At 34.5% G+C, this 113,159-nt stretch overlaps 9 protein-coding genes across 21 annotated transcripts; 6 read left to right on the top strand and 3 right to left on the bottom strand.

Annotated features, from left to right (window-relative positions):
- Positions 1-5,334: 5,334 nt before the first annotated feature.
- Positions 5,335-12,428, bottom strand: LOC110782172 (uncharacterized). 4 transcript variants are annotated; one of them, XM_021986291.2, is made up of 9 exons: positions 12,232-12,428; positions 12,008-12,110; positions 9,621-9,700; positions 8,984-9,292; positions 8,570-8,646; positions 7,467-7,509; positions 7,295-7,363; positions 5,891-5,939; positions 5,335-5,740 (listed from the first exon to the last, which is right to left on the bottom strand). In XM_021986291.2, the coding sequence occupies exons 1-9, from the start codon at positions 12,268-12,270 to the stop codon at positions 5,679-5,681; spliced, it is 831 nt and encodes a 276-aa protein (XP_021841983.1). In that variant the 5' UTR covers positions 12,271-12,428; the 3' UTR covers positions 5,335-5,678. The 4 variants fall into 4 exon arrangements, with proteins under 4 accessions (XP_021841983.1, XP_021841984.1, XP_021841985.1 ...); XM_021986292.2 differs by having other exon boundaries at positions 5,335-5,686; positions 12,232-12,427; XM_021986293.2 differs by lacking the exon at positions 5,891-5,939 and having other exon boundaries at positions 12,232-12,424.
- A 1,677-nt stretch (positions 12,429-14,105) lies between these two features.
- Positions 14,106-20,729, bottom strand: LOC110782173 (uncharacterized). 2 transcript variants are annotated; one of them, XM_021986295.2, is made up of 2 exons: positions 20,099-20,729; positions 14,106-14,831 (listed from the first exon to the last, which is right to left on the bottom strand). In XM_021986295.2, exon 1 carries the CDS (start codon positions 20,606-20,608, stop codon positions 20,108-20,110), a length of 501 nt encoding a protein of 166 aa, XP_021841987.2. In that variant the 5' UTR covers positions 20,609-20,729; the 3' UTR covers positions 14,106-14,831; positions 20,099-20,107. The 2 variants fall into 2 exon arrangements, with proteins under 2 accessions (XP_021841987.2, XP_056693711.1); XM_056837733.1 differs by lacking the exon at positions 14,106-14,831 and adding an exon at positions 14,874-15,099.
- Positions 20,730-29,285: 8,556 nt separating this feature from the next.
- Positions 29,286-30,340, top strand: LOC110782171 (fatty acid desaturase 4, chloroplastic). The gene has a single exon (XM_021986290.2). The coding sequence runs from the start codon at positions 29,321-29,323 to the stop codon at positions 30,236-30,238; it is 918 nt and encodes a 305-aa protein (XP_021841982.2). The 5' UTR covers positions 29,286-29,320; the 3' UTR covers positions 30,239-30,340.
- A 7,482-nt stretch (positions 30,341-37,822) lies between these two features.
- On the top strand, positions 37,823-42,647 carry LOC110782174 (uncharacterized). Of its 2 annotated transcripts, none has more exons than XM_021986297.2 (6): positions 37,823-38,419; positions 38,572-38,704; positions 38,973-39,102; positions 40,825-40,861; positions 40,979-41,288; positions 41,858-42,647. In XM_021986297.2, exons 1-6 carry the CDS (start codon positions 38,192-38,194, stop codon positions 41,962-41,964), a joined length of 945 nt encoding a protein of 314 aa, XP_021841989.1. In that variant the 5' UTR covers positions 37,823-38,191; the 3' UTR covers positions 41,965-42,647. The 2 variants fall into 2 exon arrangements, with proteins under 2 accessions (XP_021841989.1, XP_021841988.1); XM_021986296.2 differs by having other exon boundaries at positions 37,834-38,419; positions 38,967-39,102.
- A 5,636-nt stretch (positions 42,648-48,283) lies between these two features.
- On the top strand, positions 48,284-55,631 carry LOC110782175 (serine/arginine-rich splicing factor SR34A-like). Of its 8 annotated transcripts, none has more exons than XM_021986299.2 (14): positions 48,284-48,426; positions 48,540-48,686; positions 50,217-50,335; positions 50,978-51,043; positions 51,135-51,209; positions 51,293-51,437; positions 51,780-51,826; positions 51,905-51,962; positions 53,165-53,214; positions 53,301-53,357; positions 54,113-54,210; positions 54,326-54,370; positions 54,458-54,502; positions 55,238-55,631. In XM_021986299.2, exons 3-13 carry the CDS (start codon positions 50,249-50,251, stop codon positions 54,480-54,482), a joined length of 753 nt encoding a protein of 250 aa, XP_021841991.1. In that variant the 5' UTR covers positions 48,284-48,426; positions 48,540-48,686; positions 50,217-50,248; the 3' UTR covers positions 54,483-54,502; positions 55,238-55,631. The 8 variants fall into 8 exon arrangements, 6 of the variants coding, with proteins under 6 accessions (XP_021841991.1, XP_021841992.1, XP_056693710.1 ...); XM_021986300.2 differs by having other exon boundaries at positions 48,318-48,451; XM_021986301.2 differs by adding an exon at positions 49,818-50,069 and having other exon boundaries at positions 48,375-48,686.
- A 7,347-nt stretch (positions 55,632-62,978) lies between these two features.
- On the bottom strand, positions 62,979-63,872 carry LOC110785263 (uncharacterized). Its single transcript, XM_021989714.2, has one exon. The coding sequence runs from the start codon at positions 63,870-63,872 to the stop codon at positions 62,979-62,981; it is 894 nt and encodes a 297-aa protein (XP_021845406.2).
- Positions 63,873-67,004: 3,132 nt separating this feature from the next.
- On the top strand, positions 67,005-73,274 carry LOC110782176 (serine carboxypeptidase-like 34). The gene is made up of 10 exons (XM_021986302.2): positions 67,005-67,368; positions 70,089-70,199; positions 70,300-70,395; positions 70,473-70,565; positions 70,665-70,753; positions 71,284-71,583; positions 72,077-72,213; positions 72,307-72,399; positions 72,503-72,608; positions 72,780-73,274. The coding sequence occupies exons 1-10, from the start codon at positions 67,068-67,070 to the stop codon at positions 72,927-72,929; spliced, it is 1,476 nt and encodes a 491-aa protein (XP_021841994.1). The 5' UTR covers positions 67,005-67,067; the 3' UTR covers positions 72,930-73,274.
- Positions 73,275-74,943: 1,669 nt separating this feature from the next.
- On the top strand, positions 74,944-79,921 carry LOC110781985 (serine carboxypeptidase-like 34). Its single transcript, XM_021986029.2, has 10 exons — positions 74,944-75,401; positions 76,943-77,053; positions 77,287-77,382; positions 77,505-77,597; positions 77,683-77,771; positions 77,846-78,145; positions 78,232-78,371; positions 78,729-78,821; positions 79,186-79,291; positions 79,415-79,921. The coding sequence occupies exons 1-10, from the start codon at positions 75,113-75,115 to the stop codon at positions 79,565-79,567; spliced, it is 1,470 nt and encodes a 489-aa protein (XP_021841721.2). The 5' UTR covers positions 74,944-75,112; the 3' UTR covers positions 79,568-79,921.
- A 917-nt stretch (positions 79,922-80,838) lies between these two features.
- On the top strand, positions 80,839-84,755 carry LOC110782178 (uncharacterized). Its single transcript, XM_021986303.2, has 3 exons — positions 80,839-81,160; positions 83,246-83,360; positions 84,433-84,755. The coding sequence occupies exons 1-3, from the start codon at positions 80,927-80,929 to the stop codon at positions 84,504-84,506; spliced, it is 423 nt and encodes a 140-aa protein (XP_021841995.2). The 5' UTR covers positions 80,839-80,926; the 3' UTR covers positions 84,507-84,755.
- The last annotated feature ends 28,404 nt before the right edge of the window (positions 84,756-113,159 follow it).

Here is a 113,159-nt window from a genome sequence, read left to right as displayed (position 1 = left end):
ATGTCGGGGATTTGAAACCAATTAGAAGAAGAAGATGATGAAGAGGAGGAAGCTGCCGGGAAATCGGGTGCACGGGATTGGATTGAGAGGGTGTGAATAAACCGAGGAGAGAGGAAGTGGGGTATTGAAGTTGAAGTTGAGGGTGTGATTAAGGAAGAAGATGTGATTAAATTTGCCGAAAACATGCCTCTTTTTTTTTATATATATAAGGGATTAAGATTGTATTGCGTGACTTTTGTGATTAGGTGAGAGTTTTGATTAGAAATGGTGAATTAGAGTTAAAGTGATTGGGGATTTTGGGTTTCGAATTGTTGTTTTGTCGCCATTGAAGCTGGAGGTTGAGAGTTTTGTTTGGCTGGACTAATGAGAGTCGAAGAGATAAAAAGGGTGAAAGAACGATCCAACTTAGGCTTACTATATAATCATTTAGCTATCATACTGCAATTTAGCTAGATTCATTTGTTGTTGACAGTCTGGTTGCTGCAAGCCCCGCAAGATTGTAACTTTGAGTACACAAGTCCAACAGTTTGGGTAGAGCCAATGAACAGATCTTACTCCAATTACAATGTCGACTGCAATAGATGTGAAAACGATCCAAACACACTATGCTACAACTGCCAATCGTGCAAGGCTGCTTTTTTCCAAGACGTAACTAGTCATTGGTTTAGCTTTCCTTGTTAGGCGGCTAGCTATTAGAGCTGCACTTGTGCGGGTTGCCGGGTCAGTCATTGGTAGGCAGCTAGCTATTAGAGCTGCACTTGTGTGTGTTCTGTGTCACCCGGTTCAATTCCTTCAATCTTTATCTATCTTTCCTGCCATTCCTCCCCAAACTGACACTTCTCTATATGAGACAGTCAATATTCACTATTTTTCTGTCTGCCTTAACATCTTCAGATCTTGGCACTTTTTAAGTATTGAATGATTCGCCATTTGAGTGCTGGACCTGTTGTAGCAAACATGAACACACATTTTGTTCAAGTATAAACCGGGTCAGGAGTTCTTTAGAGGGTGAATCTTGGTGCTTATAATGAACTTCCTGCATATTTAGATTTTGATGTAAACATAAAATTACTGATAACATACGCAGTTGGTTCAACGAGAACACTAAATTTGTAAGAATTATTATTTTTATTGTGACGAAGTCCACGATGGTTATATCTTATGTAATCAGCTTTTTATGGAATATAATCCCGATTTATTGCTAGAAGTTTATTACAAAATGCTCTATTTTATTGCTAGGAAATTTAGAAATGCAAACTAGCCGTTAGAATTAAATTCTGCATATTTAAAAGCAGTTTGGGTATTTGGTGCAAATAAGTTTAATAATAGGTGTATATTGTGCAATAGGTTTATAATTAGGTGTATTTGGTGAATTATAAACATGACTTAACGGAGGACTAACGGAAAGTCATAATAGGGGTATTTGGTGAACAGTACGAAAAAAATAGGGGTATACTATGTATTTTGAAACACGCAGGGGGTATTTGGTGAATTTCGTGAAACCTCAGGGGCATTTCATGAAAAAATCGTATTTTTTATTTGTTTATTTTCCGAATGATAATTTTCTACCGAAATGTAGCGTAGTGATTAAACTTGTGCGGACGTACTAGAGTTTCTGATATATTAATTAATATTACTTAATTATTAAAAGACAAGTATGAAGAAGGATATTTTTTTTCATGTTCATTTTTTTTATCATCATGTTCACTTTTAACTGTTTCACGATGTCTAAAAAACCTCATATGCACCCAGCTCTGCATGCATAGGTATGCAGCCAAAAATTTGGGCTCATAAGTTCTTATAAGTTGATCCATGAGAGAGAAGGAAATATCTCACAAGTTCTTATAAGTTTTATCACAAAGCTCTATCAATTTCAATCACATTGCAAGTAAAATAACAATATAATGTCGTCTATAGAGGAAATATAAAGTATAATAAAGAACCCTACATTATGTAAAAAAACAAATTACGTACTAAGAGTCCTTGTAAAACATTAAAGGGTATGACTAATCCTGATTTGCATGAATAGGATTAAGCCTATTAGAGTTATTGTACGCAATTCAATGATTTTTTTTCCCCACAGTATAATTCTTTAACCTCGAACCATAATGTAAAAGATATAAAGTTTATTAAAGATAAACATAAAAAAGGGATTGCCTAGCTACTTGGTGCAGTAGTATGCACAGATAGCACACATGTAAAATGAAAATTATGTGCATGGCTTTACTTAATTATCTATACTAATATATTAAAAGGCGTTCTTAAGAACGTATACGAGTTACGTATATCTCTCCTTATTACGCCACGTCACCACTAATCAGCACATGACATGTCATTGACAACCAAAAAACATGTAAGCAAATGATCGAACACCAGACCTCTTTGTTAAAAGTTCAACATCCAACCATCTTAACCAACTACAACTTGTGTTATATATTCTATATAAACATTTATGATCTTTTCAAAATAAATAACAAATTTAATAGAAGTGAATGCAAAAATAGGGAATGATTATTCAATTTATAAATGTACAGTTATTACTTTTCTAGATTAAGCCTCAAAAAAAAAAAAAAACTCAGGTAAAAGAACGTAATAACGAGAATTGGTCGAATAATTATAGAACATATTACATGCACTCAGGGTAATAGAGCGTGGAGTTTCAACTTGGGAAGGTTGTTAATCGACAGCTAATCTTGTGTGTAACCCCATAACTCTATGAGATTGACGACCCATCATCTACATGGACACATATTTACAACAAATAAATCCGAATAAAAGTTAAAACCCGGGGCAACGCCCGGGCCACACACTAATTAATTAATTAATTGGTGCTCTTTTGTGTTAATTAATTAAGTTTTCACCAATTTTCAAGTCATCCATTAATCGCATCATGAGTTTAATTTTTTATTTTCTAGCTACTCCGTAAAATAAGCGCAGATCTGAAAAAACAGTGATACCAATTTAGCATAGTTTTATTATTATTTGGAAATTCAACGCCACAAATTCCAAACAAACATTTTCGTATGGAATAACATGTACGATATCATACGAGGAGGATGATTAATTAAATTAAAAGATGTGGATCGGAGAAACTTAGTATCAGATGATCGATCATTCATATTTATCTTTATAGGTTTGGATTGTATCCTGTAAAACGTCCAGTTAAAAACGATTTACTATTAATGTTATTAAGGAGTAAAGTAAATTAAAGTAACCAATTGTTTCTTAGTTCATTGGTGATTGGAGCTGAACTTGGTAGGGAGGACCTGCGTTCGATCTCCCGCAACAACAATTGGGAGGGGACTTAAACCTATCCACCCAAAACTCGCCCCGAATCCGGATTAGCCATAAGGGTGAACCGGGTGCTAAGTTGCTAACACCAAAAATTAAGGAGTAACGTAAGTTCTTTCCTAAAAGAAGCAATAATTAAGATACTACTATTAATGTACGTATTGTGCATAAATTAAGGAGTATAGCAACTTACTAATGAAGTCTTGACCTAAAGTGTAAAACAGAGAGCATGTGTATGATGGATCACAATTTCGAATTTCTGGCTCTCCTCCTTTATTGTCCTGGTGGCCCTATTTATAACCAAATATAAAATAGAGAGCTACGTAGTACAACATAATTTATAGTACAACAAATTACGTAGTAATCCGTATGTTTTTATTTATAATATGTCAAACAAAATAAAACATGATTTATTTCTATTTTATATATTTTGATGGAAAGCTACAACTTGATTTAAGGTGCATATCATTTGACAAACATAAAGTAAATTTAGACAAAAGGTTACCTTTTTGCTCACCAATTGAGTAATGTTTACTAAGCTAAAATTAAGTGTGAGTGGATGGTACGTACTTGCTGAATTCTAAATAAAATGGAGGAAGATGAAAGCATAAGTGAATACCCAAATTCTTATATGAGACTGTCTTCACCATCAATTGACGGCAAGATCAGTTCACACTTGCGAATTTAGGTATGTTACTTCTATAGTTTAGACATGTTACTTTTTTTTATAATTTTAGAGGAGGTACTTTTTTTAGTTTAAGTATGTTACTTCTATAGTTTATACATGTTACTTTTTTTATACGGAGTAGTTTTAGGGGAGATACCTTCTTAGTTTAGGTATGTTACTTCTATAGTTTTTTTAATAATTTTAGAGGAGGTATTTTTTTTAGCTTAGGTATGTTACTTCTATAGTTTAGACATGTTACTTTTTTTTATAATTTTAGATGAGGTACTTTTTTAGTTTAGGTATGTTACTTCTATAGTTTAGACATGTTACTTTTTTTTATACGGAATAGTTTTAGAGGAGGTACATTTTTAGTTTAGGTATGTTACTTCTATAGTTTAGACATGTTACTTTTTTTATATATATAATTTTAGAGGAGGTACTTTTTTAGTTTAGGTATGTTACTTCTATAGTTTAGATCAGTTACTTTTTTTATATAGTTTTAGGGGAGGTACGCTATTGGTTTCGCGCTCGTCACACCATCAAGTTGATGGTGTGACTGGTCTCACAGGAGACGCGCTGAAGTGAATAAGTGATTAGTCTTTAATCTCCTTTATTAAGTTGGTAAGAAAATTTACTATAAACATAATCGACCATTAATAACACTGATCGATACGTGATTTTGGGATGTGATTATTTTAAGGAAAAAAATACAGTTCTTTTAAAGAAATCAACATTTTTCAAAGTTGATTTTTGGAAGAATCATTTGCCGTAATTTTGATTCACATTGTTACTAGAATTAGACATACACATCTAGTTAATGAAGAACTTTTTGGGGTCATCAATTTAATCATAGCATGGCCCTCTTGCTAAAGAAATTTGCTTATCTCTCATGGATCGAATCTGCTTAAGGGTGAATGGGTGATCGATACGACAATCGACCCATTAACCACTAACCTTTTGTAATAGCTGCTAATTTTTTCATAAATTTTTTCTATACCTAATATTTGGAGCAAATCAGAAGTCGAAAAATCATCAAATTATGTTTTTTTCTTCTTAGTTTTAATGATGACGAACGTAAAGCACAAAGTCTCCAATGGCGGTAGCAATAAAAAGTACTAATTCTTTTTTATTAAGTAAATAAGCACAATTAAGATTTCTAATTCTGGCATAATCGTATATCTTGCAACTTTGTTGTAGGATAACATTTCTGTTACGATTTTGAGAAATCTTGCAACTCTTGGTTTTATTTTTTCAACAAGAAAATCTTTAGCAATAAAACTTCAAGCCTCTATAATTTTGACGTGGGCCCAAAACTAACCAATTGATGATTTAGTTTTTACTACTCTGTTTTGCTCATTTTAAACTTTCCACAGAAATGAGCAAAAAGAAAACTCTTGCTATGTATAAACACAGATTTCTGAACACAGATTTCGGCACAAGATGGAAGAACACAGATTTCTGAACACAGATTTCAGTTTGCAGTTTGTAAAGTATATACAGCATTAGTATAGGGATGACCACTATTCCCTTTTCCGGCTAATCAACACCGTATAATCTAATATCTAGAGCTATTTACCATACTTTATTCATTGAATTAAACGAGTGCCTCGATATCTAAAGCTTCAAATCTTCAGTAAAAATTAGTGAAAACCCAGTGAACTTGGTAGTAAGTGCCGCTGCCCCTGCCGCCACTCTTGCTAAGCAACACCAAGTAACCATATCAGATTACTGCACCAGAAGACCAGAAATCATTGATCAGCTCAAACTGAGATTTGAAGAAACCTGAACAAGTAAACATGATTGAGACAACACAGCTATTGTTAAGTTCAGATAAGTTCAGATAATTTCATTTAAGTTCAGATAAGAAAGTTGAGATAAGTTCATATAAAAAAATTCGGAAAAATAAGTGAAAATCAGGTGAATAGAACGCACCAGTGAATTGACCACAATACGTATTTTGTTCAGGACTCAAAAGGTGCACCTAGTCAATGGGTACAGTTTAGCAATGATCAAATAGATATTGGATGCTCCATATGACAATTAACCCAATTTTTTTTTTTTCCTTCCGAATAAATGGGGGATGAATTTTCTTCCTACAGTTTAGCAGTCATACCTAGGAACACCCTGTTTGTTTAAATAAAGATAACGGGCCTATGGCCATGCCTAGAAGTCCACTGAGGCAGTTGGTATCTATCGATACCAAGCCAACTACGAGTAATACTGTACATATCTAATTGCCTCATACTCGTATAAAGGTAGAATATTTGAGCTTTACAGGCTAATAAGGTTGGGTACTGATTATTACTCGTACTAATTTAGGCTCCGTTTGGTAGAGTGTAAAACGTTTTCATGGAAAACGATTTTCCTAATTTCATTCATTTTACGTTGTTTGGTTTGGCAAGGGATGAAAAACAATTTTCCACAACTCAATCGAATGTGGAAAAACCTTTTCCACTTGAAAGGGAAGGAAACCACTTTTCCACCTTTCTTCCTTACCTCCCTCTTCTTTCTTCCCCTCAATCTTCACCATCTACTCCCATTTTCTTTCAAAGAACCAAACAAAGGAAAACTAGTTTGGAATTATATTTTCTATTGAAAAATGTTTTCCATGGAAAATCATTTTACATTGAAAACGATTTACATCAAACCAAACGGAGCCTTATTGGGAAACTGGAGTATGGAATAACAAAAACCTACAAAAGCAGATTTTTCGTCAACATATTTTAAAAAACCTCACTCCCCAATCAACCAAGAAAAAGGAAATTTCCAGTCCACCAAATGGCAACATTGGCTAGTACAAGAAGACCATGATCTTGACGACATTCTACCAAGCAAGCATGTAACTTAGACAAACAAAGAATTTGTGAAGAATATCAAATAAGGTTGATCTATGATGAGGGATGTGGCAAGGTAATCCATGCCAAGCAGATGCTGAGTTGGCTCTGAGTGATACTTGTCTTATCCATAAGCTTCTACAATATAAACTTGTTGACTTGCAGTGGAAGCAATTTTGAACTTCCTATTTCAGTTTCAACTACTTGTCACTTAAAGCTTTCAGAAGCCTACAACTCCACTAATTATTCTTAATGCAGCATGATCATGCACTCATGCATGACATTAAACAAAAATGTAGGTTGAAAGTCACAGTAAAAAAAGAAAGAGACAAGCAACAAAAAGAGAGACACTAAAGAAAACATGTCCTGATGAAAATACGTCAACAAGATTATCATTGTGTTCTACACTTATAAGGTGTAATTGGAGTTTGGTAGTTTTGTAGGAAGGTGGTTGCTAAATGACATGCTAACAAGACAGAATACAGCTAAATACTAAAAGTACCTCAAACTTGTTTTTAGCTTCCTGATCAAATGATTTACAAAGGATCTCATAATTCTTACGTAATCCTACCTGCAAACAACAGCAAAGAGGTACTAGCTTAACCAGGATAAATTAAACAACCAATATCCTGAAAGAGATTTGCAGGCATTAAGTAAAAATTGTGTGGCCATACCAGTGGATCAACTCTTGATGGCGACATACTTGATATACAATAACTGCAATGACAATTTGTATAAAAGTAAGATAAAGAATTCCCATTTCAAGCAAATCTCACCCCAAAAAGAACATACTACTTCGCATTATATATGCTTGACACGGAAAAATAAGAATTTCTTTTTACCCTGGAGCTGCTTAGTTTGATGTAGTATCAAGTATGTTACACTTCCATACAAATGCCAAAACAAAAAATACTGCTTAACTGAACCACAGGAAATTCCACTCATTCTGGGCATTAAACAGGTAGGTAAGCTTAACAAAAATTATAACATCCTACGTATTTGTAAACTAATTGTTACACTTTTATTTTGTCTTTTTTAATCTTCATGAAGTATAGCTTTCTGTGCTTTTTCACGTCAACCAAACAACTACGGAGTACATAGTAATAAGGATACTTTGGTAATCTGCCACAAAGGTGGTTATGTGGAATTTCTTTTTAAGAAACCAAGCCATAGGTTTTGTAAAGTGAGCTATTGGGCAAATAAAAGCATTATGATCCCCTTAAAAGAAAAAGCATTACGAACTACTCCATAACTTCTTGTTATCTGACAGACTGACACCAAGTAAATTGTCAAAATTGTCCTCAACCAAGTAAAGTATCCTATTAGGTAAAGATTGATGTAAAATTAAAAACAAAATAGAACACTTTGACTATCCTATTAGGTATTCAATAACAAACATGTAAGCCATTTAGCCATACTCTTATGTAAGATTGTGCCACAATAAACATTACTAGTGTTGTCCCTAAAAACCCATTTTTGCAGTCTTGCAGACTAGCAATCCTGTTCCTTAAGAAATCCTTCACATAAGCCTAGAGAATTCTGGTTTACCCAGTCCAGAATTCTGATCCCTTTAGAGTAATTCACTTCAGCATTACTAGTCAAAGATGTTAAAAACATTTCATTACTAGATGGTGCACCTCATTAAGATACATATGTTGTCAGGAGAATCACAGGTTGACGCAATTTTTTTGGGGGTTCATTGAACATTACACTGATTATTTTTACAAAAAACTGGTAGACATACCAAACAAACACTCAAACACCATAAAAAACTTACCCTAACTTACTGGTGTAGAAAAACATAGCTGATAAGTTTGCCTTCTGAACTGTAAGCACTATAGCAGCCATACAATTCTGCACAAGTGAAAAAGACAGGGAAAAAGGCCAAAATTACACAATATCTGGGAAGGCAAAAAAGCACATAATCACATATACTACTAATACTAAAAATAAGTAAATTAAACAAAATTTTGACATTCTATGGAAGAAGCCGAAGAACACAGTTCAAATTCTTGCTTCCAACACCACAATGCATAAGTTCAAAATATATTCTTAATTGTTGTGATATTATGTGTATGACAATGATATGCAAAGTTCAAGATATATTCTTAATTGTCATATGTTAATAATTGAAATACCAGTCAGATATAGACGATAGAACTTGAAGTAAATAAACAGACAAATAAACCACCTTTCGAGCAATCAGCTCTAGAAGTTGCATCAAGAACTTCCCAAGTCCTTTGCCTTGTATGCGTGGCTCAAGTTGCAATTCATATACATAGAGAACTGGAAGCTCCTCCTCTGTTATAAAACGGTAGTGCACAAACCCAACAACATCATTCTTGTGCTCATTTGTAGGCATCAATCTCTTCTCAGTACTGCTAACCAGAGTTGGAACTTCATATACAAATATGTAGCGCGCCTCTGGAGCAACCATATCTCGACATTTCACTTTCTCTTCTTTGGGCCACTCATCTCCATAATGTTGCTGCATGTTTTGCTGCAAACATAAAGTATAATCATTCATATTATCTGTACGACATTCCTGTATGGGTATGTAACACTGATATAGAAGATTTAGTCAAGTATTAGTAACAACCTTCCCTGTTCTTAAATGCATCATCACTCTTCAATAATCCATATGGCATGAACAGGTAATATTATGTAAGCTGACTGGGTATGTGAGGCCAGGGATGAAATCTAGCAGGATTACTTAATTTTTCTAACAAGCAAAATGAAGGGAAAACAAAATAAAGCAAAAAGAGTCTACATCATGTGATACCTTATTCACGAGAAAATGGATGACAGCAAACAGAAAAGAAGTATACCTTAACCAGATTCAGAACATACTGCTTCAAGGAACGCGATAACTTGGCTCCATGTCCTCCCTCCAAGCTCAAACAGAGACCTTTTATAGCCATATTGACATAGAAATGAAGATATCAGTGTAAGTCAGATGTAAATTTGGTAGTATGCACCAGAATCATCAAAAGCCAAACTCAACTCTACTTCCACAAAACATATATTTCTTTAGAATATATAGTTCTCAGATGAATTGTTCATTGATATAAAAAGTAAACACGGAAAATGATCTCAATTTAATAGACTACAATAGAGCACTTCTCAAAAAATGGTATTCAGCCAAACCAAGACATTAATTGAAGACCATCCAATATACTGAAATGGCAACAAATACTTCATACTTCGCAATTCGTACAATATTAAACATTGCATTAACAGCAAGTATGAATTTCCAACTTTGATTTGTGTCACCTAGACAGACAGTGCTGATTTTATTTAACTTCTTTGTCCCATGTTGACTTTGTCAAATGGTCCTGCCGTCCTGGGGGGCTGGCCAATGCATAAAAAGGTGCATCTAGGCACTGAAGCAATAGGGGCCAAGCGCCTTTATTGGCCTAGTTGAGAAAATTTCTAAGAGGTGCATCAAGGCGCGTATGACTCTTTTATACCCCAAATATTTTAATTTTAATTAAGGCGCGCCTAGTGATTACAAATTGCTTGGGCCGCACCTATCACGGAGGAGGAGCATTACCCACTTTAAGATTATGAGTAGGTTCCATCCCAAACCGTACGTGGCAATCTATCATGATCTCCAATATGGGACAACTCACATTAAACATTTTCATGTGGGATCTCATCACCCTCGACTTTGCTTGTCAATATAGTTTCAATACCAAATACACCTCAACTCCTTAAGTATCATTGAACATTGTGCTAAATTAATTGCCTCCAACACACAAAGCTATTACTGAAAATGTTTTTTCTAAAAGAAATGGGTGTTTCTCTAGCATGAAGAAATACATGATGTATGGTAGAAATACAGAGAGAATCATGCAAGGTAGCTAGAGAAGCACCAGTTCAAAGAGTAATGCACAAAACTGTAATATTGAGCAACCACCTTCATTCCATGGATGAAGGTTACTGCCAGTTTTGCAAATGCAGGATCCTTTTTAGTTAGCATGATCAGTGTCAAAATGCATCTTAGAGAACTACAACAAGGAGAGATCCGACAAGTAGCCCTCAAACGCCAATCTCAACTGTTTGGAGGATAAGAAATTCCTTCCGTAATCCAGCACAAGAACAGCTGAAGGTTTTTATTGCATTTTCCATATTCCATAATACTTGAAGATACATTAATCTAGTATCAACCATCAAGCGTAGAATGTGAATTTGATTGTTGATACAGCAATACTATACTATTAGTCTAAGTAAAAATCTGCATATTTAAAAGTAAATTCAATACTAACAAGACCTTAAGTTCCCTTTCAAATACAAGCCAAATTTTCAGCCTCTTGTAGATAAAATCTCCTCCTTCATCCCTCTTAACAGTCACAGACAATTCCACAGCAAGCAGTAGTGTGACGAGCACTCATTTGGTCATTCCTTACTTTATTAAGCACTACAAGGTACAACAGCAGAAGGGTAGAAAATAAATCCTCTACTTCACTCCAGAGTTACAGAAATCACGAAGTCCAAAAAAAGGCCCTCACTTTCTGTAATCATTTACAGGAAAAATGGTTTCCAGGGTCACTTGTGACTTGACAAGTGAGGAGCTCATTTAGTCCTTGCTCTGGAAGTTATACTCCTGTTTCACTGAGTCTCTACCCTCACTCTACCACCTACATTCTTGAATAATACTCACAACAAATTTACAGTAACGATAGCTCGTCTAGACTAGTAAACCCGTGGAGATCCCTCATACATCCAAATTCACAACCACATTCACAACTACAGTAAATTTCTTAAATTCAAAAGCTGAATAATATCCATCTAGTATCTAATCCCTCAAAATTATATCCTTAGAAAATCCAAGCACCCTTTCTTACCAAAGTAGGCCAATCTAATTTCATCAATATTCAAGCTTTCTATACTATCCTAGCAAAGCTGAAAACAAGCCAGATGGAGTATAAGCTTCTATTCAGGATTTTTCCTGTGCCCTCCTCGTGGTAATCAAACCAATTATTTTTGCGAATGTATCATCGGCACATTGAGCTATTGATTAAACAATGTCTCAAGATAACATAATCTATTAAAAATGTGTGTTCCAGTCGATTTCCACCTTCTCCAATGTTCAGATTAAAACCGCCGTTTCCAATTGACGATCTCGTTGTTCATAGGAATCACAAATTTTCATAACAATTTCTCAATACCCAGAATTAAAAGATACAAAAAAATTGAAGTGAAATATAATTACCTTGGAGATTATAATTGAGGAATTCGGAAAAAGGAGCAAGAGGGTTTTTGAGTGAAGAAGCAGCCCTGATCAACCCATCAACAACTTTCTTCTTCTCTAAAATCTACCATAATAACATCACCCACTAAATTCTGTAAGAAAAATTAACCCAATATTTCCCCAGTTTCCCTTCTATAATTAGAATTCAAATAAAATAAAATTAATTTCAGATGATAATTGCTCACCTGTTTCCTTTTGGTTGTTCTCTCCGCCACTCCCTCCATTTTTACTTACGGCGTGCCGAAACTGCATTTCCCATTTTAGGCCACTTGCTGTCTTGCTGAGATAGAGAGAGCACCGGAGAAGGAGAACTTTGGAGGAAGGCGAAAATGTAAAAAAAAAAAACGGAAACACAGAAAACGCTAAACTAAAAGCTTTCCCAAACGACCTTACGCCTTTTTTTTTCTTCCGTTAATTTCAATGATTGAAAAAAAATTCAATTAAATGGCATTTTTGTAAATATTTGCTTGAAAATTGTAGGTGGTATAATGTTAGGTACTTAGGTGTTACAGTGTTATCTTCTCTATTATATAAGTGAAGAGGTGAGGTTATTTTAGTAAATCCACTTTTGGTGTCCCATTTGAATTACTAAAATACCCTCCAACACTTATAGAATAGAGAATTCAATGACAACCTAACCAAATGTAAAAGCCCAAAAAATCATTTTAATCAATCTATCCCCTTGAATAAATTCTTATTATTTTAATCAACCTGTTTATAAGCATTCGGCTATATCTAACTTATATGTTTCTTATATTCGCACGTATCGCATTTATATTTTATTTTTTACATGTTATTTCAGATTTAAATGTAATAGCACAAATCAACTTCTTATATTCGCACGCATCGCGTGCATATACGACTAGTACTATATATTTGTAGTTATTGATTGCATATTATTCGATGTTGATTTTATACCACTTGTCGTTGACTGTATATTTTATGATTGCTGATGAATTACTAAAATAAAATATTGTTTATTTGTAAGTGATTGACTGTATATTTATAGTTGTAGATTGTTTATTAATAGAAACTTATTTTGTATTGTGAGTTGTTGACTGCGTATTATAGTTGTTGATGGTATTATAAAAATACAATAATGACCGTACATGTGGCCCACGTTTGATGACATGTCACTGTACTTTAACCTACATGTAATGGCCATTTCGTAATAAAATCATCAGTTATTTACGAAATTGCCATTTAATTGAATTTTTTTCCCAACTATTGAGATTAACTCGGAACGGCTCTGGTGATTGCTCATTATTTTAAAAATCAAACGAAAAATTGACGGCAAGAATCTCGTCGTTCCGCTCAAAATAATTCCAATTATGTTTAAGTTTAGAATAATCTCAACCTGTTAAACCGGTTTAAAGTTAAGTGTGATCATTTTTTGAAGGCACCAAACATAGTTGGGAATTCTGAAATAATTTATAGTTAGGATTATTTTGTGCTGAACGACCATATATGGTTGAGATTATTCCTGTCAATTTTTCCTAAATCAATTCAAATAAGAAAATTTTAGACCAGATTTGAGCAAGAAAATTTTAAACCGAATCAGACCAAGTCAAGGAGAATCAGACTAAACTAAAACAGAAACTAAAAAAAGTTAGATTAGACTAGATAAAGAGAATAAATCCCTAAACTTAGGGGTGTGTGGTGATAGGGAGATGGATCGGGTGGTGCTTCATCCGCCTCCATCCGCCAACGGTCCATCCGTCACCGGACTCATCCATCACCCGATTTACCTCCATCCACACCCGACCAATCCATCATCTGCGGATGAATCGGGTGATTAACGAATGTAATTAAAAGCATCGTCAACTTTATTTATAATATTATAAACAAATGGTAAACCCGATTAGACTTTGTTATATTCAACTTTTTATTCGTTTACATCAGAGAAAATAATTTCAAATAAATTTAACTAGTTTATTTTCAGACAATTTATGACTAATAACTTTTTAAGAAAATTTCACAAACAAATTACATAATTACAAAAATAAAAGGTTCAAAAAGATAAGTACATTCAAACAAAATAAGTCAAATATAATACACGCAATCTTGCTATTTATAGAGATGCAAAATGAGGTCTTGTTCTCTTCAATTTATAGGACCTTATTTTCAAGTCCTATAAGTTCAGATAAGTTCTTGTAAGTTCAGATAAGTTCCTGTAAGTTCAGGACCTTATTTTCAGGACCTTAAAGGTGATGGTAAGAGCACCCTTGAGTGCTCGAAAAGGCAAGCTAAGGAAAAATCATTAACAGGGACATATGAAGTGTCCATGGAAGAGGTTGCAGATAGTGAAGCTTCGAGTGGCCTAACAGATAATCATTTTAATTATCAACAAGGTCGAAAGCAGGCTCTATCGAATTTGGGAAAAGCGAAGAACACCAGCCTTCAAGAGAGGATCGCCAACCCGAGAAAGCGAATGTGTATAAGGAATCAAGTCTCTGGAAACCATTCTCATGTTGGATTTGGTTGCAGGTATCAAATGGGAATGAAGAGGAAGTTTGTTGCCCCTTCTTTGGAAGTCTCTGGTCGCACAAAAAAGAAGTGTTTGTTGGTGTCTTTCTATAATACCGTTGAGCTCCCTTTGTATCTGAATAGGTGTAGTGTGTCTTTCTCTAGAATTATTGAGTCGAGTGCTAATAGTCTAGAGTCTTACTGTATGCCTTGTACTAGCTTAGTAAGGTCAAAGGGTCTAATAAAGTTAGTTGTATCTCCCATGAATCAAGCTAAGGCCGATAGTAATGGGGCTTGTTGTATGGCTTGTTTGTATCCACTGCAAAAAAAAAAAAAAAAAAATCTGCAGAAGATATTAATATGCAAATATACGTGTGCATTAAAATTAAACTGCAGAGCTAATATTTGTCCACTTTGAAAGATATATAGCACCAAAAATAACAAAACATGTACGGGGTATAAAGATATATAGAGGACTAATACTGATTGAGATAATTTGTTTCCCCCTAAAAGATTTGTGGGATCCCCACATTCCTTTCTTGTGAGATTTAGATTTTATTCTTGTTTGCTGCATTCTCCATTAACCCCTGCTCAAATAACAATTTTTGGATTTATTTAAGGATATTATATAGTACTCCGTATATGGAAGTGTTAAAAATAAAGAACATAAACATAATTACATAAATATTAGGAATACGTTCAAACAAGAAACAACTGTTGTTTGCCATAAAACACCTTTAGTAATTCAAAAGGTACCGAAACTTTAAACATCTCATCACCATTGTATATAAGGGCATATATACATCACTAAGAATGTACAAAAAACCGTCACAAAACATTATACCGAAAAAATGTATCTGAAATATGTCTTAAAAAGCTACTTGAACAAAAAAAATTATACTACTTCCTTTGTTTCAAAAAAATTACAACAATTTTAGTTTTGTCACTATTCATACATCAATTTTGACCATATATTTGACTAATTTATTAAAAGCAAATGTTATCGAGTAAAATATCGTTGAATTGATCTCATTATATACTTTCATAATATTAAAATTTAAGATTAGCTTAGAACAAGATAATTCGAGATAATTATGGTCAAAATTGTATCTTGCAAACGTACAAATCAAAGTGTTGCAATTTTTTTAAAACAGAGAAAGTAATACGGATTCATCAATTAGAGAATGTTTGAACGTGTTTATGCAAAAACCATAAAATTACTACTAGTATGTATAAATTCTGCTAACACCTAACCATATGACATAGACATACATACCTCTAATTAAGTCTCTAATTAACCCTCTTACATAGTATGGACCAATAATAAAAGCATACAATTTATTAAACGTCAAAATGAACACTCATCAGAATAATTAGGAGTACTAGAACTCCCGGCCGACGACAACAACGACGACAATGACGACGACGGCGTTTTAGCACCACCGGTGACAGTACTAGTAGTCGTACCACTCCCACACTTTGCGACGGTCCTAACACTTTCAATCAACTGTTGAGTTTTATTATCTTGAGACAAAATTTCAGACAAATGTTCCGGGTTTATAACCAACCTCACCTTCCAAACACCGGAACTACCCTTATTACTATACCTCGGAACCGCCACCGTGTCGGGTTGTTGTTTCTTGTACACAACTTTCGGAGCTGAGTCAACTGACATTCGATAAGGCGTAGATACCACGTTGTTATTCATACTGACGGTGGTTGTCGTGGCAGCGGAGGAGGAGAGGGTGAGAGGGAGGAGGTAGTAGAGTTGGCCAGGGCGGAGGTTGTCGTTATGTAAAAGAGGCGGGTGTAAGGCTGCGTTTGGGCTAAGGAATATTCCATGGTTCGGAAACTCTGAGGTAATTTGTTCCACTGTGATTGGTGCGTACAGTTCCATGATTCCTCCTGTTGTAGTAACAACTTTGATCATGGATGTTTGTTCCGCCTCCGCGGCTACCACCACTTGACGGTGTTGTCTGTGGTGGTGGTGGTGATAAGTTGGTGTTGTGGCGTTTGTGGCGGTGTAGTAATCTTTCAATGCGCAAGCACAGTTTCCCATTTTATTTTTTATTTTAATTTTGGAGGAAAATGAGGATGAAAACAACAGAGATGATGTAAATGAAAGGATGAAATGAAGAAGGTGAGTTAAATACTACTCCGTATCGAGTACAACAACTCGGCCGACACAAGAATCCTTTGCTTTGCCAAACAAAATTAAGATCGCATATTACCGTAATATTATAATTATAGGTCTTGTAATTTATATCCATTGTGGGCCTTGTGGCCCATACTCCATAGGGAGCTGTTTGGTTTTTGGGCCCACGTTTTTATCTACACAACTCGGTAACCTAGAGCCTGTTAAACTCCAACTAATTTGACCTCCGGCTAATGTTATATTTCTTGAGAATGAACGAGAGGCTCGTGATTGAATTAAAAAAACAACTTCCTTACCAGTTGATCCAAGCGTGAAGTGTCGAGTGGATGTTATGGTCTTATGGACCCACATTCACTTGGTTTATTTGGGATCCAATATTATCAGGCCCCTCCCTCGTAATCATGCTAATTATAATAATAAGTACACAAGTACTACAATTATTGTGGGATAATATCGTTCATACATTTGAGAGTTGGGACAAAGAATGCCTATTTCTGGGCGCATTCGATTTTGGTGAGTATTAATTAGCTGCCCACCAGAATTCATTCGTGTGGATGGATTTTATATTAATGGGTAGGGTATGTATGTCATATGTGATAGGTGCATGCACAATTGCCCCCTAATTAAGACCACCTTTAAAAAAGTTCCTAAACTCCTAAAGCCATACAATTGTCTACACCGTCAATGCGTTCATCGGTTCATGTCACGTACAGTTTGTGTGTGTGCGGCTCTTGAGGATGATTGTGCAGGTAGAGTCTAATAAGCAATAAGAATAAAGAGAAGATTATGGTTTTTTTAAAAAAAATAAGGAGGAGGCAAAGATGAACGTACGGATCGTACTAAATCCGTATCACTGTATCAGCATGAGTCCATTGGTTCAAAGTTGACTACAAAACTGCAAAACTGTGAAAGAGAAATCTGCTAAAAAGACATTTACTGTAGTAATTTCCATACCGTGTGACAATATATCTCTGAGATAATGGTCAACAATCGCTATCATCAAAAGACCCCTCAGATGTTTCCTACTCGTGTCAGTTTGGATCCGATTTTGCCGCGTCCAAAACCAAAAATACGAGAATATGATTCATGTACAAGCAGTACAATCTACGGAGTAATACGTGGTACGTAAGTAAGGAGGCTCATAAATTTTGCTGAGTTCTACTCTTCAATAAGTCTGCTGTCTCTCTCAAAAGAGTTTGCACAGCAAACTATATCCAAAGTTGGCTCTTAAATCAGAGAGAAAAGTTCAGAAAGGGGGAAATAAAAGGGGGAGGGTGGAAGAAGGGTAAACTTTTGTAACTAAATGCATACTTTACAGTAGATAACTATATATGGTCAATGATTGACACTCGAAGTATTATAATCAGCAGATTCAGCACCAAGACAGCTTCCAAACCACGAAAGCGACCAAAAGACAAAAATGTCCGGCAAAAGTGATGGCATCAATATCTGATCAAATCAATCTAGAGCAAAGAATATTGAGAGACATCAAAAAGGTATTGGAAGACACGGAGTAGGTGGCCAGAAGAAATATGCATCAGTCCTCACTTGCATCATACTGTAATGTGTAAGAAAGAAAACCAGCAACAGACAAGACGAAAGGAACTTCTTAACCCTAAATGAGGGCGCTGACTGCTGAGCACCATCATATTCTCAAATGAACATGTAGAACGTGAAGTGACAAGAACAAGGAAAACCTCTTGACTAATAAAGGAATTGTACTTATACACTATCTTATTACTCACGCATTATCCATCAGCAACCAGGAGAAAGAAATACATAAACTCTTAACAAAAGAAATCGGATTCTCTAGCCTCTAAACTTCTTGGATATTATTCTGATCTAGAGCATTGGTATTTGGTACATTTCGCATCAAACCATAGACGCAAGCCAAGTCCAAGTTTCTAACTAGTCACAAGATTATAGGAAGTAAGATAAAATGCTCGATTGAGGTTTCCAACCTTTTTTCAGTACTATCTTCAGCTCAGGGAAACTTTTTCATTATGATGATTATGTTCAAGTGAGTTCCATAGTATAACATTGCAAAGAGAAGGAAAGCAACTCTATCTGTTTATACATGAGCGAAGACTTCCTTAAAAAGCTGAAACTACCACAACAAACTCCTATTAGTAATTTACTACGTAGTATATAGAATACAAAACTTGATATTCTAACGTATAAGAAGCTAACAACTGATCTGACATGGACCAACTTTAAGCACTAGATGGCAGGCCAAGGTGAGAATGAACAGCAGTAAAAACAGGGGGGAGGATTGTCAAGGTAAGGTTACCAGCTTGAAGAGAAGATCCCAATATGGAGAAGTGCAAAGTTTTACAAGTTGAGGTGTGGGAGGGATGTAATTGAAGTATAGAAAACCTTCTAGGACCTCGTCTTTAGTAAAATTACCAATTGCCCCAATATGCTTGGTGCGTTTATGAAAGACTCAGTACGTAGCTAAGTTAGCTATGTGAAAGAAAGCATGAGCATACAGAAAGTCAGAAATATTGTACCGGTTAAACATACTTCTGAAGATGGCGGGGTATCTTCAAGTAAAACCATTTAGCAGCACAGATTTGGAAAACAACATTATTCGAACTCTCCATTTCACCTTGAGTATACGTATCAACTCCTCAACAATAAGACATAGCCACATAGGTATGCGGTGTGCATACTTGAGAATCCCTCTGGACCAAAATGAGGTAACATTATCATGAACAAGCCAGTATTGTAGCGTTTGACATGAGTACCCGAGTCCGAGCAACATAGTTGGGAATAGTACCTCATGATCACAACCTTGAACCTTGTACAAGGGGGTGTTGTGCATTCATGATGATTGCAGGACGTAACACCGTAATACATTATTGTAATACATATGTGCAAGAGAGCATTATGACATCCTATATCCAGATTCTCCACCATAACTTCCCTTGTCTATTTCACATTCTCCAATCCTCTTATCCAATTCACCAACCGCGGTTTCTTTCTTATTTACTTCCCTGTGTATAATCAACATTGAACTACCTTCAATGCATCTACAAGAGGTCTATTCACATGCTTATTGCTCTCATCTCACTTCCAATAAGTTACATTGGTAGCTCCTACACCATTAGTTCCATAAACAAGATGCTATAACAACTCATTTGCAAACCTATTCTACTAGCTAATCCCAAGTTATAGTAATTTCATTAGGTACCCCTATGGAAAAATTCAAGTAATACGACAATAATCGGTAAAATTATTGCAATACGAAATCCAACAAGAAAGAAAACTCGAAATGCCAATTCACACTGCAATAAAGAATCACAGAACTTCAAATGCTTATTTATGCAATGCAACATGTAATATTCTTTGCTTCCATTCATGATGATAAAGATTCACCATTAATCATATCATAAAAAAAGATTAACAATTCTACAAACAATAACACTTACAACATGGAATCATTCCAAAACGACGGTAGCACCAAGCGCCTTCAATTTCTCAATAATAGCTTCACCTTCTTCTTTAGTGACCCCTTTTTTCACAAATGCAGGAGTTTTCTCAACCAAATCTTTCGCTTCCTTCAACCCTAATTCCGTAAAACTTCTCACCACTTTAATCACCTTTAGCTTCGACCCTGCATCAAACTTCTCCAATTTCACATCGAACAACGTTTTCTCCTTTTTCTCAGCTTCGGCACTGGGCTGGGCAGAACCAGATGGGCCTGCCCCGGATGAGAGTGAAGCTAACCCGGCATTCTTCAGGCCCATTTTCATCCGGAATAGGATCGAGTAATCGTGAAGCTCCACGGGGTTGAGGGAAAGCAACTCATTTGAGATTCGATCTAGTTTCTGGGGTCTGGTTTCGGTTGATGTAGAGAGAGTGTGTGATGAGAGAGAAATTGATGGAACGAAGCGTTTAAGAAGGTGTTTTGATTGGATTCTGGTGATTACTGAACGCATTTCTTCTTTTGGAGGTTTGAAAATGGAGGAGAGAGATGAATATACAATTATCTCTGGTTTTGATTAGGGTTTTACAGTAGAAAAAAATTGAAATTGTTGAAGAAGACGATTGAAGGAAAGGTGGATTAAAATGGAACAGTAAGCCCAGACGAAAACATGCCCATTTTGGGCTATGTTAGGACTTAGGAGCCCAAAGCGTCGAAAGCCCAAAACTGTTTTAATCATTGGATAGATATCGGAAACTCGTGCTTGCAACAGTTTGATTTTTGCATAAAATATAGGTATATTTTTTGTATTTGAAACTCATTGATTTACATGAAATAAATTGTTTTCTAAGCGACAGTGACACGTGCACATCTGGAATTGATATTTGTCAACGTCAATCTGAGTTTGAATATAGTGTGATGTTTATAGATGTCAACCCGAGTTTAAAGATTGTGTTTGAATAGACCTAAACGAGGTATTATAAAGCTTGAATTCGTTTCAAATTTTCTTGATCGCGTAGAATAGTGGGCGGAATTTGATGTTCTTATTGACCATATATAACTACGTAACACAGTACATATGAAGATATTTTATGAGTTTTTGAGAAAAATCAATTTATGCACTCGTCAACTAAAAGAGAAAATTTTCTATTCGTAGGAGAGGGAGACTTCCTTCTTTTACTTTATAGGGGTGGATTTGGCTTGGTACTTGGGAATCTTAACCCAGTCTATTTGATTTATGTTTTTAGACTAGTAACTACTCCCTCCGTCCCATAATATAGTGCCTGTTTTTCTAAAATGGTGTCCCTAAATGATGTGCCTATTTCTATTTTAAACCATTAATTTTTACTTTGAAAATTGTATTTTTTGACTTTTATTCAACCCATGTGCTTGATTTTTGTCTTTTTTAGGCCTATTTATTATGTACACACCTTTAATCTCTAATTTCTCTTTCCATAAAAGCCAACTAACATGTACTTTATCTTGAAAGAACAAATAATTATTGTTTTTATTATCAATGTTATACTTTACCTTAATAACCGTGATTTTGGTCAAACGGGCACTATATTATGGGACGGAGGGAGTACTTAATAATATGGACTAAGTCAAATATTTATTACCCAAATTGTACTCTATATTTTATTAATTTTGATATGTCATTTAGTTGGGTTGATTTATTTAAATGAGCTAATAGTATGTTTTCGATCCAAATTAGTTGTTTTAATTTGATATACCACTCGTAATAAACTTTTAGTGCCTACAATTTTTTTTTTTTTTTAATGTACATTAACATCGAAAAGTATAACAATGTATTATAAAAATACAGTTTCTTTTGTGACATAGATTTTAATTAACATAACTTTTATTTTAATCATAAATTTATTTAACTTAAATGCAGCAAGATTGAGTAAGTACACTGAATATAAATGTGGCAAACACTTATCTATACATCTATAAAAATGAATACCATTGATTGTTAGACGACACGTGTCACCTGCATCTTTCATCCACACGTGTTACCTCCATCTTTCATCCATTTTATTTTTTTTTAAATTTTTTCCTTTTGTTGTTTGTTATACGAAGTATTTATTTTACATCTTCAACACCTCTTCCACTTGATCTTCCTCCTTTGACATCAATTTACTAATTCATATATTCATTCAACGTCTTGCACTTCATCTCCCGCTTTAACACTCAATATTAATCCACCATCTTATTTATATATTTTCAACTTTTAAATTTCACCTTTATATAAATCATTTATTCCCACTAAAATCACAAACCCTCAATATAATCAACACTTTAAAATACGGCTTAACAATGACTATATAATCGCCCGTTCATTGAACGGGCTCAAAACCTAGTAAATTTTATAAGTCAAAACGTTACCTGTTACCTCAAACGCTAACGTCGAACACGCCTTATGTGAGTTATGTCGTTGTAGTAAGGTTAAGAGATTCTTCAAACAGAATTAAAAGAAATTCGTTATGGTGCTTTATTAATAGGGCCGAAAATGATAGCTTCCATTAAGGCAAAGTTATGAGGACACTGTCTTCTCAATCGTTAACTGCTGTACCCGGGTACAGCCAGCTCTGGCTGTACCCCCTAAAACGACGCGCTCATATTGTTTGTTTATTCTTGTCGACAGTTTGTTCTTTTTTATTGTACCGTTTGTTCATTCTTATTGTACTGTTTGTTCTTTCTTGTTGTACTGTTTGTTCTTTCTTGTTGTACTGTTTGTTCTTTCTTGTTGTTTTTTAAATTCATCATCAAATTTTCATAATTGTTGTATTTTTTGTTCTTTTTTCTGGAATTTTATGTTCTTTTTTATATTGTTTGTTCTTTCTTGTTTATTTGTTTGTTTATAATAATCATATGGTTAATGTTCATAATTAAACTCTTCATTAATCTTTTTATTCTTTCTTTTGTATTGCTTGTTCTTTCTTGTTGTACTGTTTGTTCTTTCTTGTTGTTTTTTAAATTCATTCATCAAAGTTATTGTTGTATTGTTTGTTCTTTCATGTTGGCTTTAAAATTCATCATAAAATTGTTCATAATTGTTGTATTGTTTGTTCTTTTTTCTGGAATTTTACGTTCTTTTTTATATTGTTTGTTCTTTTTTGTTGAATTATTTGTTCTTTTTTGTTTATTTGTTTGTTCACAATAAATATATGGTTAATGTTCATAATGAAATTGTTCACTTCATTGGTCTTTTATGTTTTTACAAGCGCCTATATTGTTTATTTCCAAATAAATGTTCATTTCCAAAATAGTAAATGTTCATTCCAAATAAATGTTCATTTCCGAAATAGTAAATGTTCATTTCGGAAATAGTAAATGTTCATTTCGGAAATAGTAAATGTTCATTTTTGTAGTTTATTTCCAAATAAATAAATAAATGTTCATTTCCAAAATAGTAAATGTTCATTCCAAATAAATAAATAAATGTTCATTTCCGAAATAGTAAATTTTCATTTTTGTACCAGTATTTGTTCTTTCTTGTTGTATTGTTTGTTCTTTCATGTTGGCTTTAAAATTCATCATAAAAGTGTTCATAATTGTTGTATTGGTTGTTCTTTTTTCTGAAATTTTATGTTCTTTTTTATATTGTTTGTTCTTTTTTGTTGAATTACTTGTTTTTTCTTGTTTATTTGTTTGTTCACAATAAATATATGGTTAATGTTCATAATGAAATTGTTCACTTTATTGGCCTTTTTATGTTTTTACAAGCGCCTATATTGTTTATTTCCAAATAAATAAATAGATGTTCATTTCCAAAATAGTAAATGTTCATTCCAAATAAATAAATAAATGTTCATTTCCGAAATAGTAAATGTTCATTTTTGTAGTTTATTTCCAAATAAATAAATAAATGTTTATTTCCGAAATAGTAAATGTTCATTTTTGTACCAGTATATTAATGTTCATTTTAAACAACACAAAACAACATCGTTTTGGATAGGGGTACAGCCAGCTTTGGCTATACCCGGGTACAGCCAGCTTTGGCTATACACGGGTATAGCCAAAAATTTGCGACTGTCTTCTAATTGGATTAAGGAATGGCTTTGAGGCTCCACATAGCGGGCCTCTTGTGGCCCATATCATTTTTTGTACAATCCACTCAAAGAAATCACCAATCAACTTCTAGTTTTCTATGCTATATTTAGGAGATCTACATTTTTACATAATTGAGCAATGTCTTTAGAGGACAATGCTTTATTTTTGTTGCAATTTTTTTTTAAAATGTTCACAAATGTTCATTAATCATGGATAATAATGTAGATGTCAATTAGATTAGTTGGTTAAAGTTTAGATTATGTTATCAGCTGCATGTTGGTCCAGTAGTGATTGAGACTGAACTTGGTAGGTAAGATTGTGTGTTCAATCCCCCACAACAATAATTTGGAGGAGACTGAAACCTAGCCACCCAGAACTCGCCCCAAATGCGGATTAGCTCTAAGGGTGAAACGGGTGGTAACAAAAAAAAAAGTATGGTACTTAAATCCTTGGATCAAACTCGTCCACATAAATATGACTATGGTTCATGCCGGGTCGTGCCTTTTGCCGAACCCCCTGTCTTAGGTCTAACAGACCCGTCCCATGTGACATGGCATAATGTTTACCTGTCTAAACCTAATTTCAATCAATTTGACGTGTTTGGTTATGTCATGCCTTGTCGTGCGTTTTTGAAATAAATACAACACGAACACAACCCACAAGTTCGTGCTCAGTCGGACTTTTTCATGTCGTGCCTCAGATATATCATCTTGACGTTTACATCATTGCTCTTGTAGTTCTAACTACACACCAAAAGATGTACGCAAATATTTAATTACTTCCTCAACAGAAAGTGAGAAACCATATATATAGAGAGAGAAAAAAAAGTGTATAATAAGGTAGCATGCATTATATATTGAAGTGGAATACAGAAGAGGGAAAGGAAAGAGATGGGTCAAAATGGGTCAAAAGAGGGAAGAAAATGAGGTAGTTTAATTGGGAGAGTCAGACGATGATTGAGGCTCAGCCTGGGGTTAGTTGGTTGGTTACTGGTTAGTTAATTAAATAATGCAATTAGCACACTCATTAAGAAGAGGTTAAAGGTAGCATGTGCAAACACATCTGAGTTCTGACTCCATTTGGTTGCCTCCTTCTCTTTGAATGTGAGTGTGTGGGGTTTATTGTGTTACCCTTTTCCCCCTTTTTTTCTCATGTGAATCTGTTAGGTACTCGTATTTGTAATGCATTACCGATCCCTAATTTGAACTTATTTCAACATATTTAGTATATACGTTATACTCCTTTCGTTTTTTAATACGGAGTATTTATAACACTTGTCTATTTTAGTTGTTTATGAATACTTGCAACACTTTTATCTTCCAACCGTTTATGAATATTTCCAACACTTTCTCTTTTGGCATAGAACAACTAATTAGTTATTGTTCCTTTCTCTTTTTTACCCTACTTACACCAATTCTTTATTATCACTATCTCACATAAAACACTAAAATATCACAATTAACCCCATTTACACGTACTTCGCGCAAACACGAGTATCAAGAGTATTTGAAAACGGAACAAGTACTTTGCCGTCAAATCTCAAGAAAAAGTGGTATTAATTCAATCGCTAACTGCTATACCCAGGTACAGCCAGCTCTGGCTGTACCCCCAAAAATGACGCGCTCATATTGGAATTGTTTGTTCATTCTTGTCTACTGTTTGTTCTTTTTTATTGTACTGTTTGTTCATTCTTATTGTACTGTTTGTTCTTTCTTGTTGTACTGTTTGTTCTTTCATGTTGTTTTTTAAATTTATCATCAAATTTTCATAATTGTTGTATTTTTTGTTCTTTCTTCTGGAATTTTTTGTTCTTTTTTATATTGTTTGTTCTTTCTTGTTTATTTGTTTGTTTATAATAATCATATGGTTAATGTTCATAATTAAACTCTTCATTAATCTTTTATTCTTTCTTTTTGTATTGTTTGTTCTTTCTTGTTGTACTGTTTGTTCTTTCTTGTTGTTTTTTAAATTCATTCATCAAACTTATTGTTGTATCGTTTGTTCTTTCATGTTGGCTTTAAAATTCATCATAAAATTGTTCATAATTGTTGTATTGTTTGTTCTTTTTTCTGGAATTTTATGTTCTTTTTTATACTGTTTGTTCTTTTTTGTTGAATTATTTGTTCTTTCTTGTTTATTTGTTTGTTCATAATAATTATCTGCTTTATTGTGTGTTCTTTCTTGTTGTATTGTTTATTCTTTCAATTGGCTTTAAAATTCATCATAAAATTGTTCATAATTGTTGTATTGTTTGTTCTTTTTTCTGGAATTTTATGTTCTTTTTTATACTGTTTGTTCTTTTTTGTTGAATTATTTGTTCTTTCTTGTTTATTTGTTTGTTCATAATAATTATCTGCTTTATTGTGTGTTCTTTCTTGTTGTATTGTTTATTCTTTCAATTGGCTTTAAAATTCATCATAAAATTGTTCATAATTGTTGTATTGTTTGTTCTTTTTTCTGGAATTTTATGTTCTTTTTTATATTGTTTGTTCTTTTTTGTTGAATTATTTGTTCTTTCTTGTTTATTTGTTTGTTCACAATAAATATATGGTTAATGATCATAATGAAATTGTTCACTTCATTGGTCTTTTATGTTTTTACAAGCGCCTATATTGTTTATTTCCAAATAAATAAATAAATGTTCATTTCCAAAATAGTAAATGTTCATTCCAAATAAATAAATAAATGTTCATTTCCGAAATAGTAAATGTTCATTTTCGAAATAGTAAATGTTCATTTTTGTAGTTTATTTCCAAATAAATAAATAAATGTTCATTTCCAAAATAGTAAATGTTCATTCCAAATAAATAAATAAATGTTCATTTCCATAATAGTAAATGTTCATTCCAAATAAATAAATAATTGTTCATTTCCGAAATAGTAAATGTTCATTTTTGTACCAATATTGTTGACCCTAAAGTTTTGATGATGACAAAGCAAACTCCTGACAATTGGTTAAGTTATGTTGCATAATAGGTTCCGAGATCCTTAGAGGGATAATGCTAAGTTAAGGAGATCCTGAGTTGGATAAACTAAGCAACGTGGAATATAAGCAAGTAATTGATCCATGTCAGACACTACCTTGAAGAAATAATCATTAAGCAAGGCGAGATCCTTAGGCGAGTTTCTAAGGCGAGATCCTCATATATTATGTGGATCCTCGATGTTCCAGAGAAGGAACAAATTGGGAAGTCTTCGAGTGAAGCTTCTAAAGGTGCAACATGAAGACTACAACATATGAGTTTATGTTTAGGATTTATGTAAGTATTTAATATTGTTTATACGTAATTTGGAACGAAAGGAACCTAAGTATTTTGGTACGTTTTAAATGAAATATGTTAACTGTAATTATAAAAGAGTTTTAACTTGGAAAATCTTTTTAATAAATAAAATGAATTTAATTAATAAATGAAACATAGGATTCTGATTTATTATCCTTGTTTCTCAAGTAAAAGATTTTCCATGTTCCTTGAAACTCTCCCCACGTATTTCTGTTTAACGTACATTTAGTGTTTTGATTTGGTCTCCCTTGTTTCTCTCCAACTATGCCCATGTTACTGAGCAGTAACTGTTAGTGGGTAGTTGAGGAGAACATGGGTACCCAACCCTAAGTAAAACTCTCCTATAAAAGGAGAAGAGTTTTGGCTTTTCAAAACACAACTGATTTCTACAAAATCTATCTTAAAGAGCTTAAACGTTTTAAAAGAATCAGTTGGCAAAATAGAGTGTTCCTTGAGTTCCTTATTACTATAAGCTTTATTACGTACTAGAATCTATCTATCATATTGTATTTTGGGTTTAAGGATTGAGTGATCCTTGAGTGACTTAGAGTTAAGTCAAAGAGAGAAAGAGCGACTAAGAGTTTAGTCAAAGAGAGAAACAGTGACTTAGAGTTAAGTCAAAGAGAAAAGGAGCGACTTAGAGTTAAGTCAGAGAGAGAAAGAGTAGCACAGTAATCGAAGGGGATTGCTGTGGGGAACTCGTGTTCGAGAGGAACTCGAGTTAAAGAGTGTATTTGTAATAGAGTTATTGCATTAATACAAAAGAGTAGTGAGGTTCTTCTTGATTAGGGTCAAGAAGGTTCCTCCGTTTTATATCTTTCTTCGCTCATTGTTCTCAGTCTCTTTATTGTTTAAATTCCGCAAGAAACTTACTCAAGTTCCCAAGAAACAATTCACCCCCCCTCTTGTCAAGTGTTCCTACTGAACTATCAAATATATTAATGTTCATTTTAAACAACACAAAACGACATCGTTTTGGATGGGGGTACAACCAGCTTTGACTGTACCCGGGTATAGCCAAAAATTTACAGCCAGCTTTGACTATACCCGGGTAAATGTTCATTTATTTTGGTTAGGAGCAAGGGGGCTACCGGAGGCCCGCCTTCAAGGCCCAATTCTCAATTCCTATTTTCATTTTTTTTCCCCAAAGCCATCCCCTAAAATAAGTGGTTATAAAACTGTGCAGGACATTTTAGGAGTAGTACAAAATGGTACTCCGTTGGAAGTCTAGCATGACAAAGATGGGTTATTTCCTATTACTACGTACATAAAACAAGTGTAGCAACTACACAGAAATGAAAATAATAAATAAATTACTCCCTCTGTCCCTTAATACTCGCTCCGTTTTGACTTGCATTATTCACATAATTCACTTTTACCCTATTTTATTTCTAATATATATTATATTGTTAGCTTAATCTTATTATATTTTTTCAAAATATTAAAAAATTTATAAGTTTTTATAATATGTAGTTAAAGATATTGATGGTCAAAGTTGTGCATTGACAAGCGTGTCCAGTCAAAACGATACGAGTATATTACGATTAATCTGAAACGCATGAAATACTAATAATTAATTAAGGACGAGCTTATATTGACTCATGATCATGACTAACCTCAAGGAATGAGTGACTCTTAATTCACCTCCCAAAAAGTTTTATAAAACATCCAAATAGTCCCACGCATCCCTAATCCATACCACTATCTCTTCTATCTTCTTAGCTACCACAAATCAATTCTCCTCAATTACAACCACATTTATTTATTTTAATAATAAAATAAATTTTGCTTCTATGTATGTACAAAATATATTGTCCACTTGTACAAGGTACCATCCTCTTATATATATTCCCTTACGCACCCTTGTAAAATTGCTACCTAAATGTCCAATGTCAATCCTACCACAACAAAATAGCCTCTTAAAATCATCACACCAATATGCTACTAAAAGATACCGAATTATCCGCGTTATTCCCATTCGGGTTCGTTGCGCCGCCGCCACCCCGGTTAAACCAAACCCCGGTTTAACCCGTATAGTAGTAAAACCAAGTTCTACCAAACCTACACCGGCTAAACCTCCAACCCCTAAAGGGCCTAAGCCCGATGATCCAGAGTTAAAATCCACATGGGAGCATCGAGCTTGGTTAGCTAGTGGGTGCACTACTTTGCTAGTTTCTCTAGCCAAGTCCATAGTTGCCTCAACGGATTCCCATATTTGGGCCGAGCCCATCTTAGCTGGGCTAGTCGGGTATGCATTGGCTGATCTCGGGTCTGGAGTCTACCATTGGGGAATTGACAACTATGGGGATGCAACAACCCCATTATTTGGGGGACAAATTGATGCTTTCCAAGGGCACCACAAATGGCCATGGACCATAACAAAACGCCAATTTGCTAACAACCTCCATGCATTAGCCCGGGTAATAACTTTCACGGTACTACCCATTAACCTCGTCCTCAATGACCCGACCCTACTAGCGTTTGTCGGATCGTTCTCGGGTTGTATCATGTTTAGCCAACAATTTCATGCATGGTCTCACTCAACGAAGAGCAAGCTACCCCCAATAGTAGTAACGTTACAAGATTTAGGGGTGTTAGTGTCACGGTTCGAACATGCTGCCCATCACCGTGCTCCTTACAATGGTAACTATTGCATAGTAAGTGGAATTTGGAATACAATTTTAGATCAAAATAAGGTTTTTGAAGCACTTGAAATGGTCTTATTCTTTCAATTAGGATTTAGGCCAAGGTCTTGGAGTGAACCTAGCTTGGAATGGATTGAGGAGACTTCTTCCTTGCCTCAATAATAATTATTTTTTATTATATTTTCTTTTGATTTGTAATTTGAACATTCAAAATGTATCTATTTTTGTCATTTGTATAAAATTTATTTATGATGTATCTCTCCACTTTATTGTACTCCCTCTGTCCCATAATACACGCACCGGTTCGAGTCGATACGTTTATCAATGTACAATTTTAACTACCAATATCTTTAACTACATATTATAAAAACTTATGAAATATTAATATTCTGAAAATATATGTCAAAATGAAGGCATGAAGCCAACAATATATTATATGTTAACTTTTGTTTTCATATACTAGAAATAAAATAGGGTCAAAGTGAATTATGTGAATAGTGCAAAAAGTCAAACCGATGCGTGTAGTATATTTCAACATTTGTACTGGATTTAAAATCTAAGGCCGATAAATTTAAAATGTGTAAAAAGAAAAAGAACATTAGGAAGACAGTACGGAGTACTCCGTACTTGGGAGTAGATGATTAATCGTTGAAAAATACTCTGTAATACTCTTATTCTCTCTACTTTGTATTAATACTAAAGCAAATAACAGATCGAATTCTTGATCGACCTCGTTTTGGGTTGATCATTTGTTTTGAAGCAATGAGTCTTGACGGACAATACCTCATGTGAGTAAAACACAGTTTTCTATATTCCTATAGTGGATCTGCAAAAATCAAACAAATATTGTGCCAAAATCAATTTTTGCCCAGAATCAACCCAGTTAGCCGACAAATGAATGGAAAATCAGATTTTGGAAATAAAATAAAATATTATGGGTCGTTTGGTTGAATGTGGGAAATAGAACTTCCTAGGAAGAAGCTTTTTTTCATGCATAAGCATTTTCTAGGAAATGGGTGATATTGTTTGGTTAAATATGGCCCAGAAATAAATTCTCATGGGAAGTTCCACTTACTTAGGGGGAACATATGTAAGCAACTTCCTCTATTTTGTAGGAAGTAGACAAAGTGTGACTTCCCTTGTTTTTGTCAACCAAACAATACTCTAATATTTTACTCCTTCCATCCCTTAATACTCGTCCGGTTTGACTTTTTGCACTATTCACATAATTCACTCTAACCTTATTTTATTTCTAGTATATATATATATGAAAACAAATGTTAGTATATATATAATATATTGTTTGCTTCATATTAATATATATTTTCAAAATATTAATATTTTTATAAGTTTTTATAATATGTAGTTGAAAAAATTAATGATCAAAATTATGCATTGATTAACATGTCCGGGGTCAAAACAGGTCGGGTATTAAGAGACGGAGTGAGTACTTCTTAAAAAGTCATATTTTCTTTTCCCAAAAAAATAAAGAGAGTCATACTCCCTATTTTTTATGTCAATCAAACATTACCCCATGAAAAAAAAAAAAAAAAAAAGAAAGAAAGGAGAAGGGAGAAGGGAAAAGGGAAAAGGGAGCTGGATTTTATGTATTTTATGAAGAATTAAAATCGGAAAGGCTAAGGTTTGACAAATCTGTCTGACTTTCTCTCTCCTGAAAACTGAAAAGACAGTACAATACCGTTATTTGTGGTTAGTGAGTGACACTCATCATTCTTTCACAGTTTACAGCTTGGTTTTTACATCCTGCGGTATCTTCCTTTCTTAATTCCTCTTTAATCTGTTTTCATCGAGGGCGGAGAGACCATATCAGATATGTACCTTCAAATATATAACTGAGGGCACGGTGATAGTTACACCATTATTTTTAAAAAAAATTTGTACCTTATTTGAGAAATGAATACCATTTTTGAGCTTCTGATTACCATTTTGAACTTCTAAGTACCATATGTAACTTATACTTCGTATATGAGTATCATATTTGAACTTATGAGTACGCTAATTGAACTTATGGGTACCATATTTGAACTTATTTTGGTCGAAAAAACATATCTGAGATTGGAATATAGTTCCTCGTTTTCATCTGACCTAATTTATACCTAGTATTTAAAAACTCACATCATAGTGATATGTGTAATATGTGATCGTGTATCCACTTCCCCATCATCTCCATCTTTTCCCCTTAATTTTCTTTTTTTTAATTGATTAATTCATTAAAATGTTATTCAATATTAGGACTTGCATTAAAATTGTGACAACTCAAAAGATACCCTTGAATATGAAAACAATAAACAACTCAGATGACACCCATAATAAAAACATAGAAATAAATTACCACAGATCAATAAGCATTAGTACTTATAACTTAATAATCTTTTTAAATACGGAGTACTTAACTTCAGTAAGAGTTATATCAATCTCTCATCTCCCATGTCCCCCTATAAATAAATTTGACTACCATCCATTTTTTTAATATTATTCACACGATCAAATATATCTATATCAACATACATCGGAGGTAAGATGCCTAGCTTTATTTTATGTATTTTCCACATTTTCAATTAATATGCCTTAATTTTTCCTATTTGTTTTTATTATTTTAAATAATAATCATTTTTTATTTCTATGTTAGAAGAAATTAAATTGTATATCACGTTATCACTGCAGTTGATCGTTACTCTTGAATTTTGTTTAGGCTGATTTTATAATAACTAACCTTAAAGTAGAAAAAGATTAATAAACATAAAGTTTTTATTTATTTATTTAAATCTTACACTAACCAGATATTTATGAATGTACCATAAAAATTTATATTTTATGATACCTACAAATTGTATGTCGAGCGATGAAAATTTTCACACTTTATATATAGAATTCCCCCGTGCATTGCATGGGTCAAAATGCTAGTTATATTATTACGGAGTAGTTCACTTTCTACTAAATACTCGTAAAGTCGTAATCTCGTATTTCTTGTTACCCCGGCCTCGTACTAATATAGAGTACTAGTCTTTTATGCACGCAATGCGTGCGTGAATTTTTAGAATGCATGTAGACCGATATTGAGAAATTAATATTTACTATCGTAAAATGATTACCTCTTTTTTTTTTTCTTCTTCTTTTGAAAGCATCTTAACCAATTTCTTAATACCTATTTCAAGACTTCGTAAAAAAAAAACTAATCGAATAGTTAAGAAAATGGTATGAAAGATCTATAGCAACAAAAGGTGTAAGTTAAAAACTTAAAAACCGAAACGATATATTGAGATCCACCAAATTTATAGAGACAATTATGCATGATCATAGTTTGAAAACTAACGCAAGTGATGCATAAATTGAAACTTAAAAAATAAAACGATAATAATTCCGTAATTAACTAATATTCCCACTAGCTTTTTTTAATAATTTAACGTAATTATAAGAGATTGATTATCAACTTAAAGTCTTAAACACTCCTTTTGCCTTTTATATTGCATTTTATAATTAATGGAGTAGCAATTTAAATTTTGTAATTAATAGGGGCATTAATTAATTAAATTGTGAATTAACCGATGATATCATTGTCTTTTTCACAGGGGACACCAAAAGTATGATTACGAAATTACCCTCGTCAGTCGACACTTCTCTTATATAATAGAGATTCATTTACCCATTTTAATATTGAGTGTACTACATCAAGATAAGCTTTTTTTTTTTTTCCCTGAACAAGATTTTTTTAAAATATTGAGTGTACTACATCAAGATAAGCTTGATATGCCTTGTTCGTTAATTCGCGCTGAATCAACTCGTATGCGGAATTCCAACCCGATAACACAATTCTTCTTCCCTACCTATTGACTATTGTTACCGCCGCAAGGCCCATAAGCCCATAACCCTTACAACGTGAAATGTTAGAATATATTACATAATATTTTATTATGTACATAATATTTTATATTTGGTGAGTAAATATTCTCATGTCATTTCATGGTGTAAAATTTTCCTTTCAAAAACCTCTTTCCTAAAATATCATATCTATTTTTTTTTTGTATGAATAGTCTATGTATGGAAAAAATTATAGTGTTATACTCCCTCCGTTCCTAAATAAGTGTCACTTTTCCATTTTTGGCGTTCCCTTATAAGTGTCACTTTTCTATTTTTGAACATATATTTTTCCCACTATTCCATACACTTTTCCATACACTTTTCTCACTTTTCTATAAATCATGATTACTTTTACTTACACATTCTACACTTTTTCACTTTTCAATCCCCACATTCACTTTTATTTGTACATTATCAATAAATAATTATCTAATTTTTCCTTTCCCAAAACAAAAACATTCTCAATCATTACATCTTACACACTTCACAATTTTATTAAGGTCCGTGTCGTTTCCAATAAGTGACACTTATTTAGGAACGGAGGGAGTAGAATATATCAATACTAGATTAGATCCCGTGCACGCACGGATTTTGATCATTTTTTTTCACAAAAATTTAATTGAATATCTCCCAAACTACTGCATAGTTATAACATTTTTAACATATTCGTTTAAATTTATTCATCTAATATGCATATTTAAAATGCTAATATGGTACTTTGACCAAAATATTGAGTAATATATTTTCCATTATTAATATAGCGATTTGATTAAATATTACCAATTTAGAATAATTATTATTACGTTGTATCTATTATTGCCATAATTTATAAACTAAATTTTTTTCCATACATAGTTTATAAAAAAAAGTAGAGAATAAAAATAAAATAAAACAGATGCATTTTTTTTTGGAAAGTGGTTTTTGGCGGGAAAAAATCGCACCAGGAATTGACACGTGTCATTCCTGGTGTCTCTTTTAGTATATATTAATAGATTAGACAATTTTGGTAATATTTGAGTAAAAAAATCATATCAATAAAATAATCTAATATCTAATATAAATATATAAAGGATACATATTTGTTGAATTATTAGAGCTCCACGTAGGATTACTAATGGTTTCGGCCAATGAAAAATAAGATTTCTAATATATTTTTGAATTAAAAATTCGATTGCCACGTAGATAATTAATTAGGTGCCACGTAGATATTTTAATTAATTAATTACTAATATATACAACTCCATCTAAAATCAAATACTCTAATAATTAAAAAATAAATCTAAAATAAAATTCATTTAAAATCAAACACATAAAATAAAATAAATAAGATTCAATTTAAAGCAAATATTAATCCAATATTAGAGCGCCACATATGAAATCTAATGGTTTCTGCCAATGAAAAATAAGATTTCAAAATTAATTTTGAATTGAAAAAAAGTAGAGTTTCACGTAGATAAATAATTAAGCGCCACGTAGATATTTTTTAATAATACTACGCATAAACAATTTCATCCAAAAACATACACTCTCATAATTAAAAAAATAAATTTAAAATGAAATTCAATGCAAAATCAAAAACTAATCTAATCTAATATATAAAATTGGTATATACATATGAGTTTATTTAAGCATAACAATTTAATAGAATCCGTGCATCGCACAGGCTAAAATCTAGTATATATATAATCAACATTTTGGTCAAATCAACGTATTAAGAATACATTGAATATTTTGGTCAAATTATTATACTTCAATTCCTAATATTAAATATTATAAAATATATTAGATGAATAAATGAGTACGTTAAAGACTCATTAATTATTCATTAGCTTTAAGAGATAAATATTTTATGAAAAAGATGGTCAAATAATAAGTTTCGAATATCCGTGCATTCACATGACCTAGTTTAGTTTGTATAAATACTCCACTGTGGAGTTTCAGTTGAGTTTGACCATTTTAATTTTTCTGCGAAGGATATTCAGACGGGAATGCATCCCATGAGGTGTAATAACACATGAGACCTCTATTAGCTTATAAAGATTATGTAAAACGGCTACGCATAAATTGTCACTCCGTGAACTATGGACCATGGAACATGGTGCACAATAAGCATGGTGCACCAAAAGAAAATAAGTGTAAAAATAAAAGAACATGACACTAAGACAAAATAACATGCGATATAATATTTCACTTTTTTGTTATAAAGTAATATATATTTAAATGTTATTATAATAAAAATAAAAAATATATTTCATGTTTTTTTTTTTTGATAAGTTTGGTTTTCATTGCGTACTTTGTAGTTTTCTTGTATGAGAGGGCTTAGTGTTCTTGTATTATTACGCATATATTTCATGTTCTTAATTTTTAGGTACTCATATGTTCTTTTAATTATATTCTAGTGTGCTTAATATGCACCATGCTCACTGTACATTATGGTCCACCTTCTAAATTACGTACTATGTAGTTTTCTTGTATGAGAGGGATCCCAGTTCCCCAATAGAAATGTCTACAGGATTTAAATCGAAGTGTCAATTGTGACATTCACATATAATAGCTGCCCCATTCCTCCTGTACTTTTTCCGTTAATGGAACCTCCCACTGTTGTGCAGTTGTGCTGCACCAATGCACCATACAGATTTTCGGGCAGCTAATTGGATTCTTTAATTGTGATTTCATTTGTTAATTATCATGGGATTACGTAAACTTCGCTTAATTAATGCATTAACTTCGCTTTCGGACAATTTGTCCCTTAAAATCACTGTCCTCTGGAGATTTCTCCTTATGTACTTTCGGACAATTTGTCCCTTAATTAATGCATTAACTTCGCTTTTCCCTCAAAAAAAAAAAAACATACTTGGAAATTGTAAAGAAATTTAATGAGTTAAAAAAATTGGACCAATTAAAATTAAAAGCTGACACAAAAAATGACAATATAAATAAATTTATAAAAGGAAAAATTCTCCCATGTAACAAACATTGTGAAACACCCTAAACAAATACGTAACAAACAAAAAGAAACAAAGAAAGTACATTAGATCGGATTCGCCTTAATATATACTAGATTTTAGCCCGTGCGATGCACGGATTCTATTAAATTATTAAGTTAAAATAAAATAAAACTATTATATATACCAACTGTTGTACTTATATATTAGATTAGATAAGTGTTTGATGTTGGGTTGAATTTTATTTTAGATTTTTTTTAATTGTTACAGTGACTGATTTTGGATGGAGTTGTATATACATAGTATTTGTAATTAATTAATAAAAATATCTACTAAATATTTTTGAAATCTTATTTTTCATTCGCCAAAACCATTATATTTTCTACGTGGCACTCTAATATTGGAATAGTGTTTGATTTTGAATTTTATGTTATTTTAGATTAGTGTTTGATTTTGGATTGAAATTTATTTTAGATTCGTGTTTGATTTTGGATTGAATTTTATTTTAGATTTATTTTTTAATTATAAGAGTGTTGGATTTTGGATGAAGTTGTATATATTAGTAATAATTAATTAAAATATCTATGTGGCGCCTAATTAATTATCTACGTGGCACTCAATTTTTTTTAATTCAAAAATAAATTAGAAATCTTGTTTTCATTGGCTGAAACCCTTAGTAATCCTACGTGGCGCTCTAATAATTCAGCAAATATGCCTCCTTTAGGTATATATATTAGATTAGATTTTTCGAATAATCAAAGATATTAACTATTTATACATTATTACAGAGCATTTTAATATCATAATACACGTAAATTATTATAAGTCGGTATCATCCAAAAACTCAAATAGACAAACCTAGGCCAGTCTTGGTGAATCCCAATTGTTGTGGATTCCCAATTTCCCACTAGCAGCTTTCTTGTCCCTCTCTCTCATCAACAGTTTTCAATTTCCAGCTAGGCATTATCTCAAATTCACATAGTGCGCATACTCCCCTTCTTTCTCTCTCCTCATAGTATATTTTACTACTCTCTCCATATATAAATAAACCTCTCCAAAAGGGCATATAATTTTTCCGTTTCTCCTCTCTTTCTCAACCCTCTCTCTTCCAGTTTCCACCATCAACAAAACCCACCAACACTATTCATATTTTCTCGTTAACAACAACAAAATCATCTTCTCCTTCTTCTCAACAGAAATTGCAGTTACAGTAACATATTTTCTGGGTTTTTATTTTTTTATTTTTTGAATTCTCTCAATTTTTTGATCCGGGGTTTTATTGGTGGTGATTATGTCTCAACAAAGGCAATTTCATAATAATAATTATAATTATAATAGTAGTTTTGGAGGGGGGCAGTCGATGAATCATGAAACAACATACACAAAAATATTTGTGGGTGGTTTGGCTTGGGAAACTCAAAGGGATACCATGAAGAAATACTTCGAGCAGTTTGGAGAGATCTTGGAGGCGGTTGTTATTACTGATAAGTCTACTGGAAGATCTAAAGGCTATGGTTTTGTAAGATTCTCCCTCTTTTTTCTCCAAAGATTCATTCTTTTCTTTTTTTTACTCCCTCTGGTTCGGAGTATGCAATATTTTGTTGGGATTGTGAAAATAAAGTTTGTGTTTTTAATTTTTAATTTTTAATTTTTTAATTTTTGAATTTTCAGGTGACATTTAAGGATCCAGAATCAGCCTTTAGGGCTTGTCAAAACCCATCACCAGTGATTGATGGAAGGAGGGCAAACTGTAATCTTGCATCTCTTGGTGCTCAGAAGAACCGCCCACCCACTCCACAACATGGTACGGGTTTCTTCCTCTCTCGGGTTTGGGTTTGGGTTTGGGTTTGGTGGGATGATTTTGAATGCAAACTTAACTGCTTAAAAGATCACCCATAAAAAGCATCAAATGACAATGGACCACATATACATGTGCATAAACAATGAGAATGTTTTGCATAATAATTTAGACCTATATATATATGTAGATGTAGATTTATAAAGGTTTTTGATTTTGATTTTGATTTTATTTCTGGTATGGTTTGATTTGATTTTGTCGAATACAGTTGCAGGAGGAGGAGGAAGGTCGTTTAGACCATCATCAGGTTTGATGAGTGCACCAACATATCCAGGTTCATCTTCATCGCCATACTTTCATCAGCCTTCTGCTCAGCCTCCTCCATACCCCTATTCACCTTATGGGTGAGCAATTATGTTTTTTTTAATACTAATTTTAGTATTATTGTTTTATTTTTTGTATTTTTTAAGGACGAATGACTTTTTACCATCTACAAAAATCGAAAAATTATTTACAAAAAATTAAACTTGTATTTTATCACCTACAAAAAATTAAAACTTGTTTTTTACCTGAAAGTGAAAAAACAGATGAAACCTTTATGTACGGCTACCTAATTCAATTTCCCTCCAATTTTTTTTTAAGCTCCCTGTATGATTTTCTTTGACTCTTTCACCATTCTCTATTTTTTTTGTAAATTAATGGTGGTGATAAATTATGTAAGTTCATGGAACTAATAATGTTAAGGAAGATAAAAGAGTTAAATACATGAAATCGTGGAAAAATTGAACATATAAGAAGTGTTGTGCCCTCTGCATAACATGTTTTAAATTTTTAGGTGTTAAAATACAAGTTTTAGTTTTTTTAGGTGGTAAAAAACAATTTATCCATTTTTTAACCAAAAAAATATATATGTAGCTGTATTTTTTATTGTTGCTCTCACATTTGAGGGGTAATGTGAAATTGGTTAAATAAAACAATAACAAACCTTAATCTCAGGTTTAGGGTCGTCTAACATGAACTTTTATAAGAAACTGTGTATAACATGAACTCTTATAAGAAACTGTCTAACATGAACTCTTATAATAAACTGTCTACATGAACTTTCATAAGACACTGTTTGTGTAAGTAAGAAAAGGTTATAAATGGGTAAATAAAAGATGAAAGAAGATGCCACAGCCCCCATTCCCAGATACCTCCCAGGTTCTGATATTTGAGGTAATAAAAATACTCTGGCCTGCAACTTTTTCCTTTTTTAAAAAAAATAAAAAAAACATGGTCAAAGGCCCAAAACCACTGGATTTGACTGCATAATGGCTGGCAAAGTGTTGCTGCACAGAGGGGGAGAGAGAGAGTATCAAGAGGAAGATATTGGTGTGAACTGTGAATGGGGTAATGCTGTTTTTTTAATGTTACCATTCTTGGAACCCATATAAATATATAATTAAATAATTTTTTTTTATTTACTGTAAATTATTTTGCTAGGCGACCTTGAGGTGGTTACAAATTTACAATTTCACATGCTACATGTGGGAGGGATCTAACTTACCTATAATACACTCTCCCATTGTAACTTATTCCCTCAGTTTTTGAAAGACTATTATATTGTAATTTTTTGGGTCAAACTTTAAAAACTTTGACTATAAATCCTCTCTAATATATAAGAAATAATGCAATTATGTAGGGTCTTATACTCTTATTAGATTCGTTTCAATATCAACTTGTTATAATTTTTAGGCGTATAGAATTAAAGTTATATTTTAAGTCGTGCATTGAATAGCGTGAAAAATCAAATGAGACAATCTTTTAGGAATATAATAAGCATTTACTCCACTTTGACTTTTACAGTATTTACACACCATGACCATATGTACGAATTTGTTGAATTAGTCTCAATATGACCGAAATATGCGATTTTGGAATAGTAACTTTTATATACATAGATAATAATAGTAAAAGAAAAGTGCAACACTGCAACTATTTTGAAACGTATGAATGACAAGACGAGATATTATTTGTTCATATGTGGATGTAGTTTCAAATTGTGCTAGTCCATTTTTTTCATAATCCATTTATCCATTAATGTTATTTGTTACAAATTTGTTTGTTTGTGTATTGATTACTTGCAGATTCACTGGGTATGCACATGACACAATGTACCACATGGTAAGTGCAACCTGAATGCAATGCTTCAATAATGTGCAACTTTTTCTTTTTCTTTCTCATTTTCTTTTTATTTTTATTGTTAAAACTAAAATGAGGTGTAATTTTTCTGAGTCACAGAATTACTATGGTGTATACGGTCAACAATTCTCACCTTACTACCCAACAACTGGAGGTGGAGGTGGAGGTGGTGGAGCAACAGGAGGAGGAGCAGGGGCAATAGGGTACTTTCCCAACTATTACCCATATTATGGGCCATATCCTCAAGGTAACCAAGGTCATGGGTTTGGGGTCCAATATCCTCCTCATATGGTACAACAATACCCTTTGTTACCCCATCAGCATCTCAACTCCCCTGGCATCTTATCACTTCCCACTTCTCCTTTGCCTAATAATATTACTACTCCTACCACCACCACTACTACCACAGGTTAGATTCTTCTTCTTCTTCTTCTTTTTCTTACGAGTATAGCATAGAAAACTGTGTTCTTGCAACGAAAGGGTCAAAATCATGTTCTTTGTTTTTTACCGTGGTAAAAAGATGTTGTGGGTTAATGTCTTGACTTTAGAATGCCATGTGGAACTATTGGTCAAATTGGTACATATGGAAAATGTGAGGGTTCCACTTCATTAGTTGTGCATTTTGTACTTTAAAAAGAGGACATACCTTTAAAAATATTATGTGTATGAGTATGACCCAATAGTTACTAACTTATTATCATATGTCATTTTGGTACCCTTAAAATGACGTTAATACCCTGGTCAAACGGTCAACACTGGCTCGAAACATGTTTGTTATTTGGTTGTACCACTCCTTAAACTTATATGGAACGAAACATCCTAAATATTATTACTCCGTACCTAGTGACTGACCGTAGTTAGATTAAAGTAAGGGTATTATAGATATTTTTTTTCCTTTTATGACGGACATTATTTTTGCAACTTCTAAGTGAATTGGTAGTTAGAACTCAAACAATGTACTGATATTTTTGTGTGCAGGGGTGACATCAACTGTAGGGGTAGTGGCTGTATCAACAGGGTCAAGTCCTTCTCAAGCCATTACCACAACAACTGCAGAAACTTCTGAACAAATTCCATCTACCTAGCGGGCCGGGCCGGGCCAGGCCAGGCTGGGCTGCTGTTCTATGTTGTTATAAAGACTAACAAATTTCTTAAAAGTGTCAAAACAATCAAAGACACACGATAAAAGAAGGGTAATCGTTGAACAAGATTCAGAGATTGATCGATCATCTAACACCAATCTATATCTACCAATCTATAGTATCTTCATTATATTATCATACATGCTTCATTTTTAATTAGGAATATAGTTAGTTGTAGGAGTCAATCATTAGCATTAGGAAGGATCGATGATTATATTGATTTTTTTTTTTATTTTAATTTTGAGTATATTTTTAATGAGGTTAGGAACCAAATATTGGTCTTGGTTTCAACCTTGGATACTCCTATGTATGCCCTCATGGATGCATGCAGCATTTCTAGGGCATAATCTTGTTCATATCGTAGGAGCAGCAATTTTTAAAAATATTTGGCTCAAAAGGTTTGTTTTATGACTTTTGGCCAATTATTTGTTTCTTATTTTTTTTAGTTTATTTATTTATATAGGTGAAATTGGGAGGGGGAGATAGGGTTCAAACCCCTTACCCTAATAGTCAGGGTAACCAATGTGGGGTCATTTAGACCTTTGATTGATCCAATTGTATTTGTCAATTCTTAAACCAAAAAAGAAAAAAGAAAGGGCAGGCTTGGATGTTTTGTCCAATTTCAACTTCTTGTTTATTACTCCCTCCGGTTTTTTTTTTAATTTGTATCACTTGAAATGACATACTTATAAATGCATTATTTGACTATTTTATATCAATGGCTTGTTAGTTTAGTGGTGATTGAGGCTGAACTTGGTAGGGTGGACCGCGTGTTTGATCTCCCGCAACAACAATTGGGTGGGGATTGAAACATATCCACCTAGAACTTGCCCCGAAACCGGATTAGCCATAAGGGTGAATCGAGTGATAACACTAAAATCATTTGACCATTAAATATCTTTGATTTTATATTTGTTAAAAATTATAAAAAATTGATTATATTTTTTGGGTGTTAGCACCCAGTTCACCTTAGGGCTAATCTGGATTCGGGGCGTGTTCTAGTTGGATAGGTCCCAGTCTCATCCAAATTGTTATTGCAGGGGATCGTACATGAGTTATCACTACCAAGTTCAGCCCCAATCACCACTGAACCAAAAAGCGGATTGTGATTTGTGATTGATGCAACAACATTTTAAAATCCAAGTGATGCAAGTAAAAATAACGAAGGGAGTACCCCGTATTCATGAGTAATACAATGTCATTCTCTTCTTAAAATTGGAATTCATAACATCTACCGACTCATAAATAAGGGAGATGAGATTCGAACCTGAAACACATCGTACATATACCCTCAGTCTTAACCACTAGATTAAAACATGATCGATAAAGAACTTAGTAAGTTAACTAGTCATTTATACACAACGGTACGAGTACAGGACAAGGCTTTTAGGATGTGAAGCTTCACTTTAAGCATGCACTTTTACCTTGTGATAGGATAATTGATTGGTGTTTTTATTTATATATTGTTATATACTCCGTATGACTTTGATATGGTCTTTGCTAATTGGTTGGCTACTTTAAAAGGATTACCCTGTAGATGGAATGTGAGTTGGTATCCAAGGGATCTTTTTTATTTTTGCAAGTGATGATCGATCGGTCTGTAAGTTGAGGCATGCAGGTCTACATCATATCATATATTCATATGTAACGGTCGATCATGATTCCCATTGGATTCCTACCAAACAACGTTTCTTATGTAAAAAGTGAGATTAACCACAAAGGTAAGAATCCAAGGCATAATAGTTTCACACTTTTACATCAAACGGAGTACTCCCTGAGTCCGTAGTACGGAGTAATAATGTCTTTAATTTTTTTGTATTATACGTGGTATTTCTGTTTCATTAAGTTAATTACGTTTAGAAAAATGTGCCCAATAATCAAAATTTTAAGCATAAATTTTCACTTTTATATCGATTAATAATTATCATGAGATATCTTGTTAGATTCGTCTCGAAATGTATTTTATAAATATCAGCTTTTTATATACTTTTTTGCCATATAAAATTAGATATATTAACGGTCAAACATTGCAACAGAGTCCGTGCAAATAGTAAGTGTAAGATCTTTTTGAAACGAATGTAGTATTATTTTGTACGAAATAACTCCGATCCAATTTACACCATCATCAATAACTCGATAAAATGTCTAGGTGTAGTGGAAATTGGAAAGAAAAAAATTTCTCCTTTCAACCAAAAAGGTTAGGAGTTCAATCCAACTAATCAAGTGCACTTTCAGTGAGGGTTTCCCTTACTATTTCTAGCCCATTAATTCGAATCGGATTGATCCGTGCGGGGTTTTGGCCTCACAAGACGCTTCATCTTACCTCCTAAAAATACATCAATAATTTGATATCCCGTACGTTACTGTGAAAGTGTGGTATTAAAACACCCTCATGGTCTTTGGGCCTAAGTTTGATTTTAACCAGCCCATACCAAAAGCTCTGCTAGTCCATCCATTACTTTTTCTCGAGGGGCTTGATTTACTTGATTATCTTATTACATCATACTTTTTTTTTTTTTTTTTTTTTAAGCCACAATCGACAAATGGTGTAGATGGAGTTTGATGGTCTCATATCTTGGACACCACCCCCTAAAAAACTTTACCCACTAATAACAGTTAAAGTAATACACATACGTAGTACGGGATATTGTTGGTACGTGCAAGTTGTAGTTACCCAAGATCAATATTTGTACATTATTAAGTTTGTAGCAAAAATGGAATGGATAGAAGAAATATGATGGGAACATAGTCATGCTTTATTATAGGCGTTTACTAATTGATAGTAAATTCTACTTTTTCCGTTCCCCAAAGGATGCATCATTTCTATTTTCACGTATTCCAACATGCTTTTTTAATCATTAATATCTCTAATTGCGTGTAAGTAAAAATTATAAAAAGTTGATAATTTGAAATCCTCACATTGATACAAACTTAACAAGATCTCACTTGACTATGTTTGTATTTACATAATGTGAAAGAATAATTGTCAAAGATAGTTAATAAATAGTGTCCAAAAGAGAAACGATGCATCTATTGTGAAACGGAAGAAGTAGTAATTTTGATGAATTGAAACTAAGGGTAGCTATGATTGCGGGTGAATTGCGTGATTGAACTCAAAATTGGCAACCATATATGAATATCCAACAACTTGAGTTAATGACTGATTTATCCTTTTTAAGTTACTAACTAAAAGTAGCTCATAATACTCATCCCAATATTTCTTCAATTTCACTTCATCTTGATATATATTACCGTTTCCCATCATTGGATTTTAGTCAGCCAAATGCATGTGAGATGCAACCCATTTTCTTCCTTTTTAAACGTTTCATTGGCTGCAAGTGACCATATGCCAACGAGGAAGAATTTCACTTTCTTACACAGAAATCAACTTTGAGAAATAATGAGAAATTCTTGTTTGGAATAATCACCTCTTGTCAATATGTGATTTGTAATTTTTTGAAAAAAACATCGTTTACCCACCACTAATAAAGAGTAACGGTGGTGAAATCCATGCCAACTTTAATAAAAGTTTTTTTTTAATGTTCTATTAGTGGTGGATTATCTACCTGATGGATAAGTGTAGCAAATATCCTGTAATTTTGTATAGTTAAATCATTGTGTTATATAATATACAAGGCCGTTGACCACTGCAATGGATTAATACTAAGTACGAATTATTGAAGTGTACTTACCACAACTATGCATGAACTAGTGAAAAGGGTTCCATCTTCTAACATCAAAGTTGGGGTTCAATGCTCACTAGAAGCACTTTGGGAGAGAAAATCCCTGTATTTCTTCAAAATTGTTTGGGCTGGATTAACCCAAGAAAGTTCTAGCCTGATAGAAACCTTCATCACACATAGTGTATAATAAAACTAATTGAACTATCATAATTATCGTTTTACCAAAATGTCGTCGAACAAACAACTTATAACCTGAACTTATGTTCATGATAAGTCCTATCAAAAAAAAGAAAATGTTGAAATTTTTTCCATTTTTATCTTTCCCTTGTTTTCAAAAATAAGAAAAAAATAGCATGTATGTAGCTCGGACAAAATAAACTAATTTCAATTTAAAGGAACAATAAACCTCTAATCCAAGTGTATGGTAATTTGAATTGTACTATACATAAGTTTACATAAACATTTATACAAGTATGGGCTCCTTTTCTATTTTAAGTTTTAGACATTGGATAATTTTAGACATCTTTGGTTCTTTGGACTTTGGACTTTGGGTAGGGATTTCACTATTTGCTTATGGATATGGGCCATATTATTGTTTCCCTCTTCCGGTCTTCCAATCCAAATCACAATTTCCAAACCCAAACCCAATCTTCACTCTTATTGTCTTTAACTTGCATGTGTTAAGGACATAGCTAACGTACCTTATGAGCCAGGATCAAACTCTTCTTTTGATTATGATTGGGTTCTGCAATGGTAGAACCTTGTGAACCAGGCGTACTACTTTCCAACCTTCGCCCCCCACACCATTGTCATCTGGTGTTAATTATGAGCCGAGCCGAGTCGAAACCGAGGCGAGCAACCTCGGCTCGTTACACCCCTACTCATCCCGATGTTATGCTTTTAAGCTGCACAATACTACTCTCGGTAATTTACAACTCATAAGCTTCTAGTTTTTTTTTTGACATAGGCTTAACATACAAAATGAAAAGGTTCAACAGACCTACAAACTACACGCAGTACTAACTAAGACATCACTAAGGTCTTTAGAAACCACTACAACTATTAGAATCACACAAATAAATCACAAATGCTTGAACTTTGAAGGGGCAACTGACTTTTCTTGTTTCAACCCTTGATTTATACAAAGTCTTGTTCAGTACACAAGTTACATTGCACTATCATGCCAAAACTCCGTATATCCTTCTAGTTGCATGGGGAAAATACTCTTCTAAACCCTTGATTGTAGTATTGACCATGGCAATCAAGTAATTAAATATGGGGAAGAACACGTATGCTTGTTAATTGTGAAATGTATGTCCACTGTATAAAATCAAACGTACTCAACTTTTTTGTGTCATTGGCCACATTAGCAAATCAATAATTTGATTACAAAAACATCTTACTTAAATCCATATATTTTCACTTATCTAAACCTTATGATTTGTACTCCATTGTGTAGCTCTCATCTACCATGAACGTATCTTAACTTATTTTTATAATACAAGTAAAAATTAAGATGCAGATTGTTATGTGTGTCTTGAATCTTCCTTTAAGGGTGTTAGGGTGTTATAGTAGAAGGTATGCCTTCAAATGGACATATCTCATGATCTACTCATTAGATTGAGTTGATTCAAGTTGGAGGTGAAAGCTTGGCTCAATAGCTTTCCAACTTCTGGTCATAAGCTCATTTTGGATGAGAAATGAGGGAGTTATGACTATTTTACGAGAAGCTGTCATGAAGCAGGGGAAGTTCGGCCGAACTCTTACATGGTTCGACTGAACCTGAAGAGAGTCGGTAGCTTTGAGATTTTGGAGGTTCGCCCAAACTTTGGGTAAGTTCCGCCGAACCCAACCTTGGTTCGGCCGAACCCTTTAAAGGTTCGACCAAACCCTGCGGCTGAACTTTTTTCTTCTCCGCAAGGTTTAATCGACGTGGCCTTTTCTTGTCGCTTAGATTGATTTGATGTCTAACACTATAAATACCAAATGTAATGATAATTTCAGAATGAAGAGAGAGAAACACAAGTGAGGTTGAAACCCTAGATCTAAGCATACATAGAATTCCTCTCTTCTTCACGTTTGAGAATTCCTCTTTGTAATTCTTTCTCCATTGAAGAGTAATACAAGCTCCAACCCCCCATGGTGGACGTAGCTCAATCAATAGTGAACCACCTTAAATTCTTGTGTGTTTTAATCTCTTCATTTATTTCTTCTTATTATTCCAACATTCAAGCCCAAAAGGGTCCTTCGTTCATAACACAGATAACATGTAAACGAATCAATTTATGCCACCAAAAACCCGTAATACTTCGTATATGTATTTTCCATACGACTAGTAAAAATAAGATGTACCGAACACATGATCAACGAATCAACTTACCAATAAGATATTGATCTAGTCGTTAAGACTGAAAGTCTCAAGTTCAATTCTCTCCATTTCAATTTATATTTTATACTACATGTATAACTCATTCACACCAAAACAAAATAAACGAATGAATTTATACGTCAACCAAACAACCATGATCACTGAAATTTAGCAGTATCGGAAGTCATCCCTTGTCCTCTCCGACCCCCCACGGTTAAGTTTGAAAAAAAATCTCCCATCTCGAGATTGAAAACAATGGGATAAATGGCAGAAGAAGTTCCTAGGGTGAGCACCTAATTGGCTAAAGCCACGTATCATCATTAGAAAACATAGAAACCTCCTCCAAAGTCCAAAGTATCCAATCTCCTCTTCACTAATTGTACTACTCCACTTTTAATTAATTTAATTTTATCATCTTCCCCATTTATTTATGTGACGCACGATTTCATTTGATTTTATTTGATTAGGGTAGTACAGATATAAGTATGGACTAAGGAGACTAGATTTGGGTCCTCGATTCTCTCTGCTCTGCTTTCAGCTGCAAAACCCAGAAAGAAAAACCCAGAAGAACAAGATAAATCATTTCCCAGCTCAACTCAATCAAGTAACCTCATGTACCAGATCTTTCTCTTCTTCTTTTATTGCTTGCTCTTTTGTTTTTCTCTATTCTTGTTGTTTATGTGCAAATGGGGTTTTGGTGAATTTGTTGTCAGTATTATTTATTTTCTGGGGATTATAGGTTGACTATGTAGTACTCCTATGTTTGTATAATTAAAATGGGAAATGTTGGAGGAATTTCCAAGTTGTTTATGAGAGTGTTGTTCTTGATTTTGTCGTTTCCCAGAAACTAAACTGGTTAGTATGTAAATTGTTGAGATAGTAGAGCTGACTTGTTTAATTTGGATTCTAAGCATGACCCTGTAAAAGGGATTGATTTCACCCTTAATTGCAGAAAAATGAGCTGATTTATAGATCCGGCATTGGCTTTTCTTGTTATTTTAGGCATTTTCTGGATGGATTGTAGTTTTCAACCACTTGGGAAGAATGAAATGTGGTTTGGAATTGTTGGTTTGCTGTGAAGTTTTGGTACACATCATTACTGAGCTGGGTTTAGGGTCAACTTTAGGGAGCATTTGAAGGTGACAATGGCAATAGCCGATTTAGACCATCAACTTGGTTTTTCTTGTGGGATTGCAGATGAATATCTTCAGGAAAAGATAGTACTGTCACTACTTTGACAACATTGTGATTATTGAGAATACAAATTTCATGCTTCCATCTCTGTGCTGTTGCAAAACAATTGTGTTGTCTTGGATATTGTTTGCCTTTTATTTTTGAAAAAAGTGTCGTCATAAATTGTGCAATTTGTTACTTATCCATAACGTTGATCACAACTTTTTTGTACACTATACTACATATATAAGGATCTTATGCAGGAGCCTATGGGTTAATGCTCATGATTTCATGATAATGCGAAGTTGCTAATGAATATTAACGTTATGAGTTCGAATTCACCATCAAATTTATACCATGACTTAAACATTGAGTCCCCTGTATTAGTTATTAGTCTCCTGATCTGAATCTGCATCTGATCATAAAACAATAACCATGAGAAAATAATATGAAATTTAAACATATATGATATATCTTCGTGGTTGATAATGAAATAATTAATAACTAGTGATAAATGCATAACCAATTCTTAGTGTTGTCACATTTGATGACTCAAGCTTTCCTCATGATAGATGAAAGGAGCTTGGACAAATAGAAGCAACATTTGTAGGGATGTAGTAAGGGAGAGGGAGATTTCAGTTTGCTTTTCTGGCTGTCTTGGTAACGGCGAATGTTGCTCATGGTTAAAAGATCATTTTTGCCTCTGCAAAAATCAGGAAGAGAATGAGGGTTCATTTTTATATTGATTTAATATTAATCCTGGAGCATTTTGGAAGAATGAGCAGTGAAGCTTGTGTAGCACCACAACAAGGATTTCTCTCATGGTCTACTTCACAGTTTGGGCTTTGCTTTTCCTGTGCTGTTCTGTTGAAGCTACTTGTAGAAGAAACATTTTTTTTTTTTGGATTTTTTATGAGTAGTGTTTAATAAGTACCTATATCCTCATTAAAAAGTGTTTATGTTGTATGCAGCGAATTTGCTGCTAAACTGACAAGCTGCAGAGATGGCTAGCCGTGCCTCCCGTACTATATATGTTGGCAATCTTCCTCTGGATGTAAAGGATTGGGAGATTGAAGATCTGTTTTACAAGGTTCTGTTTTCATCTTCAACTATGTAGATTTTTTTACTTCTAGCCAGGCCATCATGTTATTTTTCTGCTGTTCTGTATGTGAACAATTTTGACAATCTTCAGTTCATAAATTTTATAATTTTCACGAGGCTATTGTTAGAGTTCAAAATTCGTACAGATAATGCACCTTTTGTTACAATGAAATGAGTTCAGCGTGGCCTGTGGTAGTTATATGTTTAACTCGTAGTTAGATGTGTTTGTCTCGGTTGAATATTCCAAGGGTGACTTCTGTTTAGCGCACTAGCTTAGTTTCTTTAAATTGCTCATAGGAGATGAGACACTTCTAGGTTACTTTTTCTTTCCTGTCAGTGTTCATACATGTATGAGCTTTTGCATTTTCTATTGTGGGTGTATATCATCTTATTACGTGTTTCCTTTCATTGTACTTTTCAATAAAGAGAAATTCTAGCATATTAAGTGCATTGGCAGTTCTGCAAATAGAACTATATTACTCCATACTCCAAATTGTATTTTGTTTCAGAAATGTTGCATTTTCATTGAATTTTTTCAGAAGTGTTACAGAACTGACATAGAACTATATTACTCCGTATCTGTTTTCTTTAAGAATTTTCTGAAATCTCAGTTTTTCCCCTCTTACTGCAGTATGGTCGTATTGTAGATATCGAAATGAAGCTTCCGCCACGCCCTCCAGGATATTCCTTTGTGGAGGTATACCCTTTATCTTAACATACACTGTAGCTCTATATGCATGCCGATCAATTCTTTATTATATCAATATTCTGTTGTTTCTTTCTTGCAGTTTGAGGATCCAAGGGATGCTCAAGATGCAATCAGGGGTCGTGATGGCTATAACTTTGATGGTTGTCTTCTGAGGGTACATTGCACCTAAAACACATACATATTTTTACTTGCTGGCTTGCTGCTATGCTTTCAGTATATTAAGTAGTTGTTCTTCAGGTTGAGCTGGCTCATGGTGGTAGGGACAGGTCCCCCCCTATGGGCCGACGTGGTGGTGGTAGTGGTGGTGGTGGCGGCGGAGGCAGTGTTCGGGGTGGGGGTGGAGGTGGGCAGTATGGTGCTTCACGTAATTCTGAGTTTCGAGGTATAGCCAATTATTTGGGGCTTGTTATCCTTTTCCTTTCTATACTTTATTTGTGGAATTGTGGTGGCTTTTTAGAAAAGCTTGGACTTTTTGTGTAATTTAGATGTCAATTATTATTGGTAATATGGTCTAGTGCCGTAAACTGGTTTAGAGCTGCAACATGAGAAAGTGTAGAGTGGCTTCTGAGGTAGGATACAGAAAGGTTTTAGAGCCATCTCCTTGGCCAGAATTCGTGAGATCTACAAAGGTCATTAGTTTCTGAGGCATTTGTGTATCTTTTCATATATCATCCTTTGATCCTTTGTATTTCTGATTTTAATATTAGTTTGTTCTTCTATGTAGTAATTGTCAGTGGACTGCCACCTTCAGCTTCATGGCAAGATCTGAAGGTGTGTGAATTGACAATTTTTTTTGACAAAACTTAGTGCTCTGCTGTCACACATTTTCACTGCTACTTTGTCCTGTAGGATCATATGCGTAAGGCCGGGGATGTCTGCTTTGCCCAAGTTTTCCGTGATGGTGAAGGTATGGTATATTCTTTTGTTATTGATTCCTCAATGTTGCTTTTTCCTAGATATACCTGGAGAGTAACCTCATGGTGTGTTTGGGAATAAGGATTTCATTTGAAATTCTAGAATTTGAACAAATCAAGTGTTCGGTAAATCCAAGAGTTTGGAATTGGATTTGATCCAAATCCACCGCCCTCTTAAACACACTTAGGAATAGAATTTCAAATTACACATAAAAACTTATCATTTCAATTCCTTGCTTCTTGTTTTTCACGAGCAAGCAACACATCAACCATCATCTCTTGTCTTTCTCTATCAACACCTTGTATGGTTTGCAGGCAGACAATGTGTTAGAAACTTAGAATCCAACCTTTACTTGTATTTTGCTTATCCAATGCTTTCTAGGACTTTTCTGATAGGTTTCTTGGCTTTAGATAGAATTTTTAGGTTACTATCAATACAGTGTTCACCGGAAGTTTGTAGCTAATTCAAACTAAACCCGCTCGTACCTGTTGTGCGCACAAGCGCCCCGATCGACCCTCGTCCCTCGCTCTTGTCGCCAATAGGCAAGAGTGCCCGTTCTAAATCAAACGCTTGCCCGTGCCCCTACGAGCCCCGAGACACTCATTCCGCACAAGGCGTGTGCCCTTGCCGCCAAAAGGTAAGAGCGCGCCGCACAAATCCGGTGTCAAAACATTCAAACCTTGAGACTATGCATCTCTCTCCTCTATTAGGCCAACCATTATAGGAGTTGAAATTCCGTTAATTCAAATTACTAGTATTTCCCAAACATTAAATTTTAGAATTTAAATTCCTGATTTTAAATTCCAGAACTGAAATCAAGCATTTCAAATGAAATGATGTTTTCCGAACACAACCTCAGCTAATTCTGTTTAATGCTACTTGGAACATGGTATAATGTCAGACAAGTTTAATTTCTGAATGCATCTAATGTGTAAATCTTATAGTATGATGTGTTATTTTTTAGTTTTATTTCACCTTACCTCATTAGCAACCCCGTCCTACATGAAAGTTTTTTTTGTTTGGGATGGAGATTCAGCAATCAGGTAAATCTGTTCATGAAGAAATTAATCAATTATATGTACCATCGTGTCTAATATGATCCTTTTGCTCCTCGATTTTTTAATCTGAAATAGTGCTTGTTGAGTTGTTGCTTTTATTGTGACTATCATTTGTGCACTAATATTATTGTTTCAGGTATGGTGGGAATGGTTGACTACACTAATTATGAAGACATGCAATATGCTGTAAGTATCAAGAGTATTCTGATATTCAATCATAGTCAAGTACTCCGTAATAGTTTTCTATATTAACAATGATATGTTTTACACAGATCCGGAAACTGGATGACACTGAATTTCGTAATCCTTTTTCAAGGTCCTACATGCGGGTATATTTCCTTGACTATATGAGTTGTTACTAGCTTCGAGGTATTATTTTTCATTTGCTTATTTGCCATTAGGCCATACAAACACAAATTAAAAGTTTCGGCTGACCTTAGCAAATGTTTTGTGCTTAGGTTTTGGACTTTTAGTTAGGACATTTCTATGTCAAAAATCATAACCAATGTTTCTATGTCCTTTTCTCTGCTATTTGAAAGCATCTAGGAAACTATTACATGCTTACCATTAGAGAGGCAAGGAGAACACGTAAACATAGCCACATGGTTCTTGTTTTGGATCTAATGTGGAGGAATTTTGTCCCTTGGAGCTGAGCTAATCCTGAGGCTCCGTTTGGTTTGGTGTAAAACATTTTAGTGCAAAATTATTTTCCATGGAAAACATTTTCCAAGGGAAAACACAATTCCAAACTAGTTTTCCTTTGTTTGGTTCCTTAAAAGAAAATGGGAGAAGATGGTGAAGAATAAGATTGAGGGGAAAAAGGGAGGGGATGTAAGGAGGAAAGGTGGAAAAGTGGAAAAGTGGTTTCCCTCCCTTCCAAATGGAAATGTTTTTCCATCTTTGAGGGAGTTATGGAAAATTGTTTTTCATCCCTTGTCAAACCAAACAATGTAAAATGATTGAAAAAGGAAAAATCTCATGAAAACGTTTTACACCCTACCAAACGGAGCCTGGGTGAAACAGTTAACATGTTTATAGTATTCATCTTCCTCGATTCCTATTTTTTGAAACATGAAATTGGCAGATAAAAGCCTATGAGGGTAGTCCCCCTAGGAGCAGGAGCAGGAGTAGAAGCAGGAGCCCTATCCGGGATAGAAGCAGAAGTGTAGAAAGGAACCCAAGGTAATGCCCGCTGATGATACTTTGGCGACTCAGATTATATTGGACCCCTTGTTTGCTTATCATGTTTATTGCTTGGTGTCTACAAAGAATGACATGATTATATAATGTAACCCAGACCTGCTCCAAGATCTAGGTCTGCATCCCCTGCACAGCCAACAAGGTACTCTATTTCAATTTTGAAACTAGACCGACAGTCTGATCAATCTTTTTTCAATTCCCGTTTCTTACTTTTTTCTTTCTATTGTAGATCTAGGTCTGCTTCACCGCGCTAGGAAAATGCCTCATATTCAAGGTAAAGTACAAATATAGAGCTGTTGAATGCATTGTGCACTGCCAAGGCTAAATTTTAAGATTAAATCATGAAACTGATCATCTTATGCATATAATTGCCAGCAATAACGATAGACTCTGCTAAACAAATGGAAGAGAAGTAGAGTGAGAACTAAAAAGGATGGATCAAATAATTCATGATGTCGATCAGTAGATGTATAATTGTATATATTCTATGCAAATGATGAAAAGGTTGTACAACCAAGTCAACTTTCATATATTGTCTAAAGAGGATACGATCAAAATACATGCAGACATTTTTATATAGACCCGGGTAGGTTACATGATGGACAGATAGGAAATTTCTCCATGATTATTTTGCTTTTGATTGTTGTGGAAGGAAACTAAATTTAGAAGTTGCTGTTATACCTGTTGTAGACTGGCGTAAAAGTTGTTTTCCTGCAATTCATATGTTGCAAAAGGGGTAAGGGATGAATGAGTCAGCACTGTTGTTTGAGCAACGTTAACTTCTTCAGTTTACAAACATGCTCAATGAGGCATAGGTGGTTAAATTTTCTGTTTTCTTTGATGTAATTCTTTTCGAAGCTTTCATCATGTTAAGGTGCGGTCTATTCACCTGATTTGCACTTATTTTTCTAGAACTTATCATATTTGAACTTACCTTCTTGAAATAAGTGGAAATAAGGTGAATAGAACTTAATCGAACTTGCTGGATCAATTTAACTCTTTTCAACAGGGCCTGCATTGATGAGGTTCAATTCAGGTGATCGACTCTCATCAGGAATCTGGAGATAGAGTTGTCGAAATTGAAGTACGAGTAGCTTTTTTGGTTTACCATCTCAGAAAGTAAAGTGGGTGTAGTAATGTACTTTGAAGCAGCATTGTTATGGCAAATGATACCAAGCTTTGTTTTGTAGTTGGATATCATAATATTGAGTTTGTATTCATGTAACTTAGTTTAGTTTAGGGATCCTTGTTGCATTCATCGTAGGCAGGTCATACGTGTTGTCGCCGACAACCTTTGCCTGCCTTAGAAAGCTAGCTCTTTTAGTACAACTGACTTGAGAGTTTTTAGACTCTTCAATTATGCACGACAACTTTGGGTAAAATTTTCATTTCTACTTCTTGGATCTCTGTTTTGACTTTTGAAAAGTGAATATGTTTCCTTTTTTTTTCCTATTCTCCAGGTTACTAGTTTTATGCGCATGCGATGATGGGCTGTGTAATTACATACATTACCATAAAATATACGGAGTACTAACATATTTTCTTATGCAATTCTCTATGTTCTTGAAAATTCTTTTTGAAAATTCTTTTTGAAAATGAATTACTTTTTTATTTTCTTATTTTCCACTATTGATAAAAATGGAGAGAATAAAAAGCTATGTTTTGGGGACCATTTATTTTATTCTACCTTGCAACCAAATTTTGTAAGTATATACTCCTCCGTCCGACAGACTAAGTGTATTAATATACTCCCTCCTATATTTTTAGGAGTTATATTTTAACTGATACAAGTATTACGACAGTATAATTGAATTTGATTTAATGATGATGTGAGTGGGTGTAAAAGTTATTAAAAACGAAATTGTAATTCCTAAAAAATACGTCCGAAAGCAATAATTGTACGGAGTAGTCCGTAATTCATACTATGAAAATACGGAAGGAGTATTACTCATTTTCATACAACTAAATTTGGGCCCATTTATCAAAAAGAAAAAACACCTAAATTTGGGCCCTTATTTTTTCCCCTTTTCCTCCATTGTCTGTCCTCATGCACATGTCAATTAGTGTGTGCTCGCATGCTCTCACTAAATAGTAAATATGTATACATCAACTTTTTAGATATTGTGTATTTAAAAGAAACATAATAAGTCTATTTAAAGTATTATTGGCTAGGTATACCTTTTTAAATATCTTGATTTGGATACAACAAAAGTTGTATGGTGGTACTGATTGTGAAATTATAAATAACTCAGTGGTCGTATGGTGGAGGTTGATTTATATATAATCATATATACAGAGAACATTACAAGAATTTGTATTTTTAATGACAATATAACAACAACGGGTCAAAAATTTCGTCGCAAAAGTCTTTTGCGACGGGGATAACAACCAAACAAAGACGGGAACAACCGTTGTAAATGTCTTTTACAACGGGTTAACGACAAGATTTTTCATTAATGAAGGCCCCTTTTTATGACGGCCGGTTCGCGACAAGAATTCCCGTCCTTAATCAACGATTATTGGCTTTTAGCGACGGAATTTTCCGTCGTTAATGAAACAATTTCTTGTAGTGTAATATGAAGTGTTTGGATTCATAAATTTCTCTGGTATTATTTCTTTGAAAAAAGAAATTAATAGTTATACGACAATTGTAGTCAAGATAACAAATATTCTTACACCCTAATTAAAGAATATCTATGTTTTCAATTAATTAAATAACTTTTGACACTTTCAGTAAAATGATTTTTTCTAACAATTTCAATTTTGTATGATGTGCATTATAATCACGTGTCAGGGCAGGAAAAATTTAGAGCTCTGATAGCACGTGAATATAATGATACAACTTATCCTAATACGGGTGCATGAGACTCATATATAATAATATCCTACATTAGTATAATTACGAGTATACCCTTATTTTCCTCTATTATACTTCTTCCGTTCCGCAAAGGATATCATTTCTATTTGCACGTATGCCAATACGCTTCTTAGAACATTAATATCTCTAAATGCGTATAATTAAAATTATAAAAAGTTGATATTTGGAATCCTTGCATTAATACGAATTTAACAAGATCTCACCTGACTATGTTTTTTCTTACACAACAATGAAAAAATGATTGTCAAAGTTGATTGATGAATAGTGCGCAAATGAGAAACGATGCATCTATTGTGGAACAGAGGAAGTACTTCGTATGTCTTAGAAGAGATATATGTAGATAATAATACATTACTGATCTTACATTATAGCGTACAGAAGCTAATTACTCATTGACTTCACTATTATATACGGATAGTTTGCTAGTTAGCTTTCACTCGAGGCAAAGTATGGTTGGTCAACGATAAAGTACATCAATTCAGCAAACACATGCAACTACACAACCTACCATACATACATTGTTAAGTTCCTTTTCATTTGCAACGTTTTGAATTTGACACTTGCTGACAGCCTGACACATATATTTAATCATTAATATCTTTAATCATTTATAAGTAAAAAATATAAAAAGTTGATATGTTGAAAATATAAATCGAGATGAATTTAACAATATTCTAAATGACTATGTTTTAGTTTATATACGAAGTATAGTTTTCATCAAATTCGTTTAAAGAAAAATATATGAAATAGAGAACAGAGGAAGTACGTAATGTAGACTGCATATTTGCAAAAATGAGTTAGAAAAAAAAAACCCGGTATACTAGTATACTACTGTCGCAAATGAAATCTAAGGGTAATAGCAATAACACAAACCTTTAAGAGGTTTGTTCTCATTCCACATCATCATAGTACAAACCTCCCTCCCAATAAACCTTTCTTCAATAATAGATAAACCTGTCAAATGGTTTGTATGTGGGGCCCAATAATACATATTATATTATTATTTCACTTTTTTAATATTTACAAAAAAATAATAAAAGCAAAATTATATTTTCTTATCATTTATTTTGACAAGGGACCAGGAAAAAAAATTGCCAAGTGAACAAGAGTAACCGGTTTGTAAAAACAAACCTCACCCTTTGTAACCTCACCCAACAATAGGTAGGTTTGTTAACAAACCTCAAAACCTCTCCACAAACCTCTCCACAAATCTTGCTATTGCCAATGCCCTAAATGCATGTATTAGTTTTATTAGGAGAATAAAAAGAACATGTACTATAACTATTTTAAAAGTGTACATAAAAAATGTAACATGAACACAAAAATTCTCTATCGTTGATGTCCACCTAAAATATCGTTATATGTTACATAAAAGATGTACTTTCTTTGTTTCTAAAAGTTCTTTACACAACCTATAAAATTATAATACATATTTGAAAATTCAGATATATACAAATTCGTATAAAAGCACGGTTGAGAATTAGCTACGGAGTAATAAATTGTCTCACTACAAGAGTACATGAACATCACGTATTCACATTACCCACCTTTAGCCTAGCTAGCGTACTAAAGAGGAATAGCTGATGAAGCTCATACATTCAGGAAATTAGATTTGTCCATGCATGCTCCTAAATATCAGCAAAATAAAATATGTAGAGATATGAGCACTATATATATATATATATATATATATATATATATATATATATATATATATATATATATATATATATATATATATATATATATATATATATATATATATTTTTTGGAAGTTCCTTAGAAAAAAATTCGACAACTTTTGCGTAAGACCGTCTTATCGAAAATACCACTTTGATTGTTTAACTAATTACAGTAGTTCCATTGTTTAACTAATTATGCTTAACTAATTAGTTATAGTAATTAGCTTTAGTGCTTAACTAATTGGTTACATTGTTTAACTAATTGGTTTCATTGGTTAACTTATAACCACCAAGGTGGATTTTTGTGTAAGACCGTCTTTTATAAAAGTTTGTAAAAAAAAAAGGATATATTTTGGAAGAACGATAATGAATTACTAGGTTAAATTTTACCTCTTATCCAGTTGTAAATCGACTAGTCTTTTATCATACATCGTATGTTTATTTAATTGTTGCACCATATTAAACGTCTATAAGAGTGATGCATGTCACATGATCTATTTTTTCTTTTTCAGAGGGAGTCAAGTGAACTAAAAGTTAATAAACGGTTAAACAATCTTTTACCAAAAAAGTTATGCGTACTCCCTCTGTCCCTTAATACTCGCACCGTTTTGACTTTTTACGCTATTCACATAATTTACTTTGACCCTATTTTTTTTTTTTTTTTTTTTTTTTTTTTGTGAGCCAGAGCCCCAAAAGGGGCAAAGAAAAGGAAAGAACAAACACAAACTACGGGCCAGGCCCAAACGAAAGGAAACAAACACACAAAACCAGAAAACTACAAACTACCAAACGAAAACAACAAAAACAATAACACCAGAGGCGAAGAGCTATGCTGCTACTGCGGGCACCATTCTAGCCAACGCCACACCACTCAAGTCCTCCAATAAAACAGCTCGAAGACCCGCTGGGGCCGCCTCAAGAAGAACCATCTTTGGTGAAAGCCCAACACCGTAATTAGCCAACCAATCCGCAGCCCTGTTAGCCTCCCTGTAGCAGTGTTGGATCGAAACTCTCCATTCTGCTCGGCTGACAAGTTCCTTGCATTTCTTAATAATATGATAGAACGGAGACGTGGGACTAACTTCATCCACCAGAGCACGGACAACCACTTCCGAATCTACGGTCAACTGAATTCGCCTATGACCTCCATTCCAAGCTACAGCCAGTCCTCGCACTACCGCTAATAACTCGGCTCGAGTACTAGAACAGTACCCACAGTTGGCCGCAAACATCTCGAACAACTCCCCACTATGACCTCGGATTATACCCCCAGCCCCAGCAGCTCCAGGGTTGCCTTTAGCAGCTCCATCCGTGTTGAGTCTCACCCACCCATCATCAGGATGTAGCCACAGGACAAAGATCTCTACCCTCCTCATTTTAGTTCGACCCTCATCCAATTCTTCTCTATCAAAGGCGTGGCGGATTAACCCCACTCTTGACATGATAAAACCCATTTGATCAACCGGAATATCAGCTACTCTCCCAAAACACCGACTGTTTCTCCATTTCCATAGCCACCAAATCGTGTTTGTAAACACCATGGGCCAATCTAGGTCTCTAGTGCCATCAACACATTTGATATTCCCTGCTATCCACTCAAAACATGATTTCCCAAATAATTCATGGTCATTTATGCCTGGAAATTGTCTCCACAACAATGTTGCAACCGGGCACCTCCTAATAATGTGGTCGACATTCTCTTCTACCGCCCCACAGACCAAACATCTAGGGTCGTCCGTTAACTTCCTTATAAACCTGTTTGCGTTGGTCATAAGCCGGTCTTGTAGAGCCAGCCAGACAAAAAAGCGAACTCGATGAGGGGTACGAATTTTCCACACATCAGCCCAGCACTTGTGCGCCCCTAAAGTCTCATTGCCTCTAATAATATTCATAGCTGATTTTATAGAAAATCCACCCGACATTGTGCCATTCCAAATAATCCTATCCACAGCTTCATCATCGTTTTGGAGCTCCAGTGAGTCGATGATTTGCAAGGTACGAGGGGGCAGGTACATTGCGAACAGATCCCATCTCCACCCATGTTCACTATCCCACATCTCCTCTACTGTCTGCCCTCGAATTTCAACAGGAGGTTCGTTCATAGCAGCCTCCAACAGGGTTGTTTCCGAGGCCCATCGATGTTGCCAAAACAAAGTCCTTCTTCCATTACCAACTGACATTCCCACTCCCCTCCTAAGAATTATCCATATTATCAACCATTCCTCTCCAAGCGTTTGATGACCCTGGTTTGTGTTTGAAGATATCCACATCGCACCTCCCATCACAATATTTACTCCGTACTACTCTAGACCACAGAGACTCGGGTTCTGCTAGGAGCCGCCAACCCAACTTCGAAAGGAAAGCTGCATTTGCCTGTCGCATCGACCGAATCCCAAGGCCACCAGCCACCTTGGGTTTGGTAATATTCTCCCAGGAAACGAGATGAACTCGGCGTTGTTCGTCACTCCCACCCCAAAGAAAACGCCTAGAAAGTCTGTCAATATCGTCACATGTTGATCTCGGGAGTTTGGTTGTTTGCATTGCGTAGTACGGCATTGAACTCAAGGAGGATTGAACTAGAGTCGCTCTTCCAGCCAACGACAACACCTTTGCCTTCCAACCCGCCAACTTACCATTAATACGATCCACAATAAATTGGTACTCCCTTTTGGAAGTTCTACCATTGATAGTAGGAACCCCCAAGTAAGTACCAAGGTCATTAGTTTCTTCCATGCCCAAGTTCTCGCAGATATCCCCCCGCTTACCTACACTCGTGTTTTTGGAGAAAAACACACGAGACTTAGCTCTACTGATCTTGCTTCCCGAGGCAGCGCAGAAGTGGTCAAGACAGGCCGACATTATCTGGGCTTGGTCTGCTGTATCTTCACCAAATAAGATGAGATCATCTGCGAATGCGAGATTGGAAATCGCAGGCCCATACCTGCTGGCCCGCACCGCTCTCCACGCCCCCAACTCCTTAGCTCTCTCGATAAGATGTGAGAGTCTCTCCATACAAATAACATATAAATATGGTGAGAGGGGATCCCCTTGGCGAATTCCTCGAGTGGGATGAAAACCTTCCGTTGGCTCGCCATTCCAAAGCACTTGAAGTTTAGGCGATGACACACACTGCATAATTACCTCAATCATATTAATAGGTAGCCTAAGTTCCATCAGAGACTCGCGAATAAAACTCCAACGGAGGCGGTCGCAAGCTTTCTCAAAATCGATTTTTATCATCATGTAACCAACCTCCCCTTGCTTTTTACGCATAGTGTGGAGCATTTCCTGAACGATAACAATGTTGTCGGTAATTTGTCTACCTGGAACGAAACTGCATTGAGTCGGAGCAATCAAGGAAGGGAGCACACTTTTGAGTCTGTTGACCAGAAGTTTAGTCGCAGCCTTGTAAACAATATTGCAGAGGCCAATCGGCCTAAATTGAGTCACTACCTGTGGGTTATCAATCTTAGGAATTATAACAATAAAGGCATTATTGAAGTCCACTGGGAAGTCTCTTCCGTATAAAACATCCATAATCGTACGAATGACACTTTTGCTAACCAAATCCCAGTACCTTTGGTAGAAGAGAGGTTGGAATCCGTCCGGGCCGGGGGCTTTGAAAGCCTTCATGTCGGAAATGGCCGCCGTTATTTCACAGTCTGCGTATGGCCTAGTAAGTTTGGTCAGTTCAGCAGCTTCGATGATGGGGAAGCTATTAGGAGAGACAATTTCTACCCCGGTAGACGGCCCATCCTCAGTAAACAGGTCCTTCCAGTATTGGACTACCATTTTTTTCACCATATTAACGTCAGAAACCCATTCACCTTCACCATTTTCAGCATTTCAATACGATTTCTACGCCTTCGAATAACCGTCGATAGGTGGAAAAGCTTAGTATTTTGGTCCCCATCACGGATAGCTTCCATTCGAGACTTTTGGAACCAAAGTGTCTCTTCCTGGTGAAGAACAGTTTCCAACTCCCGACGGAGGTCGATTTCAAGCTTGATCAGAAAGTTAGATTTCCTCCTCGATAAGGATTTTTGGATGCCTTCGAGCCTTGCCCATAACTCGGCCTTTTTACGAAAGATGTTATGGAAAACCTCCTTATTCCACTTATCAAGCTTAGTTGCAAACTCTTTTTGGAACGGAACTAGGGGAGGGTCATTGTTCCAGTTCGACACCATGAATTAGTCAAACTCCTTATGGGACAACCAGGCGGCCTGGAAGCGAAACGGCCTTAGAGCACTTGGGATAGGAGCAAAACCGCAGGTACTCAAAATGATGGGACAGTGGTCTGAACCACACTTGGGAAGGTGTTTGACCGAACCCTCCTCGAACTTCAGCCTCCAATCATCCGTTGCTAAGAAACGGTCTAACCGAGCCGATTTGAAAGTACCCTCAGACTCCCCCCTGAACCAAGTATGAGGAGAGCCCGAGAAGCCTAAGTCAATCAAACCGTTAGCATTCACCCACTCAGAAAATAGTCTACACCGACGTTGCATTTCGGAGCCACCCACTCCATTCCTTTCCGACATGGAAGTTGTATCATTAAAATCGCCCCCTAGTAGCCAGGGGCCAGAATAGTTTCTTTTAATTTCCTCCAATTCCGCCCATAGGTCATGGCGGACCGAAGACTCAGGGCTCGCATAAATTGCCGAGAACAACCAAGGGGTTTCTCCAATTTTGTTGATCTCTACAGTAATATGCTGGTTATTCGTTGCCATTGGGGTAACTGAAACAATATCATCCTTCCAGAACAACCAAATACCACCACTGAAACCCTGCGCGTCAACCCGAACGTGCCCAGGGAATCCAATTTTCTCACAGACTCTTCTAGCAGTGTCACCACTAATGTGGGTCTCGACTAGGGCTAGCACATTAGGTTTGTTAATACGAATCAACTCCTTAATCATAGTCAAAAAAGCTTGGCTACCCGCTCCTTGGACGTTCCAAATCATAATTCTTATTGACATATTAAATTTCGGAAACGAAGGGTACCGGTCATACACGTTCAAGGGAACGCTAGGCAGAATCGACATGAACGCATCCCGGAGGGCATTCATGGGGTTCACTAACTCCATCGCTAGCTGAACTGTTGCCAATAGGTCCGGCGGGTTGTGCTCTGGTGGCAAGAACGAACTCACTAAAAGTTCCACCTTGTTGGCCAACGGGTGGACGTACTGTTACCAACGACGGACCCTCGGTGTGGTAATCGATGAATGTCGAGTAGGCCGGGGGAACCGTAAGTTCCAGCGTAATTGGGGGGCGCAGGGGATTCATGCTTCGAACACAGTATAGTCTTCTCAATCTCAAGTGGATCGGGTGCTTCTGTAATACTTGTAGCAATATGTTCTGAACTCGGAGTCAGGTTTTCTTTACCCAAACTCACAGGTCTGATATAGGGAGAGGAGTTTTTCCTTGAATCAAACTTCCGAATCCTCGAGTTAAAAGGAATATTATCCCTCAATTGTAGTTGCCCTGGGAAACCTTCCGATGGGGGATCCTCTACTCCATCCTTATCTAGATACCCTTGATTGTGATGGTATGTGAGCCCCGTGCTACAACACTATACGATATTTGTGTAGTTCCATTCAGCCCCATATTCTCCTCAGCAACCTCCATGTCTTCCGCCATACCTTCTTGTGTCCTATTAGGGAATTCGTTTCCCATTGATGGGATGAACACCCTTTTGATCTTTTTATTTGATCTGCGAACTGAATCCGCTTCTTCGACCGAAAGTCCTTGTTCCTGCCGTGCGCTCATTAGGGTTTTTTTTTTCACACTCTTAAACGTTGCGAATACCCTATTTTATTTATAGTATATGAAAATAAATGTTAGTATATACGTAGTAATATATTATAGGCTTCATCTCAATATATATTTTCAAAATATTAATATTTTTATAAATTTTTATGATATGTAGTTAAAGATATTGGTAGTCAAAGTTGTGCATTGGCAAATATTCCAATCAAAACGCTGCGAGTATTAAGGAGGAAGGGAGTAGTCATCAGTTTGGTAATTAATTCCTTGATTAAACTGGTATCTTCTTCTTCTTTAATTAAATTATGGAAATATTGACCCAAGTCCACACAACAGGTCATAATTCATGGCAATGCGACGTATAAAATGGCGACATCTTTGGTTTTCAAAGGTTGCTATTCTAAGCTATTGACCTCTTATTTGACCATATTAACGCTCCATACCCCACCTTCATTTTTATACTCTTTTCATTCTTAAAGATGTTATACTTACCTAGTTTTTTTTAACAGTTTTATTTGCAACAATTTGACTTTTTACGTTATCTACAAACTTCTTTTTATTAACTTTTATGATTATAATATAAAGAAAGAACATAGCTATATACGAGATGTTAGATTTGTCTCAATGTATTTTTTCAATTTTTTTATTTTTTTCTTTCTAATTTTACTTATAATTAAAGATATTAACTGTTAAAGTTATATATCGACAAACGTAGAAAGTCAAGACGTTACAAGTAAAATAAAACAAAATAAATTCTATACTCCGTCCTACAAAGTTCTTCGCTTTTGCATTTTGTGGGTTTCTAATACACTAAATATCTCTAATTACGCATTACTTAAAGTAGTAAAAATATTAAAATTGAAAACTACGGAGTACTCCCTCCGTATTTATTTAAGAGATACACTTGGTCGGGCACGGGTATTAAGAAAAAGAATTGAATGAAATAGAGTAATAAAATAAGTGGGGTTGGGAAGATATTTCAATAAGTAAAATAAGTGGGGACCATGTCATTTTAGGGGATGGAGGGTGTGGGTGGGGTGTAAATAGATTATTTAATTAGATAGTGGGGTTGACAAATTATTAAAAATGTCAAGTGTATCTCTTAAATAAATACGGCCTGAAAAGACAAGTGTATCCCTTAAATAAATACAGATGGAGTATTAATTAGGTCTAAGTCTTTAAAAACTTTAATGGAACGGAGGCGATACATTCCTTGTACTGCATAATTAATAATTGATTTTATTGATTACATTTTTTCGAGAGAGATTTTATTGATTAAATAGGATATACAGATTATGAATTGATAAATTAATAGGTAAATATTTCTTTCTCATCTTCCTATAATTTTTTTTTAAAAAAATCTCAATTTCTATCTTTGTTTATTCCCTTTAGAATCTTGAAGTCGACGTTTTAAAGCTAAAGTTTGAATGTATATTTTGTTAACAAATAAATCGAATTGCAATTAATGATATTAATTAATTAGATCAATTTGTCTAAGAAAATTCCAATTAAAAATCTGATCGAATTACTGATTTGAAGGTTGATATGTTGCCCCCTTTACTGGATGTGTAAGCTATAGCTAGAAAGCCAGCTATATATAATGATGTAATTATCAATTAAGATAATACTATAATTTCCTTGAAAAATCAATCACGACTAATTACTTCCACAATACCACAAGATTAATTCCTTTTCGATACTTCAATTTAGCTCTCCAATCTTTGAAAATTAGATAATAATCCTAAAATAGGCGGGGTTTTGGAAAATTAATATTTGATCAACGTTAAAAGTCATGAATTTTCTACTTGATTGAAAGATAATTAACCGTGACACATAAATTTACTTTTAACATACTTCGTACATATCATTGTATTTGTCAATTTTAAATATGATCATTTAGTAACAAATGCATCTGATCCTAATATGTGAACAGAATCGAAAATCATTTGTAGGATGTTCAAGGGAAGTTAAAATATCTCAAGTTTAACGGGGACATGATTTGACATGCATTGCTACAGTTACAACGTTCATTTCACGTATGTTCGTTTGACAAATCTGTGCCGATCAAACCTGTGCGAATATTTCGGCACGGAGGGAGTACATGAGAGTAAGTACAATACACACGTACGTACGAAGTACTTCGTATTAGATGCACCAATATAACAGACATGTGATCCTATGTAGTACATTTTACACAACTACACCTAATTTATGTTGGCCCAAAATTTCTGATTCAGAATCTTCCATTTCCATATTATAGGATAAGATAATAATAAAAATAAAATAAAATAAAATAAAAGAATCGTAATGAAAATACTTACAGTTAAGTCCCATCTGTACCATTATCCATTCCTTATTTTCCTCATTTTAATTTAATTTAATTAATTCTTATTATAATTATACGTATTTTTTTGGACTTATTATTATATATAAATACACTAATAATACTTTACTTCTCACTACACTAGCTTCTTAGAGTTATTTTTTTTGTGGAGAGAGAAAGTGTGGTTATTATTATGGCTTTCTCCTCCTCCACCCTTAATTCTCTAGTAGTACTCCTACTATGGCTTACTACTACCGCCCATGTAGCGGTCGTAGCGTCTCCTCCGCCGTCGGAATGGCGGCTGACCAAGGATGTGGCGGCTCGGCAGGAGGCGGACCGTGTGGTGGCGCTGCCGGGGCAGCCGATTGTGGGGTTTAAGCATTATGCTGGTTATGTAAATGTCAATGTTAGCCATGGAAGAGAACTGTTTTATTGGTTCTTTGAAGCTGTTGACACACCTCACCAAAAACCTGTGGTTCTTTGGCTTAATGGAGGTAACTATCATACAACTATCATACAATTCAATCATACTTTTTTGTACTTATTCTTTTACTCTTTTTATACCAATTGAACTCTATAATTTAAAACTTAATCAAAATTCAAAACATGTTAAAAAAAGTTATAAAAATAGCTGGATAAAAGTTACCTCGATATATAATTGTACACTTTTGAAACTACATTGGTTCACATATCACAATAATTTATTACTAAAAATCGTTTTCTCTTTAATTTAAAGTCACCTTATACCATCTCATATCGATTTTACCAAAACTTTTCGATTATATATATACCTTCTAAAAAATTATGATCCGAAATTCTCAACATAGGAGAAATATTAGTTCGAGCCATAAGTTTGTCTTAAAAAGAAAATTAGTAACCTTTATATAAAGATTAAAATCTTCTATCCCATAATTTGTGTACCACGTAATCGTAGAAGACTTTGTTACGTGGTCCTTGTAATAATGGCATGGCATAGCATGCAATATTAAGTATATAACAAGGCAACAATATATATTGTCTCTATTCTCCTACCATGTAATTATTCCATTGTTAGGTTGAAACTCCCTTTCTGTCATCTATCACCATTTAGCCCAAATTATTGAATTTATTTGTTATTTATTTCTCTAAAGACTAATAATTTGACTCATTAGAAGAAAATTATGGCCTACTTTTTTTTGTTCTTTTGCATTATGAATGTTAGTTCTTTGATAGAGATATAAGCGATCCCACCTTTTAAGGTATGGTCAAATCGTTATTTAGGGTTTTAATTTGATAATAATGTACGTGTACTTAGATGATATGATCTCTAGTTATTATAATGAACCCCATAGGAAAATAATATTCCCAAAACTACGTTAGTAATAGAGAGGGTCGTGTTCTGTAATTTTCCTTCATCGTATACTATATACCCTTTTGGTTCATTCGCACCAAAAAGAACTTCGAAGTACTTGTTTTTTCCATTATTATTGATTAGTTGTGCAATAAATACTTGATGGTGAAATAAGCAGTTGTTTGTTCAATTCTTGTATCATTAATTCGTTACATCAAGAGATCATTTCTAGTTGCTACTTGCCACTTGCTTCCTACCTTCGTTCAAAGAAAAGGTCTTAGCTATTAAATTGTCCCATTCTCTTTTTTGGTGAGAGGACCAAAGTTTTACTCATTAAATTATGGTTCATAGATTTATTCTAGAATAATTGTTTCAATTATTTCATTATATACTCCCTCTATTTCATAAAGGTTTTTTTCTATGACTTTTTCATTTAAAAATGTTACACATAGAAATTTCATTTTCACTATTTTTATTTTTTGTCAATGAAATTTAATTCTCTTTTACTGTAATTTATCATTAGTAAAAGAGAAAATTAACTAACTAAGTTGGTTAACATTTACTACAAATTTATTGTACATTAATTAATATTTACGACACAAAGTCAATTTATTGTATATGTACTTATGTAGGTTGTATATATATTTATTGTCCCACCACGTGAAACAAATACAATAGTGGTAGACTGTAGGACCTTTTGCTCAAAACCTCCAATTTGTTCAAAAAGTGCTCACCTTGTTCCAACTAATAACCAAGTTGCTTCTTTTAGCAACTACCAAATTCAACCTATTACTAATGTGAAAAAATGTCAAATTGTCTACACACATTAAATGGGAGCTACTCCATATCCTGTTAGTTTTAAGTACCGAGATATCGATTTTGACACGCCTCCTTATAAATAATGAATGTGCGTAAATCAACCATACAAGGTATATATTAACCTCACACTGTCACACACGTCTTTGCTTTGAGCCGGCGAAGAGCCTATGTGTTATGCTAATATGGGCGTCATATATATGACATACCGTCTGGGGTAGTGCATGTTACCTATTTCCCTAATCACCTCACGAATTGCAAATCGAAAAAATGAATTCAAACATAAACATAGTATAATTTTTGTCTAATTTTGCTAAATTAGCAAATTAGCTACCAAATTGTGATCATGTACCTTGTCGATCTCATACTAGCGAATCAGATAACAATGGTTTGGGTTCAGTGTAATGGAGACAATGTTGTAGAAGAGTGGCCACTACTGAGAACTGACTACCAATTAAGATGGTACTATGGTGGGTTATTACAGTGTGTGAATTATATCTGGATCTATTTTTGACCAATTACTTTGGTCTGCCCATTATTATGCTCCAAGACAAGTTGATGCCAAAACCAATTCTGGTCCCCCTCTCATACAATCATACATACGTAGTACTCTTTATTACTTCCTCCTCAGCTTCCTATATTCGGACTTAGTTGTCGCATTATTACTCGGAATTAAAGATAAAGACGTGAATTTAATAGTATAAAAAATTATCAAATTATCAAAATGACGTGAATTTACTAGTACGGTAATTGAGTTTTTCTATCCCCTAGTCCAAATTCAGCATGGATGAAATCTCCTGATATGTGTACATGAGATGAGACCATAATTTTGGTACAACTTTCTCCTAGACTATATACACTATTACAATCCTACATTAATGTACATTATTAAAAATGATCGCGACCTTAACCAATACTCTGTAACCATGTAACTTGAACGTAACAATGTAACAACTAAATCCGGACAGAGGGAATACAAACAAAATGTGTTGTTAGTCTATTGTCACGCGAACTGGTTTTTCTTGTACTTGCATTATGAACACCTCATTTTTGCTGTATTATTCACAGGTCCTGGATGTTCTTCAATTGGTTATGGGGAAGCTGAAGAATTAGGCCCCTTCTTCCCTAAGAAGGGAAGCAAACCTTCTTTAAACCTCAACAAATTTTCATGGAACAAAGGTAACAATAATGAGTTTTTTTTTTTCTTCTTCTGTAAATTAGAAAGAAAAGTTGGATTAATCAAAACTTCACAATTATATTACTGGGTTTTGTCTTTCAGCTTCCAATCTGTTGTTTTTGGAGTCCCCTGTTGGTGTTGGTTTTTCTTACACCAATACTAGCAGTGACATGGAAGAACTTGGTGACACTTTTACAGGTGATTAATTTGTGTTTGATTGAATGTCATAGACTTGTGTGATTGGTTTCCTAACTCAGTTTTCTCCTTATGAACAGCAAGAGATTCATATACATTCCTTATCAACTGGTTTAATAGATTTCCGCAGTTCAAATCCCATGAATTCTACATTGCTGGTGAAAGTTATGCAGGTAATTAAACATATTAGTATGAAATTTTAGTGATATTCCTGTTGTTTCTTTCTCAAAATGATTGTAATGGTTGTTGCTTTTCTTCAAATGTTTTCCTAGGCCATTATGTTCCACAGCTTGCTGAGTACATTTTTGACAGTAACAAAATTGCTAGCAAGGAGAATTTCATCAATCTGAAAGGTTTCATGGTAAGCTTCATTATTTTGTTTTTTAATGTATATATTAATGTTCCGGTGTAGGAATCTTTTGATGTGGTCGGACCTTCAGATCTTGAGTGCGGAGGTGAGTTCCTGCAAAGTAAACCCCAGGTTCCCCGGATCGGGGCCTCCGACCTCCAATATTAGTGTCTGATATAATATAGAGAGAGAAAGTAGAGAGTAGAGTGTGAGAATGGAGGAATCTGCCTCTTACCTTAATTAGCCCTTAAAGAGGCTTTATCATTTTCAAAAGGGGTATTTATATTAGCTCGTAGAATATTAGGTCATGGGTCCATGAGTGGATCCCATGAATTGGGCCTTGGGCCTTTCGTAGGTTGAGCCCAACTCCTTTAGGATATGCTGTTTATACTATTAAGTTGGGTCAAGGAGTATCTCGTACAACTAGCCCCTTCAGAGTGAGTACAACCGTCTTAGACTTTTGTGCTTGCTCTGAAAAAGTAATCACCCTGTACAACTAAGGTTTCTGATTCTAATGTATTCCTGATATGGGCGCGCTGCAGATTGGAAATGCATTGATGGATGATGAAACAGATCAAACAGGAATGATCGACTATGCGTGGGATCATGCTGTTATATCAGATAAAGTGTTCAGAGATGTAAAAACAACATGCAACTTCAAAAGTCAGAACTTAACTGAGGATTGCAGGAATGCAATGGACGAGTACTTTGCAGTATATGACCTGATAGATATGTACAGCTTGTACACACCTAATTGCGCTATGAATTTTACCAGTACTACTGCTATCAACAGGCAACTTCCTGCTATCAAAGGCACTGCACCTCACCTCTTCTCCAAATTTGTAAGTAATCTTTTTTCCCCATTAAAAATTAGAGCTGGCAAACGTGTTGTGTCGTGTTCGTGTTGAATATAAACGGGTTGAAAAACTCAACATTAACCCAACCCGTTTAACAAATGTGTCATGTCGTGTAGACCAGTTTAACTGATCGTGTCTGAATCTCTTGACACTAACCCCTTTTTCGTGTCGTGTCGTGTTGTTGTGTTTGTTTGATAAAGTTGGCTGAATTCTAAAGTTTTATCATCAAATACATTCAATTACTAGTTGACTTTTTGCAAGAGGTTTAAGTCGTGTCAGATTTGTGTCAGCACTCACCCAACCAATTAATTAAACGGGTCGTAAACCTTAACACTAACCCGCCTTTTTCGTGTCCCGTTCGTATCGTGTCAGGTTTTGACAGCTCTACCGAAAATTATAACAGAAAAACAGAATTTTGGTAGATTTTGATAGATTTCGTGTCCCGTTGGTGGAGTATGATTCTTAATTTTGTTTACAGGATAAATGGCATAAGCGCCCTGCAGGGTACGATGCTTGTTTGGATCATTACACAAACGTATATCTAAATATGCCGGATGTTCAGGCAGCGCTTCATGCCAACACCACGAAAATTTCTTATCCATGGGGTCACTGCAAGTATGTGTTGAATCTCTATCTTAAAACTAAACTCCCAGTATTCTCCTGAACAACTTTGTGACAATTTTCATTTTGAATTGATAATATTAACAGTAACAACATCACATTTTGGGCTGATGCACCTGCGTCTATGCTTCCTGTGATAAAGAAGCTTGTTGATGGTGGGCTTCGAGTATGGGTTTTCAGGTAAGTTCAGTTCAGATAAGTTTATATAAGTCCATATCTTATAAGTTGAAGAAAACATTCACCCTAAATCATATATTGACAAACAACAAAATTAAATTTCCAGTGGAGATACCGATGGGAGAATTCCAGTGAGTGCGACAAGGCTAACACTCAGAAAGCTTGGGTTGAAGATTGTTCAAGATTGGAAACCCTGGTATATGAAGGATCAGGTATAACTAAACTTCTGCTTCGTATAGGCTTAACCATTATCTATGTTATCGGCCTTGTTCTTTTCACCTGATCTGTACTTATTGATACAGATTTGTATTTTTTAAAACTTTTTTCTGTCGATTCTCTAGTATCAATGCTGATAAAAAGAAGTTTGAACTCTGATTTTGCAGGTTGGTGGATGGACCATTGCATATGATGGGCTGATGTTTGTCACAGTTCGCGGTGCAGGACATCAAGTCCCAACATTCAAGCCAAAGGAAGCCCTTCTGATGCTCAGGCGTTTCCTTGGCAACAAACCAATGCCCTCTAAAGCCTTCTGATGCCGCGAAATAGTGCAATTTTCCTGCTTTCCATTCATGCATAAATCAAGAATAAGGAGTCCGTACAGTTAAAATTTTGGCAGTCAAGACTCAAGAGAGTTCATCAGTGATATTTGTTTAGGTTGAAGAAAATTTTTATAGGATGGTCTAATTGCTAATTGTAAAGCATTTTTTCACACAAAACCAAAAAACAGAAGATAATTAATTGGATGAGTAGTAGTTTATGGAAAGAAATTTGATCATTCAATAAATGAAATATGGGCTTGAAAATCAGATGTAAATGTGTGGGTCTGTATTTCTTTGAATTGTTGCTTCTCTAATGCCAAAACCCCTTGAAATTTATTAGTCTCTTGTTTTTATCATAGCTATAGTTACATTGAGAAAAACATAGGAATGTGGTCGAGCAATGTTGACATGTTCAAAGTGGCGCGAACATATTCAAAATATTACTCAGGCAAGACAGTTGTATAGTAAGACATGAGGTCTTTCTTTTGTTAAGGATGACTTTATAAATAACTTGGTACATTTTGTGTAAAATGAGGCGATATTTTCCGTCTCAACAAGCTCATGCTCTAAGATCAATTGCCACGCATGCATCAACCATTTTCTTTTGGGAAATTCAATTTTGGTAGTTAGAAGTGGCCAATTGATCAATCTAGGTGTGTTAGGCTAGGTAGCTTGTGGAGAATCAAAATCCGCACATGAAGTAACATGGTTACACACTTACACTAGTTGGTTGATGTTTTGTCACATACTTAAATTTTGTTTTAAAAAATAAAATCTTGTCCCTTTTCAATAACAATAACAGAGTCGATATGATTAAATTTGTAATCGCAGGTAGTTAACATGATACTTTGTAATACGTAATCTCGTGCATTATCACAGGCACAAAGTAATCCGTACTTTACAAGGGAAACCTAAATCTAGTCAAAGACAGATAGAGAGTAGGCAAAAGTGTTGATCTCCCAAAGATGCATTACAAAGCAATTGACCAAACAGTGGGACCCACATGGAAGTTTCAGATGTCCCAAACTTGCATCTTCTATTACTGGCAGTTGAAGCAACTTAACGAACTTGCAGTCATCATACCCAAACTGACTCTTATTTTTGGATAGTTCTAAAATGCATCAACTTTAATTTATCTTTTTCTAATTACAGTTTGACTTTTCTATCAAAAGTTAACCACCAATTTTTTATAAATTTTGGTAATCTAAATACAGATCGAATACTACATCATGGAGTATTACGTGTTAATGTAAATGTAATTTATTTTTCGTGCGATAAGAAGTTGCTTGACACATACAAGTAAGGAGTACATTTTTTCAATGTACTTTAGTAAAATACATTGAACATGTGGATAACATGTAAGTTTGTGTTATCACGCAATAATTGGACGTTCAATTACTTTAAATATTCAGCAGTTAATTTGTATTTTCTCTAATTTTTAATACTCGCAACATTTGTATATTTTACACTATTCACATATTCTATTTTGACTATTATTGATGATTTATATGTAAGATAAAACATATACTCATGTAGGATCTTGTTAGAGTCGTCTTAATTTGTATTTTGAAAATATTAACTTTTTACAATTTTTGCTTAAAATAGAATTAAAAATATTAATGATCAAAGTTGTGGATAGGCATGCGTGAGAATGACCAACGTTGTAAGTATTAAAAATCGCCATCGGAGGAAGTATATTTTTGTTGATGCATGCTAGAAACGTAGTATTAAAAGTTCAATATAGAAAATTACATATATAGTTTAGTGTCCATAGAGACCTATCATCGAATAACACATTTGCCACAAACGTGGGGGCAAATCAAGAGTACCTAAATCATATTTATCTATTACATTAGTTATACAAATCTTGGTTAATCTATCTTGCACATATGTGTACATTATACGGAGTATATCATTGATTACAAAAAAGTGCATAATGTCATTTGCTAAAAGACATTTTTAATACTATATGCATGCATATATATTACAATGAAAAATATTGATCTCTAACTACTAATAAGATCCAACAAAAAGAAGAATTCAAAAAGTGCAAATATTAGGTACATAACTTAAACTGCAACATTACACTTTGTCTTACAAAAAGACTCCCTTTTGTGATCATTAAAAACATCATTTCCTCAAATATATTGAAGTCTTAAGAATTTAAACAAGCAAACATGATCATGAACCATTGTTTGCTATGGCTGCTGCTGGCTGCAAGCGCCGCCGTGTTTATTTCTCCGGCGAGTTCTCGGCCGTCATCGTCGGGCTTCCTAAGCCCGAAAATAAAGGAAGAGCAAAGGGCAGACTTTGTGAAGAGGGTTCCAGGGCAGCCAAAGGTGAGTTTTAAGCAGTATGCAGGGTATGTGACTGTTAATGCTACTCATGGTAAGGCACTATTTTATTGGTTCTTTCAAGCTGTTGATGAACCTGCCAAAAAGCCTGTGCTCCTTTGGCTTAATGGAGGTAAGTATACGTACGTAGTATGGAGTAATTGTTTTATTTGTTGCAATGTTAACAATTATATTGTTACACAATTACGCACATGCACCTTGGTCGTCTAGTAGCACCAATTAGGTCTTTGCCTAGTAGTTAAGAATGAAGGTCCGTGTAGAATAAGTCTCAGGTTCAAATCCTCATTCCCCCACTTAAATTTGCATTTTACGTGTGACTCTTTTGCCCCAAAAAAAAAAAAAAAACTTGGTTGTCTAGTGATAAACTCACCGGGCCATACACAAGTTCGTATAAGAGAAGAGATTGACTACATATAAGTCTGACGGGTTTCCATTTTAAATCCAATTGGTGATAAGTGGAGTAGCCCATCAATCTTACTATGTTAGTCAATCTCTCTCTATTTCTTCCATGTGGGACAATTATAATTAGTCTCAACTCACATGTGGGTTAATCTTCTCAACATCTAGCAATGTTGGTAACACACTTACACATGCATTTAGCTAGGCTACATGCGTGCATAATCGACTAGTACTTTCCAATTCTAAGTTTCATTAGCAAGTTAATTACTAATTTAAAATTAAGTTTATCTCATGTTTTACTATAAATTGTATACATCACTAATTTTTTTTTTTTTTTTTTTTGAGGGGAGTATACATCACTAATTAAGCTAGAGCACAAGAGATGTAAAGTTGAAATGTGAAAAGATGGTCATGGAATTTTGACGCAAATTGTTTAAAATGACTCCTATGTACATTACTATGAACTGTGGTCTATTAAATTATGACATAACTTCGTTGTTGAAACTCTAGAGAGTGGTACCTCATTCCTGCAATTTAATTAATCCGGTTTACATCATTGTCCTTATAGCTCTCTCGTGCTACACATAAAAAAATGTGGTATAATAATTAAAATCGTGGTCTACAATACACAAGTAGATCTAATTATACTCCGTAATTGATAATCTGTGTAACCACATGCATAATCTTATATTACGAGTATAATTTATTAGTTAAATAGTTAGGTGTTAAGGCTTAGCCTCTAGCTGCTTGTTATCATTAAAGTCTTTAGGTCGAGTAGTTAGCTCCCCGTACCTACTCACTAGTCACTTCGTACCTATCTTTAATTAAGCCTTTGACAAAATGGCTCAAAAAAGTTCAATCAAGTCAACAAGGTCCAATAATTTTGGATCAGAACCAATTAGTCCATACAAAAAACACACCTAGCTTTAATAATGATGCGTTCTATTCACCTGATTTTTACTTATTTATCCTGAACTTATCTTATCTGAATTTATCTAAACTTAACTGAACTTATCTGAACTTGTTAGAATTTATCAAAATTTATTTTAGTTATAAATTATACTTGGTTAACCCTTATTTTTCCTGAACTTATTTTATTTGAACTTAATTGAACTTATTTTATCTGAACTTAACTGAACTTATTTTTTCTAAAATAAATGGAAATAAGGTGAACAGAACAGAGCCTAAATAAAGTACGAAATATTTTCGATTTTCTCAATTTTATTCTTGAATTGCATGAACTTAAATGTGCAGGGCCAGGCTGCTCTTCAATTGGGTATGGAGAATCAGAAGAGTTGGGCCCTTTTTCTCCTCAAAAGGGCAGCAAGCCCAAACTAAAGCTCAATAAGTACTCTTGGAATAAAGGTGAAAATAATGTGTACATTCTCCGCTTAATCTATTACGGAGTACATTATACTAAAACAGATATCAGGAGTGACACGTGTCATTTCCTAATGCAAAACTTTTCCGCCAAAAAATTATTTCATAAAAATCTCTACTTTATTTTTCACATACTCCGTACTTCTTAGTATTATGAAGTACTGTTTGTGCAAAACTCCCATGTATACATCATACCTAAAAGTATTTGGTATTTTCAGCCGCCAATCTTCTGTTTCTGGAATCTCCTGTTGGTGTTGGATTTTCTTACACTAATACTAGCAGCGACATAAGTGAACTTGGTGACACAATTGCAGGCAATCCTCCTCTCTCAGTCTTGTTCTAAAATACTACTTCCTGCAAAAATTGTTATTGGTGGTGTTACTGTTATGATTACTGATTCTAACTAGTTAGCTATATTTAACCTCATGATCAACAGCCAGGGATGCATATAACTTTCTAGTAGGTTGGTACAGAAGATTCCCACAGTTTAAGTCCCATGAATTTTATCTTTCCGGAGAAAGTTATGCAGGTAAATAACTAACAATTGAATTTCCTCTGTCTCAAAAAATTGCAACACTTGAACTAACACGTTTTTTCTTGTCCCACTTTTTAAGGCCATTATGTTCCCCAACTTGCCAAGCTCATTCTCGACAGCAATAAGATTGCTGCAAAGAAAGATCAGATCAAGTTGAAAGGTTTCATGGTACGAATTCCTTGTTTTTTCATGTTCATAATGTTGATGGAGGTCTGGTTATAATGTACAGTGACATTCTTCAGATTGGAAATGCACTGTTAGATGACGATACTGATCAGAGAGGGATGGTTGAGTATGCATGGAATCATGCTGTGATATCAGATCGTGTTTACAGTGATCTGAAGAAAAACTGTGACTTCAGTAAGAAGAATCTGACAACATTGTGCAACAAGGCCTTAACTCAGTACTTTTCTGAGTATAGACTGATAGATATATACAGCTTGTACTCTCCAATATGTGTCGAAAACCAGACAAGTATTGACACAAGGAACACTCAGCCTCCTGTAATTGATGGCATTTCTCCTAGACTGTTTTCCAGATTTGTAAGTCTAATATTTATTAATCCCTTCTTTTTTCTGCTTGATAACGAGTTCTGTGACCAACTAATTGCTATTCGATCTCTTTGCAGGAAGGGTGGCTGAAAAGACCAGCAGCAGGGTATGATCCATGTGCATCAGGCTACACAGATGTTTATATGAATAGACCGGATGTTCAAGCTGCGTTACATGCTAATATTACTAAACTTCCGTATCCATGGACTCACTGCAGGTAATAGGCAACTATATATGGCCATTGTCATTGATTCATTAGCTGTTTGTTAGAATATGTCTTGAATCAGTCAACTCCCCTTTCTGCAACGCCCCAACACGGTATCAAACTTTATATTATCTGTTTTGGGCCTATTTTCTGGGCTTTTCTACACCTGTCTTGAGAGTATTATATAAACACTTTTTAGATCATAATCTAGTTATATTATCTCTTCTCTACATGTGGACATAGCTAACACATTGTTAGTGAAACATGTTAGACTTGTGTATTCTTTTTATTTGCGTTGTTATAACATTGCTTATACTCCGTCTAAGATAAGCTACTAAAGTACTAAGTGTTGGTTGTGTGGTTTTCCAGTAACAATATCACTTCTTGGAGTGATTCTCCATCCTCGATACTTCCTACTATAAGAGAGCTTATAGACAAGGGTCTTCGCATATGGATATACAGGTGATTTATTTACTTCCCCTTCCTCCTTTTTGCTTTGTTCTTCTCACCTTATTTTCACTTATTTCAAGAAGAATAAGTTCAGATAGATTTAATTAATTTCAAAGTAGTTCGTATAAGATAAGTTCATGAAAAAATAAGGGCTACCCGGCCAAGTATAATTTATAACTTTAAAAAAAGTTTTGATAAGTTGTTCAATTAAGTTCAGATAAGATAAATTCAAAAAAATAAGTGAAAACTAGGTGAATAGAAAACACTCAGAATCTTCACTTTGCTCTTGTACATATCAGAATGCGTGTTGTCTTAACTATTACTTCATGTTCATCACAAACAACTGATGAATGGATGTATTTGTACTGATGGACAGTGGCGATACAGATGGGAGAATTCCGGTAACATCAACAAGATACACTCTTAGAAAAGTCGGGCTTAAAACAGTTCAAGAATGGACAGCATGGTATACCAACTCACAGGTATAGAATTGAAAGTAGCTTACTTGTAGTATATAATACCAAAACACTAATGTTGAGGTCACTTCAGATAATAATTCTAGAAGCTGTTTTTCTATGTTTATTATGAATAATAATATAATATAGGTTGGAGGATGGACAATCCAGTACGAAGGCTTGATGTTTGTGACAGTAAGAGGTGCAGGGCATCAAGTTCCAACAACTAAGCCAAGACAGGCTTTGCAGTTGATCAACCACTTCTTAGCCGGTAAAAAACTACCAGATGTTCCGCCTTCGTGAAGGAATCGATGATGTGAATATTATGATACGGTTTACCTAATACGGGTGTATTGTATGGTGTTTAGTTCCATTCACCATAGTCTTTTTGTTCTCTTCTAAGCTTATAGGAGTTATAACGTAACTTACACCAAATGTGAGAGTGAGAATATAAATATTCATCATTGTATTATAGAAATTAAATTTGATTTGTAGAACAATTTTTTGGTAGAAATGTGCAGATAAAAGGGATCAATATCTTTAGAATTTGATGTATCCAGGTTTGCAGAATTTGTTTCAGCATTTTGTGAACATCAACTAGCTTAGTTTGTTCCGAATATTTACTCTTTGCGGCAGTTGCTTTTGGACTGTAATGAATTATATGACAATATTTAAGTAATGTTATGTTTCCGAAGTTAACCAAAAAAAAAACTAGCTTAGTTTGTTAAAGATCAACTAGCTGACTACCTAGTGTCCTAGATTGTATCACGTCTTCCTTCTACACCACAAAATTATAAACCGACTAAAGATTTGTGGGCTAGGGCCAGTATTAATAGAGTTGAACATACTCCATACTCTATTTTATCAGAAAGATGCCACTAGGATATATGGGTAACTATGAGCATTAAGCAAGGTAAAAGTCACTACAATAAAGTTTAAAACTGAACTAAAAGTTCAGATAAATAAGAAGCTGAGCAAAATATGGATTTGTAACCCCCAAAAAAAAAAAAAAAAAAAATTGTGTTTGGTTATGAGAGGTTTAGAGAATAAGAGTTTTTTGAGGTGAATTAGAAGTTTGACCATTTCAAAAAGCTAATGACCCGACCCGACCCGACCCGTGTTAGTCTGTTACCGATTAATCCGATCCGATATGAATCCGAACCCGTTATAGTCCGGCTAAACCCGTTAACAATCCATCATGTTCCAATCCGATCCGACCAACCCGACTACAATCCGACCCGTTTACAACCCGATCCGATATGAACTCGTGCATAAAAAATCGATCCGATCCGATCCGTTAAGTTTTCAATCCGATCCGATCCGACCCGTTAGCCAAATTAATCCATTTCAATCCGAAAATGATGAGTCAGACCCAAACTCGATCCGTTGATCCGATTTAACACCCATATATTAAATCCATCATTGTCACAGTCATATTGATTTTAAAAGCTAACAACAAGTCACAACACCAACGGCCAACCCAAAAAAACACCGAACGGGTTTGTGATACCAACGATATTAAAAAAAATCGGGTCATCGGGTGAAATGAATTGGGAATAAACGGAAATTTTGGGGGTTTGATGATGTACAAATGTACAATCTGCTGCGGATAGGAGAGAAGACTGAAGAGTGAAGAGCAAGAAGAGAGAGAAAGAAAGAGAAATGGCGAAGGCGAAGAAACAATTGCTGTCATCGGCGCCATGGAGAGATGAAGAGAATTCCGCCGATAAATTCAAAGATGCGAAGCTCAAAGTCACCAGTCAACCAGGTAGCACACCCACAATGCATGTTCCCGGTAAAAAGCATTCTCACTCCAACAACAATGCCGATGATGAAGACGATTCTCTCTCCGATATCGACCCCCAACTCCGTTACAGTTTCCAGCGCAACTTCCAGGTTTCCTGCTTCTTAACTTTCATTCTTTTTGAGGAATTTTCATGACATAATTGTATTTTGTAATTGGGTTTTCAATTTTTGGATGGAAAAACTTGTGTTTGTGATATCGAGTGTAATTGAGTTTTGTTTTAGTTTGTGGGTTCTTTTATTTGTTTACCTTTTATGTTTATATGGCGAATTTTTGTGAAATTGGCTGGTTTTCTGCTTTTTTAGAGGGTTTTTTAATGTAAATTTTCGTGTTGGGTTTTGAATTTTGTTGATGGAGTTAATTTTTATTGATATAGGAGGATAATTCTATTCTATTTTAGTTTGTGGGTGCTTTTAATTTTGCGTATTGGTGATTACATGTGATTGAAGTTGGATGTTTGTATTGAAGCATCATGCTTTTTGTGTTAAATTTCAGTAATTAGGTTTAGAAATGTGATAATCTACTGGAACAATAATAATGTTAATTGATTAAAATGAAATTTAAGAACTGGGTTTTGATTTTTAAGTCTTGATGTGAATATATGATGAGGCAAAGTTGGACAAATGCTGGAATTAAGTTGAAATTGGGTTTTGAGTTTTGACTCTTGATGTGAATATATGATGAAGCGAAGTTGGAGAAATGGTGGAATTAAGTTTGAGAAGTTTATATATTTTGGTGAAGATGAGATCATTGATTCTGCTGAAGCTTATGCTTTCATTTTGATTGAACTAACTCATTCGCTTTGGGGAAGATGAGATGGTCAGCAGTGAAGCATAAGATCCTCATTTTGTATTCATGTGTTCCAATCTACCAACAATTAGCTTTACTTTTCATGCAGAGTCTCCAGCAAAGTTGGTATAATTTACACTATGTTTGTATAGGAAGATTTTGAGGGAAAGTGAGGGATACATTTTTACTTGTTCGAATAACATATAGGGGTGGGGGGGGGGGGGGGGGGAAGGGAAGAAAATTATAGGGATCCATTTCCCTTCCCCTTTTAATAAATCCAATCTCTTCATTGTTGAAAAGATTTAGAAGGAAAATGGAAGCTCCTCTTTTCCTTCCCTCACCTCCCTTTTTCTTCCCTCTATTTCCCTCCCTTCCCTTCCCTTCCCTTTCCTTCCATAAATGCTAACAACAAAAGCGTAGTTCCAAATGTCAGGGACTCATGGCAGAGGTTCTCTAGATGATTTTAATAACTCTGGTATGTAAGAGGAGTGTGTTTGGACACCTCAGGAGTTAGGATTGGTGGTTTACTCTACTGAATCTCTATTCTTTATATGTCAAACCTTGGCGAGTGTAATTCTAGACGAAAGGAGGAAAGTCTACCGAAAATCCTTTATCAAATACGGAGTGGACATTATATGCTTGTGGCATGGCTTATAGATGAAGTACCTTTTCAGCTTTTCTTCTTTTTCTTTTTTCTCTTGAAGGTCAGGCAGAGACTTTTGAAAGAATAATGGAAACACTACACATTTGCCTAATATTGGCATATGAGTATGCACGCTCTTTTGTATTCATCGAATCTGACAACTTGTTTGTGAAGTTAAGGACCCAGAATTTCTTGGTTGGCTTATGGTCACTTACTTTTGCTTGAGGCCTATGCAGCTTATCCTTCTGGCTATTTTCTCTTGGAGATTAGACTATGGGGTTCTATTGCGATTTTGGATCTCCATATTGAGACTCGATGAAGAAAGGGGCCTGAAAGCTGTTTGTTACAGAAATAATGGGTTACAGAGACTTTTTATCAGAAGGAAGGACAGATGTTAAAAAATTCATCCTCATCTTTCACTTCTGATGTTATTAATAAATCTTGAATCTTCAAGGGATTGCTATATTTGTTTCCTTTGGGGTGAAACAATTTTTCTGGACAAGTTATCTTCCACTTTAGTTGGTATCATCCTTGCATTCTGGAGTTTCTACCTTTTTTTTTCTTCTTTTTTCCCCTTTGGTATCTTTTTTTGTTCAGAACTCTGGAGTCCTAGATCAATTTCTCTTCGATTTACCTCCCTTTTAGGTTGTATGGCATATCTACTAGTGTACTACATTGATCTTCTTTTGGAAAACTATTCATATCGGTTATGTAATGCTTACTCTATCTTTGGATTTAATTGCAGTTTGTTCAGCGGGTATTTAGCATTGACACCCTTGTTAAACCCCTTCCTCCAGTAATGGCATATAACGTTTCTCGCAACTTGAGCTTCTTCACTCGTATATTCACTCAGTTTTTTGGTAAGACATAATTTTTTGGTTTGCTTTCGTTCTATTCAAAAGTCTACCTGGTAGTAAAGAAAGTGCATTAGTGCATACATCTAGTATCTTAGCTCCGCAGAATTGTTTCTGAAACCCAAACAGTGTGGAGAGATTTTAGCCTTTATGTTTGCTGCTATGGTTTTTTAATCCGTCAGTGCATATGTTACTTGTCATATTTACTTTGACCTTTGATGAATTTGATCCTTGCTTGTTATCATGTAGAATCTCTCATTTTGTTTGTCAAAAGTATGTGAAAATGGGAACTTCTTTGTGATGAAGTACGCAAGTGAAACGATCAAACCATTGCATCATATATTTTGATTTGGTTTATATTCGATTACTGTACATAATAGCACTTTTGAATTGATAATAGTCTATCAGTCAAAGGTGAAGAATCATTCATTCTTCTTTTCACCCTTGTGTCTTAATCAAGATTTTTTAAAACTAATCTTAGTAAGGATGTGTACATGTAAACCCATTAAATGCAGCAGGTTGGAGGTGAAAACACTGATGGAGGATGTGGTTGTGACTTTTTGTTTGGGAGGGGGGTTGTTTTGAAGAGAGTTAATGAGAAAGAAGATAAAGGAATTATTAAAATTTTACGATGAGGGGGATCTAGAGTCGTGGAGATCCAAAATGCTAACGGCATTAGTCTAGTGAAGTTGTAGCCTCGTACTTGTCTTTGTCTATTATTAATTTGACTGCTCATATTGAAATTAGGTTTTGATGCATTCTAAGCCCTATTCAGTTGTGGGTGAAAGGGTCATTCCAATCTTTTCCCGAGTCCTGGCCATATCATGTTGCAAAACCCTTCACTGCTTCGTTTTTAACTAAAATGCTTGGGTTGTAATTTGTAAATTCACTTTGTTCCTTATTGACCAATGAGGTCTTGGCCTAGTGGTTAAGACTGAGGGCTGTGTACAATAGGTCTAGGATTCGAACCCCCCCACTTCCATTTGTAATTTGCATTGCCTTTGTGGCTCATTCGCACCAAGAAAAAAAAAACTTTGTCCCTTGTTAAAAAAATTGTATTGACTTGGGCGTTTAACAGATCCGGAAGGCATCTCAAATGCTCAGAAATCACTCGGACTTGGACAAGAAGAGAAGGTTCGACGTGTTCGTTAGCCTGAAGTTAAATGCATGTTAATGTATGAGTCTCCATTCCATTTCATTATCACATTACCATGATTGCTTAGTTTCTTCGTAAATGGAGGCGTGAGGTGGTATTTTGTTACAATATATCTTATGCTGAATTCCACTTTTTTGTCTTTTTTTAAACCAAAACTCAATGTGGAGAAAATTTGAAAACCTATTCTGTATTTATCAGATTTGTTTATCTCATATATCCAAGTTCACACATTAATTAGTTTCCCATTTGCATCCCATTTTCCCATTGGTAATGGTGGATACAGCATTTAGTTCCCACACTAAGCAAGGCAACAGCAAACTGTTTATTGAGGTTAAAGAAAGAGTGATCTGTGTGTACTCTGGACTCAGAATGCAAAAGCGTAGGGCTGTTAAATTGGGTCATTAGTCGGTTACGAGTCGGATATAATCGAATTATTTTTGTGTGGGATATTGTTCTCAATGCTATAATGCATGCTAAAACAGGGCAATTTTTTTTTAGCAAAAACAGTTTATTTCTAATTTTTTATTTTTACTGCTGTCAAGTGGGCTTGGCCTCGACACAGGTCAGATCATTGCCCCTCGGGCAACCTCATTAGTGAACCCAAAAAACCCTTGCTTTCACGCTTAAAAATTGTCAAAAAACATAGATTCCATGAATATTGTTGCCACTTTGCCCAAATCACCCACTTGTACTAATTTTTTATTGGAAAAATTACTTTAAATAATCCAACCTTTTGGCAATTTTCCATTAATAATTCAACCTTTGGATTATTATCTATTAATCTAACCTTTGCACCTTATTAACTTTTATTGCACCCAGATGACCGTTTACCTGTTAACAAGATCACCCTCTTATTTTTATTAAAAAAAAATAAAATAAAAAGCTTTTAGAAATACAGGATAATCGTTTTTTATTCAAAAAATAAAAAATTAAACTCCTCCTTTCTCTCTTCTCGGTTTATTCCTTCCTTTGTTCCCCAAATGAATTTTCACCACCTTCATCGATGATCCATGCCAGCCACCACCTACGGCATTTTAAATTATCGTCGTCGCTTTAAATACTCAAAGCCCAGATTCGCACAAGCCAACAAATATCCGATATCCAGATTTGCAAAAGGCCCGAGAAAATCAAATTGGGGAAAAAATTAAGGTTCTTGTTCAAATAATTTGGGGTACATTATGAACAATTTGGTTCGCATTAGGCATGAATTTGAGTATTTTTTTATTTCGATCAAATAAATAGTTCTTTTACAATTTGGTAGGAAATCAAAATTTGGGTGGGTTGGAGGGTTGGTCGGCATCGGCGATGGTGCTTGAAGGTCAACTATGTTGGTGGTTGTTGCGGCAATGACGAAAGTGGTTACTAATTGTTGCTTCTGCTTTTGTACTTTGCTTTCTTTTGGGTTTCTGGGCAATCTATGTAGATTTGGATGAGAAAATGTAAGTGATTGAATAGTGCATAAAATCAATTTGTTGTGGTTTATTTTAATGATCAGATGATGCTGATGACAATGGTGGTGGGAGTGAGTAAGGTTGGGGGTGGAGGATGGAGGAGAAACGGGGGATGTGGGTGGTGGAGGAAGGATGAGAAAAGATGACAATGGTGGTGAGATTAGAGTGACTAAGGACAGAGAGGAGGAAAGAAGAAAGAACGAAATACAATAAATTAAAAAGAAAATAAATTATTAATTTAAAAAATAAAATAAATTATGACAAATGGCTGTATGACACGTGTATAGGTTACCTGATGTATTGGGTTGGTGACCGGTTGGGTGCAATAAAAGTTAATGGGGTGCAAAGGTTGGATTATTAGATAATAATCCAAATGTTGAATTATTAATGGAAAATCGTCAAAAGGTTGGATTATTAAAAGTAATTTTTCCTTTTTTATTTTGTTAAAACAGTTTATATATGTAAAAAGTAAGTGAAAAAAGATGGTGACCTTGAGTCATAATTGTGGAAGAAAAATAAGTGTTTGAGTGAAAGATATGTCAAATTAGTGGGAAATAAGGTGTAAGAAGAAGAACAATGGAAGAGAAATTATTTCACACTTGACCAAAGGTCAAAGATGCACATAGTTTAAGTATCAAATAACAATGATGTATGTGGCGAGATATGAATCAAACAAACTACATTGAGGATACATTTGGACAACACAAATGACTGCACCGGATAGTCCTAGATACCCATGAGTTCAACTTGGTCTGCATTTTTTAAAAGCAACTAGCATTTTGACCCGTGCAATGTACACAAGCATTATATATATATATATAATGTGTGAAAACTCTCATCCCTAGACCTACAATTTTTAGATATCATAAAATATCTTTTTATGGTACATTCACAAATATTTGGTTAGTGTAAGATATAAATAAATAGAAACATGCACTTTATGTTTATTACTCCTTTTCTACTTTAAGGTTAAACAAAATTCACCCTAAACAAAATTCAGGAGTAACAATCAACTCTAGTGGAAACGTGATATTCAGTATAATTTCTTCTAACATGGCAAAGAAAATGGTCATTAATCAAATAATAAAAATAAATGGAAAAATTAAGATATAATCATTGAAAAAGGTACCGGAAAAAAAAATAGTCATTGAAAAGATAGAAAATACAAAAAATAAAGGCGTATTACCTCTGAAAATGTATGTTGATTAGTTGATCGTGCGAATGATATAACCAAAAATAATTGGTAGTCAAATTTATTTATAGGGCAAGGGAGATGAGAGATTGATAACACTCTTATTATTTTCCGGAGTTAAGAATTTAAAAAATTATTAAGTTGTAAGTACTAATGCTTATTGATTTGTGGTTTTTTAAATCTATGTTTTATGTTCTGGGTGACTTTTGAGTTGTTTGTTGTTTTCATATTCAAAGTTGTCTTTTGAGTTGCCACAATTGTAATACAAGTACTAATATTGAATAATATTTTAATGAGTCAATTAAAAAAATTAAAAAAATGAAAAAAATAGAGATGATGGGGAGGTGGACACATGTCACACATGTCAGTATGGTTTGAGTTTCAAATACTAGGTACATATTCCTGCATAAAACACCTTGTTGGCACTTGGCAATGTATATGGAGTCAGCAATTCTATAAATAAGCCATGTTCATAAATGCGAACTAGCTTTTGAGCCCGTTCATAGAACGGGCAATTGTATAGTGGTTGTTCAGATGTCTTTTGAAGTTTTAATTAGTGAGTACTTGTGATTTTTGGTAATATATTAATTAAATAGATCGAAGTGTAATTTGAAGGTTGGAAAAATATAAAAATTATATGTTGAATAAATATTGGATGTTAAAGGGGTGGAGTGGAAGAGACTAATGAGTATATTAGATATTAATAACTTGATGTTGAATAAGGAAAATGAAGTGAAAGAGGCATTAGAAGTTGTAAATCATAGAAACAATAAAGAAAAGTTTAAAAAAAACAAAATAAAATGATGGATGAAAGGAGAGATGTCACATGTCTTCTAATAATGAGATGACACATGGATTCTAATAATTTATGGTGTTCCTTTTTAAATACTAGGTATAGATAGGCATGTAAACACGGAAGATTTATATTCTTTCCAATAAATACAAAATCTACATTAATTATATACCAAAAAAGTAAAGATTTTACAAAATACTTCCCTTAAAATAAAAATATACAAAATAATTGTATCTAAAATTGAAGATCACACAACATATTAAGATTTAAGAGGGTCTTATTAAAAGGCTCTTATTACCTCGTAATATATTTCCTATTTTTGCGTAAAAAATAAATTAAAGATCACACAACATCAACACCTATATATAAATAGAGTACTTCAATATTTCAATTCACATCCATCACGCAGAAACCCAACGAGTTTACATTTTTTTTCCCCTTCATTATTTTACACGCATATATCTCTCCAAAAGAATGGCTAGACTATTTGCAACCGATGCCTTAATTTTGGTACTCGTTTTCTCAGGTTTATACTCTACACCTTTTTGAATAAATATTTCAATTAATGATTTTTTTATATATACTTTCATTAGCTACGCTACTTGTTTAACTATTATACTCGTGGTACTTGGTCTGGCGAATTAGAACATAACATTATGTCTTTTACACATAATAAGAATTTTCCTTAGTTGTTGTATTATTACTGAAGGATATTTAACAACATTATTTTCTTCACGAGTTAATTTTCAGAATCGAATTATTAGGTTGTGATCGTGGTGCTACTTATTTCAAATAACTCGACACCGAGTTATTTTCTTGTTGTACTTATATATTTCAATACATTTATTAGTCACATGTTAAAAGAGATGGCTATTATGTAGCCCAACACCATGGAAATATTGTTTCTTTCCGAGTCGAACAAGTTTGGAAAAATCGGTGTCCATAGAGAGGCCGCTCCTTATTTACTTATGGATAATGTCCTTGAATTAATGTACTAGATCGCACTCCTCCACTTCGTAATTTACTATTAATACTTTTTGTTATTATTTTTTTTGCAGCAATGATGGTTATTAGTGCACAAAGGATATGTCCAACTCCTTATAGTGAGTACAAAAACTGCACTCTTTACGATTGTAGGAATAAATGCTATAAAGAAAGAAATCAAGCAATCGGATTATGTGTCGAAACTCCAATAGGGAGTCATGAATACGTATGTTATTGTGACCAGTTGTGTTGATCTTATGCTATCAAATGTTACGAAGCTTCAAATAAATTAATTACTTCATATATATTTTGAATTAATTATATGTTGCTCACCCTTGATTAAAAGAGACATTCTTATATGTAAGAAGTATAAATTTTATGATTGATCGATCGATGTTTCTCTCTTAACTCCCCACTCAATTTTCAATATTATTTAAAGTTTCTACAAGTGTTTTACAATATGTTAATTAATGCATTAGTAATGAATTGGCGTATAATTTAAATCTTACATTTTTTAACAATGGATATTATTTGTTTGAATGAAAATCTCTTTTAATGAGTCTCCCATGCATAAATGTATAAAGTTTGTACTCGTATTTCATAAAATTTAAGAATAAACGTAATGCTCCAAGTTCATAAGCAATACACCAAGGGGGCTAGTTTCTAAAACGACGGTTATGCCTAAAGTTAGTGTTAGCGCCGGCCTTGGCACAATATGCCAATGGTAGGTGTTATCCGCAATGTGTAATATGATGGACTAGCGTTAGACCTGTCAAAAATCGACCCGACTCGAAAACCGACCCGAACCCGACCCGAAAATAATGGGTCCTGAACAAGATTTTGTGACCCGTAACCCGATTTTATCCGAACCCGAGCAACCCGAAATGTAATGGGTCAAAATCCGACCGAACCCGTTTAGGACCCGACCGATTGAAAATCATTGTATTTATACTAAAAAATGAGATTATGAGAAAATTAAAGCATAATAAACAGGTTGTTTTTACTATTGTTGTGTGTAATATAATTTTAATTTGAATTATACGCCATTATATGGTTGAATTTGACTAAATATAAACTTGTGTAGGAAAATTTGTTAATTTTTGCTCATATTTTGTATATTTATTACCTAAATTAATGAAAATATAATGCGCGTTTTAAAATCTCTCAACCCGTTGGGTCGACCCGAACCCGAAAGTTCTGGGTCTTGAACAAGCATTTATAAACCCGAACCCGAAAGTGACCGACCCGATTCAACCCGAACCCGAAAATAATTTTTTACAACCCGACCCGACCGACCCGTTTGACAGGTCTAACTTGCGTTCTTCCAAAATTTTGCTATTTTGCTATTTACTACGTATCTTGTAAATAACTCGTGGAGTTCTCACCGCTTTCGGTGAGTGGACTAATCTCCCGCAGGAGTTTGCATGGGTACCTCGATGGGCAGCATCCCTCCCAGTTGAGATTTTTTCCATTCCCAAATCTCAAACCCGATAGCTTGGTTAAGGAGCAAGATACCCTTAACCGCTCATGTCAACCTCAATTGGTATAAACCCCTTGAAATATCTAAGAAAACCCTCGAAGTGAAAAAGTTTTAAGATTAGTAAACTAGACTCATTTTAAATAAATATATAAATTTAATTAATCAAAGCAATCCAAATTTCAACTCAAAGGCTCATAGTTCTTCTACCCATTGACCAAAGACATGAAAAGTATAATATCATTGGCATATCTACTAGTGAGTACTGAGTAGTGACTAAATTGATCTTCTTTTGAAAAACTATTCGTATCAGTTATGTAATGCTTACTCTATCTTCGGATCTAATTGCAGTTTGTTCAGCGGGTATTTTAGCATTGACGTGGTCGTTAATTTTTGTTACATTATATCTTGTGCTGAATTTTCTTTTTATTTTTTTAACCAAATCTCAATGTGGAGAAAAACCTATTCTGTATTTATCTCATTTGTTTATCTCATATATCCAAGTTCGCATTAATTAGTTTCCAGCATTCTATGGATACCGCGTTTAGTTCCCACACTAAGCAAGGCAGCAAAGTAGCAAACTGTTTATTGAGGTTAAAAAAGAGAGATTTGTGTACCATGAACTGAGAATGCAAAAACGTAGGACTGTCAAATTGGGTCATCAGTCAGTTACGAGTCAGCTACATTATAAGAATTTGTATCTTTAACGACAACCTAATTACGACGGGTAAAATATCCCGTCGCAAAAGCCTTTTGCGACGGGGCAGACAACCAAACAAAGACGGGAACAACCGTCGCAAATGTCTTTTACGACGGGTTGACGACGGGATTTTCCATTAACGACGACCCCCTTTTATAACGGGTTCGCGGGAAGTCCCGTCATTAATCAACGATAAATGACCTTTAGCGACGGAATTTCCCGTCGTTAATGGTACAATTTTTTGTAGTGGTATAATCGAATGAAGTGACAAAGATAGGAAGGAAACAAGTTAAATTGAGGATACATTTGGACAACACTAATGATTGCACCATGTAGTATATATATTGAGGATAACAGAATATCGTATGTAGTATAATTATGTTATAACTGAGCTATATGATAAAAATAGAAGTCTATATAAATCATGAAACCTACGAAGAGTATGAGATCTAGTTTACAACTTAGTCTACATTTTTTGCAAGAAATACCTGCATAAAACACCGTGTTGGCAATGTATATGGAGTCAGCAATGCAATTAACTCGTAACTGATGGCAGTAGATATATCATATATAGGACCTATTCTTCCAGCAAAATCTCATAGGCAGAGTGTACAAGGTTTTCACTTCACTAAGAAAACAATTCGTGGAGTGTCCGTTTAAACTTTAAAGCGCATAAGGAAAATAACCATATACTTCCTCCATTTTTTTTTAATTGCACCATCTGGTATTTCACGCTTGCCAATGCACTATTTTAACCACTAATATCTCTCATTATACATTTTAAAAAATTATAAAAAATTGATAATTTGAAAGTATATTTCGAGACGAATCTAACAAGATCCCACATGAATATATATTTCCTTACATATAAATCACAAAAAATAACTATATAAGAATATGGGAATAGTGCTAAAACCAAGATGGTGCAATTATTAAAAAATGGAGGAAGTATAATATATCACATTAACTGCTCAATTAATTGCCAGAAAGTGGAGATCAGAAAATCAGTCCAGTTACTTTGAAATGTTCATAGAAAACATGCTAAGCTCAATAATTGCGAAATACCTCAACATGGTATTACATAGCTGCAAATACTAAAATAGAAAAGAAGATATTCTAGATAGTACTGTATGCATTACGTGAAAATATATTCACCAGACTGCCTGTAGAAAACATTTTCATATGTTTTTTCAACAACCAGAGTAAATCTAAACTTCTATCTTTGAAAAGCATGAATTTTTTTAATTTTTTTTTTTTTGGTGTTAGCACCCAGTTAACCCTTAGGGCTAATCCTAATTCGGGGCAAGTTCTGGGTGGTTAGGTTTCAGTCCCCTCCCAATTGTTGTTGCGGACTTGCGGGGGATCGAACACGGGTTCTCCCTACCAAGTTCAGTCTCAATTACCACTGAAACAACAATCAATTGGTTTTGAAAAGCATGAATGAGTTTCCTTTTCTACAATTTTTAGGGAAATCATTCTATGTCTTCTCCTTTTAAGAAGATATCTCCTATTAAAAACGACTATTAAATGTAAACACGTACATGTATGTACATAGAAGATTTATATTTTTTCCAATAAATACGAAATCTACATTAATTTTGTACCAAAATGAGTAAAGATTTTACAAAATATTTCCTTAAAATAAAAATATACAAAATAATTGTATCTTAAATTAAAGGTCACGCAACATCAACACCTATATATAAACAGAGTACTTTGATATTTCAATTCACATCCATCACGCAGAAACCCAACGAGTTTACATTTTTTTTTCCCCTTCCTATTTTACACGCATATATATCTCCAAAAAAATGGCTAGACCATTTGCAATCAATGCCTTAGTTTTGGTACTCGTTTTCTCAGGTTTATACTCTACACACCTTTTTGAATAAATATCAATTAATGAATAGTTTTTTTTATATACTTTCATTAGTACGCTAATTGTTTAACTATTGTACTTGTAGTACTTGGTCTGGCGAATTAGAACATAGCATTATGTCTTTTACATACAATAAGAATTTTCCTTAATTAGTTGTATTAATACTACCTTATGAAGGATATTTAACTACATTATTTTCATCACGAGTTAATTTTCGGAATCGGTTTATCAGGTTGTGATTGTGGTGCTACTTATTTCAAATAACTAGACACCGCGTTGGGAGATATATTTTCTTGTTGTAATTGTACGTTTATTAGTCACATGTTAAAAGGGGTGGCTATTATGTAGCAACCATGGGAATATGGTTTCTTTCCAAGTCGAACAAGTTTGGAAAAACCGGTGTCCACATAGAGGTTGCTCTTTATGTATTTGTAGATACTTTTTCCTTGAATTAATTTAACTCACACTCCTCTTCTTCATAATTCACTATTATATTATTTTTTTATTTTTTATTTTTTTGCAGCAATGATGGTTATTAATGCACAAAAGATATGTCCAACTCCTTATAGTGAGTACAAAAACTGCACTCTTATCGACTGTTGGAAAAAATGCTATGAAGAAAGAAACCATGCAACTGGATTATGCGTCGAAACTCCAACGGGGAGTCATGAATACATATGTTATTGTGACCAGTTATGTTGATCTTATGCTATTAAATGTTAAGAAGTTTCAAATAAATTAATTATTCATATATATTTTGAATTAATTATATGTTGCTCACCCTTGATATAGTAACATTCTTATATGTAGAAGTATAAATTCTATGATTGATTGATCGATGTTCCTCTCTTAACTCCCCACTCAATTTTCATTATTATTTAAAATTTATACGAGTGTTTTACAATATGTTAATTAATGCATTAGTAGATGCATGAATTGGCGTATAATTTATATCTTATATTTTTACAATGGATATTGCTTGTTTGCATACTTATGCACATGTTAGAAAATGTCTTTTAGTGAGTCTCCCATGCATAAATGTATAAAGTTTATACTCGTACTTGATAAAGTTTAAGAATAAACGTAATGCTCCAAGTTGACAAGCAATACACCAAGCAAGTTAGTTGCTAAAAACGACGGTTATGCCGAATTTTTTTTTGTTCTACTACGAGGAGTTCCCACCGCCTTCGGCGAGTGGACTAATCTCCCGCAGGAGTTTGCATGGGTACCTCGGTGGGCAGCATCCCTCCCAGTTGAGATTTTTTCCATTCCCAAGGCTCGAACCCGAGATTTATGCCGAAATTTAATGTTAGCTCCGGTCTTGGAACAATATGCCAAATATATGTGTATTATGATGGACTAACTTTCTTCCAAAAGTTTGCTATTTTTAATTTATCTTGTAAATAACAATAACCCCTTTCATTCAACGTTTATTTGTTTGATAGTCATCCATAAACCCCTTAGAAATATCTAAGAAAACACACGAATTGAAAAACTTTTCAGATGAGTAGATTAGAATCATGCAATCAATCAAAGCAATCCAAATTTCAACTCAAAGGCTCGTAGTTAAGTTGTACCCACTGACCAAAGAAAAGTATAATAGCTGAGAGTTTTTCTTAATTTTCAATTCTCTATATCAAAACCAAAGTCTCTCTTTGTTTTTTTATATGTATTTCAGATCTGGTAAAATTTGATCTAAGTTCGAATCCGAAAAATTAAGATATTTCGAGCTTACAAGTTACAAGTTACAACCCCTCGGTCCTTTTGTCCACCATTGTAGATTTAACGCCCAATCGACCACTTTCCATTACTCAAGTTACTCTCGTGCATTGCACGGGCCAAATTGCTAAAGTTTCTGTTACATTCTTTTCTCCTCCTCTCTCTCGCTACCACCGTCGACTTCACCATGTAACATTGTAACTACGACTTCATTGATGATGACAATTGATATTATTAATGGGAGGGATATATATAGGGGTATTTTGGGGATTATTTTTAATTTTTCTTGATCATATTTGTTAAATTTAAGGTTTTAATTGTCAAGGAAGTAGTAATTTTGGTTTAAGTTGTTGGTTTAATTGATGCTAGTTGGGTAAGTGTGGCGGTTGAGAAATTTGTAAGGTTATTGTACAACATTCAAGGGTTTGATTGAGACTTGCGATTGTTGAATTAAGGTTTTAGATCAATTTATCGATCTTGCTGTGAGAAATGAGAATGATGTTCATGTAAATATGATTAGGGTTAGATGGCGGCAGTTTCGCCATCACCGGATTCTGCACTTTCTGGTGTCCCACCAGTTTCCCTTCCCTAACTCCATTGTTATCGTCACCACCACAACCTTCAATGACAACGCCTCCAATTTCCTAATGCCAATTTCCCTGATCCTTCCACCCCTTTGACTTTTTCTCTGCCACTGAATGCTCCACCACCTAACAATACAGGAACTTATATTGGAGAAAAGGGAAGGAAGAACCCATGAAGCTAGAGGAGAGAGAGTGTGTGAGATGATGATTAGAGGCTAGCTTGTTTCATGAGAATTTTGAGGTGAATCATTGGTTATTGATGAAGATTGGGGGTGAGATTAGAAGATGAGCCCGGGTCTACTATCAGCATAGTCGTCCAGGAATTCCATGAAGTACGGTGAAGAACTAAGGACATGAGACTATGAGAGAGATAAAAGAAGATATAAAAGAGGAGTGGCGCCATAAATAAGGACATAAAGGTAAACTAATGCTATTGGAGCACTAACGCAAGTTAAGTCCAAGGGTATTTGGTGCATTTTTTAAAAAATAGGGCTAGTTTGTGTATTTTGGAAACTTAGTGGGTATATGGCGCATTAGGAGAAACCTCGAGGATATTTCGTGGAAAAATTGACATTTATATGGGTAAAAACTAGAGTTAGAACGTTGATTGCATATACACTAGATTTTTGAAAATGTATGCACTCATCGCGTGAACCTTTACCTTAAAGTAAAATTGTACTATCATTTAGTGCCGATTTTCTTTCTTTCTATAGTCATAAGTAATGCACCCCAAGCGGTCGTTCAACACTCGGAGCACACAAGTAATACAATTTCTAATCTCCTTGACTCAATCCAGCCTATGGCACTACACAAAGTATAGTAGCAAAGGGGTAAGTAAGGGGTCGAACTCTCGGGGGTAAAGCATCTTCATACTAGCAAGACACATGTAGCTACTAGCACACTTTACTTGAACACAACAATCAATAGTTGGTTGTTTGCACAACTTGTCACCAATTGCACAAACTAGATAACTACTAGATAAACTACAACAATAAAGATATGGACTAGGAAAAAGGGATTCCACCTAGTATAGCTATGGCTAGACACAACTCTTGCACTACAAATAGAAACATTAAGACGACCTATGCACCCTATAAATACAATCCCCACCCGACTTTCACCGGCGAGACACGCTTCCTAGTATGTAATCTTCTCCCAGCGGATAGTCAGAACACTCCCAATACATTAAGCACATCACTATAGTCATCTCAATCCACCCAACAAAACATAAAAAAGACCTAGGATCCCTATAAATACGGTCCACTCGATGGTCATGGTGTGGCTTACGCTTCCTAGTGTACATCTTCTCCTAAAGAGGTGGTCAGAAGACTCCTAAGACATTGAGCACGACACTTGGGTCATTTCACACTAAGAGGGTAAACTAAGACATGGGTGAACACATAATCCTACCTAGCCCTGAATTTCACCGGCGACTACACTTCGGAATCCACTTAGTAACTTCTCATAATAATGAGGCCATACATACCCCTGAACCCTCCTAGATACCACTTTAAGGTCACGCAAGGGATGTAGGAACAAAATCATGGAGTGGGAATCCCGATGGTCATACTACTAAGAAAACCCAAATCACCACAACAATTCATAGCAACGAAAATAGCACAAGAGAAAGATAATCAAGACATATTTCTACTAAGGGTCACCCAACCATTAGAACTAAGGAAACTACTCACACATGGTATAACTCAAACCTAAAAGATCTAAGCAAACCATACATGTAAACATGACTTTCTAGTTGGGTAAAGAAACTCTACCTAAAGATGAACTTGATGATGAACACCGAGAACATACTAAATTGGGTAAAGAAACTCAACCACAACTCATGAAGTAAACTTCCAGATATCACTAAAGCTAATGCATGAAAGATAAGAAGAAAATGATCATGAAAGCAAAAGAAAGTACTTGAATTGAAGGGAAAAAAATCTAACTACAAGAATTCAGAAATCTAAAGACAAACTAAGCTAATTAAGAGTTAACTACAAAGCAATAAAGTGGTGAGAGAGTGAAAACCCCAAAGGAAAATACAGTGACATAATTTTGGGTCTAATACACTCTCCACACATGTAAACTAAGGGGTAATGTTCTATTTGTACTAAGGGAAAAAAAAGCCCAAGAGCTAGGGTTGCCGTCAGATGTTGCACGGGGTCCTTCAGGTCTTACACGGGTTGTGCAAGAGTTGCACGACCCTGATTGTCGTTTTTACAAGAGCTACTGCCAGCACGACCCTGGGAATCTACATGGTCCATGTAGTGGCCTGCGATGTACTGCTTGCCTTAGAAACATCATAACTCCATTTCTACTCGTCGAAGGAGTGTAACCACTTGTTGAAAATCTATTGAGATAAGCTATCACCTACAACTTGATTCAACTCAAGATGTTGAATAGATCAGGATTATGGGTTGTTGAAGTTGACCTTTGTACAAGCTCTCTTCTGAATCCTTCTGCAACGACTTCAAACCATTTGGGGTGTTTTTCCTCTGTATAAACTCTTCCTTGGACCATGTACTTGACCTTCGCCTTCTATCTAGCTCAGCTCCTCATTCATGTATATCCTTGGAGATGGTGACGAAAGGGAGGCAAAGAATCCTTGGGGCTACGCTCGTTCCTCGTGGATGTGGCTCTTCTCTCTTTTGGTTCAGCGCGACTCCTTGTTCCAATGCATTGCTTTAACTTGACCTGGAAATAGGGAGAGAAGATCTCTCCATAGGAAAAAAGAAAAGTTAATTAAATTTTGGATTTTTCAACGATAAAATTGATGGAGCCCCTTCAAAAATCGTCGATGGAGGGTTAGGGTTTAGTTCCATTGAAAAAAACTGCAAAACTTAGGCCATTGATGAAGTACTTTACATAAATATAACTATTTTGTGGGTCGGACAATGTCCAGGTTTTTATTTTGAATGTTTTTTTTATTGTTACTTTGAATATTACATTTGCCCATTACTTGAGTTTTAAAATTTATACTACATTATGAAAATTAGCAAACAGTAAAAGAGCTTATGTCAAAAGCTCAAAATAAATATCTACCTAACCAAGTTAGATATATTTGAGTTAAGTATGAAACCACAAGTAATAGATTGCTAAGATGGTAAAACTTTAACCTCATGTCTTGGTGGTCTTGAGTTCAAACTCAACAATAAGCATTTTATAATCATTAAAAATGTTTGCAATTGAGTTGATGATGTGGCATGTTCCTAATGGATAGGGGTGCACATATACTTTCTGAACAACACTTTTTAATTATTTAATATATTAGAATAATTTTTGGTAAACAAGGTGTTATTTAGATTTTTTTTGGGTGAAATACGTAGTAGTACAGAGCATTTTTGAAAGGAGTAGAGAGTATCCATTAAAATATACGTAGTACTGGTAGTATTTCTAATTTATTTTCTTATTTAGAATAATATTTGTAAAAATAAATACTCCATACTAATGTATAAGTCTTGGCTTTGCCGTTGTATAGTGCGTATAAAGCTTCCTTTTATAAATACTCACTTTATAATTTTCATCAAACCTTTATGTGAGTAGACGTATTCTTAAATACATGCATGAATAAGTTTTCGTTTCTACAATTTTGAGGAAAATCATTCTTATACTTGTATCTCTTCTCCTTTTTAGAAATATATATTTTCTTAAATACAGATACACCTGTAAACACGCTACATGCGGAGAAGATTTATTTGCGTTCCAATAAATACAAGATCTACGTTAATTACACTAAAAAAACCAAATATATTATAAAAAAAATCTTCCCTTAAAATAAAAATATACGAAATAATTGTTTCTAAAACTAAAGATCACACAACATCAACTTTTATATATAAATAGAGTACTTCAACTCACACATCTATCACTCATAAAACCAACGAGCTTACAACTTTTTTCCTTCATTATCTTACACACATACTACATATACTACGTATATATCTCCCAAAAAATGGCTAAACTATTTGCAACAAATGCCTTAATTTTGGCCCTCATTTTCTCAGGTTTATACTCCTCGCACCTTTTTAAATAAATGTTTTAATTAATGATTTTTTTTTTACTTTTATTAGTTTTTTGTTACTTGTTTAACTATTGTACTGGTAATACTTGGTTTGGCGAATTAGAAGTTATCACTTATGTCTTTTGCACGTAATAAGAATTTTCCTTAATTAGTTATACTGTTACTACCTTATAGGATCGATCTTTAATACAGTATTTTATTCATTCTTTAATTTTCGATTGGAGTCGGATTATCAAGTTGTGATTAGTCGCGGTGCTACTTATTTCAAAAATCTAGAGTTTGTTTCTTGTTGCATTTATTTTAAGTATGTTTGTTGGTCACATGTTAAGGGATGTCTATTATGTATCGTAACACCTTGTGAAGATGATTTTTTTTCAAGTCAAAATCATTGGCACACAGAGGTTGTTCCATGTGTAATTATGGATATATAGTCCTTGAATTAATATACTATATCATATTAGTCCCCTATAAAAAATAAAAATAAAATCTTCGTAATTATTTATTAATGTTTTATTCTTTATTTTCTTTGCAGCAATGATGGTTATTAGTGCACAAAGGATATGCCCAACTCCTTATAGTGAGTACAAAAACTGCACTCTTACCGACTGTGGGAAAAAATGCTATGAAGAAAGAAACCATGCAAGGGGAATATGCGTCGAAACTCCAACGGGGAGTGATGAATACATTTGTTATTGTAACCAGTTGTGTTGATCTTATGCTATCAAATGTTAAGAAGATTCAAATAATTTAATTACTTCATATATATTTTGAATTAATTATACGTGCTCACCATTGATTAATAGTAACATTCTTATATATTGAAGCATTGTTATTTAAATCGCGATTTGAAGACATAACTTCAAAGAAATTATTGCGACCTAAGCATGGTTATTTTTGAAAATGTCTGCACTCATCGCGTGAACTAAACCAAGTCCTTAAAGTATAATTTTACAATCATTTAGTGCCGATTTTATTTCTTTATATAGTCATAACCCCATTGCACTTTTTATATTATTTTATAATATATAAAACCAATTCATTAATGAAAAATTATACAACATCTACAAAGGGAAATCTGACTTTTGAAAAACACACATAGTAAATTGTATCAAACAAATGTTTTCTTCATAACAATTATTATCATCAAGGAGATCTTGCATGTATCACTGGGATACACATTAGAGAGTCAATACAACAATTTGTAGTTGTAGTCGGGAGAGTAATTTTCACCTGATTCATCTGAAAGTATTCGTAAAATTGATACGTTTGCGATCCCATATAAATTTTTACGAACAAAGTAATTTTACGGTAGTCCTTCAGATTTACGATTCTATATATTAGAAAACAAAAGAAAAGTCTCCCGCGAGGAGAAGAAAAAAATTCATATCTTTCGATGGAGAAACGCTACGATTATTTGCATAAGTAATCGTTAGTGCAGAAAAAAAAAACTCATAAAGCAAGAAATATAAACACAAAATTAGAATTTGAGTGTTTCACCGATAAAAATTGATGGAGCCCCTTTAAAAATAGTCGATGGAGGTTAGGGTTTAATTCCATTGAAATTAACTGCGAAACTTAGGCCATTGATAAAGTACTTTACATAAATATAACTATTTTGTGGGTCGGGCAATATCCAGGTTTTTATTTTGAATTTTTTTAATTGATACTTTGAATATTACATTTTTCCATTACTCGAGTGTTAAAATTTGTACTACATTATGAAAATTAGCAAACAATTAAAGAGCTCATGTCAAATCTCAAAATAAATATCTTCCTAACCAAGTTAGATATATTTGAGTTAAGTATGAAAGCACAAGTAATAGATAGCTAAGACGGTAAAACTTTAACCTTATTTCCATGTGGTCTTGGGTTCAAACTCTATAATAAGCATTGTAAATCATTAAAAATGTTGTGGCATGGTTCTAATGGATAGGGGTGCACGTATACTTTCTTAACAACACTTTTTAATAATATATTAGAATAGTTTTTGGCAAACAAGGTGTTATTTGGATTTTTTTTTTGTGAAATACGTAGTAGTACAAAGCATTTTTTTTAAGGGTACAGAGTACTCATTAAAATATACGTAAGCTCCGTTCTATTCGACTTAGTTTGACTGAACTCATATTATCTGAACTTATTTGAACTTAACTGAACTGAACCTAACTTATCTGAAGTTATTTTATCTGAAAAAAACTTATTCTGTCTAAAATAATCTTATTTTATCTCTGAAAATGTCTGAAAAACTTATTTTTTCTGAACTTATCTGAACTAATTTTGTCTGAAATAAGCCAAAAAAAGTCGAACAGAACAGAGCCGTAGTACTGGTAGTATTTCTAATTTATTTGCTTATTTAAAATAATATTTGTAAAAATAAATACTCCATACTATTTGTATAAGTCTTGGCTTTGCCGCTGCATAGTACGTATAAAGCTTCCTTCTATAAATACTCACTTCAAAATTTCTATCAAACCCTTATGTGAATAGACGGATTCTTAAAAGCATGCATGAATAAGTTTTCGTTTCTACAATTTTGAGGAAAATCATTCTTATACTTGTATATCTTCTCCTTTTAGAAATATATCTTCTCTTTTTTAGTAATATATCTTCTCATAAATACAGATACGCCTATAAATACACTGCATGCACAAAAGATTTACTTTCGTTCCAATAAATACAAGATCTATGTTAATTATACCAAAAAAAACTAAAGATATTATAAAAAAAATCCCTTAAAATTAAATATACAAAATAATTGTTTCTAAAATTAAAGATCACACAACATCAACCTTTATATATAAATAGAGTACTCCAACTCACACATCTATCACTTAAAGACCAACGAGCTTACAATTTTTTTTCCTTCATTATCTTACACACATACTACGTGTATATCTCCAAAATAATGGTTAAACTATTTGCAACAAATGCTTTAATTTTGGTCCTAATTTTCTCAGGTTTATACGCTTCACACCTTTTTTATTAAAGTTTTAATTAATGATTTTATTTTTTCACTTTTATTAGTTTTGTTACTTGTTTAACCATTGTACTCGTAATACTTGGTTTGGCGAAGTAGAAATTATCATTTATGTCTTTTGCACGTAATAAGAATTTGCCTTAATTAGTTATACGGCTACTACCTTATGAAGGATCGTTAATTACAACATTTTATTCATTCGTTAATTTCTGGTTGGAGTCAGATTATCAAGTTATGATTAACTGATTATCAATTTCCGGTTAATTTTCCGCTACTTATTTCAAATATCTTGAGTTCGTTTCTTGTTGCATTTATTTTAAGTATGTTTGTTGGTCACATGTTAAGGGATGTCTATTATGTATCGCAACATCTTGGGAAGATAGTTTTTTTCCAAGTCAAAATCATTTGCCCCAGAGAGGTTGTTCCATGTGTAATTATGGATATATAGTCCTTGAATTAATATACTAGCTCACATTATTTCCCTATAAAAAAAATCTTCGCAATTCTTTATTAATAATGTTTTATTCTTTATTTCTTTTTGCAGCAATGATGGTTATTAGTGCACAAAGGATATGCTCAACTCCTTATAGTGAGTACAAAAATTGCACTCTTACCGACTGTGGGAAAAAATGCTATGAAGAAAGAAACCATGCAAGGGGAATATGCGTCGAAACTCCAACGGGGAGTGATGAATACATATGTTATTGTAACCAAGTATGTTGATCTTATGCTATCAAATGTTAAGAAGATTCAAATAAATTAAATACTTCATATATATTTTGAATTAATTATATGATGATCACCATTGATTAATAGTAACATTCTTATATATTGAAGTATAATTTTTGTGATTTTTTATCGATGTTTCTCTCTTGACTCCCTACTCAATTCTCGATATTATTCAAAATTTTATACGAGTGTTTTAGAATATGTTAATTAATGCATTGGTAGAATAATTGGCTTATAATTGTGTGTCCTACATTTGTTAACAATGGCTATTACTTGTTTGCATGCTTGTGCACTTGTTAGAAAATCTCTTTTCATAAGTCTCTCGTGCATAAATGTATTAAGTTTGTACTCGTATTTAATAAAGTTTAAAAATAAACGCAATGCTCTAGCAATAAACCAAGAGGGGCATTTGATAAAACGACGATTGTGCCCAGACCTAGCGTCAGCGCGGGTCTTAGCACAATATTCATGCCAACTGTAGGCGTTATCCGCAACGTATATTACGTTGGACTTGCTTCCAAAATTGCTATTTTTCTATTTCCCTTAGCTTGTAAATATTATCCCTTTCATTCAACGTTCATTTCATTGACAGTCATCCATAAACCCCTTGAAATATCTATGAAAACCATCGAAAAACTTTTAAGATGACTAGATTAGACTTATTTTCAATAATAAATTCAATCAATCAAATTAATACAAATTTCAATTCAAAGTCTCGTAGTTCTACTCGTTGACCAAAGACAAGATCTACTATCTGAGGGTTCTTCTTTTCAATTCTCTATATCAAAACCAAATCTTTTCAATTCTCTATATCAAAACCAAAGTATTTCTTTGTTTTTTATCAGAATTTCAGATCTTGTAAAATTTGATCTAAGTTTGATCCAGAAAATAAGATATTTCGATCCAAAATCCAAATGTCAAAAATCAGATTGAATATTTTTAAAATCCTCTTTTATGTAAATCCAAAATTTCAAAAAGTGATTATTTAATGTTTTGATTTAATTATACGTTGCTCACTACTGATTAATAGTAACATTCTTATAAGTGTAGATGGTTATTTAAATCGTGATTTAAATCGTAGAATCTTACGATTCTACGATTCAAATTTGGTCTTAAGATTCGATTTACGATTCTACACTTTTTTCTTGACTAGCAAAAACCTCATAAATTTTGAATCATGATGAGAAAATTATTAATAGATAAATATTGTTAATTATTGCTTATTTAGCTATTAATCAACAATATATTTCAGTAATAAAAAAATTCACCTATAATATAAGCACTTTAAATGAAATTTGAGAATAAAATATTGACTATACTTGTTCGTATACGATTCGATTCTAAGAGTTCATTCCGATTCGAAGTGGAATCTCGGTTTTGATGATAACCTTAAGTATAATTTCCATGATTGTCGATCGATGTTTCTCTCTTGACTCCCCACTCAATTCTCGGTATTATTCAAAATTTTAAACGAGTGTTTTACAATATGTTAATTAATGTATTGGTAGATTAATTGGCATATAATTGTATATCCTACATAATTAATGTATTGGTAGATTAATTAGCATATAATTGTATATCCTACATAATTAATGTATTGGTAGATTAATTGGCATATAATTGTATATTCTACCATTTTAACAATGGTTATTACTTGTTTGCATTCTTGTGCACTTGTTAAAAAATCTCTTTTAATAAGTCTCCCATGCATAAATGTATAAAGTTTATACTCGTATTTGTTGGGATTTATGCTAATTTAATTATCAAAGCGGATAAACAATCCCGAAATCAAGATCCATGTAAATTAAAGCATGAATTAAATGATACATACTTGTTGATGCGTGTACTCCCACTAGCATCAGGAACACGAACAAGAACTCCAATCGTAGTTCCTCTACAATAGTTGATGAGTCATATTTGTATAGGGTATTTTAGGCGCATTTAGGTTGCATTAATAGGCATTTATATCATTTTAGTTGCATTTAGGATCACATTTGCATAAGTTATCGTTGTCGTACTCTATTACGCCCCGTTTGTGTTTTCTTAATGTTTCAGGTGATTTTACGGTCATTTGGATGCTTTCGGAGTGTTATGAGTTGATTTGGATGATGAACGGATGGAATGTTGACTCGAGGATCATTGCATGTCTCTAGGGATAATTTTGAGTCAACAACGAAGCTAAACGCTATTTTTCTAAGCATCAAAACGGACAAGCGTTCACTCTTTTGATGATATCTCAAGTTCTACATGTCGGAATGAGACGAATTTGATTGGGCTAGAAAGTAGACTTCAAGAGCTTTCCAACGACAGGTCACACGTCCTTATAGGCATTGTAGAACAAGAGTTATGACATAAACAAGATGGCTCGACTATCCGATTCGCCTACGGCCCAAAACGCAGGCCCAACTCTCCTCCTTGGGCGCGAAAACCAGCGACCAACCAGCGGGCCCGCTGGTTTCTGCGCCCAAGTGATTTCCGCGCGTGTTTTGGTCTTCGTGATCGTCCAATTAAATCTTAGCTTATGTAATTGTTATTTTTTCCTATTTTGTTTAGAATTTGAGAAGCATATAAATACTTCAAGGGAATGCTTTTATCCCTCATGCTTTTATTTCCTTTAGGTTTTAATTCTCTTGGAACTCCTCTCTCACGTTTTTTTTCTCTCTTTTCTTTTTCATGAACCATAGTTTTTCTACAAACTCCATTAATGTAATTCTTTGAGGTATTATTGATTTTCGTTTTTATTTTATTTATTGCTTTTAATTATGTTTTCATTCTTAGATTTGATTTTCATTGTTCGTTTCATGATTGAGTAGTTTCTTTTCTAGGGTTTGGGAATCCATGTTTATATTATGAATCCTTATTATTATTGTTGATGGTTTGATTATTCATTGATATTTCTAGTTGATTAGGTTTATATTGTTAATCTTTGCAATCTGATCAATTGTTTGATTAAATCATGCTAATAGGATTTAGAATCGAAAGATCGAATTTTAGAGGCTTACCTACAACTAGCAATTCTGATTATGTTAGCGATCGTACTGCATATGTTGAATTGAGAGTGTTAAGACCCGACCGTAGGATTAACTTGTGCTCTAGATAATTTGAATATTTGAGTTGTTGATGATGTTTTGATTGATTCTGAACTATGAACATGGTGAACCGTTGCCCTAGATCTTTTAGTTTATTTTTCTATTTATTTTAGTTTAAACATTGAATCCTAAATTTCGTGACATTGTTAGTTTCGCCATACCTTGGAAGCTAGATTTAAATAGTCATCTCTCTGTGGATTCGACCCTGCTTACCCTACTACATTGTTAGGAGGTTTCGTTAGGATTTTATTTTTGACGGGTGTACGACAGCCTATCAAATTTTGGCGCCGTTGCCGGGGAGACGGTTTTATTTTTCTTTTTAGCTTTTATTTTTGGTGAGGCTACGTTGTATATAGTTTTTTGGTTTGTGTATAGAATTCCTTTTTTTAAAAAAAATACACATGGCTTCTATTTGTTTTCCTCAATTCGAGAATGAAGTGTTTTGGAGGTATTATTATAGACTCGGAGATTTTCTTGGTCCAAATCATATTTTTGAACAATGGGAACTATGTATGGTGATTTATGAGGGATTGAATGAAGATACAAGATTGTTGTTGGATTCCATGAGTAGTTATATATTTGTGGAGAAGACTCCAGAAGAGTGTTGGGATTTGATTGAGCAATTAGCTAGGGATACATATGAGTGGGAGATGACAATGCTTGTTGAACCTACTCTGCAAAATTTCTCTTTTCCTATTCCTCAAACTCACACCCCTCCCCCGTATTATTGTTCTTGGTGTCATTGTCATGACCATGATACTTCTCTTTGTCCCTATAGCGAGTCATATGTTAGAACTGTCAACCCTTTCCTTCGATTTAATACGCAAAATTTCCAACTCGAACCATCTTATTATGACATGAAAATCCTTTATAATGATGATGATGATGATGATGGTGGATTTTTTGAGAATCTTAGTTCATTAGAGGAAGGTTATCATTTGGCTTTTGGTACTGATGAGGAAAAGTTGGATATAACGGAGACTTTGGAGGATGAAGAATCACTAATGGTTGTAGAATCGATGGTTGAGAAACCGTTGGTTGCGAAACTTTTGGTTGACGATTTTAGTGACGAGTTTGTTCACGAGGGTGGAATTATAGGTAAAAGCATCAATGTTGAGCCTATATCTCCTTCCGCCTATGTCCCGTTCTCGCGGAGGCTTGATCTTTTTCCTACATCCCCCATGTTAAGTCTTTCGCACTTTATCAATAGGTCTCCATTCCATGATACATTTGACCTTGCCGACCTTGATGCTCATTCTAAAACGTTTACATTGCCCGAGGAGCAATTAGAGGGAAGTTGTAAATATTCTCCTTTTTCTTTTTCTTTTGATTTTTCCTCTACTTCTGATTCTTTTTCTTTTGGTTTTATTTTTTCTGTTTATTTATCTAATACCCTATATGCGAGGATGAATTTGGTTTTACTCAAGCCATACGCAGTGCTCAATGACATGTTTGCAGGGGCATTTGATAAATTACTCAAGGCGTTGGATTCTTCTGATTAACAATTTGAGTGGAGTCAAGCTAATGACTTAAAACGAGCGCTTATCGGGAGGCAACCCGATTCCTATCTTTCCCTCATTTCAATTTTCTTTATCTATTTCCATTTTATTTTTATTTGGTTAATTTATTGGAGAAAAAAAAAAACAACAAAAGCACAAAAATATTTTCCTTTGAGTTCACTTGAATTCATAATTTCCTTTTTAGATTAGTTTTCGTTAATCGTATTTATTTATTTATTTTGCGTTTAATTTTACTAACGATTTTTTTCCTTTGAGTTCGCTTGAATTCATATTTTTATTTCATTTTTAGATTAATTTTTCTTTAATCGTATTAATTTATTTATTTTTGTGTGTTTAATTTTTATTAACAATTCTAATTTTTGAGTTTAGTGGTGCTTGATTTTTTTTAGGATGTGTAGGTGCACGATCAAGTTAATTCCTAGAATTTTGATGCATCGACAAGCCTTAGCAACTCGCCCCAACACACGCGCTAACCAGCCCCCTCGTTGGCTCAGTCGCTGCTCGTGTGCGCGTTTTCCAGCGGGTAGGCAGCGGGCCCGCTGGCTTGTTAGCACCCAAAACTTGCACTTACTGCCACACCCGCTGGCGGACCAGCGCCCTAGCTGGATTTCCCTCCCAACCAAATTCAAAAAAAAAAAAAAAAAAACTCAGTCTTTCATCACCTACTACCTCCCTCAGCCTTCTCCAACATCAGTGAACCGCACCACCATTACTCGCCGTCAACTTCTCCCCACCATCAGCGAACTGCCGGCGGCGCTACACCGGTGGTCGGAGAAGCACCAACCAACCACCTTCCATCACCCACGACGCCCTCGCCTTCTCTCCTCGCCCATCCGCCGCACCGACAGCACCCCACCGCCAAACTCCCTCCTGCCACCATCCCCGTCTTCACCAACCAGCAGTTACGCCGGCTCTCCACCTTCACCACCGGCGGACAGCGCCACCACTTCTCCCTCACTCGCGCACGCCCAGCCATTCACCTCCACTCGCGCATTCTCCTTCCTCACCCACCTTCCCTTCGCGAACCACCTTCTTTCCAGCCACACCAGACCACCGCCGCCGGCCGCCTGCAATTCGGTGGTCGGCGCGCCGCACCACCAGCCCGCATCTGCCACCTTCCCTCCTCCTCTAATCCTCTCCAATCTCCCATATTCACCATTATTTTGTTTTTGAATTTTAAACCCTAACTTTTGAAATCAATTTGGGGGTTTTTGATTCTTTGTGGGCATTGACAAATTGTGTAGTATTGTGGCTCGTTTGCGGAATTCACGTGAGTTCGCAACTAAATTATGGTCTTTGCGATGCATACAAGATATTAAAATTTTAATTTTTCTAAAGTTTATTCACTTGAATCATTTTTTGAAAAGAAAATTGAAATTTTGATTACAATATTGGTTGTTGAATTCAAATGGTTGTCGTTGTTGTGAATATTATATGAATTATTTGTTGAGATTGGTTAACGTTTGTTGGTTGTTGAGTTTGAATTATTAGCATTGGGCGAATATTGTCATTGCTTGGATTGCTTGTTGGGATTGATCGTGGAATCTTGAATTATGCACCATCTTGGTTGATTGGAGTATTTTAAATCGTGGTTGTTGTATCATGAAAACAACTAAACCCACTAGCTATCACCCAAATCCACCACATCTATGGATAATGGTTCTTTGCGTCGTCAGTTTGAAGCTTCTGGCCACACTGCTTCTATTGTCGACAGTTCTACCGAGTCATCCTCGGCAGACGAGCCTCATCACGAGTGAGCACTTTCCATCCCTCTCCCTTGTTTGAGTTATATTGTTGCTATTTTCACAGTGAGGGCACTGTGTTTTGCTTAGCTTGGGGGAGGGATATCTATCTTTGTTGCTTTCTAGTATAGTTTTATTGTTTTGTTTAGGTGTTGTACGCTTTGTACCATCCATTAGGGGTGGGAGTTTACGTGCAACGAAAAAAAATGTACTGCTTTCCTAGTGTTATTGTTCAATTTAGTTGCATTCTTACTTGCATTCATATGTCTTTATACCCTGCATTGTGCAATTGACTTTCAAACTATGTTCGGGCTTTATTTGACTCTCTTGAACTTCTTTTGAACTTAGTTATGATTCTGAAATTCAGTCGGTCATGCTATACATTGATAACTGCTTGGCATTGTGTGAACCAATTGAATGGTATGCGGTAAGATGTTGGTCTCGTGTCAAGAATAGCTAGCCAATTATCTTGCAGGTCACCTTACTATGTGTTTGTGTGATTGATGTGACTTGTTATCGTATGATTTTGGCTTGAGATTCATTAGTAGTTTAGTTGCAACTCACGCATGCCGCGTATGACAGAGGCCATTCTCTTAGGAAGCCTTCAGACGAATTTAGAAACATCAGTTCCTGCCTTTCATACCCATGTTGTAGCCTTGTCTGTTTATTGTTTTAACTCCACAAAATTGAGCCCTATTAGCCCCGTTGGTTACTTGTCCCGAATCTAGCTTGGGGGAGCTTCGGTGTTCGTAATGGTTTCATTGATGTTGATTGATTGGCACACTAAGCCAATAGTTCGTGGTTCGAGGCTATGTTTGGATTTGTGGTTCGGAAATGGTGTATATTATTGTTGGCACCCAAGCTTGTAACAGTTAGCATTAGATTTATTATGTACTTTCGATTTCATTATCTAGTTTCATTTTCATACCAAAATAAATAAATAAAAAAAAGAAAAAAAAGAAAAAAAAGAAGAAAAAAAGAAGAAAAAAAATAGAAAAAAAAAAGAAAAAAAAAAGAGAGAAAAATCAAAAAAATATGTTTCGTTTTTGTATGTAGTCTGAAAGCTGGGAAAGGGGAATGAAGAAAGATCATTGACATTATATTATGTTTTTCCCTTGGTTATAACTTGGTTGATTGTTCGGGTTTCATGGTTCGATGGAGTTGGATTTGCGGCATTATCACGCCGACGCATATAGTTCACATTTGCTCCCCAAGTTGGACCTTACTCTCACTTTTTCCCAAATTATACCCTACCCTTCCTTTTCACCTAGCCCCATTACAAGCTTATTATAAAGACCTCTTGATCGGCATGTTTGTTTTGTGATTGAATGAAAATCGTTTCTTGCTATTGTCATCTTACCCCATGTTGCATCATATATTTATATTCTACAAGGTATGCGGCGACGACTAGCTTGATTGAGAATAGTTTGTGGCTAAGCTTGGTTGTTTCGATTGTGGATCACGATGCTTTGTGGTTCTATTTGTATCTGAGCTAGATTTCCGTCTCAATAACTCTGTTTGATTGTTTGCTCGAGAGTTAGGTTGGTCTTACCATGGTTTTATGAAAGTCATGTGCGTCTCGTTTCTCTATCTTTGGTTTAGTGTTGCTTGGGGACAAGCAACAGTCTAGCTTGGGGGAATTTGATGAGTCATATTTGTATAGGGTATTTTAGGCGCATTTAGGTTGCATTAATAGGCATTTATATCATTTTAGTTGCATTTAGGATCACATTTGCATAAGTTATCGTTGTCGTACTCTATTACGCCCCGTTTGTGTTTTCTTAATGTTTCAGGTGATTTTACGGTCATTTGGATGCTTTCGGAGTGTTATGAGTTGATTTGGATGATGAACGGATGGAATGTTGACTCGAGGATCATTGCATGTCTCTAGGGATAATTTTGAGTCAACAACGAAGCTAAACGCTATTTTTCTAAGCATCAAAACGGACAAGCGTTCACTCTTTTGATGATATCTCAAGTTCTACATGTCGGAATGAGACGAATTTGATTGGGCTAGAAAGTAGACTTCAAGAGCTTTCCAACGACAGGTCACACGTCCTTATAGGCATTGTAGAACAAGAGTTATGACATAAACAAGATGGCTCGACTATCCGATTCGCCTACGGCCCAAAACGCAGGCCCAACTCTCCTCCTTGGGCGCGAAAACCAGCGACCAACCAGCGGGCCCGCTGGTTTCTGCGCCCAAGTGATTTCCGCGCGTGTTTTGGTCTTCGTGATCGTCCAATTAAATCTTAGCTTATGTAATTGTTATTTTTTCCTATTTTGTTTAGAATTTGAGAAGCATATAAATACTTCAAGGGAATGCTTTTATCCCTCATGCTTTTATTTCCTTTAGGTTTTAATTCTCTTGGAACTCCTCTCTCACGTTTTTTTTCTCTCTTTTCTTTTTCATGAACCATAGTTTTTCTACAAACTCCATTAATGTAATTCTTTGAGGTATTATTGATTTTCGTTTTTATTTTATTTATTGCTTTTAATTATGTTTTCATTCTTAGATTTGATTTTCATTGTTCGTTTCATGATTGAGTAGTTTCTTTTCTAGGGTTTGGGAATCCATGTTTATATTATGAATCCTTATTATTATTGTTGATGGTTTGATTATTCATTGATATTTCTAGTTGATTAGGTTTATATTGTTAATCTTTGCAATCTGATCAATTGTTTGATTAAATCATGCTAATAGGATTTAGAATCGAAAGATCGAATTTTAGAGGCTTACCTACAACTAGCAATTCTGATTATGTTAGCGATCGAACTGCATATGTTGAATTGAGAGTGTTAAGACCCGACCGTAGGATTAACTTGTGCTCTAGATAATTTGAATATTTGAGTTGTTGATGATGTTTTGATTGATTCTGAACTATGAACATGGTGAACCGTTGCCCTAGATCTTTTAGTTTATTTTTCTATTTATTTTAGTTTAAACATTGAATCCTAAATTTCGTGACATTGTTAGTTTCGCCATACCTTGGAAGCTAGATTTAAATAGCCATCTCTCTGTGGATTCGACCCTGCTTACCCTACTACATTGTTAGGAGGTTTCGTTAGGATTTTATTTTTGACGGGTGTACGACAGCCTATCAATAGTCCACCGACACATTCAGTTCCGCATTGAATCCGTTAGCTTAGAACTTTCTTAAGGTATTTTTGGTTATGGGGGAACTTAGTTCTTTCTCACTTGGAGGCACACAGAGAATTAGGGTTTTTGTTGTGTCTTGTGCATGTGTAAAAAATATTAGGTTTAGTATAATAAACCTTATACAAGTCGAGTGGTGATCGACCGAGACACAAGGCCAAGGCCGACCACGCACAATCCGCGCACACACAATGACACAACGCACGCGGGGGCCTGCAGGCCATGGGCCTTGTATTAAGGCCTTGCGCTAGCTACTGTGTTTTCAGGGTAAATTTGGGATACCAGCTCTGCCTTGAACTCTTCCCATGTATCTATCACCACCTTCTTGGCTTGGACGTAGGCGTACTTACAACGCCAACAGAGTTTGACATCATCAGCCAAATACATTGTTGTTGTGTCCACTATTATATCTCCCTTCAGTTGGCAAATCCTGAAGTATTCTTCCATGTCGAAGATGAAAATATCGACCTCTAAGGTACGAGGCTTGGGTGGCTTGATTCAGCTTGTATCGCCACCACCAGTGTCTCTGTTAGCACGCATTAGAGTAGCGCACTTGTCTTGCGAGTCATCAGCCAACCCTTGCACATAGTTGAAATGCTCGCACAATGAATCTCTTTCTGTTTTCAATTCTTCGACAC

Source organism: Spinacia oleracea, chromosome 2 (genome assembly GCF_020520425.1).
Source record: "Spinacia oleracea cultivar Varoflay chromosome 2, BTI_SOV_V1, whole genome shotgun sequence".
Taxonomy (NCBI): domain Eukaryota; kingdom Viridiplantae; phylum Streptophyta; class Magnoliopsida; order Caryophyllales; family Amaranthaceae; genus Spinacia; species Spinacia oleracea.
This window is presented reverse-complemented; position numbering and strand designations above follow the sequence as displayed.

Bases quoted from the DNA above. Each gene is read 5' to 3' on its own strand.
- LOC110782172 (XM_021986291.2), bottom strand. From the start codon at position 12,270: ATGGAGGGAGTGGCGGAGAGAACAACCAAAAGGAAACAG. The intron at 9,701-12,007 runs GTAATTATATTT...TGGCTATAAAAG, and splicing joins CCTCAATTATAATCTCCAAG to GTCTCTGTTTGAGCTTGGAG. The intron at 7,510-8,569 runs GTAAGTTTTTTA...TTGTCATTGCAG, and splicing joins TTCTACACCAGTAAGTTAGG to TTATTGTATATCAAGTATGT.
- LOC110785263 (XM_021989714.2), bottom strand. From the start codon at position 63,872: ATGGAGTTAGTGAACCCCATGAATGCCCTCCGGGATGCGTTCATGTCG.
- LOC110782178 (XM_021986303.2), top strand. From the start codon at position 80,927: ATGGCGAAGGCGAAGAAACAATTGCTGTCATCGGCGCCATGGAGAGAT. The intron at 81,161-83,245 runs GTTTCCTGCTTC...ATTTAATTGCAG, and splicing joins GTTTCCAGCGCAACTTCCAG to TTTGTTCAGCGGGTATTTAG. The intron at 83,361-84,432 runs GTAAGACATAAT...GGCGTTTAACAG, and splicing joins TATATTCACTCAGTTTTTTG to ATCCGGAAGGCATCTCAAAT.
- LOC110782174 (XM_021986296.2), top strand. From the start codon at position 38,192: ATGTCTCAACAAAGGCAATTTCATAATAATAATTATAATTATAATAGT. The intron at 40,862-40,978 runs GTAAGTGCAACC...TCTGAGTCACAG, and splicing joins ATGACACAATGTACCACATG to AATTACTATGGTGTATACGG. The intron at 41,289-41,857 runs GTTAGATTCTTC...TTTTGTGTGCAG, and splicing joins CACCACCACTACTACCACAG to GGGTGACATCAACTGTAGGG.
- LOC110782176 (XM_021986302.2), top strand. From the start codon at position 67,068: ATGGCTTTCTCCTCCTCCACCCTTAATTCTCTAGTAGTACTCCTACTA. The intron at 70,200-70,299 runs GTAACAATAATG...TTTGTCTTTCAG, and splicing joins CAAATTTTCATGGAACAAAG to CTTCCAATCTGTTGTTTTTG. The intron at 70,566-70,664 runs GTAATTAAACAT...ATGTTTTCCTAG, and splicing joins TGCTGGTGAAAGTTATGCAG to GCCATTATGTTCCACAGCTT.
- LOC110782171 (XM_021986290.2), top strand. From the start codon at position 29,321: ATGTCAATCCTACCACAACAAAATAGCCTCTTAAAATCATCACACCAA.
- LOC110781985 (XM_021986029.2), top strand. From the start codon at position 75,113: ATGATCATGAACCATTGTTTGCTATGGCTGCTGCTGGCTGCAAGCGCC. The intron at 75,402-76,942 runs GTAAGTATACGT...TTAAATGTGCAG, and splicing joins GCTCCTTTGGCTTAATGGAG to GGCCAGGCTGCTCTTCAATT. The intron at 79,292-79,414 runs GTATAGAATTGA...AATATAATATAG, and splicing joins CATGGTATACCAACTCACAG to GTTGGAGGATGGACAATCCA.
- LOC110782173 (XM_021986295.2), bottom strand. From the start codon at position 20,608: ATGCGTTCAGTAATCACCAGAATCCAATCAAAACACCTTCTTAAACGC.
- LOC110782175 (XM_021986299.2), top strand. From the start codon at position 50,249: ATGGCTAGCCGTGCCTCCCGTACTATATATGTTGGCAATCTTCCTCTG. The intron at 51,210-51,292 runs GTACATTGCACC...GTTGTTCTTCAG, and splicing joins TTGATGGTTGTCTTCTGAGG to GTTGAGCTGGCTCATGGTGG. The intron at 54,371-54,457 runs GTACTCTATTTC...TTTCTATTGTAG, and splicing joins TCCCCTGCACAGCCAACAAG to ATCTAGGTCTGCTTCACCGC.